At 43.9% G+C, this 122500-nt stretch overlaps 1 protein-coding gene across 1 annotated transcript; it reads right to left on the minus strand.

Annotated features, from left to right (window-relative positions):
* Positions 1-14359: 14359 nt before the first annotated feature.
* On the minus strand, positions 14360-96361 carry WAPL (WAPL cohesin release factor). Its single transcript, XM_049790642.1, has 18 exons — positions 95847-96361; positions 81277-82308; positions 75297-75415; positions 51166-51261; positions 46971-47123; positions 46383-46519; positions 42079-42190; positions 39127-39354; positions 31563-31674; positions 31064-31161; positions 29857-29933; positions 28398-28573; positions 28010-28125; positions 26494-26658; positions 25185-25392; positions 24221-24309; positions 17145-17240; positions 14360-16672 (listed from the first exon to the last, which is right to left on the minus strand). The coding sequence occupies exons 1-18, from the start codon at positions 96337-96339 to the stop codon at positions 16607-16609; spliced, it is 3573 nt and encodes a 1190-aa protein (XP_049646599.1). The 5' UTR covers positions 96340-96361; the 3' UTR covers positions 14360-16606.
* Positions 96362-122500: the final 26139 nt, after the last annotated feature.

Genomic DNA, 122500 nt, shown 5'->3' on the forward strand with positions numbered 1-122500 from the left:
CTATTGCTCTAGTCCATGTTTATATTTGTGTTGTTGTTGTTTGGTTTTTGGGTCACACCTGGCAGTGCTCAGGTATTACTCCTGGCTCTTCACTCAGAAATTGCTCCTGGCAGGCTCGGGAGACCATATGGGATGCTGAGGATTGAGCCCAGGTTTCTCCCAGGTCAGCTGCAAGCAAGGCAAAGGCCCTGCTGCTGTGTTATCTCCCCAACGCCTGTTATACCTGTTTTAATTTAAAAAACTGTTTTTAGTTTTTGAAATACACCCAAGTGTGCTCAGGGATCACTCCTGGAAAGGACGCAGCAGTGCCATATGTGGTGCCGGGAATTGAAGCCAAGTTGGCTGTGTGCAAGGCAAGCAACCTACCTGCCATATTATCACTCCAGACCAGTTATCGTTTTTTGTTTTTTGTTTTTGTTTTTGTTTTAGTCACATTGTTTTTTAATTAATTTCTTTATTTAAACACCTTGATTACAAACATGATTGTGGTTGGGTTTCAGTCATGTAAAGAACGCCTCCCTTCACTGGTGCAACATTCCCACCACTAATGTCCCAAATCTCCCTCCTCCCCACCCACTCCTACCTGTACTCCAGACAGGCTTCCTACTTCCCTCATTCATTCACATTGTTAGGATAGTTCTCAGTGTAGTTATTTCTCTAACTGCACTCACCACTCTTTGTGGTGAGCTTCATGTCGTGAGCTAAGTCTCCTACGATCCCATTTCAACCAGATATCTCCTCTTCAGCATATCTACAAATTCTGAACCCATAGGCTGAAGAAAACCACTTGAATAATAGTTTTTTAAAAAATATGGCACAGAAATCACATATTAATAGGAACACAGAATGGCTCATTGGGTAAACAAGAAATCAGCTGACACAGTTTAGAAGAATGTGTTTGCTGATGGAATGAAGATAGGTTTAAAAGGAGACCTGACTGCCTGTGAATTCATTTGTTTATTCAACAAATGTATTTTTGAACTTTTCTGCTGAAAGCAGCTATCATGTGCCTGCCCCCAAGTATCCTCTGCAGTTCTTTGAAATGAAGTTTAGAGATATACATGGAGACATTGCCCAATGTATAGTTAGGAGATTCAGGCAGTTTGCATTTTTTTTTCTTTAAAAAAAATGGAAGGAGAAAAAAAAAATGGAAGGAGGGCCCGAAGAGATAGCACAACAGCATTTGCCTTGCAAGCAGCCGATTCAGGACCAAAGGTGGTTGGTTCGAATCCCGGTGTCCCATATGGTCCCCCATGCCTGCCAGGAGCTATTTCTGAGCAGACAGCCAGGAGTAACCCCTGAGCACCGCCGGGTGTGGCCCAAAAACCAAAAACCAAAAAAAAAAAAAAAAAAAAAAAAGGAAGGAATGAGGGGTGGGGGCAGAATTATAGCACAGCCATAGGGAATGTTTGCCTTGCACACGGCCTACTCAGGATAGGTTCAATTCCTGGCATCCTGTATGATCCCCAGAGCCTGCCAGGAGTGATTTCTGAGTGGAGAGCTAGGAATAACCCCTGAGCACTGCCGGGTGTGGCCCAAAAGCCCAAAACCCTCCCCCCCCTCCAAAAAAAAGAGGGGGAGGAATGGGCTTGAACAATTGTACAGCAGGTAAAGCGCTTGCCTTACATGCAGCCAACTCGGGTTCATTCCCCAGCACCACATATAGTCCCCTGAGCCTAGCCAGGAGTAAGCCTTGAACACTGCTGGGTGTGGCCCCAAGACAAAAATCGAAGAAAGACTTTAACAAATATTTCAGTTTCTCCTCTTGGTACTTTGCTGACTGCCCTTCTTCCTGGATTTCTCAATCGGGCTAGATCCTCATTAAACCCAAATTTGGGTGCAAATAGAGGTGAGCAAAACGAAATGAATGTCCAAAACTACTCTGATAAAACACAGTCATCAAGCCTTTGATCCAGCAGATTATTTCAGCAAACAGCCCCCACAGTCCTCACACAGGAAGTTCCTGTGTGCTTCGGAGCTTGCAGGCACAGGCAGGGTTACTGTTTACTGGACAGACTTGAAGCACTGTCTAGCAGCCTGACGGGCCTCTCAGCTGCTGTGTTCCTCACATCCTCAGCTATAGTTCCCATGTCTGTAGGTGTGACAGTCAACGAGACCCTCCCCGGAAAGCTGCTAGCACAGACATATTACCTGATGGGTGTTGGTTTCGACTGGGACAGCTAGAGCAGCCCAGCCTGACAGACTGGCTCTGCCCACCCACTTTATCAACTGTCAGAGAGCCAGTTTCTGGGAGTCCTTCCACATTTGGACTCCCTCCCCTCCCCTCCTCTCCTCTCCTCTCCCCTCCCCTCCCCTCCCCTCTCTCTCCTCTCCTCTCCTCTCCTCTCCTCTCCTCTCCTCTCCTCTCCTCTCCTCTCCTCTCCTCTCCTCGCCTCTCCTCACCTCTCCTCTCCACTCCTCCCCTCCCCTCTCCTCTCCTCTCCTCTCCCCTCCCCTCCCCTCCCCTCTCCTCCTCTCCCCTCTTCTCCCCTCCCCTCCCCTCCTCCCCTCTCCTCCCCTCCCTTCCCTTCCCTCTCCTCTCCTCTCCCCTCCTCTCCTCCCCTCACCTCTCCTCCCCTCCCCTCCCCTCCTCTCCTCTCCCCTCCTCTCCCCTCCTCTCCTCCCCTCCCCTCTCCTCCCCTCCCCTCTCCTCCCTTCCCCTTCCCTCCTCTCCTCTCCTCTCCCCTCCTCTCCTCCCCTCCCCTCTCCTCCCCTCTCCTCCCCTCCTCTCCTCTCCCCTCCTCTCCCTTCCCCTCTCCTCTCCTCTCCTTTCCTCCCCTGTCCTCCCCTCCCCTCCCCTCCTCCCCTCTCCTCCCCTCCCTTCCCTTCCCTCTCCTCTCCTCTCCCCTCCTCTCCTCCCCTCACCTCTCCTCTCCTCCCCTCCCCTCCTCTCCTCTCCCCTCCTCTCCCCTCTTCTCCCCTCCCCTCCCCTCCTCCCCTCTCCTCCCCTCCCTTCCCTTCCCTCTCCTCTCCTCTCCCCTCCTCTCCTCCCCTCCCCTCTACTCCCCTCTCCTCCCCTCCTCTCCCCTCCCCTCTCCTCCCTTCCCCTCTCCTCTCCCCTCCTCTCCTCTCCTCTCCTCTCCCCTCCTCTCCTCTCCTCCCCTCTCCTCTCCTCTCCCCTCCTCTCCTCTCCTCCCCTCTCCTCTCCCCTCCTCTCCTCCCCTCTCCTCTCCTCCCCTCTCCTCTCCCCTCCTCTCCTCCCCTCACCTCTCCTCCCCTCCCCTCCTCTCCTCCCCTCTCCTCTCCCCTCCTCTCCTCCCCTCACCTCTCCTCCCCTCCCCTCCTCTCCTCTCCCCTCCTCTCCCCTCCTCTCCTCCCCTCCCCTCTCCTCTCCACCCCTCCCCTTCCCTCCTCTCCTGTGCTCTCCCCTCCTCTCCTCCCCTCCCCTCAGCTCCCCTGGCCTTCCTTCTCCTCTCCTCTCCCCTCCTCTCCCCTCCCCTCCCCTCGCCTCCCCTCCCCTCTCCTCCCCTCTCCTCCCTTCCCCTCTCCTCTCCTCTCCTTTCCTCCCCTGTCCTCCCCTCCCCTCCCCTCCTCTCCCCTCCTCTCCCCTCCTCTCCTCTCCTCTCCTCTCCCCTTCTCTCCTCTCCTCCCCTCTCCTCTCCCCTCCTCTCCTCCCCTCTTTCCTCCTCCCCTCCCCTCTCCTCTCCTCTTTCCTCCTCCCCTCCACTCCTCTCCCCTCCTCTCCTCCCCTCTCCTCTCCTCCCCTCCCCTCTCCTCCCCTCCCCTCTCCCCTCCCCTCTCCTCTCCTCCCCTCCCCTCCCCTCCCCTCCCCATCAGCTGTTAGAGAGCCAGTTTCTGGGAATCTTTCCACATTTGGGCTCTCCTCTCCCCTACCCTACCCTCCCCTCCCCTCCCCTATCAGCTGTCAGAGAGCCTGTTTCTGGGAGATTTTCCACATTTGGGCTCCTCTCCTCTCCTCTCTATTCCTCCCCTCCCCTCTCCCTCTCCCTCTCCCCCTCCTCTCCTCTCCTCCCCTCCCCTCCCTCTTTTTTTTTATTTTGTATTTTTGGGTCACACCCTGAAGCACTCAGAAGTTACTCCTGACTCTGTGCTCAAAAATCGCCTCTGGCAGGCACGGGGGTCATATGGGATGCCAGGATTCGAACCTCTATCCGTCTTGGATCGGCTGCATGCAAGGCAAACACCCTACCATGTGCTATCTCTCCGACACTTACTTCTCTTTTTCTTTCTTTCTTTCTTTCTTTCTTTCTTTCTTTCTTTCTTTCTTTCTTTCTTTCTCTTTCTTTCTTTCTTTCTTTTCTTTTCTTTCTTTCTTTTCTTTCCTTTCTTTCTTTCTTTCTTTCTTCTTCTTTCTTTTTCTCTTTCTTTTTCTCTCTTTCTTTATTTCTTTCTTTCTTTCTTTCTTTCTTTCTTTCTTTCACTCTCTCCCTCTTTCTTTCTTTCTTTCCTTTCTTTCATTCTTCTTTCTTTCTTTTTCTCTTTCTTCTTTCTTTCTTTCTTTCTTTCTTTCTTTCTTTCTTTCTTTCTTTCTCTTTCTTTCTTTCTTTCTTTCTTTTCTTTTCTTTCTTTCTTTTCTTTCCCTTCTTTCTTTTCTTTCTTTCTTTCTTCTTTCTTTCTTTTTCTCTTTCTTTCTTTCTTTCTTTCTTTCTTTCTTTCTTTCTTTCCTTTTTTCTTTCTTTCTTTCTTTCTTTCTTTCTTTCTTTCTTTTCTTTCCTTTCCTTTCTTTCTTTCTTTCTTTCTTTTCTTTCTTTCTTTCTTTCTTCTTTCTTTTTCTCTTTCTCTTTCTTTCTTTCTTTCTCTCTCTTTCTCTTTTTCTTTCTCTCTTTTTCTCTTTCTCTTCCTTTTTCTTTTCTTTTGTTTTTGGGTCACCCATTCAGCAATGCTCAGGGCTTACTCTTGGCTCTGCACTCAAGAATTACTCCTGCAAGACTCAGGGGACCATATATGATGTCAAGGATTGAGCCCAGATGGGCCACATACAAGGCAAACACAACTACCCACTCTATTATCGCTCTTGCCCATTTTTTCAATTATACTAGACTTTATATACCACTGAGTTGCTTTTGTTCTTTTGTTTGGTTTTGGTTTTGGGGTCACACCTGGTGGTGCTTCTTGCTCTGTGTTCAGAAATTACTTCTGGCAGGCTCAGGAGACCAAGGATTAAACCTGGTCAACTGTGTACAAGGCAAACACCCTACCTGCCGTGCTATCATTCCAGCCCTTTGACTTGCCTTTGTAGGTACCTCACTGTCAAGTCAGTTTACCAGGTAGAAAAAAAACCTGCTGGGCCCAGAGAGATAGCACAGCGGCGTTTGCCTTGCAAGCAGCCGATCCAGAACCAAAGGTCGTTGGTTCAAATCCCGGTGTCCCATATGCTCCCCCGTGCCTGCCAGGAGCTATTTCTGAGCAGACAGCCAGGAGTAACCCCTGAGCACCGCCGGGTGTGACCCAAAAAACAAAAACAAAAACAAAAAAAAAACCTGCCATGTGGAAGACATCTATACTTCTATGCTTCATCACAGATAACATTCACTTGCAGGTAAAACTCTAAGTAAATCTAAACTTTTAAACCTCACACTACCTTGAAAGTTAACAGCTAGCAGCTTCACACTCCATGAATTTTTCAAGCTTTGGCTGGAACTCCAGACTGAAACATCAGCTCTTCCGAAAGTATCTAAAAAGTGAAGGCTTGTGCTAGCTTTGTCTCAATGCTCAGTATACGTTAGCGGTTTACATTAAAATATACCTCAAAGTGTCAAGCGAGGTTTAAAGAGGAAGGATGAGATATTAGAGAGGGAGGGCTGAAAAGAGAGTTCAGGGTCCAGAGCAATAGCACAGCGGTAAGGCGTTTGCCTTGCACACAACCAACATAGGACCAATGGCAGTTCAAATCCCGGCATCCCATATGGTCCCCTGAGCCTGCCAGGGATGATTTCTGAGCACAGAGCCAGGAGTAACCCCTGAGCACCGGCCGGGTTTGACCCAAAAACAAACAAAATAAACAAATAAAAGAGAGTTCAGGTATTAAGGCACTTGCTTTGCATACACAGACCCCCATCTGAACCCTGACAGCAGACATGGCCTTCAAGTACTGCCAGAAATTATCCCTAAGGACAGAACAAAGCGTAAATCCTGAGCACTGTCATGTGTGTCCCAAACAACTCTCCAACCTTACCAAATAATAATAGTACAAATCATTCTGTAAAAAAAAAATCATTTTTTTTCTTTTTTTTTTTTTGTTTGAAGACCATAACACAGCAATGTTCAAGGGTTATGCCTGGCTCTGCATTCAGGAATTACTCTTTGCAGTGCTCATGGGACCATATGGGATGCTAGGGATCAAACATGGCTTAGTCCAATGCAAGGGAAGTGCCCTATCCATTGTACGGTATCACTTTGGCCTTTTAAAAAAAGAATTAAAGGGGCCTAAGTGATAGAATAGCTGTAGTGCATTTGCCTTACACGTAGCAGACCTGGGACAGACCTGGATTTGGTTCCCAGCATCCAATATGGTCCTCCAAGCCTGCTAGGAGCGATTTCTTTTTTTTTGTTTTTGTTTTTGTTTTTGGGCCACACCCGGCGGTGCTCAGGGGTTACTCCTGGCTGTCTGCTCAGAAATAGCTCCTGGCAGGCACGGGGGACCATATGGGACACCGGAATTCGAACCAACCTCCTTTGGTCCTGGATTGGCTGCTTGCAAGGCAAACACTGCTGTGCTATCTCTCCGGGCCCACTAGGAACGATTTCTGAGTGCAGAGTCAGGAGTAATCCCTGAGCACTTCTGGGTGTGGCCCCCAAACAAAAATAAATAAATAAATAAATAAATTGAGAGATTAGTAGAGAAAATAACAAGTGTTGAAAGAATACTTTTCTTTATTCAATTTTAGTTTCTCTTGTCTATGATTTTACTATGTCACTCCTAAAACCCTAAAAATAAATATTGTATTTAATATTAGTCCACTTAAACTATTTCTGTCTGGACACGGTAGACTGTGCAGTAATTCATGCTTTCCATTTCAGAATCTGTTCAGTGATCCGAAGGTTAAAGGCAGGATGTGGTTTGTAAAGGGTCTGGCATGTACGTTGCGTTGTGAAACTGCAGTCAAGTTTTCTTATGAAAACTGTGCTGATGTTTTCACCTTGGATGACAGCAACATAAAACAGGAAAAGTTGTGATGTCTGTTTGAGGAATATTTGGTTTTCACTCTTGTACTTCCCACAAGGTGCCATATAGCTAGAGAACTGACAACTCTAGTTCTACAAATCCAGAGACTTATTTCTATTTTGGTCTAGTCACCAAAAGTTACTTGATGCTCCACAGCCAATCATGCAAAAATTCACGCTCAAGTGAATCAGAACTGTTCCATGGTCTGAAGGTTCAACCAGGATGTGGTTTCACACTAAAACCAGTTCCTGCTGCCAGTCACTTTTATCATTTAATTTTTTTTCTCTGTCCAAGGAATATATATATAGGTAGCTTAAAATGTCTACATTTGGGGGCCAGAGCGATAGCACAGTGGTAGGACATTTGCCTTGCATACAGCCAATCTTATGGACCCTGGTTCAATTCCCATATGGTCCCCAAGCCTGCCAGGGTGCAATTTCTGAGCACAGAGCCAGGAGTAACCCCTGAGCACTGCCGTGAAATCCCCCACAAAAGTAAGTCTACATTTGAAGCAAGGAAGGAATATTGGGGCCACTCTGAACCATGCTCACAGCAGTTACTGGCTCTGACCTCATGAGTGACCCTGCTGGAGCTCAAAGGACACTACATGGCATCAGGATTCACACCAGGTTCATGGTCTCTGCCACCACATGCAAGGCCTTACCTCTAAAATTTTCTCCACTCTTGAAAAAGTCTAAATTTCACAACGAAATCTAATGGTTCCCACGTGCATGGCCTTCTGCAATGCACCCAATTGCTCATTCTCCCAGAAACATCCACTTCCAGCTCCTTGAGCTGTTTCTTCTCTAAACAGAAGCTTCCTGCTGCTCTTTCTTTGTAATTTTTTTTTTCTGTTGAGACAGTCCTAGAAGACTAGACGTTTCCTCTTCTATGTTTCCCCAGTGCACATTTTGTGTGTGTGTGTGTGTGTGTGTGTGTGTGTGTGTGGTTTTTGGGTCACACCCAGCAGTGCTCAGGGGTTATTCCTGGCTCCAGGCTCAGATATTGCTCCTGGCAGGCACGGGGGACCATATGGGACGCCGGGATTCGAACCGATGACCTTCTGCATGAAAGGCAAACGCCTTACCTCCATGCTATCTCTCCGGCCCCCAGCGCACATGTTTTTTCCCCCAATATAGCAGCATTACAAGTTTGGGCGAGCTCAATATTAAATATTCATTATTATAATTATGTAAATATTACTTTCAAATGGGCAACATATTCTATACAATAATTACATTTCCTATGCAATTTATTACATCTCAGTTAATAAGTTGCCTCGTTTTTCCAAGTACCTATCTCTCATTCTGAATTGCCCATTGACATAGAAATTGCTTCTCCAAACAGTTAAACCAATGAGGTCTCCTATTGGCTTTATTTCTTTAACGGTGTCCCTCCTGGAGTCTTCGTGCTTTTAATTGCTTTCGTCCTTAAAATTTTAAATGGTTCCTTGCTGTTAGAAGTCAGAACTTATTTTAGAAATTACTCGCAATAAAAAAAAAGAAGAATGTTATTTTTAAGCTAGTTTAATCAGGAGCATTCAAATATGAATAAGTCCTGCTTGCTTCCTGCTTTCCATGCACTCTCTGGACCAGACAGACCATGAAGCAGAAAGATGCATTGATCCTCCCAGGTAAATACGGGCTACCATATCCGCTCACCCCAGGGAACAGAGAGAGGACTGCTGGGACCCCCTCTTGCCTTGAGAATCAGAAAAACCAAACGTTTAATCCTGATACTGCCCTATGGGATCTCCAATCAACAATCAGGACCATTTCTAGAGGTTCCTCAAGTCTTGGGGAGGAGGGACAATGGTAACGCAGCCTGCCTCACACTGGGCCCCTAGAATCTCTCCCAGGAAAACTCCTGGGGCCACTCATTGTGTAATGAATGTGACCTATGCGACAATTCATACCTTAGGATCTGTGCCTGTTTCGTGTCATATTGTAATCTGTGTGTACCCATTGCTATAAAAATATTTGTGCTTAGTAAAACCTTGCAACCTGAACATTGTCATAATGACCTGGCTCAGGCCTCAGAGGAACAGGCGTTGTCTATTTACCCCTGAACCAGGGATGCCCTCTACAAAACAACCACAGTGTGTATAACATCACCTGAAAACAATCCTCTACCAGGGAAAACCCTATCACTGCTCTGGACAGACTTGCTCAAAAAAGACTTCCCTTAACACCCGGAAGACTTAACAACAACAACGATCTGCCTGCTTTCAGCACTGAGCTCTCTGCATCGTCCTCTAATTGTGGAGTGAAAGTGGAGGACGCTTGGTATTGTCCTGGCTTCGATGTGGGATGTGGATATATTCCAGGATTTTTGATTACAGAGGCCTGACACCAAAAGTGACTGTGTGAATAGGGTTGTGTTGGCACTACAGACAATGACTTGGGTTGGACAGACTATTGTGCCTGGAGCCTGGAGTTGGTCTTGTGCTGGAGAACTTCAGGGAGCCTGGAGTTGGTCTTGTGCTGGAGAACTTCAGGGATAAGGTCTCCTTGTATTTAGGCCAAGGCTTTTCCTTTCCATGTCCTCTATATTTTGCTGGGCCTATGCAAACAACTGCCACTCTACCACCGTCTTCGCTGTGCTCCTTTGACTCATCCTTAATGAAATAATGTATTATGATCAACTGTGTCAACAATACCATAGTCTTCAATGTGAAAGGAGTTACTTAAATTTTGTGGCTTTGGACTGCTTTGTGTAGAAATGTTGTAATGTACTACAGTCTGGGGACTTGAGGGACAAAGTAATTGTGCATGGGTTTTTGTTTTGTTTTTCTTAATGTTTTTTGGCTGAAAATTCAGAATTAAGGTGCCAGCAAGGGGACTTCTTTTAATTCTAGAAAAAAAAGTCTCCCCTGGACTTTAGGCTTTCCCTGGGTGCCGGCTCAGATGGCCAGAAGTGGGTTCAGGTGGACTCTTAGGGGTCCTCAGGCTTCCCCCCACCCTCCATACTCCAGGGAGGAGGTGCATTGGGAGGAGGGTGGGCAGATATCTGGCTTCCGGTTTTCCCTTTGATTCTGGAGGCCAGCTCTTGACAGGTATGGGGTTTGGGGAGGCCCCATGCCAGAGGCCTTCTCCCTAGCCTGCAGAGTGCTGGGAGGCTTGGCAGGCTCCCAGTCATCCCCCTCTTTCTCCCCTGGACTCCAGGCCTTCCCTGGGCGCCGGTCCAAGTGGACTTTATAGGGGTCATCAGGCTTTCCCTCTACCTCTCCCTACACTAATGGGAATGCGCTTTGGGAGGAAGGCGGGCCTTTGCAGCACTGGTTTATGTTGGGTCACTGGATATTTTTTCTCCTTGGTCTCCATTTCAAAAACCATGCGGGGGTACACTATATAGATAGTATTATATGCATATAGTTTATATATGCATAATATCCATCTTGTATTGTGACCTTGATACTGCCCTACAAAGCTCATTTCTAATCTTTTACTGCCTCAGTCCCGACCATTATTTCCCCCCATTTACCCATGTAGGTTAGGTGCAGCTCATGACATGAAGCTCACCACATAGTGATGAGTAGTTAAGAGAAATAACTACACTGAAAACTATCATAACAATGTGAATGAATGAGGGAAATAGAAAGCCTGTCTCGAGTATAGGTGTATGAGGTGGGGAGGAGGGAGATCTGGGAAATTGGTGGTGGGAATCTTGCACCTTTACATGACTGTAATCATACAACTACAATCATATTTGTAATCACGGTGTTTAAATAAAGATAATTTAAAAAATAATAAAAAACATTTGCACTTTGATGGTATTCTAACTACAGGGATCAAACACTTTTACTTTATAAGGTAATGACTATTTCAGTTCATTTCAGAGCTTGAATTTTTCAGGTCAGAAATCTCTCCCTGGGGCCCGGAGAGATAGCACAGCGGTGTTTGCCTTGCAAGCAGCCGATCCAGGACCAAAGGTGGTTGGTTCGAATCCCGGTGTCCCATATGGTCCCCCGTGCCTGCCAGGAGCTATTTCTGAGCAGACAGCCAGGAGTAACCCCTGAGCACTGCCGGGTGTGACCCAAAAACTAAAACTAAAAAAAAAAAAAAAAAAAAAAAAAAAAAAAGAAATCTCTCCCTGGGGCCGGGCGGTGGCGCTGGAGGTAAGGTGCCTGCCTTGCCTGCGCTAGCCTAGGACGGACCGCGGTTCGATCCCCCGGCATCCCATATGGTCCCCCCAAGAAGCCAGGAACAACTTCTGAGCGCATAGCCAGGAGTAACCCCTGAGCGTCACAGGGTGTGGCCCAAAAACCAAAAAAAAAAAAAAAAAAAAAAAGAAATCTCTCCCTCCCTTCCCCCCCCAAAAATCCTTATACAAATTCTCAGAAACACCTTTGATGTATCATATTCTAAGAAGAGTAAGTTTTCAGCCTCACACATTCAGAGCAAGTGTGACAGATGAAGTCATGGGCTCTTTCTCCCGGTGTCCCTTATGAATGCTGACCAGTAGACAACCACATTCTCATCTTTGATAGCATTCCTGGACACCGTGTGCCTGTTTCTAATGTTTTTAAACATTGAATTCCTCCCAGGGGTCCTCAAACTTTTTAAACAGAGGATCCCAGTTCACTGTCACACCATTGGAGGGCCAGACTATAGTTTAAAAAAATACCATGGGGTTAGAGATAGCATGGAGGTAAGGTGTTTGCCTTTCATGCAGGAGGTCATCGGTTCGAATCCCGGCGCCCCATATGGTCCCCCGTGCCTGCCAGGAGCAATTTCTGAGCCTGGAGCCAGGAATAACCTCTGAGCACTGCCGGGTGTGACCCAAAAACCACAAAAAAAAAAAAAAAAATACTATGAACAAATTCTTATGTACACTTCATATATCTTACTTGAAAGTTAAAAAAAAATAAAAAGGAACAAATGCAATATTTAAAACGAATAAGTTAAATCAACAAACTTACCAGAATTTTAGTGAAAACTATGGGCCTATTTTTGGTAGGGCATAGTTTGGGGACCCATGCCCAAGACTGAGAGAAGTCGAGGGACAGAGAATATGAGGGGATTTGGAGAGTGTGGCATACATCCCATATATGTGCACCAAAGGCTGGATGTAGTTGGCTGCTAAGCAGGACAGGCAGTGGCGGCAAAAACACCCAGCAGGTCTGATAAATGTCCTTGGTGGACTGTAGTTTGGGGACGCCTGCCTTGGAGAAACTCTTTGGAAATAAACTCTGGGCACTTTCCTTCCCTTTTCCTTTTTTTTTTTTTTTCTTTCTCCCCCTCACCTGGAGGTACTCAAGGTTTTTGTTTGTTTTTGGTCATACCCAGCAGACTCAGGGTTTACTCCTGGCTCTGTACTCAGAAATCGCTCCTGATAGGTTCAGGGGACCATCTGGGAATCCAGAATTCGAACCACCGTCCTTCTGCATGCAGGGCAAATGCCCTACCTCCATGCACTCTCTCCAGCCCCAGTACTCAAGGGTTACTAGTGGTCCTGTATTCAGAAATTAGTTCTGGTGGTGCTCAGGGGACCATCTGGGATGCCTGGGATTGTACCTAAGTTAGCTGCTTGCAAGGCTAATACCTTACCCACTATACTATTGATCTGGCCCCCCTTTCCTTTGTGGTCATCGCTGAGGGATTACAGGCTGGGGTGCATGCTCAGACTGAGGGTTCTAGCACTGCCAGAGGCTGCACTTTTCAGTTGTGGTGCTCATGCAAGTTCTGAGTGTTGTAGTTGCATGGGGACTATGGAGCCTCCATGGGCACCAAAAAGGGCTCACTCTCCTGTGATACTTGCATGTCTATTTTGTTGTAGTGTTTGTAATCACTTGTTTACTGTGCTACAGGATGGAGAAGGGAGCACCCCAGGCAGTAGAACCAAAGAGACCTTGCACATCTCATAGATAGCAGTAATGATCCAGCTGAGGGACTCACACTTGCAAAACAGGGACTGAGCCACTTCCCTCAGTCCGTTTTCAATAGTGCTCACTCATTCCTGGGGTGGTGGTACATCCTAGACAGAGTGGCAAAGACCCAAGAACCTTTCCCAGTTATGCATTTGCCTAGTCAGTTGTGTTCATAAGACGGTGCAGTGCTGGAGATCAAACCTAGGTCTCCTGCATGTATGTGCACTAGCCCTTTAAGCCATCCCCTTAACACTTGCAGATGTTTTCACTTTGTTTTCAGTATTTTTGGGTTGTGGACCACAACCAGTGATGTTTAGGGGTTACTCCTGGCTCTGCTCTCAGGAATCATTCCTGGAGAAGACTTAGAGACCATCTGGGATGATAGGAATTGTACTATCTCTCCAGCCCAACTCTGAAGACTCAAAATTGAGTTTTGCTCCCAGAAACTTTCAAATACATCTTAAATTTCTAACTCATTTCCAAGGTATATAGTACATCCTTGTAAAATGGGGGGGGGGGGCACCCGGAGGTGCTCGGTGGGTGAGCACTTCTGACTTTGCACTCAGGATTCACTTCCTGGTGGCCTTGAGAATCATACGAGATACGAGATACTGGGGATCAAACCCATGACAGCCTCATGCAAAGCAAAAGCCTACTTGCCCTACTTTCTGTTCCCTTCACCTGGGATTTCCAGTTAGGAGATGGTATTTTTTGTTTGTTTTGTTTTGTTGGGCCACACCCAGGGCACTCATAAGTTACTCTTGGATCTTCGCTCAGAAATTGCCCTGGGAATCATGAGATGCTGGGAATAGAACCTGGGTCTGTCCCAGGTCAGCTGCGTGCAAGGCAAACACCCTAGCACCATATTGCTATTCTATGGCTCCAGTCCCTGGATGTGGGGTTTTTTGGTTTTTGGGCCACACCAGGGGTCTCTCCTGGCTATGCACTCAGAAATCACTCCTGGTTTGGGGGACCATATGGGACACCAGGGGATCAAACCACAACCTGTCCTAGGTTAGTGTGTGCAGGGGTGTAAACTACTCTCAAGAGGTCCTTCAAACTAATTTTATTTGGAAGTTATACTTGGCAGCCCTTGAAAGCTATTCCCAGTGGGAATAAAAATATAAAACTATTCTTTGGGGGAAACATGCTGTGTTGTACAACACTCAGGACACTCCCACATATTCCCCAGGATTTAAGCTACCTTCTCCAGTCTTTCCCATCTAGTTCTGTGATTAGTTATGTTCAAGGCAAAAAGTTTGAATGTTGACAACACACCTTTTCCCATTAGTCAGCTGTATCAAGTTCACAAGACTTCTCCCTAAAACAGTTCGATAGATTTATGATGTTAAAGACAACATGTGTATTGAAAGTAGCAATTTTATTTGAGTTAAAATTATTTACAAAAACCCAAAGACATACTTCATGAAACTGGTACAAACTATTTTTTTCCTGCCGTTGGCTTTTGCTCCAAAGATCACAGCTGAGAAATACTGTATAAAATAAAAATAGGATTGGATTCAGAAAAGTACTCTACGGTTCTAATTTCCAATTGGTAGTATATACATAATTATTTACAATGAAAAAAAGATTACTTTAAAACTTTAGTTAATTTTGCAAGTCAGCCTCAAGTACCCTAAAACGCAGAGTTCTCTGAGGGTAAAAACACACAAATGTACTGCAGTTGGTGAGGTGATTCTCCCCACCCCCACCATAAGCTGCATCTCTTATCAGTGCTTGACAAGTAGTTATTATTTAAGAACAAAACAAAACAAAAACTGTTAAACACCGAGGTAAATCAATTCTCAGATGATTACCAGTGTAACAGAAAAATGTAGCTCGCCCTGATTGCTCTCATCCAAATCCTTGTGTTTCTTACCATCTGCCACAAGTCAGTTTTATGAAGAATCGGTTCCATTTCCTAAATCCAATGATTATTAATAAATATCAAAGTATTTAAAAACACAATATAGCTAACTAATTCGATTTTATGGATATTATTTACTGATATGATCTTAAAAGCTTGCTAAGCTAGTTTTTATACTCAGGGCAAACAATCTCCATTTTTTTCCCAAGTTACATCGGAATACTATGCTCTTAAAAGGTGATGGGAGAAAGGTAACGAGGAATTAACAATTTGCCTGGAATCAGTTACTTCCTTATAGAATTCCCAACAATCTGCATTATCAAAAATAGGAAGACAATAGAAGGCAGCCACTGCATTAAAAACATTACAGCTGGCACTAAACAAGAGCCCCGATTTGTCACTTTATACAAGGAAATAAAGTCTAAGTGAATAAAAATTAGACTTATAGCTATTTTCCCAATACACACCAAACTCATATTTTTATGGCTTCAAGTTTTACAAATCCAATGAAGAAACATTAGGTAAGATTACCTCGAAGGTAATTAAAAATATTAATGTAATAGGTCTCTGAAAAGCCTATATGGAGGCCGGGTCAATAAAAAAAATGTTTTTAATGTATAACCAATGGCCTAAAACAACACAACAAAAAATTTCAATGCTTTGAAACATATAAAATGTATGTGTTCCACAACTGTTTTCCAAACAACACTGTTTTACAAACTAAGAATCTGAATTAAAAAAGGATCTTCTCTAAACCAGCAATTTAAGGCTTTGCGCTTATGCATTTGATCCTGTCACTCTATAGAAGAATATACACGTTTTTATCTGGAAACATAAATTCCACATTGGTGTTTTAGCTTCCTTACATTTATTGTACTGAACGTCAGAAAATATATAGAGTCATCCCACAAAACTTAGTACTTGAAGAGCTTCTTCCCCTAGCATCAAGTGTAAACTACCCTGGGTTTCTCTATTTTGCGCTTTATGCTTTAACAGGGCACATCTTATACAGAATATCCCCTCCAACTGTTACTTGTTTTGTGTCTCTAGCTATGACTCATGGTATAATGAAGATGGTCATGATCTTAACAGTGGAAATATTTTGACAACCCAAACCAAATCAAGAATAGAAAAATATAACTATTAATCCCTTGTGTCTTTGGATTCCATCTAATTTTAAATAGACAGTAGTAGTTCAGGGAACAACAACAAAAAAAATTTCACAAAATTATTAAAAGCTTTATTTACGATTGGAATCATTCAACAAAAAAAGCAAAAGCAAATGAGCCTGAAAAAGGAACTAAGCTGTTGTCTAGAATGTCCTCAGAACATCCGATACCTCAGTAGCTAAGCTGCCTTTGCACCTGGCTGGCATGACAACAGTGGCTCAACATACACAGCAGTTGCACTAACAGCAGCACAAATTTCCCCTTTTAACTTGCCCAGAATACAGCAAGAAAACAAGGGGAGAGTATAAATTCTGCCAAAGTTAAGTGTACTTAAATACTGCATGGAATTGTTAACAGCCTGAACCTTTTCCCTCATTTTTGATAGTTGCAGATTGATGTAGTAACTGTCATTAGCAAATGCAGAATGCATATGAAGAAATCAGGTGGCCTTAAAAATCCAAACATGTATGATACTGATGAACGTCTTGGTATATCTTCAAGGACTTCTTTCATGACTTTTCTGTGTTTAAAAAGAGCTCCAGCAATACTGAGCACCTGAAGCAAAGGTAAAGCAGCTAGCAATGTTCCAAGTATTCAATCACTCTAGAAATAGATTTCTGGCCCGTGGTTCCAACAGCACACTGAAAGGTAGAGAGAGGGTGAAAAAGCAAGCAAGTTACTACAACACATTTTAAAAAGTACTAAATAATCTAAAGTACTAAAGCGTAACTATTTTAGCTTAAATTGAACACTGAATGAATCAAACATGAAATTAAACTGATAATAGAACAATTATTAAAAGATGCCCTTTGCTTCTAGTTATATGGCTATAGTCTTTTCTTTTGCTCTCACCAATATTACATTTAGAAATAACAGAAATGGGGCCCGGAGAGATAGCACAGCGGCGTTTGCCTTGCAAGCAGCCGATCCAGGACCAAAGGTGGTTGGTTCGAATCCCGGTGTCCCATATGGTCCCCCGTGCCTGCCAGGAGCTATTTCTGAGCAGACAGCCAGGAGTAACCCCTGAGCACCGCCGGGTGTGACCCAAAAAAAACCAAAAAAAAAAAAAAAAAAAAAAAAGAAATAACAGAAATGTCAACAGAAATTACTTACAGTAAGATTCATAAAGCTCAAGAACTTTTTGAGCATCTCTGTCATTATTGAAAAGTCCCCTTCCGGCAGATATTCCCGTACAGTGGTCACATTGATCTGAAAAAATAGATGAAAGAAATATTGATAAAGCAGCCATTTTAACATTACTTTTCCTTGAACTTCTGGCAGGGGCTAGGGAACCATGTAGGATGCCAGGGATCAAACCCAGGTCTATGGTGTGCAAGGCAAATGTTCTACCACTGTACTATCACTCTGGATTTCATCCTTGAATTTCTTGGTTAATATACTAGGTCCTTATTCAATTTTGTGCTTCTGTATCTAGTGGTACACTTTTACATCCTCAGAAAAGTAAGCTGCCAAAGGTTACAAAGAAACTTGTGCCTATTTATTCTATAAATGCACAAACACACATGCCTGAATAATAAAATGCAATATGCAAGTATGTTGGGGTGTTTGTGTGGAAGGAAGGGAGGGAAAGGGAGGGAGGAAGGGAGGGAGGGAGGGGGGAAGGAAGGAAGGAAGGAAGGAAGGAAGGAAGGAAGGAAGGAAGGAAGGAAGGAAGGAAGGAAGGAAGGAAGGAAGGAAGGAAGGAAGGAAGGAAGGAAGGAAGGAAGGAAGGACAACTGTCTTCCATGTGCCAAGTGCTGGGTTCAATCTGGCATTACTCCCCCTTGGCCCACTCTGCACTTTAATAGAACATCAGTAAAGTGAGGAGAGAAAATCAAGCTATTTTTCTCCATTGATAGCAATCAGTGGCCAGTCTGTTATTAGGGAAATGTATGACCTGTTTTAAGAACTGTTAATTAAATATACATTAAAAATGAGGGCTAGAGGAGCTGGAGTGATACCACAGTAGGTAGGGCGTTATGTCTTGCACACGCCAATCCAGATTCAATTTCTATTAACCCATATGGTCCCCCAACCTGCCAGGAGTAACTTCCTAGCACAGAGAGGAATAGCCTGAGTGCTGCTTGCTGTACATAGCTCAAAAATCAAAGGGGGGGGGGTCCTAGAGAGATCATACAGCAGATAAAGTACTTGCTTTGCAAACTGTTGACCTAATTTGATCTTCAATACCTTTTATGGTCCCCTAAGCTCTACTAGGAGAAATCCATGAGCACCATTGGGTGTTTACTTAAAACAAACAGCTATAAAGGTTTACAAAGAATTTAAGAAAGGCAGGGAATGAACCAGGGAAGCCATCCACGAAACATCCAGGTTTGTCTATAACATCACCTGGAAGCAATCCTCTGCCACGGAAGACCCTACCACTGCTCAGACATTGACCTGCTCAAAAGAGACTTCCCTTAACACTGAGAAGACTTAACAACAATGACCTGCTTACAGGACAGGGCTTCCTGCATTGCCCTTTAATGGTGTGGTGAAACAAGAAGACACTCCACATCCTGACTTCAATGTAGGATATGCAGATTCCAGGATCTTTAATACAGAAACATGATACCAACAACAGAGACTGTGTGAAAAGTGTGTTGGCACTACGGACAATGTCTTGGATTGGACGATCTAACTTGCCTGGAGCCTAGAGTTGGTCTTATGCCAGGAAACTTCAGGGGTAGGGTCTCTTTGTATTTAAACCAAGGTTATTAATTTCCATGCCTCTCATATTTTGGTGGGCCTATGCAAACAATTGCCACTCTAACACCATTTTTACTGTGCTCCTTTGACTCTAATCCTTAAAAAAAAACACTTAAAATTTGAGGTTAACTTAAGCTAATATGCATGTACATGGAAGTGTAAAAAATACTATGCCTCTAATGTTTAAGGAGTTATGTAAGTTTTATGGCTTTAGATGGCCTTGTGTGCTGTTAAGAAATATTATAATGTGTTACAATCTGGGGACTTGAGGGACAATGTAATTGTACATGGATTCTGTTTTATTTATCTTAATGTTCTTTGGCTGAAAGTCAACGTTAAGATATCAGCAAGGGAACTTCTTCTGAGAATTATGTTATGGGTGATCGTCCTTCCACTGTAACTTTACCTTGTCCTCTTTCTTTGCATCTTTGTTCTCATAATTAAAAATAAAAAAAAAATAAAAAAAAATAAAGAAAGGCAGGGAAGATGGCTCTCAAGTGCTAGTGTAAGTATGCATTTTATATACTACACGAGTACAGAATTCACCCTGTCCCCAAGCATCACAAGGAGCTTCTCCATACATGTGCTGGGAGTGGGCCCCCTGAGCATCAAAGCTATGGGCCCAAAATTAAAAAAAAAAAAAAAAAAAAAAAAAATATATATATATATATATATATATATATATATATATATATTTAAATTATAATAAAAAGCACTGAAAGGGGCTGGAGAGATATCACAAGGGTAGGGCATTTGCCTTGTATGGGGAACAGGACAAACCTGGATTTGATTCCTGGCATCCCATATGGTCCCCTGAGCCCGTCAGGGGCGATTTCTGAGCACAGAGCCAGGAGTAACCCCTGAGCGCAGCCAAGTTGGCCTCAAAACTAAAACAACAAAAAATTAAAAACTAAAAAAATTAGTTGTCCTGTATTTTAGCACTTGGGAAGTTTTCTGAATTCATTCCTGCTGGTGGAGGGAATCAGAGGTATTCCATATCCCCTCTCTTTCTTATTACATGGTCAGGGCACTTTTGAGACTATAAAAAAATATTTTTTCAGTCTTGAAAGAGGTTAATAAAAGCACTGTGCATACAAGATATCAATCTCACCTATATTCTATCAGGGGTCCTCAAACTTTTTTTTTTTTTTTTTTTTTTTTTTTTTTTTGGGCCACACCCGACGGTGCTCAGGGGTTACTCCTGGCTGTCTGCTCAGAAATAGCTCCTGGCAGGCACGGGGACCATATAGGACACCGGGATTCGAACCAACCACCTTTGGTCCTGGATCGGCTGCTTGCAAGGCAAATACCGCTGTGCTATCTCTCCGAGCCCGGTCCTCAAACTTTTTAAACAGGGGGCCAGTTCACTGTCCTTCAGACTGTTGGAGGGCCAGATTATAGTAAAAACAAAATTATGAACAAATTTCTATGCACACTGCATATATCTTATTTAGAAGTGAAGAAACAAAATGGCAATAAATATAATATGTGGCCCGCGGGCCGTAGTTTGAAGACCCCTGTTAAGTGAACGAACAACGGTGTTGTTTTAATATAAGATATAAAGTTTAATGTCCTAGTGTTGGGGTGAGGCTTTTTCTTGGCACAGAACCTTTACCTCTCCCGCCAGAGGGTCTAGAGTAGTAGTGAAATAATTTCACAGGCGGTCATTTAAAGGTTTCATTGGAGACAGCTCGTTTCATTCTATGACCCTATCCACCATATGCATTTCCTCACATGGCTTCTATACTAAGCTTATTCCATCATCCAAGCAGCTTCTCCTCTGGTTCTCTGCCTCTTTTTTCCCTTTCCCTTCTCTCCCCTCCCCCCCCTCTCCCTCTTCCCTCTCCCAGCTTTCTTCTTCCTTCCAGGCCACACCTTTTATATTTTTTATTCCAAACATCAGACCTCCCCCAGGTGTGGGTGTGTCTGATCATCCAGGTGAAATTAACATTTTAATAGAAAATCTAGGGCATTGGGGAAGGTGCCTCACATGATAGTACAGATGCAACTGGCTCAGGATCACCCCCAGCATCCCATATGATCCCAAGACCACCAGTATACCCCAAAACAACAACTAAACAAACAAAAATACCCTACTTTAAATAGCCATAAACTAGGGAGCAAATTCACTCCTGTAAAACAAATCTTTTTGTTGGGGGGTGGGGCGCTGCACACACCCAGCAGTGCTCTGCACTCAGAAGTCTCTCCTGGTAGACTCAGGGGACCATATGGGATGGCACGAGTCTGTCCAGGGTTGGCCGCATGCAAGGCGTTTGCCTTACCGCTTTGCTATCGCTCTAGCCCCCTGTATAACAAATCTTACACTCGAGGTTTTCACAAAACATAGTCAAAGTATACTGAAGTAGATAAAGAATACAAGATCAATAGTAAGGGCTCACTCTGACCTAAGTTAAGAATGTCTTGAACCTGGGGTGGAGTGAGAGCACAGCAGCAGGGTGCTTGCCTTGCATGCAACCAACCTAGGACCAACCCAGGTTTGATCCCTGGTATCCCATATGATCCCCAGAGCCTGCCAGAAGTGATTCTGAGCACAGAGCCAGGAGTAACCCCTGAGTACCGCTGGGTGTGGCAAAAAAAAAAAAGAGAGAGAAAAAAATGTCTTGAACCCTTTCTAGGAGACATCAAAATCGTGTGGTCAACAGCTGAAAACTACTCAGTAGAAGAAAATATACAAGAACACAAGGGATAGGGCAGGTTATAAGATGAAAAAAAAAAAAATCGAGTTTTTTTTTTTACAGGGCCAGAGCAATAGCACAGCAGCAGGGCATTTGCCTTGCAATCAGCCAACACAGGACCAATACCAGTTCGATTCCCAGTATACCATATGGTTCCCCCGAGTCTGGGAGGAGCGATTTCTGAGCACAGAGCCAGGCGTCTTCTCTGAGCACCACAAGGTGTGACCCAAATGAACTTAAAAAGAAAATCAAGTTTTTAATTGAGGTCTTATAGTAATCACCCCCTGAATAATGGGAAGCAATAAAAGATTGCTAATAAAGTTGTACTATCAGACACATTTAGAGAGGTTGATGATGTATAGTGGGAGTGTACAAAAATGGACAGGTAAAAGAGGGGGAAGACAAAATACATCATTAATGAAACAAATGCATAGTGGACAGTGAAAATTAATATCAGAATCTCCTAGGTCTTTAACCACAAAACAGCACAATCATTTCTCCTTTTTATGGGGGTGGGGGGGATGAGGAGGGTGCGTTGGGCCAGACCTGGCAGTGCTCCTGGATCTGTACTCCTGGAAGTGCTCAGAAGACTATATGTGGTACCAGGAATCAAGCCCTGATAAGCAGTATGCAAGACAGTCCTACCAACTTTACTATCTCCCAGTCCCACATTTCTCTTCTACTTACACATTGGGCAAATCAATTTCCATTGTGTTTTATGTTATCAGCAAGCTTTTTTGGGGGGAGTAATAAAAATCTGCAAAACAACAGCTATTTGGTACTCTGAATTCAGAACATAACCCACAAGCTTAGGACTTTATTATTTATTCAGAGAAATGTGGACAAATATAAGTTTATTAACACAGTAAAGATGGTGGCTAGAGCAGCAGCAGATAAGATAGGGTGTTTGCCTTGTATGCTGCTGACCCAGGGTCTATCCTCGGTACTACATATAAGCAAGCCTCCTGAGCACACTGCTGAGTGTATTCCCCCCAAACTCCCCCCAAACCAAGAAAATCATGGTGACCCAAGATTAATGAATCACACTGGTAATAACAGTGGTAAATCACTTAAAAGTAGTCAGAGAGGGGCTAGAGAGATAGCATGGAGGTAGGGTGTTTGCCTTGCATGCAGAAGGACGATGGTTTGAATCCCAGCATCCAATATGGTCCCCCAAGCCTGCCAGGAGCGTTTTCTGAGTGTAGAGCCAGGAGTAACCCCTGAGCAGTGCCGGGTATGACCCAAAAAAAAAAAAAATGTAGTAAAAGAGAGAACAAAAGAATGTACTAAATAGAGGTTACATACAAAATAGATAACCTAAATGTCTTTAAATATTATTATGCCCATTGCTTTCATTTGAGACTAACTTCTTCCTTCTCTTTGATGCTTCTTATTTGCCATTAAAAAAATCTCTGGAGGTCCCCTGAGCCTCCAGGAGCAATTTCTGAGCATAAGCTGGGAGTGGCCCCAGAGCACTGCTGGGTGTGACCCAAAAACAAAAAAAATCTCGAGTTTAGTTAAAGAGATAACTCAAAGTACTGAACACATACTTTGAATTTGGGATGCCCAGGTTCCATCACTGGCACTCATACCAAGAGTGATCCCCTCAACACCCCAGCACTAAGCCTGGAGTAGCAGCTGAGCACTGCGTTAGGTGTGCCTGCCCCATCCCCCATCTCTGGATCTCTAGAAATTAGGAAAATGGAATAAAGATTTCGCAAGATACCTCAAGAGACATGTTAACTATAAAGTTGATCCTGGAAGCTGTGGTGATAGTGCAATAGGGTGAGCCTTGCCTGCTGAACGTCCTTGTTCTTATGGGAAAAAAACTTCACTGAATTTAGGTTTTTTGGCTCATAATCGACAATTATTAACAATTCTTGGAGGTCATGTACTGCCAGGAGCTGGACTTGGCCTCCTGCATACAAAGGCATGCATGTCAGCCTTTTGCAATCTCCCTGTCCCCAAATCTTCAACTTTCAAATGAAGCTCTCTTACTGAATCTTTTCCTTTATGAATTGCCCAACATGTTTCCCCATCTTATGGAGCATCATCCCAACAGCACTCTCATTTCTGCATTGACTAAGCACAGTGGTGCGAATATTCGTATTTTCTTAAATAACCAAATTCTACATAGAAACTAATAAGTATTATTCTATAAACATACAATAAATTAAACAATTTTCCTTTTCCAGAATAGTTTAAAAAAAGTGAGTCTACTTGTAGAATATGTAGAAGGATCAAAGAGAGGAGATAACCCATCAAGGCTCATACAACAGTGGACATCTCTTTTTACTGGGGATTATTTGTGTGAGATACCTACCTATAGCCAACATAAGGCCATACATAATCTAGGACAAAATACAGACAGCAGAACATTATTATTACCTGTTCCTCCCCCCACCCCATTTTTGGGTCATTTTTGACAGTGCTCAGAGTTTATTCCTGGCTCTGGCTTGGAGCACCATTTGGGATGTTGGGGATTGAACCTGGTTGGCCACATGCACCATACCCACTGCATTATCTCAGCATTTTACAAGCCAAAACAATCAGTCCCTGATGGCAATCTCATCAAAGGTTTTACATTATGCTTTAAGCCATGTGAATTAACTCATCAGTCAATCCAAAACTTCCTCATTAACACAATATATTATGACAATAAAAAGTATATTATAAAGCTCTCATTTTTACGCTTTTACCTTTAGAAAGCAGAGTAATAAAAACAAAAATTAGATAATGAAGTTGTCAATATTTCAATGTCACAACAATGAACGATGAACTTACTGGACTTTCCTGGCAAAGGCACCCAAGAAGTAGCGCGGTGTATGAGGCCACAATACAGTCCTCCATGTGTTTGCCAGCATGCTGAAGGGCTGAGAATTTTAAATAATATATTAACAGCTTGATTAATGAAGTCATTGCCTTCAGTGTTTCCCTGCTCTGTTTACCACTAACCATTTGAGAATTATTAACAAACTATGACAATCAACTTCAGCCTATAGGCAGTGGTCCTCAAACTATAGCCCGCAGGCCACATATTGTATTTGTATCTGTTTTGTTTCTTCATTGCAAAATAAGATATATGCAATGTGCATAAGAATTCGTTCATAAGTTTTGTTTTTACTATAGTCAGACCCTCCAATGGTCTGAGGGACAGTGAACTGGCCTGGCCCACTGTTTAAAAAGTTTGAGGACCCCTACTAAGAGCATATAAAAGTCCGGCTATCTATAAAGTAGAATTCCAAGCTTATTTATTTTGCTTTTAGGGCCACACCCACAGTCTGCAGGACTTAACTCCTGGTTCTGTGCTCAGGAATTACCCCTGACGCTGCCTGGGGGACCACATGGGATGCTTGGGATTGAACCCAGGTCAGGCATGTGCAAGGCAACAGCCCTACCCATTGTATTATTCAGTCAAAAGAATCTCAGGTTTTTTAAAACTGTAAAAACCTTTAGGGTTTTATTATTTATACCAGTGCTTATCAAACTATTTCTGACCACTGTCCACTGTCCTACAGAACAGCCTAGCCCCCTTCACATATTACTCCGTTGGAACATCGTGGGGAATCCATATGGCTCCTTGTTCATACATTTCCCTTTAAAGTTAAGAGATTTCAACAGGCAGACCTTACTCCTACATACCCGAGATGTCCTCCCTATTGCATAACCGAAAAATGCTCTGAACGTTTATGTTTGAGAGGAAAAAAAATTTTTTCCTGCTTGAATAAAACACTTAAAATAAATATACCTTTATTGAGGTCAAGTTCTTCATCCTCCTCCTCCTTCTTCGGTTTCTCCTCTGAACCATCAGTCTTCTCCGTTGACACCCACTGTATTTCTCCACTTGTTTCTTGCCACTCACCACTCTTATCATGCTGAGTGGTGGGTGCATCTTTAATTAACTCATCTGTTTTACTCTCTGCCAACTGGGCTGCTCGTTCTCGCTCAAGGAATAGCTGGTAAAAATTATTTTATGATCATTAATAAAATCAGAAGCAGCATGCATATACTTAATTAAATATAAGGATCAGGCTTTATATAAAATATATGGATCTATTTGCTTTTGAGATCTTAAGAAGGGGGCCGGCGAGGTGGCACTAGATGTAAGGTGCCTGCCTTGCAAGCCCTAGCCAAAGAAGGACCACGGTTCGATCCCCCGGCGTCCCATATGGTCCCCCCAAGCCAGGAGCAATTTCTGAGCGCTTAGCCAGGAGTAACCCCTGAGCATCAAATGGGTGTGGCCCAAAAAACCAAACCAAACCAAAACAAAAAAAAAAAGATCTTAAGAAGCATGTTGTCCAGTTAAAACTGTAGCAATCTAGGGCTGGTGTGGTGGCGCTAGAGGTAAGGTGCCTGCCATGCCTGTGCTAGCCTAGGACAGACCGCGGTTCGATCCCCTGGTGTCCCATATGGTCCCCCAAGCCAGGAGTGATTTCTGAGCGCATAGCCAGGAGTAACCCCTGAGCATCAAACGGGTGTGGCCCCCCCAAAGAAAAAAACTGTAGCAATCTGAAGCCAGAAATTTTACTCCAGTAATATTTTGAAAGGTACAGCCCAGTATTTCAGGATATATAGAGCAAGTTATAAGTCAAAGCTGAACGATTTGAAATGGATCAATAGAACTGAAGACCTACTATTAATAAATCTACTTATGTTAATAAAAAAATGTCTTCTGCTTTCTACTAACAAGGCTTAAAGAAGACCACATAGTAGAAAGACCGTCAAGGAGGGCTGGAGAGATAGCACGGTGGGTAAGGTGTGTGCCTTTATATGGCCAACCTGGATGGATTCAATCCCTGGTATCCTATACAATCCCCTAAGTCTATAAAGAATAATTTCTCAGTGTAGAGCAAGGAATAACCTCTGAGTGTCACCAGTGTGGCCCAAACTCTAACACACACCCCTTCACCAACCAATAGATAATAAAGCAAGACAGTCAGGGAGAGCAAAGGATGCTATAACCCATTTACTTATTTTACAATGTGAGAGTACAATTAGGAGAGAGAAGGAACGATTGATAAAACAATGAAACTTTAAGGTTTTAAGCTGGGTCATACCTGAACTAAAGCCTGAACAGCATGAACTTGTCCAACTATCCTTAAACTGTCATCTCCTTCTTCACTACATATGGAAGAATCAAAAGAACACGATGTTTCCATGTTGACAAGACAGTGTCTATTACGAGCACTATACTCCACAAGATTTATCAGTAGACCTAAGCCCTGTGGAAATAAAAATAAAAGTAAATGAATAAAATAAATGTGACATTTATATTTTGGACTTTGTACTATCTCTTTAGCCTCCTTTTTAACTTTTTTGTTTAATCTGGGAAGCCACTTAAAGACTTTCAACTAAGACCTTGGAGTTATCTCCCAAGCCCTTACAGCAAGAAACCATTTTACAATCTAAAAAATGATTTAAGGGGCAAAAGTGATATAGCACAGCAGTAGGGTGTTTGCCTTGCAGGCAGCCAACCTGGGATGGACCAGTTTGATTCCTGGCATCCCATATGGTCCCCAAGCCTACCAGAGGCGATTTCTGAGCGTAGAGCCAGGAGCATTGCTAGATGTGGCCCAGAAACAAACAAACAAACAAAAAAATACCCCAATGATTTGAAACAAATAATTAGTTATTAAGAATATCATATATTATCCTCTAGTAATTATTTTTAATAATCACTTCTATTTTTTTCTTTTTCTTTTTTTTTTTTTTTGTTTTGTTTTTGGGTCACATCCAGTGGCATGCAGAGGTTACTCCTGACTGTGCTCAGAAATCACTCCTGGCAGCTCGGGGACCATATGGGATGCCAGGAATCGAACCATTGCCTGTTCTGGATCGGGTGCATGAAGGCAAATGCCCTAATGCTGTGCTATCTCTCCAGCACCTCATTATTATTTAAGGAGCCTGAACTCCCTAATCAAAAGCACAGTTACTAGATGGATCAAAAACTGAGCCCAAGGGGCCGGAGAGAAAGCATGGAGGTAGGGTGTTTGCCTTACATGCAGAAGGATGATGGTTTGAATCCCGGCATCCCATATGGTCCCCGAGCCTGCCAGGAGTGATTTCTGAGCCTGGAGCCAGGATTAACCCGAGTGCTGGCAGGTGTGACCCAAAAAACAACAAAAATACAACAAACAAAAAATACAAACCAATTTTCTGCTGCATCCAAGGCAAATGTCCTACCACTGTGCTATCTCTCTGGCCACTCAATCATTTATTTTTACATAGAGTCATTCATGGGTTTCTCCTATACGAGTATGCTCATAAAGGAACTTATGGAAACCAAGTATGGTTAAGTCTAAAATTAAGAAGATACTCAGGGGCCCGGAGAAATAGCACAGCGGCGTTTGCCTCGCAAGCAGCCGATCCAGGACCAAAGGTGGTTGGTTTGAATCCCGGTATCCCATATGGTCCCCCGTGCCTGCCAGGAGCTATTTCTGAGCAGACAGCCAGGAGTAACCCCTGAGCACCGCCGGGTGTGGCCCAAAAACAAAAACAAAAAAACAAACACAAAAAACAAAAACAAAAAAGAAGACACTCAAACAGTCATTTCTTAAAGTCACTTCAACTCACCAGCACTCGAATATCAAATCTCTGCTCCTGAGGTAGGTACTTGGGAACCTGAAGCACACAGTTCATTGCTGTGCCAATCAAGCCATCCTGTTCTCCTGTCTTGGTGCTGCCCCATTCTAAAACCATGAAAAAAAAATTGATCCTTCATTAGGACAATAAGCATTTAAATGACATGATTACTAAAAGTTAGAAGTGCATAGCAATTTCTTTATTGATTGCAGTATCTTAATTATTTCAAGCCAAGCTACTATACTGGCTCAAAAAGTACCAAATACTAAGAGTGGTTAAGTCTAGACATGAATAATTAACACTATGGGAACAAAAAACCACTACATGGATAAACAAGAAAGACTTGATTTACATGTGGTATGTATAAAATATCACTTACCATTATCATTGGTTAAATTGAGCAACACCCCAATAATGGCTCTCATGCAGTCTTCCACTGCCTTGCCCACATGGTTAGTTACATTCTGGTGAGGCAGAGACTTACTATCAAGTACACATATACTATTCTCAGCACGGTTATATTGCTGAATCAATTCTTCACAATGTTGTAATGCTCTTAAGGAAAACAAAATAAGCAATTATGCTACAGGAAAATAGCTGTTTAAATAATTTCTACTTCGACCACAATGTAAATTTAAACCTGTACTAAATGTTGCCAAAATGAGTATTTCAGAAGTATAATGTACTAACAATTCAATCATGTACTAAAACCACCGGCTAAATTTTGTTTTGTTTTGGAAAAAAACAACAACAAAAAATTTGATAATTTTCCGGGGGGCAGAGAGATAGTGTGGAGGCAAGGCATTTTTGCCTGGCATGCAGAAGGACAGTGGTTTGAATCCTGGCATCCCATATGGTCCCAGAGCCTGCCAGGAGTGATTTCTGAGCATAGAGCCAGGAGTAATCTCTGAGAGCTGCCGGGTGTGACCCAAAACCAAAAAAATTTGGTAATTTTCCTAAACAGTTGAAATTACTGTTATTTTGGTTTGGGGCCACAAGCATCAGCAATTGGCTTACTACTGGCTCTACACTCAGGCTCACTCCTAGTGATGTTCAGAGATCCAAAGGAGGTGACAGGGATCAAACCCAGGTCAGCCACATGCAAGACAAATGCCTACCAGATGTATTATGTATCACTATGGCCCCTAAGTAGTTAAAATTATTAACTCAATGCAGAGGTTTGTAACTACCACTTAAATCTATCCCAGACCAGCTCGTTACTTCCCATTAGATGTGTCCCATGTTTTACACATCACTCCACCACAACCAACCTCCTGGGAGGGAGGGAGGGAGGGAGGGAGGGAGTGAGTGTGTGAGAGCGAACGAACGATGTTCAGAGATGGCTCCCATCTCTTTACTCAAAAATTAGTCCTGGTGGACTTGAGAGACCATAAGGGATGCTGGGGATTGAAACAGGTCAATAGCATGCTAGACAAGCACCCTAAATGCTGTACTACTATCTATCCAGCCTCAGATAAAACTGCGATCCATCCTAAGTTAGCTCATACAAGGCAAATGCCCTACCGCTTGCGCCACTGCTCCTGCCCTATTTTTATTTATTTTTTGACTGCTCAGTAGTACTTGGGGGCCCAACACCATTTCAAATGACTCTCAATTCCTCAGATGCTGGGGATCAAACCTGGGCTTCAATGCACATGCTACATCACCACCACCACACCCCAAAGGAACTAATAATTCCTTAGCACTTAGAATCTGCTATCATATATTGCTTCTGATTAACAGGACTAAAGGTTAATGTTTTATGGCGGAAGAGATTACAAGGATTTCCTTTGTGGTCAACCCCAATGCTTTAAATGTGCTATTTCAGAAAAACTTACTTAGCTGATGAGACAATGAGTTGTGAATCTTTATATGCTATCAAGTAGCTCTGGTTTTCTGGATTATGCACTGTTACCTAGAAGAAATAATTGAAATTATTAGGGAATTCCATATTATTACATTTACTTACAACCCAAACGCTATGAACACAAAAAGGGTCTTATTAACTTTTTCCCATTGTCACCCTTTTTCTCCTGAGAAAATTTTACAACCCCAGATATGTATATAAAATAAACATGAACTGTTAATAAGCTATAAAAAAATATTTAAAAATAAAATTAGGGGAGAGGAACACCTTACTAAGCGATGCCCAGGGAGTACTCCTGGCACTGCTCAGGACACCATATAGTGTTGGTGAATAAACTTTCAGTTAGGTGCAAGGCATGCTTTCTCTCTGGCCCTATAACAATATATATTTTTGAAATTTTTACTCAGGGATGCTCTGAGGTCACTCGTGGCCCTGCTCTTTGGAATTACTATTAATGGTGCTCAAGGTACCATTTGGGGGCTGACCCAAATTGGGCATGTGCATGGCAAGCAAGCATCTTATCCACTGTACTCTCTGTCGAGCCTGACAATAAATGTTTAAGCTGTATTCAATTGTGGTTTAAGAAACTAGGATCTAGGGCCGGGCGGTGGCGCTGGAGGTAAGGTGCCTGCCTTGCCTGCGCTAGCCTAGGATGGACCGCGGTTCGATCCCCCGGCGTCCCATATGGTCCCCCAAGAAGCCAGGAGCAACTTCTGAGCACATAGCCAGGAGTAACCCCTGAGCGTCACAGGGTGTGGCCCAAAAACAAAAAAAAAAAAAAAAAAAAAAAAGAAAACTAGGATCTAAAAGATATAAGAAAGATCAGCTTTTTATCTAAGGCAGATGCCCCCAAACATTTTTGTCCTACCACCACTATTCTAGGAAGTAGGAGGGGGTAAGATACACTTAGACTGTGTTTAGTGGTGGTGGGGCATTGTAGCGTCATATATATATAAAACGTCATTACCATGCATGAGACCTGGGTTCAAATACAAGGCACTAATGGGGAGGGGAGATTGTTTTAAGTCACTTCCTTTACTTGTTTCCTAACAATGTGGTACAAAGAATGTGTTTTTTTGATTTGGATGAACAGATGAGAAACTCTTCAGGATACATTTGTCAGTCAAGTACAATAGTTGTAGAAAAAAATATTTCACCCCAAAATTGACCATACTTACACTTTCTAAAACTCGTAAACATCTTTCTGCTCCCCACAATGAAGCTACTAATTTCTCTTCATCTTCATCTCTACTTAAATGATCCACACATTCTTTCACTAAGAAAAAAATAGTTATTTATATAAAAGGCTGTTTATAAGCATACTATGGATATTATAGAAAATCTTTATTTCCCCAGCAGTCCATGGGGATCAAGCAGGGCTACAATACACTGTATGTGATCTACTCCTGAGCTGCATAATGGGCTCCAATAGTAGCCGCTCTACTTTAATTAATTTAATTCTGTGAGATGTTGCAATGTATGAAGCAAATATTTTATAATTGTTCATTTCTGTAATTTTCCAATCAATAAGTTGTTAATGGCCTTTCCTGTTAAAGGCCAGACATTCTACTACTGAAGTCCAGGTCTTGTCTTTTCAAATGGACACAATTCCCTTTAAAGCATTTTATACTGTTCTTAAACATTTTAATAATACATAATAAGTCAGATATACCATACCTTTATCAACAATATGATCCAGACCACCTAAAAGCCGTAGTTCTTCTTTAAACCAGTCTCCTGCTCGTTTAGAAGTCAGGGACAGCAGTGTCTCCATAGCTAAATGCCCAGTCTACAAATAAAAGCACCATTATGAACATACACTTTTAACAGTAATTTGGAGACAGCAGTACCAGTTTTTCATTAGAAAAGCTCACTGCATGCTACCAAATTTACATTTTACTAGTATAATAAGTGCTTTTACCAATAAGACTAAAATAAATTATTCTCAAACAGTATAAGCAATGTTTTCAACCACTAGCCCATTTGACTGTTCAATAAAAAGTTATATGTGTATTTATTTTGAGGGGAGGGATTGGTTTTTTGGGTCACACTCAGCAGTGCTCAGAGGTTACTCCTGGGCAGGCCCCGGAGACCATATTGGATGCCGGGATTCGAACCACCTACTTTCTGCATGCAAGGCAAATGCCTTACCTCCATGCTATCTCTCCAGTCCCTATATGTGTATTTTAATCACAAACCAATATAACTAGGCTGTAAAAAGTAAGCCAGGATAAACGTGTGGATGTACTTGTTGCATAGAACCCTCAAAGGCATGTTATCACTTTAATTTTTTGCATGAGGGTAGAAAATGGTTTTTTATTAAAATGGGTTGCATTCTTCTGACCACAATAAATTTAAGGATTATTCCATACTTTTGAGTAAACTGTATGTCTTCCACTGTGTATAATGCCAATTATACTTTCCCTATTTTCCAGAATTGCTTTCTTTCCCCATATTTGGTATACTTTCCTATTTATTATGAAAACACATACTTGATTACTTTTGGATCTTCAAACTTACCAATTTTAAATGTTACACTTAAGGACTATTAGCCTGTGTCTACACTGTGTGGTCACAACAACAAAACCATACACGATTCCAGATTATCAGAAAAAAGTACTGAAGATTAAGAATCATGTAAACCGTCATGATTTTTCCTAGGTATATTTCTTTGTAAAGGAAAAAAGCCAGTCCCTTGGCCAAAGAGATGAAAAAAAAAAAAAAAAAAAAAAAGCACTGAAGAGTAAGAATCATGTACAAACAATATGATTTTTCCTAGGTGTATTTCTTTGTAAAGGAAAAAAAAGCCAGTCCCTTGGCCAAAGAGATGATGCAGAGGTTAGGACTTTGCCTTGAACATGTGTCTATGGTCATGAACAGGTTAGGATCACCTGCAACAGAGCCAGGAGTAACTTCTGAGTACCAGAGGTTCTATGGTCACCTCTCGCTGCCCAAAAGAGCAATCTAGTTCCTACTGCAAGACAGAAAGTTCAGCCTAAAAAAATAATTAGTTAAGCTGAAAAATAGTAAAGCTGAGTTTCTTTCCCCTCCCCTAAGCTTCCTTCATTTGACAAAATTATGTTTACATAAAAGTCTTCCTGGCCTAGGGGCCAGGCGGTGGCGCTAAAGGTAAGGTGCCTGCCTTGCCTGCGCTAGCCTTGAGCAGACCGCGGTTCGATCCCCCGGTGTCCCATATGGTCCCCCAAGCCGGGAGCAACTTCTGAGCACATAGCCAGGAGTAACCCCTGAGCATTACCGGGTGTGGCCCAAAAACCAAAAAAAAAAAGTCTTCCTGGCCTTTAAGAACTGAATATAAAGATCTAGAAATCATCTAGATTAAGAACAAATCAAGAGGGGCCAGAGTGGTAGCACAGCGGTAAGGCCTTTGTATTACACACGAAGACCTGGGATGAACCTGGGTTCAATCCCCAGCATCTCATATTGTCCCCGAAGCCAGCCAGGAATGACTTTTGAATGCAGAGCCAGGAGTAACCCGAGCATCACTGGGTGTGGCCCAAAACCCAAAATATATCAATCAAGAAGACTATATATATCACTCTGGCCTGTGAAAAATATTTTTTTCACTCTTTTTGAGCCACGCCAGGCCTTAAAACACTGTCAAGAGTGTCCTAAAACCCCAATATAAACTAAAGGAAAAAGGGCCCCGAGAGATAGCACAGCAGTGTTTGCCTTGCAAGCAGCCGATCCAGGACCTAAGATGATTGGTTCATATGGTCCCCCGTGCCTGCCAGGAGCTATTTCTGAGCAGACAGCCAGGAGTAACCCCTGAGCACCGCCGGGTGTGGCCCAAAAACCAAAACCAAAAACCAAAAAAAAAAAAAAAAAAAAAAACCTGAAGGAAAAAGATTCAATTTTGGCCAATTCTCATGTTAAATCTCTGAAAGGGGCCGGGCGGTGGCGTTGGAGGTAAGGTGCCTGCCTTGCCTGCGCTAGCCTAGGATGGACCGCGGTTCGATCCCCCGGCATCCCATATGGTCCCCCAAGAAGCCAGGAGCAACTTCTGAGCGCATAGCCAGGAGTAACCCCTGAGCGTCACAGGGTGTGGCCCAAAAACCAAAAAAAAAAAAAAAAAGAGTAACTTAATGATTAAGTCTATGAGTTTACAGCAGTAACAAAGTCTTTCTGGGGCCGGAGTGCTTGCACAGCAGATAGGGCCCTTTCCTTGCATGTGACCAGCTCAGGTTCAATGGAGATAGCACCACCGGGTGTGGACCCCAAAAAGGGAGTCTTTCTTTGCTTAAAAAGAAGAAGAATGGGGCCAGAACAATAACACAGAGGCAGGGTGTTGGCTTTGCAGGCGGCTGACAGGGTCTGTGGGTTCAATACTCAGCACCCCATATGGTCCCCTGAACCTGTCAGGAGCACTTTCTGAGCGAGAGCCAGGAGTAAACACCCCTGAGCACCGCTAGATCTGCCCCCCTAAAGAATAATCAATCCACACTGATATAAAAATATTCAAAATTTTACTGCTAAAACGATGGCTTTATTATGGTTTATTTTTGGTTTTGTTTGTCTCACGTAAGAAGGGTTTAATATTCCAATAAGTTGGAGTAATCAGTTCTTACTTTATGCAGGATAATTCTTGTTTACATATGGTTGTCCCTCCTGGGTGAGAAATAATACCTCTGTATTGGCCCTCTAGCTCTATGTTCTCCTCCCATGGGGGTAGTCGTCATCTTCCCAATAAAGACCTCAGGTCAGAGATTTCTTCCAGTTTTGGTCCCACAACTAGCTCACAGCTAGCTTGTGGTGGAAGTTCCTGAATCTTTTTATCTCCCTAACATTATGTGGATCATTTTCTGCGTTGGCACTGCTTCCAGACCCGTGTTTCCCAGTTCCGGGGGATTGGGACATGAGGCTTCCAAGACACCAGCATAAACTGGAATTTTAAAATAGCCTATTCGGGGCCAGAGAGATAGCATAGCGGTGTTTGCCTTGCAAGCAGCTGACACAGAACCTAAGATGGTTGGTTCGAATCCCGGTATCCTGTATGGTCCCCTGTGCCTGCCAGGAGCTATTTCTGAGCAGTCAGGAGTAACCCCTGAGTGCCACCGGGTGTGGCCCCCCCTCAAAAAATTAGATTGCGGGGCCGGGTAGGTGGCGCTGGAGGTAAGGTGTCTGCCTTGCAAGCGCTAGCCAAGGAAGGACCGCGGTTCGATCCCCCGGTGTCCCATATGGTCCCCCCAAGCCAGGGGCGATTTCTGAGCACATAGCCAGGAGTAACCCCTGAGCGTCAAACGGGTGTGGCCCAAAAACCAAAAAAAAAAAAAAAAAAATTAGATTGCCTTGTGTGCTGTTAAGAAATATTATAATGTGTTACAATCTGGAGATTTGAAGGACAAAGTAATTGTACATGGATTCTGTTTTATTTATCTTAATGTTCTTTGGCTGAAAGTTCAAAGTTAAGATATCAGCAAAGGGACTTCTTCTGAGAATTATGTTATGGGTGATTGTCCTTCCACTGTAACTTTACCTTGTCCTCTTTCTTTGCATCTTTGTTCTCATAATTAAAAATAAAAAATTAGGGGCTGGAGAGATAGCATGGAGGTAAGGCGTTTGCCTTTCATGCAGGAGGTCATTGGTTCGAATCCCAGCGTCTCATATGGTCCCCGTGCCAGTCAGGAGCAATTTCTAAGCGTGGAGCCAGGAATAACCCCTGAGCACTGCCGGGTGTGACCCCAAAGCCACACACAATAAATAAATAAATAAATAAATAAATAAATAAATAAATAAATAAATAAATAAATATCTGGAGGCACGGGGGCAGGAGCCATAACAAAGTGAGTACGGTACATTTGCTTCACACGTGGCCAACATGGTTTCGATCCCCAACAACCATATGGTCCCGAGCCTGCCAGGAAGTAACCTCTGAGCATTACCAGGTGCCCCCACAAATCTGGAGGCAAAAAACACGCATGGAGGCCCAGATGGCATCCCAAGAAATGAACCCAGGACAATGTCAGAATTAAATAAATCCCAGTATGATTTAAAAAAAAACTTTTAAGTACAGGACCAGGAAGATAATCCACTAGCTATGGTTCCTGCCTTCAACACAGCCAATCCAGGTAAGATCCAAGTACCCTCAATAGTCCCCTGAGCTCAGCCAGTGACCCCCAAGCACTGACAGATGTGACACAAAATGAAAAACCTCAAAATAATCTAAGTCATGGATAATATGACAAATGTGACTTAAGGTCACTTTTCTTCAATTATACAAGTGAAAACTACAGGCTCCAGAAGCTCTAAGTCTTGCAAAGAAAGCAATTTCTGGCCACATGACAGCAAGTATGGGTAAGAGACATGCTGGGGTACATGCAAATACAACTACAAGCAAGCATCATAAATGAATCTTGTATGACTTCAGCAAGTATGTCAAGCTCTACAACTAAACAAGTGAAAACCACAGTGAGCTCTGCCACCAACTGTGTGACTGTCAGAGCTGAAAATGTACAAGAACCACAGCCCAGTGTGATGCAGGCATCAGTCATCACAAAATTATTGTCAAAGGGCCAGAGCAACAGCACCACAGTTGATAGGGCAATGCCTTGTCAACCCAGGTTCGATCCCCAGCGCCTTCCGAAAGTAATTCCTGAGGGCAGAGCCAGAAATAACAAATGAGTACTGCCCAATGTGGTCAAAACCCAAAACCCACCTACCCAACTAACCCAAAAACATCATCAATAATAAAAGGTAGGGCTGGAGAGATAGCACAGCAGTAGAGTTTGCCTTGCACACAACCGATCCAGGAAAGACAGTGGTTCGAATCTTGGCATCCCATGTGATCCCCGTGCCTGCAGGAGTAACCCCTGAGCGCCACTGGGTGTGACCCAAAAATTAAAAAATGGTAAGATTGGGACAAAATGTGCTTTTTAAAAATTATAGGCTTAGGGGCTGGAGAGATAGCATGGAGGTAAGGCGTTTGCCTTTCATGCAAGAGGTCATCGGTTCGAATCCCAGCGTCCCATATGGTCCCCCGTGCCTGCCAGGAGCAATTTCTGAGCATGGAGCCAGGAGTAACCCTGAGCACTGCCGGGTGTGACCCAAAAACCACAAAAAAAAAAAAAAAAAAAAAAAAAAAAAAAAATTATAGGCTTAAAATAATAAAAATTATAGGCTTAAATGTATTCTTGTATATCATTAAAAATAGCAATATGGGAGCAGAAAGATAGCATGAAGGTAAGGTGTTTGCCTTTCATGCAGAAGGACAGCGGTTCAAATCCCCGCATCCCATATGGAGCAATTTCTAAGTATAGAGCCAGGAGTAGCACGAATGCTGCCGGGTGTGACCCAAAAAACAAAACAAACAAACAAAAAAAAAGGGCAATATGGAGGGGTTGGATAGTACAGTGGTAGGGTTTTATTGCCTTGTACACGGTTAACCTGGATTCAATCTCCTGCATCCCATAAGCTCCCCCACCCGCCCACTAAAAGTGATACTAAGTACAGTCAGGAGTAAGGTGAGCACCACCAGATGTGGCCCAAAGGAAGGGAACAAAAACAAAACACCCAATTGAAAGTGTTAAGAATAAAACAAATAGCTTAAATAAAATATTAGAAATACATAAAAATTATAAAAAGGATATTTTTTTGGCTTGAACGTCAGGCCTAATAAAGGCAATAACCTACCACTTAAACTATAACCATGGTCAAAATTTATGTTTTAAGTATAGAAGTAATCAGGAAAAGGCGGAGAGACTGTTTATTCTCTAACATACAGCTGCTATTTTTTCAAGTATTTTGTACTTTGCTTATTTTCTAGCCTTCTGTCCCTTAATTGATGATTGGAGGTTTTTCTTCTTTGCTGTGATGCTTACAGTTAATTCAGTGGCCCAGAAATCAAACTAAGTGGCCTCAGGTAGACACTCTACCTATGGTCTATTATCATGTTTTTCCTAATTTTGATAAGAGGGAGTATCAAATATAAGTCAGTTATGCTTATTAAGTTAACTTGCTGTCCCATCTCAATCTCCATTTATTTATTTATTGGTTTTTGGGTCACACCCGGCGTTGCTCAGGGGTTACTCCTGGCTGTCTGCTCAGAAATGGCTCCTGGCAGGCACGGGGGACAATATGGGACACCGGGATTCGAACCAACCACCTTTGGTCGTGGATCGGCTGCTTGCAAGGCAAACGCCGCTGCGCTCTCTCTCCGGGCCCTCATCTCCTTTTAACCCCTACTCTATTCTCAACTAAACCATGTGCAATATCTCAAAAATCCTACCAGACCAGCACAAAGAAAATCCGTGTTATATTTTTACAGGGGCCACTCTCATCAACACCAAAGGTCACCAGGATCACTCTGCAGTGCTCAGGCAGCATGAGTCTCAAGTTTGATGCTCAGGGATGCCATCAAGCCCATATTGGGAAAAGTTTGGGGGTACTTTAATAGCCAGAATCAAACTCAACTATCATATCAGTTATTTCTCATTGTCCCACAATCTATAATTTTTGAGGCAAATGCTCTAAATCTCAGTTTAGTAGGCAACAGAAAACACTTTTTACAGTTTTATTGGCCTAGTGAAAAGGCCAAAAGAAAAAAATTTCAACCAAAACATTTATTTTAGGGGCCAGAGAGACAGCATAGAGGTAGGGCATTTCCCTTATATGCAGAAGGACTGTGGTTTGAATCCCAGAATCCATATGGTCCCCCATACCTGCCAGGGGTGATTTCTGATTTCAGAGACAGGACTAGTCCCTGAGCACTGCAAGGTGTGACCCAGAAAAAAAAAAAAAAAAGGAAATATAAATTCAAATAACTTAAAAGGACCAGACACAGAAAAATATTCTGGCTACAAATATCTTAAAACTTGCTGAACTGGGGCCGGAGAGATAGCCAAGCGGTAGGGTGTTTGCCTTGCAAGCAGCAGACCCAGGACGAATGATAGTTCGAATCCCAGCATCCCATATGGTCCCCTGAACCTGTCAGGAGTGATTTCTGAGCGCAGAGCCAAGAATAATCCCTGAGCACTGCTGAGTGTGACCCAAAAACCAAACCAAAACAACTTGCTGAACTGTGTATTAAATAATTTGTCCACAGTCATAGATGTTTTCAAGACCTTTTTCTAGGTCTTAAATTCAATATGGCTCTATGAATTGAAAGGTTTGGGGGGAATATGAGCTCTCATGATTAACTCCTGGATGCTAAGGCAAGTCTGACACTCACTGATCTTAGGTGAAGAAAATAAACACACCAATTTCTGATACAATAGAAGGAACTTACCGTTATATTTTCTAGATCAAGATGTTTGTTGTGCACTGTTTCACAGAGTCTTCTAATTTTTTCCTTTATTTTATTCATGTCTTTTTCATTCAGTAGCTTGGCTGAAGAAGCATCTTGTTCCAGTTCTAGAAGTCGAATCATGAGATCTAGGCTAGCTCTATCAAGATCCATGTTCAAACGATCTCTACTTAGTATGTACATAAGGGCAGCTGTACAAAGGGATAAGTTCTTCAACAAAAGAAAGATAACATACATAAAAAGTTAATTTAAGAAATTAGTCACAACTTCATAATAAGAACATATTTTTTGACATTACATCCATATATTAGAAATGCGAAGGGGCAAGAGCAATAATTTGATCCCCAGCATCCTATAGCATAACCCTGGGTACAGCTAGGAGTAATTTCTGAGTGCAGAGTCAGGAGTAACCACTGAACATAGTGGGTGCCACACTAAAATTATGTTTTATTAAAATTATGTTTTATTAAAATCCTTCCTCTTAAAATACTCTAAGGAAACAAATTAGTTCATCACTGATGCTTAAAATTTTCTAAGAACATGAGCCAACTATATTTCCTTGGTCATCTTGAGCTAAATATGGAACGTTTTCTGTGTGTATTTATATATATGTATTTAACAGAATACATTTTATTCTTCATGGCATAGCAAACAATTTGAGGTATGGTCATTAAGTAAAAATGTCATAAAAATCTATGCCAGAAACAGGTAATTTTTCCTGCTTAAAAAAAAAAAAACTTTTGTGTCATTACAGAAGCATCTGAGATAGATCAACCTATTTAGACTCACTTCCCTAATATCTAATTAGCTCTTTTGGAATCAAAGTATCCTTTAAGGGGCTGGAAAGATAGCATGGTAGGGAGTTTGCCTTGAACAAGGCCGACTTGGGAGGGACCCAGTTTGGTTCCTGGCATACCATATGGTCCCTCGAGCCTGGCAGGGGCAATTTCTGAGTGCAGAGGCAGGAGTAACCCCTAAGCACTGCTGGATGTGGCCCAATAACCAATCAATCAATAAAGTTTAAAAAACACACTCTCTCTCTGTATGTGGCAAACCTTAGAGGCCCTGGGGCACCAGTGAGGTATTCATATCATCCCTGATACAAACAGGACCCTCAAACTACCAGCTGCTCATCAGCTACTTACTGCCCTGCCCCCAAAATATTCTCAATCATTCAGATTAAGTATTAAAACATTCTGCTTATATACTATAACCTACAAGGTTACAAGTTGTGATGGTGGTCTTTTAAGTAAGCATCAATATATAAAGTCATATGCTGGAATATTAAATCATGCGATAAACAATCAAACATCTAAGATTTAAATTCCTCAAAGGTAAAACGGATCTAAGTAATTTGATTGTGGGAAGGGAGGTGTAGTGTTTAGACCACACCCAACAATGTTCAGGGGTAATCCTCCTGGCCCTGCACTCTGGAATCATTCCTGGAGGGCTATGGGGACCATATGGGATACTGGGGATCAAACCTAGTTGGCCATGTGTCCTAACCACTGTACTTGCACTATAGCCGCTAAGGATTTAAAATTTTTTACAACAAATTATTTCTGGAAACCGTATGTCACAGTATAATCTGTGGAAGAACAATTTCCATAAGAAAATACATTAATGACTCGATCCTGTAATAACTCCATTAAAAAAAATATCGTATAGTTTTTTTATCCTCTCACCAGCCCCATCCCTTCATTTTGGGGGCCATACACATCAGTATTTAGGGGACACTTATTCTGTGCTCGGGGGACTATACAGTAACAGGTATCAAACCCACGCCTGCCATAGACAGAGCATGTTTAGCTTGTTGATTCCTTTTGGCAACCCAAATCAAATTTATTCTTAGCTCTGATATTAATTCTTCCTAATGATTCTCTATGTTACAACTAATTCTCTGCACGCTGTAATTTCTAGAGTTATGCTCACTCGGAATAAAATCCATTACTTTTAGTTTCATAGCATTCTGTATTTGAAAGTATCATCTAACCTGTGTTTAAAACATAATTTCCCTTAGCAAAATACAATAACGTAATCTCAAAATATCACTAGACAAAATTAGACTTTTTTCAAAAATGTTAAACATTTTAATGCAAGATTTCTTTTCAGAAGAAAGCAATGAAGTCAGGACCAGAGCCATAGCATGGTGGGTAGGGCATTTGAGTTGCACCTGGCCCACCGAAGTTCATGCCAGATACCTGGCAACCCATAGGGTCCCCCTGAGCCTGCCAGAGCCAGGAGTAACCCCAGATCCACCAGGTGTGGCCAAACACAAAAGTTAGGAGAGAAGAGAAAGGGGAAGGAGAGAGGGAAAGAAAGGAGAAGGAAAGGGAGAAAGGGAGAGAGAGGGAAAGAGAAGGAGGGAGAGAGAGGGGGGGGAAAGGAAAAGGGAGGAAGAGGAAGGAAAGTGCGTTGGAGCGTCAAAGTCATAATGAAAATGAGAAATATATTTAAGTGGATGTCAGAGACACAATGTTAAAGTAGGAAAAGAAAAGTGTTGAATAGACAAACTAAAACACAAAGTACTGGCCTGCATTAATTATTTGCTGTTTCCATGCTGTCAGTATCAAATAGTAAAATCTTTTTCTTAATACTTTCTGCTTAGAGGAAATTAGTATTTATAGAATTAAATATCCAGCATGGTAAAACATGTTAATCACAGTTACTGAATTATGCTTATTATTATTATTAACAAGTTGGGGTTTTTTTTTTTTTGAACAAGCCATTTTATTTGAATGAGGTTTTAACAGTATAAATTGAAATGTTGAGAAAATAATCTTGAGTGTTTTGTAAAGCAAAAAAGTTCTGGTACTAAACTCTATGCAACAAAAGTAACTCAACTTCTATTAGCAAATGCATGAATATCCAAGGAGATACATTAGCTAAATCGACTAAAGCCTAAAAGTTTGAAACCAAGAAACTTAAAAATACCTGATGATGCTGGGAATCATCGAGGGTTTTAAAGACCATTGCTACCATTCCATGTGCTCTCAGGTGCATCCGAAAACTGGGCATGGCACATTTAGTAGCCAAGCTAATAACACTAGAAGAAAGCAGACCAAATTATGGGAACTGAAAATAACACTAAATGCAGAAATTTTTATGTGCCTAAAGTATAAGTAAATGAGGATGAGAAGCAAAATTTACATATCAAGTACAGAATTAAAATCGTGAACAGAATAAATCATTGAAATTAACATGGACCTGTTTAACAGGCTGGAGAGCAAGATTTTTTTGTTTGTTTGTTTGGGTTTGGGGCCACACCCGGTGATGATCAGGGGTTACTCTAGGGAGTCTAGGCTATGTGTTCAGAAATGGCTCCTGGCTTTGGGGAACCGTATGGGTCAGCCACTTGCAAGGCAAAAGTCCTACGGCTGTGCTATCGCTCTGCCCCTGAGAGCAAGTATTTTTTGTGCCTGGAAGTTGAGGCTAGATTCCTGGCAGAACAAGGTCATCTTCCCCAACCTCACACAAAGTACTGCAGAGAGTGATAACTGAACACCAAGTCAGAGTAACACATGAAAACTGACAGATGGGGCCTAGTAAACAAACCAAAAATAAGACAAGGGGAAAAATAATCATTGGTGCATAGTCTATTATTAGATATGCGAATGACACATTAAAAAAAATAATGTATCAAGGGCCGGAGATATAGCATGGAGGGTAAGGTGTTTGCCTTTCATGCAGAAGGTCATCAGTTCGAATCCCGGCGTCCCATATGGTCCCCCGAGCCTGCAAGGAGCGATTTCTGAGCATGAAGCCAGGAGTAACCCCTGGGCGATGCTGGGTGTGACCCAAAAACCAAAAAAAAAAAAAAAACCAAAAAAAAAAAAAACAATGTATCATGCATACCTAAACATAAGCCAGATAGCAAGTACAGCAGGTAGGCCCCTTTCCTAGCAAACAACCAATCTGGTTTGATACTTAGCATCCAATATACCCATCAGGAATGAGTCAGGTATAGCCTTGAAACAAACAAAACAATACACATGTCTGTGCACACATACATACACTCTATAGAGATAGAGTATGCACACAACTTGCATAGTTGAGGCCATTGGATTCAATCCCTGGCACCAAACACACAAGTTATATAAATACATGATCACTGTGTATTCCTTACAAAACTATTAAAAAAAAGTTTTGGGGGGGCCCGGAGAGATAGCACAGCAGCGTTTGCCTTGCAAGCAGCCGATCCAGGACCAAAGGTGGTTGGTTCGAATCCTGGTCGGTTCAAATTCCGGTGTCCCATATGGTCCCCCGTGCCTGCCAGGAGCTATTTCTGAGCAGACAGCCAGGAGTAACCCCTGAGCAATGCAGGGTGTGGCCCCAAAAAACCAAAAAAAAAAAAAAAGTTTTGGGGGCCAGAAAGATAGCATGGAGGTAAGGTGTTTGCCTTTCATGTAGAAGGTCGGTGGTTCAAATCCTGGCATCCCATATGGTCCCCGAGCCTGCCAGGAGCGATTTCTGAGCATAGAGCCAAGAGTTTCCCCTGAGCACTGCCGGGTGTGACTCAAAAACCAAAAACCAAAAAAAAAAAAAAAAAAGTTTTAGAGCTTGGGGAGATAGCTCATCAGCAATTGAGTAATTCCCTTGAATGTGTGAAGTCCTATGTCTAGTTCTGGCACCACCATAAATTCTTCATAATCTTTCATTACCACCTTCCATTAACGCTTCAAAAACATAAAAATTCTAAGTATTTGACGGATAATTTAACCAGATCAAGACAGCTCATGAGACCAAACTGATAGTACAGTGTGTACGGCATTTGCCTTGCATGTGGCCGACCGGGTTTGATCGCTGACATCCTATGGGGTACCCCAGGCAGTGCCACAAGTAATTCTTTTTTTGTTTGTTTTTGTTTTGTTTTTTCAGGCCACACACATTTGATGCTCAGGGGTTACTCCTGGCTAAGTGCTCAGAAATTGCCCCTGGCTTGGGGGGAACCATATGGGACACAGGGGGATCGAACCGGGGTTCTTCCTTGGCTAGCACTTGCATGGCAGACACCTTACCTCTAGCGCCACCTCGCCGGCCCCCACAAGTAATTCTTTTTTTTTTTTTTGGTTTTTGGGCCACACCCATTTGACGCTCAGGGGTTACTCCTGGCTATGCGCTCAGAAGTCGCTCCTGGCTTGGGGGACCATATGGGACGCCAGGGGATCGAACCTCGGTCTATCCTAAGCTAGCGCAGGCAAGGCAGGCACCTTACCTCTAGCGCCACCGCCCAGCCCCACAAGTAATTCTTTTTTTTTTTTTTTTTCTTTTTTTGTTTTTGGGTCACACCCAGCAGTGCTCAGGGACTACTCCTGGCTCTACGCTCAGAAATCGCTCCTGGCAGGCACGGGGGACCATATGGGCGCCGGGATTCGAACCACTGACCTTCTGCATGAAAGGCAAACGCCTTACCTCCACGCTATCTCTCCGGCCCCCACAAGTAATTCTTAATGAAGAATTCCTGAGCAGTGCTAGGTGTGGCGCACCAAGAAAAAAAAAAACCTGTGACCCATTATGGATTACAAAACATGATCCAAGGACTGGAATGATAATAAGTGCTTGCCTTATATGCAGCAGACCCAGGTTTGATCCTTGAATACCAAACCATGAGTAAGCTCTGAGCATCACAGATACAGCCTCATAACAAAACAAAAAAGATCCAAGTAAAAGGTGCCTAATGTATCACTCACAGATGTAAACATTTGGGGCTGAAAGAGAACACAGTATATTCTTCAAACAACTAGAACGAAAGAAAAGTACAGCGTATAGAGCTGTTTCTTACACACGGCTGGCCCTGGTTCAATCCCTAGCACCTCAAATAGTACTTGGAACAATTGTCAGGATTAATTTCTGGGTGCAATCAGAAGTAGTCCCTAAGCACTGTGGGTTTGCCCCCATGCAGCCCCCACAAAAAAAGAAAAAAAAAAAAAAGAAAAAAAGAAAGCGTCAAGAGAACACCCTTTCAGGGAACAAAGAGATAGTACAGCTAGCATGTGGCTGACCAAGGTTCAACTAATGGCATCCCATGTTGCTTCTTAGTAGAGTCAGGTGTAACCCTGGGCATTGCCAGGTGTGCTGTCCAAATCTATGCACCCATCCCACTAGCAAAAAATAAGGGAGGGGAAGCCTTTCTTTTTAAGCATAAAAAAAGCTGAAGCCTACATTATTCTAAAATAACTGCTGGGCTGGAGAGATAGCATGGAGGTAAGGCATTTGCCTTTCGTGCAGGTCATTGGTTCGTATCCCGGCATCCCAATATGGTCCCCCGAGCTTGCCAAGAATTTTTTCTGAGCCTGGAGCCAGGAGTAACCCCTGAGTGCTGCCAGGTCTGACACAAAAAACAAAAATAAAATAACTGCTAGTAATATTCTCTTTTTGTTTTTTGTTTTCAGGTCACACCCAGCAGCACTCGGGGGTTACTCCTCGCTCTAAGCTCAGAAATTGCTCCTAGCAGGCTCGGGGGACCATATGGGATGCCGGGATTTTGAACCACCATCCTTCTGCACCCAAGGCAAACAGCCTACCTTCATACTATCTCTTTGGCCCCACTAATAATGTTCTAAAATATTGCTCATCTACCTCCTCTTTAGCCTGCAGAATCATGTTCCTACAAAGAAATTACATTTGGGATGCTGTAGCAACACTACAGCAGATAAGGCACTAGCCTTCCATGCAGCTGACCAGGCTTCAATCCCAGGCATCTAGTATGGTTTTCAAAACACCACCAGAAGTGGTTCTTGAATTAAGTCAAAACCCTACCCCTGGGGCAGCATAGTGGAAGGATGTTTGCCTTGCATTTGGCAAACCTGGACGAACCCAGGTTCGATCCCCAACATATATAATCCCCCAGCCTGCCAGGAGTGATTTCTGAGTGCAGAGCCATGGGTAACCCCTAAGCATCGGCCAAGTGTGGCCCAACCTCCCCCCCCCCCCAAAAAAAAAAAACCACCTCTGATCATCACTGAATTTAGCCCAAATCCAAGAGAAAAAAATTTTCCCTTTTTTTTCCACCCCCAGGCTGGGGAGACCTGAGTTCCATCCATGGCATGGTCCTCAAGAACTCCAGAAATGACCCAAGACCACTGCTAGGCATCGCCCAAGAACAATTTAAAATAAAATAAATCATATTTGACTTATACTGATGAAAATAACCATAATAAATTTTTTAGCTCTCCCCGATGGAAAATTTTAATGTGATAGTATACACATAATCATCAAACATGAACTTAGACTCTTACCTAAGGCAACGTGTGTTTAGAGGCTGAGTGCTCTTTAAGCCACTTAACAAGTACTCAATGTCATCAGTGAACTCTTGATTTTCACCAAATTCCACCACGTCATTGAAGTGCTTCACATGCTGAACAACAGTATATAGCTGCCAAGAAAAAGTTAAGTTCACCTCTTTTAATTGAACTAGCACACAAAAATTATAGGCTGTGCATTAGAGGAAACACAAAGTAATTCATTTTAGGACAACCAAATGAAATATCAGGGCTATCTGTAGTGCTGGTAAGATAAATTAGTAATTTAAAATTGTGACTATCACTGTATAGATATGTATGAGACATTTAAAGATTAACTATTATAAAATCAGGCATTAAATGGTCCAAACCAGTGTGACCTTCTTCCAACAAGGTCCTCAAGTTTCTCACCCACCACCCTAGTCACAACCCCGGCAAGAAAAAACATATTCACTTCATGTTGTGTTATAACACAAAGGCAATGCAATTGTCAAAATTGAGGTTTATAAGGCAATTTGTGATAACTGTCATATCTCACAATGGTGAGATACACTACATGCACTAAAATTACACATGGCTGCTTACTTCTTTGTCTTCTCTTCTGCATTTCAGTGCAGTGACTATATCTTGATAGGGTTGGGTAGGTATTGTCACAGTTTTTATCACTTTGGGTGGTGGTGCAGGAGCCTTGAAAACTCCATCATCTTTTTGATTTGGTTCCTTTGAAGATAGTTTCACCTATTAAACAAACATATTTAGGTTATTCTAAATAAATTTTAAAAACAACATCTACCTAGCAATATTAGCATACAAAAAATAAAACAGTAAACAAATTTTGAGGCGGTAGGGTAAGCCCCTGAAAGTTCAGAAGAATTATTAATTTCTATAAATACTATGTAAGAGTATTTTCATACAAAGAATCACTTAAACATTCCCCCTTTTTTTGGGGGGGGGGTCACACCCGGCAGCACTCAGGAATTACTCCTGGCTCTCTACTCAGAAGTCACTCCTGGCAGGCTCGGGGGACCATATGGGATGCCGGGATTCAAACCAACATCAGTCGTGGGTTAACTGCTTACAAGGCAAACACCCTATCACTGTGCTATCTCTCCAGCCCCAGTTAAACATTCCTTATAATCATTTTTAAATACCTAAATTGATTTTTTCTGATTTTTTTTTATTTCTTCTATTTAAATATTTTCTATTTTAACACCATAATTTACCAAGTTGTTCATAAAATTGTTGTTTCGGCATTAAATGGTCTAAGACCAGTGTAGCCTTCTTCCAGCAAGATCCTCAGTTTCTCACCCACCACCCTAGTCACAACCCTTGCAGGAAAAAACAAATTCACTTCATGTTGTGTTATAACACAAAGGCAATGCAATTGTCAAAATTGAGGTTTATAAGGCAATTTGTGGTAACTGTCATATCACACAATGGTGTTATTAATAGTCACTGTCTGAAGATCTACTTTGCTAGCTCAGCCTTCTGATATTGTTTAGGATCATGAGCTTGATAATCTATCCAACTATCCAATCTATTCTTCAGATTTGCTGTGATCCTACGTGCTGACGGTACTATAAAATTTGGAGGTGTCATGTGGCAACATATGTGGTTGTGCATTCTAGGAACTATATAACCCTAGAACAATTTGGTGACTCAGTTGTGGAGCTGAAAAATGGGGCAGGGTTTGTGGGCATACTGATAAATTTCTAGGTGGGAGGGGCACACATGGAAGGATACTCACTGGCCATTTGGGGGAGTGGCCATTCTGTGGGGGTTACTCCAGGCTCTGCACTCAAGAAATCACTCCTTGGGGGCCGGGCGGTGGCGCTGGAGGTAAGGTGCCTGCCTTGCCTGCGCTAGCCTAGGACGGACCGCGGTTCGATCCCCCGGCGTCCCATATGGTCCCCCAAGCCAGGAGCGACTTCTGAGCGCATAGCCAGGAGTAACCCCTGAGCGTCACTGGGTGTGGCCCAAAAACCAAAAAAAAAAAAAAGAAATCACTCCTTGGGGCTGGAGTGACAGCACGGCGGTAGGACATTTGCCTGGCACACCAATCCTGGGTTCGATCCCCATTTGGTCCCCCAAGCATGCCAAGAGTGACTTCTGAGCACAGAGCCAGGAATAACTTCTAAGTGCCATAGGGTTATGACTCAAAAACCAAAAAAAAAAAAAAAAAAAAAAAAAAGAAAGAAAAAAAAAAGAAAAGAAAAACAGAAAAGAAAATCACTCATGGTAGGCTCAGGAGACCATCTGGGTTGTTAGGGATCAAACCTGTATCAGCTGCGTGCAAGGCAAGAACCTTACTCACTGTGCTATTGCTCTGGCTTCTTGCAGATCATTTTTTACCTTATATATAATTTTTCTCTTGAGGATCATTAGAAAAAAGTATTTTTTCCTCTCTTTACACAATACATAAATAGTACTGATGAGCAGATAGGGTTAGGAAAAGATAGTGGATATGACTTCTTTTGGGGGAGGCCACACCCAGGGGCACCAAGAACAACTTTTATATACTAAAATGCTTCAGCAAAACTGTGAAGAAAAAATGAACCAATGAAAACAATGCGTGTATTACACTGCTATCACTATTATGAACTCAGTAGTCAGTAGTGAAATTTTTTTTTTTTTGGTTTTTGGGCCACACCCGGCAGTGCTCAGGGGTTACTCTTGGCTGTCTGCTCAGAAATAGCTCCTGGCAGGCACGGGGGACCATATGGGACACCGGGATTCGAACCAACCACCTTTGGTCCTGGATCGGCTGCTTGCAAGGCAAACGCCGCTGTGCTACCTCTCCGGGCCCGAAATTTTAAATTTTAATACATTAAATATCATCGGTATCCCTGTGTTTTTAACTAAAAGTTATTAACACATATAAGTTCTCTTAAAGGAAATTTTTATTGGACAAGCTATGACCCAAGGACAGTGGTAGAGAGGCATGAGCACTTGGAGGTTGTATTTAACTTTGTACATCAATACAGGAAAAAAAACAAACAACTAATGGTTATAACATCATCACCTAAACTATAATAAAACTTTCCAAGACTGAAAATAAAATTTTAGGGCTGGAGACAGAGCAGCTAGGGTGCTTGTCCTGTATGTGACTGAATCAAGTCTGATCCCAGGCATCCCAAAGGGTCCCCCAGCACTGCCAGGACTGACCCCTAAGCATTGCTGGGTCTGGTCCAAAAATCAAGAATAGGGGGCCCAGAGAGATAGCACAGCGGCGTTTTGCCTTGCAAGCAGCTGATCCAGGACCAAAGGTGGTTGGTTCGAATCCCAGTGTCCCATATGGTCCCCTGTGCCTGCCAGGAGCTATTTCTGAGCAGACAGCCAAGAGTAACCCCTGAGCACCATCAGGTGTGCCCCCCCCCAACAAAACAAAACAAACAAACAAACAAACAAAAAATCAATAGGGGCTGGAGAGATAGCATAAGGTAGGGCATTTGCCTTGCATGCAGAAGGATGGTGGTTTAAATCCCAACATCCCATATGGTCCCCCGAGCCTGCCAGGAGCAATTTCTGAATGTAGAGCCAGGAGTAACCCGAGTGCTGCCAGGTGTGACCCAAAACTACAAAAAAAAAAAAAAAAAAAAAAAAAAAAAAAAAAAAAGAATAATAAAAGAAAAAATTAAAATTCCATAGAGCCAGGAGTAAACCCTGAGTGCTGCCAGGTGTGGCAAAAAAAAAAAAAAAAAGAAGTATATTTCCACTCAAAAACCACTTAAGGAGGCCAGTGAGGTGGCGTTATAGGTAAGGTGACTGCCTTGCAAGCGCTAACCATGGTTTGATCCCCGCGACCCATATGATCCCCCCAAGCCAGGGGCAATTTCTGAGCGTTTAGTCAGGAGTAACCCCTGAGCATCAAATGGTGTGGCTCAAAAACAAACAAACAAACAAACAAAAAATACTTAAGATCTATGTAGTATGTAAATATAGTATAGATAGTTTAATAATTAACACAGAAAAGGAGTGCTATTCAAAGGAATTATTCTCCAAAAAGATCAGGAGGTATGTATCTAAATATTAAATACTATGAAAGTCCATAAAATGTGGGTCATAGAGCCAGAGCACAGTGGTAGGGCATATGCCTTGCATGCAGTTGACCCATCGGATGATGGTTTGAATTCTGACATCCAATATGGTCCCTCGTGCCTGCAGGAGCAATTTCTGAGTGCAGAGTCAGGAGCAACCACTGAGCACTGCTGGGCGTGACATCTCCCCCCAAAAAATGTGAGTCAAGAATAAGAAGCTACCAATTTACAAATTTGTTATTCTGTGAACAAGCCTCAAAATTTCCAAAATAGGGGCCACAGTGACAGCACAGCAGTAGGGATGTTTGCTTTGCATGTGGCTAACCCTGGAAAGACACCAGTTGGGAGTCCCACCATCCCATAAGGTCCCCCGAGCCTGCCAGGAGCAGCTTGAGTGCAGAACCAGGAGTAACTCCTGAGTGCTACCAGTTGTGACCCAACAAATAACAAAAACAAAAGGCACACAATAAACTGTTCAATAGAAAAATCAGAGAGGACCTGAATGAAGTATAGCATATATGCTATTTGCCTTGCATGTGGCCAATCCGGGTTCAATCCCTAGGAGGTACCCCAGCCTGCCAGGAGTAAACTATGAGCCAAAAGCCAGGAACAATGCCTGAACACCACTGGTGTGGCTGCCGTCCTTCCCCCAAAGAAATAAATAAGAGAGGCTCAAATTATAAAGATAGCCATTAACTAACTTTAATTTATTAAACATAAAATAAAAGGTACAATTCACTTACTGTGACACTCTGAGGTTTGACTATTGTTGGTGCAGGTAGTTCTTCTGAGTCAGGATGATTCCAATGTCTGGCGTTATATACAGCTTTTGTGGGAGACTAAAAAAACAGAGAAAAGATAAGCTGCTTTAATCTTACTTTGTATTCTTTTGAAAATAATTGCTTAAGTACATTAACAAACATCCTAGACAGAGCAGGATGAATAACTGTCTCACATTCCTACCATATTTCCATATTCAGTACAGACATGGAATTATACAATGGATGGCATGCATAGCTGATAATCAGTGCTCCTGGTTGCCAGTTTTTCTCCTTTCTGTTTTTTTTTTTTTTTGGGGGGGGGGGGGTCACACCAGCAGTGCTCAGGGGTTACTTCTGGCTGTGAGCTCAGAAATCACTCCTGGCAGGCAAGGGGACCATATGAAATGCAGAGATTCAAACCACTGTCAGTCCTGGATCGGCTGCGTGCAAGGCAAACACGCTACCACTGTGCTATCCTCTCCGGCCCTGGTCGGCAGTTTTTAATTTTTTCATATTTACCCACAATCAACTGAAAACTACTGCTCAGAGCAACTTTTACCAACCAAGAGGAGAAATTAACCTCTTGCCAGGGTAGTGTTTTATTTTGGAGTGACACTTAGCTATTTCAGTGTGTTCCTTGCTGTGCAGGAATCATTCTTGGTAAGCTTAGGAATCAAACCCGGATCAGCCACATGCAAAGCAAGCTCCTTACTTGCTCTAGTATCTATCTCCAGTCCCTCTTTTCAGGGTTTGTACTAATTTAACTAATTCAGGTTATTTCAACATATCTTTCATTTTCATATTGATTCACCCCCCTCCCCAAGCTCCTAGCAATCAAAACAAGTAACTAATGACAACTGTTACATGTCTATCCCTATTAATGCAAATGAAATTATTTAAACCATAAGTACTGTCAAGTTTTCAAAGATCTGGAACCAGTGTGTACTTTCTTTGTATGGAGGAGGCCGGAGGTTTCCTGAGCATCATGACTTGAGTATCACAAAGTTATCAAATTTCATGAAAATACAGTTTGCATACGTTACATATTATTTAACACAATATTCAATGTAAAATCATAATGGCAGGAAGACAGCCGACTTTGAGAAGAATATAGAAAACTCAAGCTCTTATTCTTAAATACTTGGCTTTTTAAAGTCTTGATCAGTGCCACTGTAACACTGTTCTAGCTGTACTTCTTTAACTCTTAACCTTAAAAAAAGAAGAAAAGCAGGCCAGGAGAGATAGCATAGCAGCGTTTGCCTTGCAAGTAGCAGATTCAGGACCAAAGGTGGTTGGTGAATTCCAGTGTCCCATATGGTCCCCCGTGCCTGGCCAGGAGCTATTTCTGAGCAGACAGCCAGGAGTAACCCCTGAGCACCGCTGGGTGCGGCCCAAAAACCAAAAAAAAGAAAAAAAAAAAAAAGCTTATTAAACCATCTGCTAAGGTCTTTAATAAATTAATTGGTGATTCAATTCAATGATTTTAAAAAATATACTTGCTGGGGGGCCGGAGAGATAGCATGGAGGTAAGGCGTTTGCCTTTCATGCAGGAGGTCATCGGTTCGAATCCCGGCGCCCCATATGGTCCCCTGTGCCTGCCAGGAGCAATTTCTGAGCCTGGAGCCAGGAATAACCCCTGAGCACTGCCAGGTGTGACCCAAAAACCAAAAAAAAAAAAAAAAAAAAATATATATATATATATACTTGCTACTGAACGTTTTCTTTCTCTTCCATCTCAGTTTACTTTTTTTAAAAATAACTTTGCTTTTGTCCTTCCTGTAACAAATGTATTATGATCAATATATGTGATATATTTCCTTTAAATAAACTTAAAAAATATTAAAAAAAAAAGTCTTGGTAGGGCTGGAGAGATTGTATAGGACATAAGGAACTTGCTATACATTCAGCTGCAGTAGGCACAACTCTATCTCAATTCCCTCCCATTACACAGAGGGGATCCTCAACAAGGAACAGCCCACTGAACAACATAAGGTGTGGCACCACTAAACAAATATAATTTAAAATTTAGGGACAGAGAGACAGCACAGTGATAACGTACGGCTTTTGCCGTGCACACAGCCAGTTCAGGACGGATGGGATTCAGGACGAATCCCAGCATCCCATATGGTCCCCCAAGCCTGCCAGGAGCAATTTCTTTTTTTTTTTTTTCTTTTTCTTTTTTTTTTTTGCCTTTTTTTGGACCACACCTGGTGATGCTCAGGGGTTACTCCTGGCTGTCTGCTCAGAAATAGCTCCTGGCAGGCAACGGGGGACCATATGGGACACCGGGATTTGAACCAACCACATTAGGTCCTGGTTTGGCTGCTTGCAAGGCAAATACCGCTGTGCTATCTCTCCGGGCCCAGGAGCAATTTCTGAGCAGAGCCAGGAGTAACCCTTGAGTGTCACTGGATGTGACCCAAAAACCAAAAACAAAAACAAAAACAAAAACAAAAAAAAAAAAAATATATATATATATATATAATTCAAAATTTAGTCCTGGTTATAGATAACTGTATTGAAATAACCTGGCATTATTTATATAGGCAACAAAATAATGAAATTTAACATGTGGAATTACCTAACATTTCAGATTTAGTATACTCATATTTGCCTATTAAATTCTACAAACTTGGGGCTGGAGAGATATAGCATGGAGGTAGAGCATTTGTCTTGCATGCAGATGGATGGTGGTTCAAATCCCATAGGAGCGATTTCTGAGCATAGAGCCAGGAGTAATCCCTGAGTGCTGGCGGGTGTGGCCCAAAAACAAACAAACAAACAAAAAAAAAACCCAAAAAACTAAATTCTACAAACTTTATAAACAAGAACCTCAAGTTTAGGGACCAGAGAAATAGCAAGGAGGAATGGCATTTGCCTTGCATGCAGAAGGACGGTGGGTGGTTTGAATCCCGGCATCCCATATGGTCCCCCCCCAGCCTGCCAAGAGCGATTTCTGAGTGTAGAGCCAAGAGTAACCCCTGAGCACTGTCGGCTGTGATCCAAACACTCCCCCCCAACCACAAAAAAAAGAACCTCAAGTTTAATAATATAACATAGCTAAGAAAAAGAAACTGCCAGAGCCAGAATGATTCCTAAGAGTCAGGCCTGGGGGCCCGGAGAGATAGCACAGCGGTTGATCCAGGACCAAAGGTGGTTGGTTCGAATCCCGGTGGCCCATATGGTCCCCCGTGCCTGCCAGGAGCTATTTCTGAGCAGACAGTCAGGAGTAACCCAAAAACCAAAAACCAAAAAAAAAAAAAAAAAAGTCAGGCCTGGGGCCTGGAGAGATAGCACAGCCGTGTTGCCTTGCAAGCAGCCAATGCAGGAGCAAAGGTGATTGGTTCGAATCCTGGTGTCCCATATGGTCCCCTGTGCCTGCCAGGAGCTATTTCTGAGCAGACAGCCAGGAATAACCCCTGAGCACCGCCGGGTGTGGCCCAAAAAAAAAAAAAAAAAAAAAGAGTCAGGCCTGAATGCTGCTGGATGGATGTAGATGTTACTCAAACCACAGCCTTCCCCCATCCTCAGAAAAAAAGGTTAAAATATGCCAGCCACAGACATATGGAACATTTACTCATTAAACAATCTAGTTTCTGTGGAGAGAAAAAAATAAGGTTTTAAGGGCCAGAGGAGCAAGAGTACAGAGGGGCAGAGGGGAGAGCACTTGTCTTGCATGAGGATGATCCAGGTTCAATCCCTGACATCGTATCTGGTTCCCTGAGTACTCCAGGAGCAAATCCTGATCCCAGAGCTAGGGATCAGAGCTTGGTTTTGAGATCAGAGAGATGCATGGAGGCAGGGCGTTGCCTTGCATGCAGAAGGACAGTGGTTCGAATCCGGACATTCCATATGGTCCCCTGAGCCTGCCAGGAGCGATTTCTGAGTGTAGAGCCAGGAGTGACCCCTGAGCATTGGCAAGTGTGACCCAAAAACAAACAAAAAATAATGGTTCTAACAAAATTTATAGCTATCATTTTATCAGACTTATTTAAATAATAATCAGAGCAAAGAATTTCTTCATGAGGGGTCAGAGAAGAGAGTAGGCACTTATCCTGCATGGACTGATCCCAGTTTGAATCCCCAGTGCCACACATGGTTTCCAAGTACTATCAAGGTTCACTCTGGACCAGAGACCCAGTAATGACTCCACTGCACCACTGGGTAAGCCCTCTTCCCCCAGACCATCCCAAAAAAGAACTGCTTCATGAAAAGGTAAAATTAAATAACATCATGCTTTCCTTCACTGAGCTGACTCCTAAAAGAAAACAAGTGAAATGACTTTTAAGCCAAAAGAATATTTAAAAACAAAAAATGCCAAATTTTAGTTTTAAAGAAGACTATGTACTAAATGAGGACAAAAATAGTAAGTTAATTAGAATTCATCCAGTCATACCCACACAAGATCATGAGAACAAAATCACATTCTCACCAGTAATTTAATCAGCATGATCTATAAAAGGAATCTAAAAAAGCGAAGTACTGCCATGTATAACTGTGGGTGTACTGGATGATGGGGATCTGGAAACTACTTTTCTTTTGGATTTTTGAGCCACTCCCAGTGACGCTCAGGGGTTACTCCTGGCTATGCACTCAGAAATCGCTCCTGGCTTGGGGAAACCATTTGGGACGTCGGGGGATAGAACTGAGGTCTGTCTGAGGTTAGCGCTTGCAAGGCAGAGACACCTTACCACTAGCGCCACTGGTCCAACCCAATGAAACTAATCTTAAAAATATATATGTTTTGTGGTGATATGGATCAAACTCAAAGCATGACACGTGCAAGGCAAGTGTTCACTTATCACTGAGCTGCATTTCAGGATCCTTAACCTGGATTTTCTAAAAAGAAAAACCCAAATACTTTTTTTTTCAAAGTCAGTAAACCTTACATTTCGAGAGGGTATGTGAATAGACTGTTCACTATTCAGGCCTGGCAATCTAGTGTTGCTCAATTCCAACTGTGTTCAGGAAAACTGTGTTCAGGAACTGATTTCAGGCCTCCATATGGCAATCATGTGCCCTAATACTATGACCTAGATTTCAAGTCTAAAGAAAAAAAATTTTTTTAAGTATTTTATTGGGGCCAGAGCAATTATATATAAAAATCAAAAAAAGGGGGCCGGTGAGGTGACGCTTGAGGTAAGGTGTCTGCCTTGCAAGTGATAGCCAAGGAAGGACCATGGTTCGATCCCCCGGTGTCCCATATGGTCCCCCAAAGCCAGGGGCAATTTCTGAGTGCTTAGCCAAGAGTAACCCCCTGAGCAAACGGGTGTGGACCCCCCCCCAAAAAAAAAGTTACAAAGTGGCCAGAGCGGTGACACAAGCTGTAGGGCCTACTCCCACTCTGGCAATTTGCCTTGCACGTGCTAATCTAGGATGGACCAAGGTTTGACCACCCCAGCGTCCCATATGGTCCCCCAAGCCAGGAGCAATTTCTGAGCACACAGCCAGGAGTAACCACTGAGCATCACTGGGTGTGGCCAAAAACAAAAAAAATAAATGTTTTTTCATAATATTTGGGGGAACTCCAAGCAGTGCTCAGAGAGACGAGGGGCTATATGCTGTGATTACAAATCAACAAGGCAGGCAATTCAATTAGAGCTCCTAGGATGTCTGCTGCTGTGGTCCCAGGGATCACACCCAGCAGTGATCAGGCCTTCAAGGCCACACAAAACAATGCTGCAGCACAAGAGGGGACAACAGGAGGTTTTGTTTGTTTGGTTGGTTGGTTTTTGGGTCACACCCGGGGGCTCAGGGGTTACTCCTGGCTCTATGCTCAGAAATCACTCCTGGCAGGCTCAGGGGACCATATGGGAGGCAGGGATTCGAACCACTGACCTTCTGCACCCAAGGCAAATGCCTTACCTCCATGCTATCTCTCTGGCCCCTAACAGGAGTTGTTTACATACAAAGCACATACTACATTAACTTCAAAACTTTCTGGCACTAAAAAAAATTTGAAATTGGGGACCAGAGCAATAGCACAAAGGGTAGCACCAAAACAACTAACTACTACCTTGCGAGGGAAAGGGGGGGGAGAAGAAAAAACAAATAATAAACCAGTTAGTAGTAGAAAAGCAAACAATAAAAAACCAGAGCAGAGGGTCAGTGACAGCACAGCAGGCAGGTTTGTCTTGCATACGGCTGACCCAGAGTCAGCTGGGATTGGGTATGGGAAAGGTAATACAGGGGGTGAGGTGCTTTCCTTGCACGCACAATCCCAGCTCAAATCCCAGCATCACATACAGTTCCCAAACATCACCAGACCCTAATTACTGAGGGTTATGGCCCAACAGTCATCAAATGTATCTAAAGTTTAAGGAAAAGATATCAGTAAATGTAAGTAGAGAAGAAGTGTATGTGTGAGAAAAAAACAAAGCAAGTTAATGTATTATGTGTGTATGATAAGATGTAAGCTTACCTTGCAACAGAGTTAACCCCGTTTCCTTCACTAGCACCACAAACTGTTCCCAAAACATTCCCAGTTTCCTGCTCAAATAGTAAGAACTAAGCCCTGAGCACAGCTGGGTATAATCCAAAAAGTAAAACAAAAACAAAGAGCAGAGATAATGTAGTGGGGGTAGGGTGCTTGGCTTGCATGTGGCCAAACTAAATTTGAATCCTGACACCCCAAATGGCTCCCTGAATCCTGACAAGAGCCACTGAGAGCAAAGTTATTAAGAGCAGGAGTAAGCCCTAAGCACAAAAATGAACCACAAATTAAAAGAGAGAAAAAGAGAAATAGTAAAATGTAAGCAAAACAAATCTCAAATTTCAAATGACTTTGAGCCAGAGTGATGGCACAGTGGTGTGGTGTTTTGCCCTGCATGAGGCTGACCCAGGACGGACCTAGGCTCTGACTCCGGCATCCCATACGATCCCCCAAGCCAGGAGAAATTTCTGAGCACACAGCCAGAAGTAACCCGAGTGTCACCGATTGTGGCCCAAAAACTAAAAACCAAAAACCAAAAAAAAAAAAAAAAAAAAAAAGGAATCAAATTTCAAATGACTATCGAACTTAATGGAAGACACCAAGACCAAGAGACAGGCAGATAAAATCAATCCATGTAAATTATAGACACTGCTTGATAATATCTTAGTCATAGGTAGGTGAAGAATTGCAAACATACCTTTTTCTTTTCTTTTTGTTTTTGGATCACACCGGGTGGCGATCAGGGATTCCTCCTGTCTCTGAATGCAAGGCAAACGCCCTAACTCTGTGCTGTGTCTCTGGCCCACAATCATACACCCATTTATGTTTTATGCAAACACATTCTTTTTATAACAAGATAACAGCATTTCTTTTTTTTTTTTTTTTTTTTTTTTTTTTGGTTTTTGGTTTTTGGTTTTTGGTTTTTGGGTCACACCCAGCGGTGCTCATGGGTTACTCCTGGCTGTCTGCTCAGAAATAGCTCCTGGCAGGCAAGGGGGACCATATGGGACACCGGGATTCGAACCAATCACCTTAGGTCCTGGATCGGCTGCTTGCAAGGCAAATGCCGATGTGCTATCTCTCCGGACCCACAACAGCATTTCTGATCTATTAATTATTTTATTTAAATACCATGGTTTTACAGTGCTGTTCTTTTTTTGGGTCATATCCTGACTCTATGCTCAGAAATCAATCCTGGCAGGCTCGGGGGACCATATGGGATGGCAGGATTGGAACCACCATCCTTCTGCATACAAGGCAAATGCCCTACCTCCATGTTATCTCTCTGGCCCCTACATGTTGTCCTTAATATGTTTTTTTTTCAGTTACAAAGTTGTTCATGATTTTCAGTCATATAGTGTACAACATCCTTCACCAGTGCACATTTCTCACTACTAATGACCTTAGTTTCCCTCCTGCCCTCTTCCCTACTTGCCTGTGACAGACATCTCTCTCTCTCTCTCCCTTTTAGACACTGTGATTTGCCATCTTGCTGTGTAACTATTTTAGCTATATTACAGGTTTATGTAATTGTATTGATTTTAAGAGTTAAGGTTAGGGACTGGAGAGATAACATGGAGGTAGTGCATTTGCCTTGCAGAAGGACAGTGGTTCGAATCCCAGCATCCCATATGGTCCCCCAAACCTGCCAGGAGCAATTTCTTAGCATAGAGCCAGGAGTAACCCCTGAGAGCTGCTGGGTGTGGACACCACCACCCCGCCCAAAAAAAGAATTAAGGTTAATACCAAGAAAAAAACATATAGGAATGAACTGATAGTTATGAACCCATGTTCATATGCATGTACAAAAATGTGTACATATGAAAATACCTATCTATTAATAGGAATAAGTTAAATCTCAGTAAGTTAGAAAGGGATGGAACTAAGTTAAGAACAAGATCAATTTGTAACACTGTGTACATAAGAAAATAAGAGGTGCACATAATGTGATAGGGCGTGTTGATGAATCAAAAGAAGGTGCTTGTAGCTCCACTAGCCAAATCAGGATACATCTAATTCCAAACTGTGTAATGAAGGACCAGTGATTCGGATTCAGCCCAGTAGCAAAGCACAGCTTCACATATGATGTACTGTCTCATTCATGTCCCTCTTCATAAAGATAAGATGATGAGTCCTTGGTGGGTGAGCAGGAGGCAGGAGAAGAGATGGGACAGGACAGCTCAGGTATCCAAATATAAATTAAAAAGGAAAGGCTGATCCAGCAGTACTTCTGGACTATATACCCCAGGAGCCCCAAAATACAATGCAGAAAAGCCATCAGCACTCCTATGCTTGTTGCAGTACTACTTACAATAGCCAGAATCAGGAATCAATCCAAGTGCCCAAGAATGGATGAGTGAGTAAATGGAAAACTATTCAGCTGTTAGGAAAAATGAAATCGTGAAACTTGCCTATAAGTGAGAGAATGTGAAAAGTATAATGCTGAGCAAAATGAGTCAGATAGACTGAACATATTCATTTGTGGGATATTAAAAACAAAGTATGGTAGGGGCCAAAGAGATTGTGCAGAAGTAGGGTGTTTGCCTTGCAAGCGGCCGACACAGGACCAATGGTGGTTGGAATTTTGGCATCCCATATGGTCCCCGCCCCCATGCCTGCCAGGAATGATTTCTGAGCACAGAGCCAGAAGTAACCCGAGTGCTGTCAGGTGTGACCCCCCCAAAAAATATATATATATGATAATAATAACCAAGACAACAGAGATAAAGACCAGGAGGCCCAATACATGCTAGGAAACCTACCACAAATAGAAGAGCACAGCTGGGACAGAGAAGGGATCCAATGACAATGATCACTCTGGACAAGAACTGGGTGTTAAAAGGACATAAAATATGCATGATAACCCTTCAGTACCAAAATTGTAAGCTACAGTGTCTAAGAGAAGAGAGCAGAGAGGAGAGAGAGAAAGAGAAAGAGGTAGAAGGGAAACAGAGTGATAGAGCACAGTGGTAGGGCATTTGCCCTGCAGGTGGCCAACCTGGGCTTGATCCTTGGTGGTCCCCCAAGCCTGCCAGTCAGGAGTGCAGCTGGGTGTGGCCAAAAAAAGGAGGAATGAGGAGAGGGAGGGAGAGAGTGAGTCAGGGGGAGGGGGGAGGGAGAGGAGAGGAGAAGAGAGGAGAGGAGAGGAGAGGGGAGGGGTGGGGGAGGGGAGGGGAGGGGAGGGGAGGGGAGAGGAGAGGAGGGGACAGGAGAGGAGGGGAGGGGAGGGGGAGGGGAGGGGAGGGGGAGAGGAGAGGAGAGGAGAGGAGAGGAGAGGAGAGGAGAGGAGGAGGAGGAGGAGGAGAGGGGAGGGGAGGGGAGGGGAGGGGAGGGGAGGGGAGGGGAGGGGAGGGGAGGGGAGGGAGGGAGAGAGAGGAGAGAGAGAGAGAGAGAGAGAGAGAGAGAGAGAGAGAGAGAGAGAGAGAGAGAGAGAATGTCATAAAAGCAGGCAGGGGGAGAAAGGGAAGGAAGGAGGAAGGCAGGAGAGAAACTATAGACAAACTAATTTCTTGAGGTTGAACAATGTCATGCTCCCATTAGCCACAGTGGAAAATATTGTAACTAAAGAGATTTAGGTAATATACTGGGAAGGGAACAAGGATAGAATGGAACAGAGGGAAACATTCCCTAAAGGATTCTCTCTAGCTAAACTTTAAACACCTAAAATCAAATATGACCTTTAAATAAAAAACTAAAATTCCGTTTGACTGGTATCCAATTTGGGGATACAGATAATACAGTGGATAAGGCAGTCACCGACTCAATATCCATTATCCCATCTGGTTCCCCCCATACAAGGAGGCCCAAACCCACTATCCCCTAAGTCCTAAGATATAAAGAAACAAGAAAAACCTATGAGAAAGATCAATCCATAGAAATAGAATTACGGGGCTGGAGAGACAGCATGGAAGTAAGGTGTTTGCCTTTCATGCAGAAGGTCATTGGTTTGAATCCCAGCATCCCATATGGTCTCCCAAGCCAGGAGTGATTTCTGTGCGCATAGCCAGGAGTAACCCCTGAGCATCACTGGGTGTGCCTTCCCCAAAAATAAAATAGAATTACAAAACTACAGCCAACAAAATTCGTAAACAATGACATTAAAAACAATTCAGGAGAGATCATATAGCAGTTAAGGTGCTTGCTTTGCATGGCTGCTACCCAGCTTCTATCCAGAGAACCCCAATATGAGCCCAAGCAATGTCAGCAGAGATCTCTGAATGCTAAGCCAGAAATAAGCACCGCCAGGTGTGGCCCAAACAAACAAAAATTATGTCCTCAGGGGGCCGGAGAGATAGCATGGAGGCAGGGCATTTGCCTTGCATGCAGAAGACTGGTGGTTCAAATCCCAGCATCCCATATGGTCCCCAGAGCCTGCCAGGAGCTATTTCTGAGCGTAGAGCCTGGAGTAACCCCCTGAACACTGCTGGGTGTGACCCAAAAAAAAAAAATGTGTCCCCAGGGGTCAGAGCGGTGGCGCAAGTGGTAGGGCATTTGTCTTGAATGTGCTAACCGAGGACGGACCTTGGTTCAATCCCCAGCATTTCATATGGTCCCGCAAGCCAGGAGCGATTTCTGAACACATAGCCAGGAATAACCCAAGCATTACTGGGTGTGACCCAAAAAGCAAAAAAATAAAATATCCCCAGGAAAATACATACCTCAAAGGGCTGGAAAGCCCCAATGCAGAAAAGTTCAATTCCCTACTATTACAGGTCTTCAAAACACTGTAAAGAGCAAACCCCTCCCCTTATATTACTCTGAAAATAGCCTTATAATGCAGAGCAAAATCAGAACCCAAATAGAACTATTACATGAGGTAATTACAGGGATTAAGTGTCATGCCTTCAATGAAGCTAAACCCAGTTTAATCTCTGGTACCACATCGATTCCCAAGCAAGCCAGAGTGCAGCCCTGGAGACATAACTAAGGGAGGCCTAGGAAATTCCTAACATCAGTGTCCTGGGACCATATGGGACACCAGGGGATCGAACCGCGGTCCATCCAAGGCTAGCGCAGGCAAGGCAGGCACCTTACCTCTAGCGTCACCGCCTGGCCCCACAGTATAAAATTCTTAGGCCCTGGGCCCAGAGAGATAGCACAAGCGGCGTTTGCCTTGCAAGCAGCCAATCCTGGACCAAAGGTGGTTGGTTCGAATCCCAGTGTCCCATATGGTACCTGCCAGGAGCTATTTCTGAGCAGACAGCCAGGAGTAACCCCTGAGCACTGCCGGGTGTGGTCCAAAAACAAAAACAAAAAAAATTCTTAGGCCCTAGGCTTGGTTTGGTTGGTAACAGCCAATAGGAACTCTGGACCTGCTGAGCACAGCTTGTGAGCCGAAGGAAGAAAAAAAAAAAAATCAAGCAAAGCAGATCTCCTTTCAGGCTCAATCAAAATAAGTATGGCCAGGGCTCAAGCGATAGCAGAGCAGAGTAGGGCATTTACATTGCACATGGCCAACCTGAATTTGATTCCCAGCATCCTACATGATCTCCAGAGCCTGCCAGAAGTAATTTCTGAGCACAGAGCCAAGAGTAACCTGAGTACCACTAGGTATGGCCCAAAAAAACAAACAAACAAAAAAAAAATGTTCAGTGTCAACAACTTTTGGGATCACCATCCTAGGAACTAGTACCCTTTACTTCTACATTTTAACCAATACTCCCAACCAGCAACCAAGGGGCTAATCTGGCTCATTTCCATCTTACCTCCCAGGTTTCTAGTAAAAAAAATTTTGAATCATATATAATGTTCATTTGATGACTATATCCCAGCATAGGTAGTCAATCTCCAGATACAGAACCAAGGTAAAAACCATCTGGCATAAAAATAAGCCACTTCAGGGGCCGGGAAGGTGGCGCTAGAGGTAAGGTGTCTGCCTTGCAAGCGCTAGCGCAGGATGGACCGCAGTTCGATCCCCCAGCGTCCCATATGGGCCCCCCAAGCCAGGGGTGATTTCTGAGCACATAGCCAAGAGTTACCCCTGAGCGTCAAACGGGTGTGCCCAAAAACCAAAAAAAATAAAAAATAAAAAATAAGCCACTTCAGGAACTGGAGTGATAGCACAGGGGGGCACGGTGTTTGCCTTACACATAGCTGACTAACATTCAATCTCCAGCATCCCACATTATCCCCCAAGCACTACCAGGAATGAGCCCTGAGCACTGCCGGGAGTAACCCAAAAACAAAACAAACAAAAAAGCCACTTCAGTGCCAACCCAATTTTGTTTCCCAGCATTCCATGTGGTCCACAAGCACTGCCATCCAGGAGTGATCTCTGAACAGTCAGAAGAAAGCCCTGAGAACAACTGGGTTAGCCAAAAATAAAAATAAGCTGCACCAAGTTTGCTAAAGATTCCGTAGAAGGAACATCCATTCTTGGGTGGGAGGTAGGACTTATGTTCTATAAAGCCTTTTTAATTGCTAAGATTCTGTTTTTAAATTGCAAACTAGGGCCGGGTGATGGCGCTGGAGGTAAGGTGCCTGCCTTACCTGCGCTAGCCTTGGACCGACCGTGGTTCGATCCCCCGGTGTCCCATATGGTCCCCCAAGCCAGGAGTGACTTCTGAGTGCATAGCCAGGAGTAACCTCTGAGCGTCACCGGGTGTGGCCCAAAAACCAAAAAAAAAAAAAAATAAAAAAAAATAAAAAAAAAATAAAATAAATTGCAAACTAGGGGTCGGAGACATAGCATGGAGGTAAGGCATGTGCCTTGCATGCAGAAGGATGGTGGTTCAAATCCTGGCATCCCATATGGTCCCCTGAGCCTACCAGGAGTGATTTCTGAGCGTAGAGCCAGGAGTAACCCCTGAGCACCGCCCGGTGTGACTCAACCCCCCCCCCCCAAATAAATAAATAAATAAATAATTGACAAACTAGAAGTTCATTTTATGAAACTGAACTCTATACATTAATCAACCATAAAGCAATTTTATGTAATATTATCTTTCTAATATAGCTTAGTCATTACTTAAACCAGTAAATTAATTCAGCTGCCCAAAAGCCTTTTATCCAGAAAAATATTAAGACAAAAGGGAAACAAAATGTAAGTCCAGTGGGGGCCCGGAGAGATAGCATGGAGGTAAGGCATTTGCCTTTTATGCAGAAAGGACGGTGGTTCGAATCCTGGCATCCCATATGGTCCTCTGTGCCTGCCAGGGGTGATTTCTGAGCATAGAGCCAGGAGTGGTGCTGGGTGTGACCCAAAAAAAAAAAAAAAAAGTAAGTCCAGGATGTTCCTTTGGAAATCAGATAAAAGATATCAGCATACATTTCAGTTCCCTATTAAATCACATTAAGTTTACATATTTGAGAACTGAAACTAAGCTGACAAAAAAAAAATATGGTTCATGGCCCAGGCCATGATCCAATCCATGACCCAAAGATGGTTTAATTAGGAAAATTAAGAAAGCCAATGTTCCAGGTAAATTACTACCTTCCAATTACTGAAGGTTAGGGTGGTAATACAAACTAGTTAACAAATTAAAAGCAATACAGTTAGATAAAATCAATCTAAGTTTATTTATAGATCTAAGATTTGATCTTAGAATGTCTAAATGCATTAATACATAAATAACAACTGCAAAAAGTCACATGCAGAGAAAACAGTAGCTATTGATCAAAAGTGGGGATGATGCAGGTCTGGAACACTTCTACAGTAAGTAGGGCAAACTGCCTTGCATGCAGTCAACACCAGTATCAATCAGTTCTTCCACCTCTCCTCACAACCCATTGCAGCCCACCCCCAGCCAGCCAGAAATAATTCCAAGAGCCAAGAACCTAATTCCTAAGAAACCTTGAGCACCACTGGGTGTAGCCAAAGAAAAGGGAAAATGGCTTGATGGTCCATGAGATAGCTCAATGGGCTTTTACACATGATTTGCATAATGGAGGCTGAGGTTACATGACAAATACTGCATGCTCCATGGAGCATACCCAAAAGGAAGCCTAAGGACACTATCAGCTATGAAGAGGCCACACCTGGCAGTGCTTGGGGGTTACTCCTGGCAGGCTCAGGGGATCATATGGGATACCAGGAATCAAACCGGGTCCGTCCTGGGACAGCCACATACAAGGCAAAGCCTTACCACTGTGCTATCTCTCCAGAACCTATCAGCTATTTTACCTATCAGCTACTTGGGGTGGTGGGGGCGGGGGGGGGGGGGTGGGGATGACACCCAGCAATGCATAAGGATTACTACTGGTTCTGCATTCAGGAATTACTCCTGGTAACTTGGGAAACCATATGGGATGCCAGGGAGCAAAGCAGGGTTAGCTGCATGCAATGCAAGTGACCAATCCACTATACTCTTTTCCAATGCCCACGAAAAAGGTGTTTAAATCCCTATAACGAATCATTCCTGCTGTGTTCTTACCAAGTTTATTTAATTTTCTTCATGTTCTATTGCCTATTCTCCTAGAATGTCCTCAATGTGATCAACAACCTTCTCTATATCCCTGGTGAATTATTGGGTAAAATACTTACACAGTTGGCATGCTTTAAAACTAACAAATCAAAGGGGCCGGAGAGATAGCACAGCGGTAGGGCATTTGCCTTGCATGCAGAAGGATGGTGGTTTGAGTTCCAGCATCCCATGTGTCCCCCGAACCTACTAGGCGCGATTTCTGAGCATTGAGCCAGGAGTAGCCCCTGAGCACTACTGGGTGTGACCCCCCCCCAAAAAAAATAAACTAACATATTAAAAAGGGTGGACAAAAAATAAACCTTCTGGATAATTCAAAGAGTGCATTAGTCAGTGTAGACTAAAAGCTGATTTTGTCATGAAGATGAAACAAATAGTTAAGGAGCCAGATTGAAGATACAGTAAATAAAGTGATGCAAAATATGTAAAGTGGAAAAACTGGCTTGTATTAGGGTTTATATTTTGTTGTTTATTTGTTTTGGGGCCACACTTGGTGACGCTCAGGGTTACTCCTGGCTTTGCACTCAGAAATCGCTCCTGGCTTGGGGGACTATATGGGACACTGGGGGATTGAACCGAGGTCTGTCCTAGGCTAGTACGGGCAAGGCAGATGCCTTACTGCTTGTGCCACCGCTCCGGCCCCGACTAGGGTTTATCATAGCTCTAAATAGGTCAGGGCTGGAGATAGTACATGGCCAACCAGGATTCAATACCTGAGCACAAAACCAGGTGTAAACCCTGAGAATCACAGGGTGTGGCTCAAAAACCAGAAAGGAAAAAAATACTTAGATTATTAAGTATACTTTGTGAGTGTGCATATATTTATATTCCATCTACTCAAAGGACGTCTGGAAGAATGACGACCAAAAAATACTACCTATACTTTACTTGAACTATCTTTTATTATATATTATATATTACATATGAATATATATTCTATATTATATGCTATATATTATAATATATACTAATATATTATAAGCTATCTTTATTCTCTAAGAAAAAAAGGAAGACAGAGGGCTACTGGAGAAATAACCAGGTTCTGGTCTCAGAATATATGTATTTAAAAAATCTTCAAAGTCTTAGTGTGTAACTAGATAAGAAAAAGTTAAAAAAAAAAAAAAAAAGTGGAGTTGCTTCAGAAGTATTCCCAGACCAATATCTAACAAAATTCATTTACAATTTGTTCATTTCATGTGTGATCTTGTCAAAGTAGGATTTTATTTAGAACAAAATTTACAATTACTTGTGGCCTATGAAATTTAAAATCTAGTTTAAAGATATACCATTTCTCTTCCATACATTAACCAGTTGTAAAATACAGACCTTTACCAACAGCAGGAAAAGAATTCCAGGATTCTTATACAGATACTGCCTATAAAGTCATGTAATTTGAAAAGCAGTGTTTTCATTATGAAAGAGCTCTCAAGATGCCTGTAAAGCTAATCTAATTAAAAAGATATATAAATGTTCTTGAAAAAAAGAGTATTAAAATAATGACAGTACTATCATATATAACAAAGAATGAAGATGAGGAAATACAGATCATGGGTACTTGCCTTGCACCAAGAGTGATCCCTGACACCATAGAATCCCACTAAGTATAGCCCTGCTGGCCCAATGCTACTGGATCCAGCAGCATGACATCACCAGGCCCTAACATCAAATCATATGGCCCAGTTGGCCAAGTACTACAAGGAAAGGACCATGGGACACCTAAATAGCAAAGTCTGGGAAAGAGAGTAACACTTATAAAGCACTATAAACTGAAATGGAATACTCACCACTATGCGCACCACACCAAACTGATAAACATTACAATCATGCATGTGTATAATCCCCTCCCAACAATCTTACATCCAAACAAAAGGAAGAGAAATGGTAAAGAAAGTAACATATTCAAACCAACATGAAGGAATACACAGCAAAGAAGAGAAAAACATCAACTTTAGGTGAAAAGCCAGCTATTATGTAACTACAGAAGGCATAGCAAGGCATAACAAGGAAAAATATTTTGTTATGGTAAAAATAAATTTAGACAAACACTAATGTTAAGATTAATGGGTCTACCTATATAGCCTCCTGACAAGGACTTCAAAGCAAACTGTTGATGACATTCAACGAAATGAAAAACAACCATGGAACAGACAGCAAATAAGACTCAAGTGGGAGGCCAGAGAGATAGCATGGAGATAAGGCATTAGCCTTTCATGCAGAAGGACGGTGGTTGAAATATCGGCATCCCATATGGTCCCCTGTGCCTGCCAGGAGCGATTTCTGGGCATAGAGCCAGGAGTAACCCCTGAGTGCCGCCGGGTTACCGAAAACCAAAAACCAAAAAAAAAAAAAAAAAAAAGGCTTAAGTGGGATATGAGAATAGACATAGAAAAACTACAAATAGAAGTAACAAAACTGAGGGGTCAAAGATAGCATGAAGGTAGGGCATTTGCCTTGCATGCAGAAGGACGGTGGTTCAAATCCCAGCATCCCATGTGGTTCCCCCGAGCCTGCCAAGAGCGTAGAGTCAGGAGCAACCCTGAGCACAGCTGAGTGTGAATGAAAGAGGGGGAAAAGAGGAAGAGGGGAGGGGAGGAGAGGGGAAAGAGAGGAGAGAGAGAGAAATGATATACTGAAATGAAGTTGAATTACAAATATAAAGATGTAACTAACTTGGTGGGACAAACACACTCTTCTCCAGTGTACATGGAACACTCTCCAAGACAGACTATATGTTGGACCACAAAACATGCCTCCATAAAAAGAGGACAGAAATTGTATCAATTATCTCCTCAGACCATGATACACTGAAAACAGAACTGAATAGCAAATAGAAACATAGAAATAACACCAGACAGGGGTATGGATGCACTCTGGAAATATTTGTAGAGGGAAGTTGGTCAAACTGCCGTGATTTATTGTTTGTCTGAAACCCAACTATGAAGGACTTAGTAAATCACAATGGTTTCAATAAAATAAAAAGAAAAAATATATACTGTAATACCTGCCAAAACAGCTAACTACTGAAGTACCAAGTAGGGCAGTGAAGAAACCAAAGATTCCTGAAAATAAATGAGAATGAGGACTCAAACTACCAGAAGTTGTGGGACACAGCAAAAGCAGTATTAAGAAAAAAATTTATAGTTTTGCAGGCATTCATCAGGAAGGAAGAAAAGACCTAAAATAGCAACAATTAATGGCACAGCTTTAAAGTTCGAAAAGTGACCAACAAAATAAACTGAAGGCAGGCAGGCTGGAAAAAAAATAAAAGTTTAAGCAGAAGGACCGGAGCGATAGCACAGCAGTAAAATGTTTGCCTTACATAAGGCCAGCCCTGGACAGACCTGGTTTGATCTCCAGCATATGGTCCTTAAGCCTGCCAGGAGTGATTTCTGAGTGCAAAGCCAGAAGTAACCCCTGAGCGCCGCTAGGTGTGACCCAACCCCTTCCCCCAAAAGACCCTTTAAGCAGAAATTAATGAATTATCCAAAAAAATCCAAAAGATTTAATAAAATCAAAAGTTGGTTCTTTGAAAAAAATAAGATTGATAAACCACTAATAAGACAAGACTCACAAGTCTCTTTCACAAGAAAACCAAAGCAAACCAAATCAGAAATAAAAGGGGGGGTTGTCAAAATAGAAACTACAAATGAAAGGGTAATCATATTATTCTAAGAATCTATGCCACAAGAAAACCTATGTATAATAGTTAAATTCTTAGACTCCTATAACCTCACAAGGCTGAATATAAAATATCTGAATAGACCTATTACTATTGAGGAAATTGAAATGATTATCAAAAGGTTTCCCAGAAATGTAGTTGCCATGTTCAAACTAGGCCAGATCCATAAAAGCACTTTTTTCAAAAGAAATGTAAACCGAGCTGTGAATAATTAAGGCTACACTAGACCACACAGCATAAAGCTGGCCCTGTCAGAATGAGTTGGGCCAACCCCCCACCCTGCCTTCATCACCCAAAATCACTTTCCCTGATGGCCTACTTATCACCGAATCTCTCTGATTGGGGGTGGGGTGGGGAAGAGACACCAATCTGACCACACTTTGAGGTATGCAGGTTGCTGGGCTGATATCACCAGGGCTTTCTTTGGAGCAAGTGCTAGCACCTTCCCCTATATATCTTCCTTCATCCAGGAAAATTTGGCAGCTATAACCAAGCCCACAAACGCAGATGCCACAATCGAACCAGAGGCCCTGCAGCTGTGTATATGCCCCCAGCATCCCATAAGTCCTCCACCCTGCTGAGCACAGATCCAGGAGTAACTCAAAAATAGAACATACTGTTTTTGTTGTTTTGGAACCACACCTGGCAATGCTTAGGCCTTACTCCTGGCTTTTCTATTCATGGGTCACTCTTTGCAGTGCTTGGGAGAACATATGTGGTACCAGGGATAGAACCAAAGGTTAGCTACTTGCAAGATATATATACCTATTCCTCTACCCTCCGTATTCTCTTTATGAATGGGAGCATGCATACGAGAATCTAAGGGGCTAAAATAATAGTACTGTGTGTAGGTGTTTGTTTTGTACCTGACCAATACAAGTTTGATCCTGGGTACCCCATATGGTCCCTCCCCACAAGCCTCACCAGGAGTAATTACTTAAAGCAGAATGAGGCATAACCCCTGTGCATCATCAGGTAGGCGGCCCAAAAAACAAACAAAAAATGAACTTATTAGAAGGTTATTGTGGTTTTCCTTCAAGTTTTTTTTTGAGGGTGGAGTTTTTTTTTTTTTTTGGTTTTGGTTTGGGGGCCAGACTCAGGAGCGCTCAGGGGGGACCATATGAGATGCTGGGAATTGAACCCAGGTCTATCTCGTGTTGGCCATGTACAAAGCAAACACCCTAATGCTGTTCTTTTTTTGTTTGTTTGTTTTTTGTTTTTTGTTTTTGGGCCACACCCAGCAGTGCTCAGGGGTTACTCCTGGCTGTCTGCTCAGAAATAGCTCCTGGCAGGCACGGGGGACCATATGGGACACCGGGATTCGAACCAACCACCTTTTGGTCCTGGATCCGCTGCTTGCAAGGCAAACGCCGCTGTGCTATCTCTCCGGGCCCCCTAATGCTGTTCTTATCACTCCTGCCCCACCTTCAAGTGTTTCTTATCAATAAAACATTTCAACTTTGGGGCCAGGAACATAATACTATAATGGCTTCCAACACTGCCAAGGTTCCTTGGTGGGCTCAAGTATTATTGGGTCACATCATAATTCATCAGCACTGTACTATCCAGCCAGATATTCAGCCAGAGTATCACCAGAGTGGCCTAAGATGATCCCCTTAGGATCTCCCTTCTTGGGAGGCCTTCCAAATAACATAAAAATAATACTTCATTTTTGGGGCTACAACACACTGTTTTCAGGGACTTAGTCCTGGCTATGCTTGGGGACCATTGCCAAGGGACTCAGGGGAAACAATATTTCTTTTTTATCTTTAAAGTAATTTATTGAGGGGCTGAAGAGATAGCATAGAGGTAAGGCGGTTGTCTTGCATGTAGAATGACGGTGGTTAGAATCTCGGCATCCCATATGGTCCCCTGAGCCTGCCAGGAGTGATTTCTGAGCATAGAGCCAAGAGTAACCCCTGAGTACTGCCGGGTGTGACCCAAAAATCAAAAACAAAACAAAACAAAATAAAACAAACAAAAAATAAACAGTTTATTGATTGATTGGTGTTGGGACCACACCCAGTGATGCTCAGGAGTCACTCCTGGCTCTGTGCTCAGAAATTGCTCCAGGTGGGGCCAGAACAAAAGTGCAGTGATAGATAGGGTATAGCCTTGCATGTGGTTGACCCAGAATGGACCTTGGTTGAATCCCTTGGCATCCCATATGGTCCCACAAGCCAGGAGCGATTTCTGAGCGCATAGCCAGAAGTAAGCCCTGAGCATCACCAGGTGTGGCCAAAAAAGAGGGAAAAAAAAAAGGGGGGGGGGCCGGAGAGATAGCACAGCGGCGTTTGCCTTACAAGCAGCCGATCCAGGACCAAAGGTGGTTGGTTCGAATCCCGGTGTCCCATATGGTCCCCTGTGCCTGTCAGGAGCTATTTCTGAGTAGATAGCCAGGAGTAACCCCTGAGCACCGCTGGGTGTGGCCCAAAAACCAAAAAAAAAAAAAAAGGAGAGAGAGAGAAAAAGAAAAAAATTGCTCCTGGCAAATTAGGGGGACCATATGGGATGGCAGAAATCAAGCCAGGTCAGTCCTGGGTCAGCTGCATGCAAGGCAAATGCCTTACTGCTGTGTGTTCTAGCCCCTGGAAACAGTATTTCAGTGCTCTGGAATCTGGAACGCCACCCAGATCGGTTGCTTACAATGCAAGTGCTCTAGCTGCAGTACTATCATCTCATTGGCCCTGAAAATTTAAAGCTCTTAAAAGAAAACAGGGTCAAGGAAGGTGAGAGAGGGGTACAGAACACAGCAGGTAAGGTGCTTGCCTTTCACTTGACCGACTGAGTTTGATTCTCCCCACTCCCAACCCATGTGGTTCCACTGTGGAAGGGAGCTAAGTGGAGAGAAAAAGGGAGGGAAGAAAAGAGAAAGCCACATAACAATTTGTCGACTTTTTTAGATATGGCAGTAAAAGCAGATAACAAAATAGATAAAACAAATTTATATATCAAAGAACACAACACAGTGTAGTGCCAAACCATAGGATAGAGAAACAAATTATATACTTAATAAAGAACAGACATTTAGAAGATAAATGACAAGACATTTAGAAGATAGATTTTTATCAATCAAGCAAAATGATAAAAATCAAGGAAAATGTTCAATGTCACTAGAATAAAGGACTGAAATTAAATGAGTAAGATTCCATTTCACAGGGCCGGCGAGATAGGATGGAGATAAGTTGTTTGCCTTGCATGCAGAAGGTCAGTGGTTCAAATCCCAGCATCCCATATGGTCCCCCAAGCCTGCCAGGAGTGATTTCTGAGCATAGTCAGGAGTAACCTCTGAGCACTGCTGGGTGTGACCCCAAAACAAAACAAAGCAAAACAAAAAATTCCATTGCACATCTACTAGGACAGTTTATTTTTTGTTTTGTTTTGTTTGTTTTTGGGTCACACCCGGCGGTGCTCAGGGGTTACTCCTGGCTGTCTGCTCAGAAATAGCTCCTGGCAGGCACGAGGGACCATATGGGACACCGGGATTCGAACCAACCACCTTTGGACCTGGATCGGCTGCTTGCAAGGCAAACTCCGCTGTGCTATCTCTCCGGGCCCAGGACAGTTTATTTTTTTTTTTTTTTTAACACCCTGTGACGCTCAGGGGTTACTCCTGGCTATGCTCAGAAGTTGCTCCTGGCTTCTTGGGGGACCATATGGGACGCCGGGGGATCGAACCCGGTCCATCCTAGGCTAGCGCAGGCAAGGCAGGCTCCTTACCTCCAGCGCCACCGCCCGGCCCCCAGGACAGTTTATTTTTAAAAGTTCAGAAAATAGGAGCCAGAGAGATAGCACAGCGGTAAGGCGTTTGCCTTGCATGCAGAAGGACGTTGGTTAGAATCCCGGCATCCCATATGGTCCCCCGTGCCTGCCAGGAGCTATTTCTGAGCAGACAGCCAGGAGTAACCCCTGAGCACTGCTGGGAGTGACCCTCCCCCCCCCCCCCAAAAAAAAATGTTCAGAGAATAACAAGAGCTGGTGAGAATGTGAAAAAGGTACTCTCGGTGCATTGCTGATAGAACAGAAACTAGTGTAGCCATTTCATTACATTCAAATGACTTTTAGCAGTTTCTCAGGGCCAGTGCTGGGAATTGAACCTAGAATTTCACACATGTAAAGCATCTTAAGTATTCTACCATGGAATCATATTCCTGACCCCACAGTATAGGAAAACTTAACAAAGACCTACCGTAAGTTCCAAAAATCACACTCCTACTATATATGCAAAAATTTTAAAAGGACTCAAACAAATATACAGGAAAACAAATGTCCCTATCTTATTCTTAATGAAAGTCAATATGCCCCCAACAAATTAATGGATAAATAAAATAATTTATATTCCCACAAATTATTTGGACAGGAAAAAAAAGCCAACTTTGTAAGTAAAATATCCAAAAGACAAATGTTATATGGTAAAGTTAGAATAGACAAACTTGGGGCTGGAGCAATAGCACAACAGTAAGACATTTTTGCCTTGCAAGTGGCCAAGACAGGACAGACCCTGGTTCGAATCCCAGAATCCCATATGGTCCCCCGAGCCTACCAGGAGCAACTTCTAAGCACAAAGTCAGGAGGAAACCCTGAGCAATGCCGGATGTGGCCCAAAAATCAAAAAAAAAAGAAAAAAAGAAAGAATAAACAAACTTATAGAGACTGACTATAGAATAGAATTTAATAAGGATTGTGGGACAAAGAGGAAAAAAAATTAACAGAAGTCTTGTTCCAGATAAAGGTTTGAGTTCAGATAATGGAAGTAACTTAAGTCACTAAATTCTATATTGCAAATACCATGTATGTTTTTACCACACTCAAGCTACTGGTTACAATGTTTTTAAAATGAAGAACAAGGGCCTATGTCTATGTAGTGTTAAGGCATTTACCTTGCACGTACCCAACCCTGGTTCGAATTCCAGCATCCCATGTGGTCCCAGTCCACCAGGAGTAATTCCAGAATGCAGAACCAGGTGTAACCCCTGAGCACTGCCTGGTGTAACTCAAAAACAACACAACAAAAGACAAATATAAGGACTGGAGAGAGAGTAGCAGCAAGTAGAGAGACTTGCCTTTGGCCAACCAGAATCTCAGTCTCTAGAACCCTGTCAGGGGTGATTCCTGAACGAAGAGCCAGGAGTAAGCCCTGAGCACTACTACAGGGTGTGGCCCAAGAACAAAATCAATGCAGCCATCTCTGGCTAATTCCTCACATTACATATGCATCCCCAGCACCACAAGGAGTGATCCCTGAATACTGAGTCAGGAAGGAAGATGTCCAGAGCAATGCTGGGTATGCCCCCTCTTCTCACCTTCTCAACAGAAAAGACCGATATCCTTTGAAAACAATTATTAATTGTTACTTGTTAGTAAGTTTTAAAAAAAAAGAGTTGTGGGCTTGGGACACAGCTTAAGTGTGGAACAAATCTATTCTAAGTGAGAGGCCTTGAGTTCAATGTCCAGTACTGCCAGGCCTGGCCCTGGCCTGAACTGGATGTAGCCTAGGGAGCTGAAATAAGGAGGGGTGGGGAGGAAAGAGTTGAGCCCTCCAGTAATAAATAAAATAAATCACCAACAGTGATTTACTTACCCGTTTGGGGCCACTAAAAATTTTTCTGGTATTTTCCTTCAATTTATCTCCTTGTTTATTTGTGGGCTTCTTCACACTTTCAGGCACACCAGGCAAGTCCTCTGTAAAATCCAAGTTTTCTGAAATGGCAATCAAAACTAGCTAGCTTTTTAATATTTCAAGTTACCTACCAAGCAACCTAAGATATTATGGGGAGAAAAGAATAAAAGTGCAATACAACTGCCAACTCTATCTATACTCTCCTATTCTCACCTTCTTTTCCCCATATTCAGAGAATTAAGGGAACAGAGAAATAAACAGTACAGGGATTAACAGGTTGTTTTCCTTGCATGTGGCTAAACTCCATTCAATGTGTAGTACCACTAGGAATAACCCCAAAGACACAGGCCCTGGCCACTATTCGTTGTGGATACACTCCCACCCTCCACCCAAAAAGAGAAAATCAAAAGTTGAGTTGCATAGGTTCCCTAGTTTATTTTGTCATATAAATGGCAAAGTAAATCATATTCAAAACTGACTTGTTCTTTAAGTTTATTTAACTGCTGATGTGCGGGTTTTGGGGGCTTGGAGAGAGAAGTTTTGGGGCCACACCTAGCAGTGCTCTGAGTTTATTTATTCCTGGCTCTGCACTCAGGGATCACTCCTGGTAGAGATCAAGGGAGCAAAAACTTTGTTGGCTGCATGCAAGGCAACCATATTCACTGTACTAACTCTCCAGTCCCCAGATATTACATATATGGATACTTACACAGATATGGTCTAATTTTAACACAGAATATCGATGTACAACTTTTTTTTTTTGGGGGGGGGGGGTTTGGGCCACACCCGGTAACACTCAGGGGTTACTCCTGGCTATGTGCTCAGAAGTTGCTCCTGGCTTGGGGGACCATATGGGACACCGGGGGATCGAACCGCGGTCCGTCCAAGGTTAGTGCAGGCAAGGCAGGCACCTTACCTTCATCGCCACCGCCGGCCCCATGTACAACATTTTTTAAGAATTGAAGTACACTCAACAATGCTGGCCCATTAAATTAACACAGGCCACTATAAAGGCACAAGAACATCCCATACAGCACATTAAAAGATAAAAAGCAAAGAACATAGCTTACCCTTGGCAAAAAGAAAAAATCATAAAAATGACCAAGAGTACAAGATACTTCAATTACTTACAAATTTTAACACAAAATCAAGAAATGAAATTCCCAAATGGCAACATTCCCTACCAAAACAAAACCAAGACAACTCTATTTCAGCTCTGTAAATGTTTGCTGTTTCAGACACTATGTTGACTCACATCCCAACTTATGTATTGATAATATACTTTCTAATTTTTAGAAATTAGAAAAAAAAATTCTAATTAGAAAAAATCAGAAATTAGAAAATTAGGGCCGGAGAGATAGCATGGAGGTAAGGCGTTTCAATTTCATGCAGAAGGTCATCGGTTCAAATCCCATATGGTCCCCCGTGCCTGCCAGGAGCAATTTCTGAGCATGGAGCCAGGAGTAACCCCTGAGCACTGCCGGGTATGACCCAAAAACCACAAAAAAAAAAAAAAAAAAAAAAAAAAAGAAATTAGAAAATTAGGGGCCGGAGAGATAGCACAGCAGTGTTTGCCTCGCAAGCAGCCGACCCAGGACCCAAGGTGGTTGGTTCAAATCCCGGCATCCCATATATCCCTCATACCTGCCAGGAGCTATTTCTGAGCAGATAGCCAGGAGTAACCCCTGAGAGGCACCGGGTGTGGCCCCCCCCAAAAAAATAAAAAAATAAAAAGAAATTAGAAAATTTTTGCCCTTAAGGGCAAAAGATGTAATTCAAAGGGCTAAAGCATAAGGAAGGAAGCATACAAGAAAGCCTGGGTTCAATCCCTGGCAGTGCAAATTGTCCCTTGAGGACTTAAAGAGATATGCCTGGAGCAAAGTAGGGAGTGACCCTGAGCACAGCACAGTGTGGGCAAAAATTAAAAAAAGTAACAAGTAGAAATAAAAAGCATGTATCAGCTTGAAGCTTTAAAAATGAATATATAGGGGCCAGAGCAGTGGTGCAAGCGCATCTGCCTTACACGCACCCCCAAGCCAGGAGCAATTTCTGAGGGCATAGTCAGGAGTAACCCCTGGGCATCACTGGGTGTGGCCCAAAAAATAAAACAATACAAAACAACAACAACAACAAAATATATAGGGACCAGAGCAATAGTACAGTGTGGTAAGGCCTTTGACTTGCATGTGGGCAACAAGACAGACCCAGGTTTGAATTCTGGCATCCAATAGGGTCCCCAAGCAAAAAAAAAAAAAAATCCAAATAAAAAAATAAAAATGAATATATAATCAAAATTTCTATGTTTTTATTGAGGGAACCACAACCTGGCAATGATGGGTGACCACCAGGAAACCGAACCCAGGGAGGCCTCACATACACACATTATCTATCTACCATTTGAGCCCCTTCTTTCCCAGTAACGATTCCACATTGATAATTTAAGTCATATGTTCCCAAGATTTATGGCATAAATCTTAGCCATAGATTTTTCAACTGTAGAATAGGTCATTGCTATCAAGGTTAGTTAGCCTAAGAGCTAAATATTACACAATGACAGGAAGAGCAAGTTTTAAGTAGTTACATAAAAAAGCAATAAAACTTGTCTACCTAGTCAGATCTCAAGGGATTAGCAAAGAAATCTATGAAGTTCAGTCCTCCAAAAGGGACTCAAGACATTAATTTTGAAAATATCCTTATATAATTTACATTAAGATCCCCTGAGGCTACCACTGTATTATTTTATTTTTTGAATTAATCTTAAGCAAAACAAAATTGTGAGTCAAAAGTAAAATGACAGGTAATCTCAAGTAAATTACAATCAGAAAAAATTCACCTGTAAGAATAAGTTCACTGTCGGGCCAGTGGCACAGTGGATAACGCGTCTGACTATGGATCAGAAGAATAAGTTTACCATATGGTACTTTGAAGTGGGGGGGACAACTTAACAAGGAAATTCAAATTCATACCAAAAAATCTGTAAACAGTTAAATAAAAATAGAGGCCCCTGGGGCTGGAGCAATGGCACAGCGGTAGGGCGTTTGCCTTACATGAGGCTGACCCAGAACAAACCCAGAATGAACCACGGTTCAATCCCCTAGCATCCCATATTGGATGTGCTGGACCAATTTCTGAACTCATAGCCAGGAGTAACCCCCTGAGCGTCACCAAGTATAGCCCAAAAATTTAAAAATAAGATAAAATAAAGCCCCTGTATCCCAGACAGGAGCTTTGATAAATTCTTCCTAGTTCAAAAAGCCAATACCTGGGGCCGGGCGGTGGCGCTAAAGGTAAGGTGCCTGCCTTGCCTGCGCTAGCCTTGAACGGACCGCGATTCGATCCCCCGGTGTCCCATATGGTCCCCCAAACCAGGAGCGACTTCTGAGCTCATAGCCAGGAGTAACCCCTGAGTGTTACCGGGTGTGGCCCAAAAACCAAAAAAAAAAAAAAAAAAAAAAAGCCAATATCTTCAAAGTCCAGGTCAATAATGGCTCCATATAGCAAAGCTATTTCATTAGTATGTCTCTCGTAGTGAGAATAACAACTCCTTGAGGAGCAGTTACTGGTCCTACTGCAGTGAGAAAAATTAAAATTTCACTATTAACAATGAATAAAGGGGTCAGAGAGATAATACAGGGGATAGGGAGTTTGGTTTGCCTTGCACACAGCCAACCCGGGTTCAATCCTCAGCATCCCCTATGGCAGCAAAGCATTGCCAGAAGTAACCTGAATCCCTGGATATGGCCCCCAAAAAAGACAAAAAAGAATGAATAAAGGCTTAACTAGGGTCCGGAGGGATAGCACAGCGGCGTTTGCCCTGCAAGCAGCCAATCCAGGACCAAAGGTGTTTGGTTCGAATCCCGGTGTCCCATATGGTCCCCCATGGTCCCCCGTGCCTGCCAGGAGCTATTTCTGAGCAGACAGCCAGGAGTAACCCCTGAGCACCATTGGGTGTGGCCCAAAAACCAAAAAAAAAAAAAAAAAGGCTTAACTAGCACTCTCAATTTTAGTATAATTAGTTTAAGAAAATAACTCATAGGACTAAATTTTAACCTTAACTTTAAATTTAAGAATTATGGGCCTGGGGCCTGGAGAGATAGCACAGCAGCGTTTGCCTTGCAAGCAGCGGATCTAGGACCAAAGGCGGTTGATTCGAATCCCGGTGCCGGTGTCCCATATGATCCCCCGTGCCTGCCAGGAGCTATTTCTGAGCAAACAGCCAGGAGTAAACCCTGAGCATCACTGGATGTGACCCAAAAACCAAAAAAAAAAAAAAAAGAATTATGGGCCTATGGGCTGGAGAGACAACACAGCGGTAGGGCATCTGCCTTGCACAGAGCCGGTCCAGGATGCATGGTGGTTCAAATCCCAGCATCCCACATGGTCCCTCGTGCCTGCCAGGAGTGATTTCTGAGCACAGAGCCAGGAGTAACTCCAGAGAAATGCCAGGTGTGACCCAAAAACAGGGGAAGGGAAAAAAAAAAGAATTATGAGCCCAGAGTGAGAGTATAGCAGGTAGGACACTTGCCTTGCACTGCCAACCTGGGTTCTACCCCAGCATGGTCCCTGGGCACTCTGCCAGGAGTGAATCCTAAATGCAGAGCCAGGAGAAACCACTGATAATTGCTGGGTACGAATCAAAATAATTTTTTTTTATTTTTAAAATTTAAAATTAACTTCAAAAAACAAAATGGGGGCAGAGAGATAGAACTACAGTGGGGCATTTGCCTTGCAAGCAGCCGATCCAGGACAGACAGTAGTTAAAATCCCGGCACCCCATATGGTCCCGAGTCTGCCAGGAATGATTTCTGAGGGCAGAGCCAGGAGTAACCCCCTGAGTGCCACTGGATGTGACCAAAAAAACAAATAATAAAATAAACAACATTCATTTCTTTTGTTTTATTTTATAAAGGAATAGGGGAAGTACACTTATGGTACCAGTATTCAGAGGATTCATACAGTGCTAGGGACTTAACTTGGGCTCCAGCATACAAAGCATGCACTCGTTTTGAGCTACATCCCTGGCCCTGAACCTAAGATTTCTTAAGATCTTTTTAACACTAGGGTCTGAGACAGAGTATAACTGGTAGGATGTGTGCCTTTGCATGGAGCAGACCTGGTTTGATCCATAGCACCATATATGGTCCCAGAGCCTTGCCAGGAGTAATCCCTGACCACAGACCAAGTCCAAGGGTGGGAGTGGGATACCACAACAAAACAACTCTATTAATTTTAATTTTTCAATTTTCTCTTATTATCAACATAGTTCTAAATGTCCAAAAACTTAGGGCCAGAGAGTACAGAGGGTAGGGAGCATACTCAGCACATGGCCAACCCAGTCGATTCCTGACATCTTACTCGTTATGGTACCAAGCACCACCAAGAGTCATCTTGAGCATAGAGCCAGGAGGTCAATGTGACCCAAAGCAAAAGAACAATGATGATGATAATGAGGATGATGATAATGATAACAAATGCCCCAAAATCTATCCTGTCACCCTAGCATTTGGGTTTTCAACTGGTATCTCTGTACACACACAGGTAACAGAATTAAAACAAATCCAGATGGTTCAACCTACACACTGGTTTTCCCTATAAAGTGGAACTAGATTACTACCATTTAAAATTACTGTACCTTTGAGGGCAGGGGAGATGTCTCAAAAAGTAAAGCACAAACTTTTCTCGTGCAAACCCCAAGTTTGATCCCTCACACCACATGGTTCTTCCCCATGTGATGTATGCATCACTGTGTGATTCCCCAAAGTGGGGAAGGAGGCTGGGGGAGGAAAAAGAGGGAATATACACACAGTGTCTTTAGAAAAGGTTCTGTATGGTTCTAAATAACTACTTCTAATAAAATTAAACAAGCTGAAAGAGGAAACTAAGAAACTGTCAGTTTATGCCTAAAAAAAAAAAAAAACACACACACATAAAAAAGTCTTACCTGCATTATTAGCACTAGATTGACTATCCTGGGAATTATCGTTGCTTTCTGGAGGCGGCTGCAAGGAGGGTGATGGAGTCGTTTTAGTTCTTTTTTTGCTTGACTTTCTTTCTACTTGACAATCATCTTCATCTTCATCTTCACTTTCACTGAGATCATCAAAGCCAAAATACTTAATTTTATAATTAGAACTCCCAGAGCCTCCTTCATCACCTCCTGTTTCATCATGATCTTCAAAACCAAAAAATTCAAGTTTAACATCCTTTTTGGACTTAGTATTACTGGGTCGAAATCTAGTAGTGGTCTTTGAAGTTGCAATATCTGCCTTCTTTCGTAGACGGCCAGCTTCTCCCAAATCTGCAGGAGTTGATGCAGTAAACTCATCCATGCTGCGTTCCATAGTATCCTGGATGGTAACATTGCAAACTGACAAGCAAGATGGATGTAAAACAGTGTAATCTCTAGTCCGTCCAACCGTCCCTCTAAAACTGGTCCCACAACTTGCACTGCCTTTTTTTGCCTGATTCAGGCCATCTTTACTTGATTCAATGTTTGTTTTGGCTAAGGCCTGACTGGTGCCATCCATTAGCTTATCAAAATTTGATGCTCCTTGTGAGGGTTTTGCTTTATTGGCCCTACAATACGTCCTACAGTTGCTTGGCCTAAGAACACTTTGCACAAGGTCTTCCTCGATGGCTTCCAACCGATTTTTTAAATCCTCCTCTTTCATCTCCAAAAGAGGATCACTATCCAATCTTAAAATAAAATCTTCTGATCTTACATCTTCAAAATCATTCTCCCATTCATACAAACCAGTTTTTATAGATTCCTTAACCGAAGATGTTTCTGATGGAGAATCTGACCTTTTTCCAAGTTGGGAATTCCAAGTATCATTTGTTTCCTTGATTTCATCAGCTTTGTACCCAGAAACCACTGTACTTGCCACACTGGATTTCTTAGTACTATCTTCAGCATTTTTATAAATATGGTGACTATTCTTTTCAGGTTCTTCACTAAAACTCTCCACTTTATCTGCACAAAAAAATAAGTTAAAGGATAAAAACATGAGTGAGAACAATGTGAAAATTAACATAAATCAGAGATAATACACAGTTAAGAAAGTTGGGTTTTTTTGTTTTGTTGTTTTGTTTTTTGGGCCACACCGGTGATGCTCAGGGGTTACTCCTGACTATGCACTCAGAAATCGCTCCTGGCTGGGGGACCATATGGGACACCAGGGATTGAACCCAGGTTCGTACTGGGCTTGCATGGGCAAGGCAAACAGACGCTTTACTGCTTGCGCCATGGCTCCGGTGCAAGGAAGTTGTTTTTGTACAAGGTCAATCCTGGTTCAAATCCCCGTAACTGTGTATAGCCAGCTACCCCCAGCAACACCAATCGTAACTCCTGATCAGAGCCAGGAATAGCCCATGGGTACCATCAAGTTGGCCCCAAAACAAACCAAAAAAAGCCCAGAAGCATATGTGGAAATAGTGCAGAATAATCTCTTTTCACTCTGAATAGTGATTTTATTTCATTTAGATATATACCCAGAAGTAGGCTAACTGGAAAATGTAATTTTGGGGCCGGAGAGATAGCATGAAGGTAAGGCGTTTGCCTTTCATGCAGGTCATTGGTTCAAATCCCGGCATCCCATATGGTCCCCCAAGCCTGCCAGGAGCGATTTCTGAGCCTGGAAGCCAGGAATAACCCGAGCACTGCCAGGTGTGAGCCAAAAACAAAAAAAAAGGTAATTTTAATTTTTAAGTAATCAAAATAATTTAAAATAACCACAATAATTTTAACCTTTTCAGTACTTGGCTCTCATCTTTAACTCTGACCTCTCCCAAAACATTAAATTCCTTAAAATTATCATCCTGGGGGCCGGAGAGATGCACAGCGACAAGGTATTTACCTTGCACGTGGCCAACCCAGGATGGACTCCGATTTGATTTCCCACAGCATCCCATAAGATCTCCCAAGCCTGCCAGGGGCTATTTCTGAGGGCAGAGTCAGGAGTAACCCCTGAGTGCCACCAGGTATGATCTAAAAACCAAAAAATAAAATATCACCCTGAATTCAGTAATTCCAGCAATGTTATAACCAACTGGATCAATTCAGAATGGCACTGATCAGCCAAATTTTCTCAGAAGTATTGAGTTTTTTCAAATGAAAATGCTTAAAATTTACTTAGTAAAGGGGCCACAGAGATGTTCAGTGGTTAGTACATGTAAATCATATGTCAAAAGTTTGAACCCTGGTACCACATTGAGCTCAAGCAACATAGGCATGGTCCAGGAGAAATCTAATGAATCAGTTTGGCTCTAATGAAATCTGGAGATGATCACCCACTGATCACCTACACATTGAACTGTCTGATCTGGATGGGTGAATGAACATCACTAGAAGTGATCTCTAAAACTACTGAGCATTGGTTGGGAGACACCTTCAAAATATACCTGGTAGTATGCAGGTATCACTCCTGGCAGGCTCAAGAAACTAGTAAGGGACAAACCCAGGTTAGCTACATGCAAGGGAGGTCATTTAAAATATAAAACTAGGGGCTGAAGAGATAGCACAGTGGTAGGGCGTTTGCCTTGCATGCGGCTGATCCTAGGACGGACCTATGCATCTCATATGGTCCCCTGAGCCAGGAGCGATTTCTGAGGGCATAGCCAGGAATAACCCTTGAGCATCGCCGGGTGTGGCCCAAAAACAAAATATATATATAAAACTACATTCAATAATACATTCAATCATCAATACAGCAGTGAACAGTGCTGTATGTATGAAAAGAACACTTTGGATATCTTTCTTCAAATCTCCCTTGAATAATTCAAATTACCATATATTCTGGTATGTAAGACAACTCCCTATTTTTCCTGTTAAAACATAGGAATGGGCTATATTTGCCATATAAGACTACCTCTCAACGCACACTAAATGTAAATTTAAAAATGTAAGAGAAAGGGGCCGGGAAGGTGGCGCTAGAGGTAAGGTGTCTGCCTTACAAGCGCTAGCCTTGGACGGACCACGGTTCGATCCCCCGGTGTCCCATATGGTCTCCCCAAGCCAGGAGCAATTTCTGAGCTCATAGCCAGGAGTAACCCCTGAGCGTCAAACGGGTGTGGCCCAAAAACCAAAAAAAAAAAAAAAAAAAAAAAATGTAAGAGAAAAAGAAAAGAACCCTCAAAGGTTAACAGTTTATGTTTAATAAAGCTAGGTTCTGGAGTGCAAATAATCACTTTACACGTCATTGTAGTGAAAGACTGTGATATGATCTACATTGAGAGCAGGGAGAGGGGGCTCCTCCAAGAACAGCTGGCTGGGGTGCAGTGATTAATAGGACAGCTAGAGGGAGACAGAGTGCCTCCTGTGTCCCATAAAAGCTAAACAGAGGACTGAGCACCCAGATCACTTGTCCTTGAAGCTGGCTGGAGTAAGTTTCAGCACAAACACCCCCCCCCCCCGACTTTTAAGAATTTTATCATGGGTTAAAAAGTCATCTAATACACCGAAAAATATGGTATACAACCTCTCCAAATTGTTTTCATCTTTACAATGAGAATAAAACCTCTACACAACTGTTACTAAAAACAAACTGAAAGGGCCTGAAAGATAGTACTTAGGATAGGGTGTTTGCTTTGTAAGCAAATGATCTAGGTTCAATGCCTAGCATTCCATATGGACAACCACGCCCACCAGGAGTGATCCCTGACTAAAATAAAGAACCAGGTGAGCCCCAAAACCTAAATAAATATCTTTATTCATCATGAGTACTTGGCCCTGCGAGATGACGATCTCATCTTCTGACAAATATTATCCCTTTAAGTTACACAAATATTTAATATAACTTAAAAAAAAAAAACAGAAAAAAATACACTGCTATAAAACCAGTCAAGCAAATTAAGAGCCTATGCTGTAGTTATCTTAGTATCTGGCAAGCTATGTAGACTGAATCCCCGCTGGCTAGCAAAGAAGTGTGCCAAATGGAAATAAAAGTCTTTGCACATGGGCCGGAGAGATACATTGGTAAGGCATTTGCCTTGCATGCAGGAGGTCATCAGTTCGAATTCCAGCGTCCCATATGGTCCCCATGCCTGCCAGGAGCAATTTCTGAGCCTGGGGCCAGAAATAACCGGAGCACTGCCGGGTATGACCCAAAAAGCACACAAAAAAAAGTCTTTGCACATTTTTGAGTCCAGATTATAACCTGTAGCAGAAGCATGAAGATAAAAATGAAGTATCTTCATATAAGAGGCTGGAGAAGTCTTTTTTTTTTTTTAATCCATAATGCACACAGTCCTAGAACTCCACATTCTAAAGAGTACTCTCGAAACAAGACATCTTTATGCCCTGTTAACAATGACACAAAAGAGGGGGGAGGGGTGTTCTGTGACAAAAGTCCTAGGTTAATTGGAAGAAGGGTGGGGATGATGGACACAACTGAAATAAAAAAAAACATCGGTTTTATAGCAATAGTAACTACATTTGCAGATAAGAATTTCTGAGGGGCTGGAGAGAAAGCATGCCTTGCATGCAGAAGGATGGAGGTTTGAATCCCAGCATCCCATATGGTCCCCCAAGCCTGCCAAGAGTAATATCGGAACATAGAGCCAGAAGTAACCCCTGAGCGCTGCTGGGCATGACCCAAAAACCAAAAAAATAAATAAAACTTAAATATTAGATGGTAAGAGTGAGTATAGAGAAGGCCCCTTGCCTTACACATAGCCAATCAAGAATTGATTCCCTAGTACCTGATACAGTTCCTCAAACTCCACCAGGAGTGATCCCTGAGCAGTCAAAAATAAGCTCGAGCTGGGCCAGCCAGAGAGAGTACAGCAGTAAGACGTTTGCCTTGCACACAGCACCATCCTGGATGGTCCAGGACAAACAGAGGTTCGAATTCTGGCACCCCATATGGTCCCCTATGCCTGCCAGGAGCAATTTCTGAGCGCAGAGCCAGGAGTAACCCCTGAGCACCACTGGGTGTGACCCAAAAACAAACAAAAAAAGTCTGAGCATTTCTAGATGTGTCCTCCCTCTCTAACACACACACTAGACATTAAGAGTCTTAAAAGATGGCTCAAAGAGCTAGAGTATAATTTGCATACAGGAGTCCCAGCTATATACACCCTTACACACCCTCCAGACCAGGAGAGAGGGTAGATTAAAGTTTAAAATAAACTTAAACAAATGAGATATAATGCTATAGTAAAAAATATGATCTGAGGGACCGGAGAGAGCACAGCAGTAGGACATTTGCCTTGCACATGGCTGACCCAGGACAGACCTGGGGTTCAATCCCTGTATCCTAAATGGTTCCTGAGTCTGCCAGGAGTGATATTTTTGTTTTGTTTTGTTTTGTTTTTTCGGGCCACACACGTTTGATGCTCAGGGGTTACTCCTGGCTAAATGCTCAGAAATCACCCCTGGCTTGGGGGGACCATATGGGACGCTGGGGGATCGAACCGCAGTCTGTCCTATGCTAGCGCTTGCAAGGCAGACACCTTACCTCTAGCGCCACCTTGCTGGCCCCGCCAGGAGTGATTTGTAAGGCAGGAATAACTCCTAAGTGCCATAGTTGTGTCCCCTCCCCGCAAAAAAAAAAATATGAGGACTGGAGAGATATTACCGGGCATTTGTACTTTATCCTTGGCATCCCATATGGTTCCCTTCACTCCACTAGGAGTTATTCCCTGAACACAAAACCAGGAATAAACCTTGTGCATAGACAGCTTAGGTGTGACCCAAAAACCTCCCGGCCCCCTAAAAGATTAAAAAAATAAAAGAAAGGTTTTCTAAATGAGTAAAGGCAAACATCTTGATAAGTATAATTTAAGAATCTAGTCACAAGAAAATGTTCACATTTTTAGAATGGAGAGATGATGTATAGAAGTAGTCCCAGAACTGTATTCAACTTTTTATAAACCTAAGAATTTGGGCCAGAGCAACAGTACAATGAGAAAGGCACTTGCCTTGCACATGGCCAACCTGGGTTCAATCCCTGTCACTCTAGGAATGTGCCAAGCACCACCAAGAGTAATCCCTGAGGAACTAACTCATTAAAAAATCCTGAACATCAATGGGTAAAGACCCCAAAATAAAGGAGGGTAGAATAATACAGTAGGTAGGATTGCTTGCCATGCCAACCCAGGTTCAACCCACTGAGTTCCACCAGGAGTAGTCCCTCAGCACAGAGGCAGGAGTAAATCCAGAGCACTGCCAGGTGTGCCTTCTCCCCACCAAAAATAAAAATAAAATAAAAAAGCCCTTAAAAAAAAAAAAAGATAAAAGAACAGCAAAATTGGACATCTTACATTTTAGGGTTGAGTAGACAATTAAAAGCACTCTTAAGTTCCCTCTTTATCATAAGAGAGCTACCAGGAATACGACAGCTCCTCAACTCCCAAGGCAAAGGGGGGGGGGGGGAGTTATTCCATGCCCTTACCACTAAGTATCTTGGACAGGAACCAAGAGGGACAAGACGGTGTTGAACATGTATTTCTTAAGTTTAATATTTATCTTTACAGAACCTTTATAATGGAAGTTAGAGTACCTATTAAGGCATCCACACGAATGAACCCTACAACTTTGCTACTTTTGAGTAAAAAGCTAGTATCACTTTTTTTGTTTTGTTTTGTTTTTGGGTCACACCCGGCAGCGCTCAGGGGTTACTCCTGGCTCTGTGTTCAGAAATCACTCCTGGCAGGCTGAGAGGACCACATGGGATGCTGGGATTTGGACCATCGACCTTCTGCATGAAAGGCAATGCCTTACCTCCATGCTATCTCTCTGGCCCCTAGTATCACTTTCTACAGAAAATTGTTTCTAGGAAGCCAGAGTGGTGGCGCAAAGCATAAGGCAGGCCTGGCCTTTTGAGGCCCTCCGTACAACATTTTGTGGCCCTGCCCTAGAGAAATCTTTTTGTTTTGTTTTGTTTTAGTTGTTTGGGTCATGCCCTCAATGTTCAAGGCTTACTACTGACTTTGCACTGCGGCCCCCAGGTAAATTGAGTTTGAGACCCCTGGCGTAAGGTGTCTGCCTTGAGAACAGACCGCAATTTCGTCTCCCAAAGCCTGAGAATATAAAACACAAAAGCTGCTCAACATGATAAAAATAAATGTGATGAAGAGATAGTGTAGCTATAAAGCATTTGCCTTGTATGCTGCCTACCTGAGAAGGACCAAGTTTGAGATTCAATTCCCAGCATCTCGTATGCTTCCCCAGCCTGCCAAGGGCAATCTCTCAGTGTAGAAGCCAGGAGTGACCGAGTGCTGCTGGATGTGACCCAAAAAAAATCAACCAACCAACCAAATCAATCAATCTAGTTTAAAAAAAAAAAAGTGGGGCCAGAGAGATAGCATGGAGGCAGGGCGTTTGCCTTTCATGCAAAAGGATGGTGGTTTGAATCCCAGCATCCCATATGGTCCCTGAGCCTGCCAGGAGCAATTTCTGAGCAGAGAGCCAGGAGTAACCCCATAGCACAGCTGGGTGTGACCCAACCCCCCCCCCAAAAAAAAGTGGCAGTCTTCATGTTTGCACAGGGCCAGCTCCACTGACTCACTCACTTTCTCTCAAATGAGATATAAACCAAGCCATGAAATATCATAGGTACCCTGACTACATAGCAGAAAGCTGGCAATCTCAGGAGGCAAGGCAAAGCCACACATGCTGTATCTATCACCCAGAATCACCAGAATCACTCACTACCCTCTGATTCGATTCTCTTCAGGGACATCAATATAACTAAACTTCAGGTATGCTGTATTTGGGCTGTTATCATTAGACTTTTTGGAGGGAATATGGGCACCCTCCCCCCCCCACATCCTCCTTCCTCCAGGAGGCTCAGCAGCTGAGAACTGTGGTATCAAAAACCACGGTATGGGGCTGGAGAGATAGGGTGGAGGTAGGGCATTTGCATTGCATGCAGGACGACGGTGGTTCAAATCCCGGCATCCCATATGGTCCCCCAAGCCTGCCAGAAATGATTTCTGAGCATAGAGCCAAGAGTAACCCATGAGCGCTGCCAGGTGTGACCACCCCCCCCCCCAAAATCATGGTATCAGTAATAGTGCTTTGAATAGCTGGACAACTTCATCTGTTTGATGCTGTCATCCTTTTAGGAACACAATAATTTAAAAAGAAACACACCCAGCAGCGCTCAGGGGTTACTCCTGGCTATCTGTTCAGAAATAGCTCCTGGCAGGCACGGGGGACCATATGGGACACGGGAATTCAAACCAACCACGTTAGGTCCTGGATCGGCTGCTTGCAAGGCAAACACCGCTGTGCTATCTCTCCGGCCCCAACAGTAAGATCTTACTAAATTTTCCACCATTGCATTAATGACTTCATTGGAGATACAGTAATTTTCACAAATGTGCTTGCTGTTGAATCAAATAATTAATGATGGTGCTGGATGGCATGGATGGAGGCCTTTGTGCTTAGGCCCCAGCCACGTGGCTTCATTCCCCATTCAGCCGGCGGGTCCCAGGCCCAGGTGGGACCCAGGTGAATGGCGTAATGAAGACTCACTCACAGGCAAGCATCAGGAAGCATTAACTTTATTCATGCCCTATTCACCACATGTGTGTGGCCTATCTCATAACCTTTTAAGCATTCAGCCATTCTAGGCTACCCTGCGTCTTAACCCTTTCAGCCATCTTCCCTCTGGCCTCCATCCTGGTCCAAGACCAGAAACAGAGACCCCAAAGCCAGCAAGCTCAGCAGGGCCGAAAGGACCCGAATTCCCTCGGTCCAAGGCTTATCTAACTTTTCCAAGATCCCTCCCAGGAATGGGTGGGGCCTTACAGGTAAGGTAACACCTAATATCCGGTTCCCAAGACCACTCCCAGAAATGGGTGGGTCTTAGGTATCTACACCCAAATCCAGGGTTTCAGCTAGGTACACCAACACTTGCCACTGTACTTTTTTCTTTTAAAAAAATCTTTTGGGGTGGCACAATTGTAAGGTGTTTGCCTTGAACAGGCTGACCCAGAACGGACCCCTGCATCCCATATGGTCCCTCCCAGCCAGGAGCTATGTGTTTTTGGGCCACAATAGGTGGTGCTCAGAAATAGTTCCTGGCAGGCACGGGGGACCATATGGGATGTCGGGATTTGAACCAACCACCTTAGGCCCTGTGGATAGGCTGCTTGTAAGGCAAACGCCCTATCTCTCCGGCCCCTACCAGGAGCGATTTCTGAACACATAGCCAGGAGTAATCCTGAGCCAGGTGTGGCCCAAAAACAAATAAAAAAAGTAGAATATATGTATGTAAATAATCATTAAACATTTAGGGGCCAGAGCAGTGGCCAAGCAGTAGGGCATCAGCTTTACACAAACTAACTAGGACAGACCTCGGTTCAATCCCCCAGTGTCCCATAGGGTCCCCCAAGCCAGGAGCAATTTCTGAGCACATAGCCAGGAGTAACCCCTTAGCGTCAACAAGTATGGCCCAAAAACAAAACAAACAAACAAATCTTTTGGGGCCAAAGAGACAGAAGAGTGGGTAGGGCTTTTGCCTTGCACATGGCTAACCCAAGTTTGAACCCTAGCATCCCATATGATCCCCTGAGCCTGCCAGGAGCTATTTCTGAGAGCAGATCCATCAGAATGCCAACAGATGTGGTCCAAAAACCAAAACTAAAACCAAACAAAATAACTTGCTTCTCTTCCTTTTTCTTTTTCACTGTTTTTTCTATTCCTTTAGTAACTTTGTTCTCATTTACCTGGAAACAGTGTATTATAGTCAACTATATCAACTATGAGATGATTTTTTTAAATTAAAGTAAAAAAAAAAAATTGGGGGGGGGGGGTCACACATGGCAGCACTCAGGTTACTCCTAGCTTTGTGCTCAGGAATCGCTCCTGGCAGGCACGAGCACCACCGTTTGTCCTGGGCCTGCTGCATGCAAAGCAAATGCCCTACCGCTGTGCTGGCCCCAAGTGAAAAAAAATCTTAATTAAAAAAAGCATCATGGAGCCAGAGAGATAGCATGGAAGTAGGGTGTTTGCCTTGCATGCAGAAGGACAGTGGTTTGAATCCCACCTTCCCATATGGCAGGGATCTCAAACTCAATTTACCTGGGGGCCGCAGGAAGCAAAGTCGGGGTGATCCTTGAGTGCAAAGTCAGTAGTAATCCTTGAACATTGGGGGGGTGTGACCCAAACAACTAAAACAAAACAAAACGAAAAGAGATTTCTCTAGAGCAGGGTCACAAAATGTTATACGGAGGGCCGTTTGCTGCCCAGAGGCTGGGAGTTTGAGACCCTGCCATATGGTCTCTTGAGCTTGCCAGACACGATTTCAGAGTGCAGAGCCAGGAGTAACCCCTGACCACTGCCAGGTGTGCCCTCCCCCACAAAAACAAAACAAAACAATAAAAACATGGGGCCGGTCTAAATAATAACAAGCAGTAAGGCATTTACCTTGCACGCAGCTGAACTGAGATGGACCCAGATTCCATCAACCACATCCCTTATGGTCCCCCAAGCCTGCCAGGAGCAACTTCGAGCACAGAGCCAGGAGTAACCCCTGAGCACTACCAGGTGTGGCCCAAAACCCAAAAATAAATATTTAAATAAAAGGCATCACATTTAAATTCACAATCTAGATAAATTTTAGAAGATCAATATTGGCAGTGCTCAGGGCCACAACAAGTGATGATTGGGCTCATCATATGTGCTGTCAGGATTTGAACTAATGCTGTACTGACATTCCTAGTAAGGCAAGCCTTAAACTCTCTGTATTATACTCTTTAACCTTACACAAATTATTCTGTCATAATTTTAATTGCTCAATCTTCATCTATAAAATGAAAACTGAGTTAAAATCATGTAGGCTCAACAGTTCTGTAATAATGATGTATCTGCTAGAATTTCTAAGTCTTTTTTTTTTTTTTTTGAGGGCCACACCTGGCGGTGCTCAGGCTACTTCCAGAATCGCCAGGGATTAAATTTAAGTCATCTGCAAATGCTACAGAGCCTTTCACCTATCTCTCCAACCCTTGATGCTGTTTTTTAAATGAAAATTTAACCTAACCTTAAAATATGAACATGCCTTAGGAGAAATGTGGGCAAAGCATTAAGGACAGCCAAATCAGAATTTACCAGAAGGATTAAGGGAATGACAATAACAGCTGGCTCATCCTCTCAGCCAAAAAGTGAAAAAAGTAAAATTATTCAGTCAGTTTAATAAAGCTATACAAGACAAAATTGTATCAAATTGTTATCAGGCACCTCACATTATGTCTCCAAAGGACGAATTTCTCTTAAGAATGTAGTAGTGGGGCCTGAGAAATAGTGCACAGTGATATAGCACAGCAGTAAGGCATTTATTTGCCTTGCACACAGCCGATCCAGGACTGACAGGACTGATGATCTGGGACTGACTGTGGTTCGAATCCTGACATCCCATATGGTACCCAGAGCTTGCCATGAAATGATTTCTGAGAGCAGAGCCAGGAAAACCCCTGAATGCTGCTGAGTGTGACCCAAAAACCAAAATAAATAAATAAATAAATAAATAAATAATGTGGTATTAAGAAAATTTTGCTGCCTCTTAAAATGAGATCAAGGGCAAGGGAGAGCTCAAGATAGCCCAGATATGCTGAGCCAGAAAACTAGTAGAAGACTTAAGAAGCCCAACACCTCACCTTCCTGCCAAATATAATATGCCTAGCATGAATAAACACCAAGTTCATTCCCCACTATCACACACAAGCCCTTCCTCCAGCAAAACCAAACTACCAAGCTAGCACCATGAACCGAACCAAACAAGCATCACCAGAGAGGCCTCCATGTCCTCACTACTCTTTCCCCACTGCTGGGAAAAGTCCATATGAAAAAATAAAAACATTTTGTGACCCTGTCCTAGAGCAATGGCACAGGCCATAAGGCGTGTGCCTTGCACGCGCTAGCCTATAATGGACTGCGGTTTGATCCACCAGTGTCCCATATGATCCCGAGCCAGAAGCAATTTCTGAGGGCATGGCCAGGAGTAACCCCTGAGAGTCTGTCAGGGGTCACGGATGTGGGGGGGAGGGGCACGAGAAAACAGGAAGCAGTAGAGATAATAAAGCAAACAGAAGTATTTGCCTTGCATGTGGCAGACCTGGGTTTGATCTCTGGCACCACATTATATGGTCCCCACCAGGATATTTCTGAGCCAGAAGTAAATTTGAACACCATGGAAAATGCCCCTGATCCCCCAAAAAAAGAAATGGGAGAAACCCCAAAGAGCTGAAATAGACATACTACATGTGAGTCCAAATTTCAACCCCTGACACTACATGGTCTCCCAAATACCACAAAAAGCAATCCCCAAGAACTGAGCCAGTAGTACACACTTCTGAATACACCAAGTGTTTGCCCAACCCAAGAAAATGAAATCTATGTCATTTTTCATACCCCTAAACTATGCAAAAAATCAAGAACTACAGCATTACCCTGATTCTACTACTACTAAGGCACTTGTGTCACCCAGCAACCTCCAATTATAGCGCTACAGATTAACTGCACTTTTATCATTTACAAGTCTCAAATGCTTTGTAAAAATTAAGTATGATTGGGCCCGGAGAGATAGCACAGCGGCCGATCCAGGACCAAAGGTGGTTGGTTCGAATCCCGGTGTCCCATATGGTCCCCCGTGCCTGCCAGGAGCTATTTCTGAGCAGACAGCCAGGAGTAACCCCTGAGCATCGCCGGGTGTGGCCCAAAAACAACAACAACAAAAAAAATTAAGTATGATAAATATGGTTAAATATATTGATTTAGGAACAATACTAAATAACAGATTTACAAACTCAAGGTATTTTAATTACAGCTGGGTTTGAAGCTAGGCAGAAGGTTCAAAGGGTTTAATCCCTGGCACTGCATAGTTCCCTGACATGACAGATGTGCTTCCACCAAATCATGTAAAATTTTTAGAACAGGGCCCGGAGAGATAGCACAGTGGCGTTTGCCTTGCAAGCAGCTGATCCAGAACCAAAGGTGGTTGGTTCGAATCCCGGTGTCCCATATGGTCCCCCGTGCCTGCCAGGAGCTGTTTCTGAGCAGACAGCCAGGAGTAACCCCTGAGCACCGCCGGGTGTGGCCCCCCCCAAAAAAAATTTTTTTAGAACAGCAGTTGGTTTTATAAGCTAAAATATTTTTTGAGGGGTGGGATCAGACCCTACTCAGTGGCACTCAGGCATTATTACTCCTGGCTCTGTGCTCAAAAATCAATCCTGGCAGATTCAGGGGAACTACATGAGATGTCAGGGACGGAACCCTAGTTGGTTGTGTGCAAGGCAAAGTCCCTAACTACTTTGCTATTGCTCATTCCCCAATATAGGCTAAAATCTTTTAACACCAGTTGTTACTTGCACCAGACTCCAAGCTAATCCCAAGTTGATATCAAGTTTAACTCTTCACTATTTCCCCCTCAGTATTCTCTAACTTCTAGTTTGGGGGAAAATTCTAACATTTTTTTTCATCTTCACAGTAAGTTTTCATTATCAGTAATGCCACTGTAACAGAAGATATTGTGTAATCCTAACACAAAAAAAGCTATTTCCTGAGGCTGGCTGGAGTACAGAGGATAGGTGCTTGACTCCTTTCTACCCCATATGAACCCCCCCCCTCACTCTCTCTCTCTCTCTCTCTCTCTCTCACACACACACACACACACACACACACACATAAACCCTCAACAATGCTGAGTGAAGCCTAAAAACAAAAATTTTTTTCATTTTAAAAGATGTTTTCTTTTTTCTTTTCTTTTTTTTTTTTTGGTTTTGGGTCACACACGGCAGTGCTCAGGGGTTCCTCTGGCTCTATGCTCAGAAAATCGCCCCTGGCAGGCACGGGGGGGGGGGGGGGGGGGCGGGGGCGGGGGGGACCTTATGAGATGCTGGTTTTGGGGGGGGGGGCTACACCCAGCCGTGCTCAAGGGTTACTCCTGGCTGTCTGCTCAGAAATAGCTCCTGGCAGGCACGGGGGACCATATGGGACACGGGGATTTGAACCAACCACCTTTGGTCCTGGATCGGCTGCTTGCAAGGCGAACACAGCTGTACTATCTCTCCGGGCCCTGAAAGGCAAATGCCTTACCTCCATGCTATCTCACCGGCAAAAGATGTTTTTCTATTGGAGAACTTAAGCTTTATCAAAGACTAAGTCCCAAAAACTACTGTGATAGTCTGGAAGGATTAATTTCTGAGTTATGAAAGTAAAATTTCAGTCCCCAAATGTCTTCAATTTCTTGCATCTTTTATAAAATTATCTCCAGTCCTCTTTCATCAGAAATTTAGCATACCCAAGAAGGGGATGACGGAGAGGGCGTTTTGCCTTGCATGTGGCCAGCCCAGGACTGGCAGTGGTTGATTCCTGGTTTCCCATATGGTCGGTCCCCCAAGCCTGCTAGGAGTGATTTCTGAGCACAGAGCCAGAAGAGTAACTGAGTACCCTCAGATGTGCCCCTCCCCCACCAAAGCAGAGAATACTCAAGAATACATTTTAGAGTATGTCTCGATTGCTGAAATAAAAACTCGATTGACTCAGAATAAAATAAATTAAAAACTTACCAAAAATCACCAAATTAGCACAGCTATCTTTGCTTGCATCATCTTCTAAGATAAGGTTTGTGCTCTTTTCTTTCCGAAGCAAAGTATCATCCACAATTATGCATTTATCAACTATGAGGTCTTCACCCACATGACTAATTTTGCTATTAGTTTCAAGTACAGAAGTGACATCTTCCAGCTGAGCAGCTTCATTAGATTCTGAATAGGAGGAACCCTTACCCTGGGCTAAATTCTTTGAAGAAACTGGGAGAGATTCATCATCACTATCAAATCCAAAAGGATCTCCAGTATTCTCTTCTTCCACCTTGGGTTTTTTCGGGATTTCCTGGATGTCAGGTTTGAAATTGGGCCTCTTCTGCCCTAATTTCGCCATAAACGTGGTCTCTCCCCATTTTGTACTAAGGGTGGTCCGTTTGTTGGAAAATACTTCATCAAATTTTGAACTGCCATTTCCTCCTTTCCTACTGTATGTTTTCCCAAATCTGGATGTCATTTTGACACCTGTTTCATATTCTCTGTGGGAAACAAAAAAGAAAATACATAATGACCAAGTATTTAACAGGTATTTATGCTGAATATAAAAATAAAAGACCAAGGAATTCTCCCCATATGGTGTTTCAACTTCCAAAATACAAATCTCTAAAAATAGTTAAATAAATACTGGGGTGGGTAGACACAGAAAAAGGCTCATTTATTTTACTATGTCAACTTTTCTAAACAATAGTACATTTTTCAGATACTAGCCACATAGTAACAAACATAATCACTAGCCAACTTATAATTCAGCATCCACAAAACCAATTTATAATGGAACATAATTCCTTTTTTTGTTTGTTTTTTTGCTTTTAGGGCCACACCCAGTGACTATGGGGGAGGTGTTAACTCCTGGCTATGGGCTCAGAAATTGATCCTGGCTTGGGGGACCATATGGGATGGAGGGAGACCGAGGTCTGCCCTAGGTTAGCCTCTAGGTTGTTAGAGCGTGCAAGGCAAACGCCCACCGCTCGCACCACCATTCCGGCCCAGGAACATAATTCCTTAATTAAAAATAAATCTACTTACTATTCTCATAAGCATTACCTTAACCTTTTGTTCTTTAAAAAAAAATTGCATCACCTAAATATAAAATATAAAAGAAGTTCATTTATTCAGGTTCACAAAAATGTCCAAATAATTTGAGCACTTATTAACTTTGTGGGGAGGTGGAATCACAAAGTGTAGTTCTCTTGTCCCATGTATTAGGACCTGTTATTAATACAAACTTAAAAATGAGTCTTGGCCTTACATAATTTAAACTGTGACTTCAAGAATATTCTTTTTTTTTTTTTGGTTTTTGGGCCACACCCGGCAGTGCTCAGGGGTTACTCCTGGCTGTCTGCTCAGAAATAGCTCCTGGCAGGCACGGGGGACCATTAGGGGACACGGGGATTCGAATCAACCACCCTTGGTCCTGGATCGGCTACTTGCAAGGCAAACGCCGCTGTGCTATCTCTCGGGGGCCAACTTCAAGAATATTCTTTAGGTTCTGGATTAATAGAATAACATGCAGGCAGGGCCGACCAGGGTTCAATCCCTGACACTGGCATCCCCCATGATCTCCGGAGGCTGCCAGAAGTGATTGCAGATTGCAGAGCGCAGAGCCAGAAATAATTTCTTGAGCGCCGCTGGGTGTGGTCAAAAAAACAAAAAACAAAGATAGCCCAGAGTTGGATCCCCAGCATCCCTTAGAGTCCCAAGTCAGTCTGAGAGCAGAGCCAGGAGTAACCCCTGAGCATTGCTGGGTGTGGGCCAAAAACAAAACAAACAAAAATATTCTTTATTTGGTCATCTCCGCAAGCACCGGAAGCCACATTCATTCTATCTTCCCTGTCCCTACAGAGCTGTGCTCATTTACTGAGTTGCTTTTTCTAAAGTCAAGGATTATTAAATGAAGTAATGACATATTAACTATTTTCCTCTTCCTCTCATAAGAAATATTTTCAATTCATCTAGCTTATCTACATATTATCAGAATGAAAAATTTCAGGACAGAGTAACTCAAGAGTCAGGTTTTTTTGGTAGTTGTTTCTGGGCCATAATTGGCTGTTCTCAGAAACCAACAGTGTGTCAGGGAGTGAATTTTCCTGCCGAGCAAATCAAGTGTCTTACCTACTGTACTCTCTCCAGCCCTCAAGTCAAAAGTTGGGGTGGGGGAGTCTTTTAAAGAGAAAAAAATCCTTTTCGGTGGCGGGAATGGGGATGAGTGGGGATGATGCTCAGTCTCTGCACTCCAGATGGAGCCTCGGTAAAAGTATTTTTTTTTTTTTTTTTTTTTGGTTTTTGGGCCACACCCGTTTGACGCTCAGGGGTTACTCCTGGCTATGTGCTCAGAAATCGCCCCTGGCTTGGGGGGACCATATGGGACGCCGGGGGATCGAACCGCGGTCCGTTCCTTGGCTAGCGCTTGTAAGGCAGACACCTTACCTCTAGCGCCACCTACCCGGCCCCGGTAAAAGTATTTTTTAAGCACTAACAACTCTTACCCATTTCTTACATCAAGGCCTTCTAAAGCTTAAATGTCAACATATCGATAGGATAAAACAACTGCTTAAGCACTTGTCAGGGATGGGGAGGAAATCTCCAATACTTTGACATTTACAAAACAATTGGAATATTAGACCTACAATTCAATTTTGACAAAACAGCAAACTGGCCTTAACTTACACATCTACATGAAAAGAGCTTGTAATCTGTTTCTAGATGTAAGGAAGGGAATTAAATTTAAAAAAAATGTTCTTAAACTTTCTAAGGGAGAGAGCTATATCCATTTCTACTGTACCTCTTTACTAAAGAAACTAAGTAAAGACTAAGTGTATTTAATAGCACTCCCAAAGAGAGTCGTTTATTTTTATTCCTGCAAGAATGCAAAACCCTGCACTTACATCTCCAGCAACAGAGGTAGTCTGTTTCAGGTACGCTCACACAGTAATCACCTAAAAAAAAAAAATGCTGACGAAAGGCCAAACCAAAAAATCTAGACATGGACTCTCCTCTGAGGCTTACACCAGAAATATTCATTGGAAAATGATCCAACAACTTACTCCCCGTTGCAAGTTTCAAGCCCGTAGATAAATATTTAATATTGGGCTCATCATTTCTAATTAGGAAGAAAATCGTTCTTGAACACTCCTGTCTTTCACCAAACCAACACTGAAAAATACTGAGAAGTCAGCGAACCCCAACTTGAAGAGCTACAGAAAGTGTGTCGATGAAAAGGGAGAGTCAAGTACTTAGGGATTCATTATATAATACGCCCCTACTTCTCATTTTCTCCGTAGTTTTCCATATTATCTCCTCACTTATTTGTTTTTTTTATAAGTCAATAGCCCAGATGTGAAACGGCAATCACCCTAAAAAAAAAAAAAAGCCTAATATCGACAAGTATATAAATTCAAAAAGAAAAAGTGAGCAGACAATCGCTGACAAATATATCGGGTCTATATTTGAACCAAGTAAGAACTAATGAAAATAATGCTCAAATCTTCCAAACTCTGAAGACGATCCCAAATGAAAAGGGGGTGCAGGGGAGTGGAGGTGGGGAGAGGAAGAAGTAGAGGATTCGCTAAGTCCTTTTGGGGGGGGCTTGAGGTGACAAAAAAAGCTAAGTTCTAAAAAAGATACAGGAATAAAAAAAACTAGGGGAGGAAAAGAAAAAAGAAAATAAACCTGTCCTCGCAGTTCAACTCCTCTCTGAAAGTTCGTGGGGGGGGGGTGAATTTCGGGGTTCCCATTACAAGGGAGGGGCGCCCCAATGAGGGAGGGTGCAGAAAGGGGAATGGGTTTCGGGGTTCCCATTAGGAAATGCAAGCCCGCACCAAGAAGCGAGGCGCCCCATTGTGGGTGGTGGTGATTGGGGAACAAAACCAGAGAGTGCAACACCCCCACAGCCAGGCCAATTTTTCTCCCCACCTCCAAGCCCCAACCAGGATCAGGGAGGGATGTCGCTCCAGACCTCCCGGGGTGACCTCAAGACCTCTGTAGCCGCTGGGGCCGAGAACCCCAACAGGCTCAGAACCCCAAAAGGCTCAGAAGAAGGAAGGAACCCGAGTCTGGGACACCCCCCCTCCAAAAAAAAAAAAAAAAACTGGGGAAAAGAAATAAACCACACAAACAAGTCTGCCGGGAAGGAGTCCCCCAAAAGAGGAGAGGGGTGAAAAAGGGTGTTTGGGAGGGATCACTCCGGAGTCTAACTTCACCGGGACAAAACCAGCTTGGCCACCCCAAAAAACGACCTTTTTTGGGGGGGAGGAGAGAAATCACTCCTGGGTTCAACTTCACCATGGCAAGCAAAGCCGACCTGGGCACCCCAAAAGATGATCCATTTGGGGGGGGAGAGGAGAAATCAATCACTCCGGGGTCCAACTTCTCCCGGGCACCCCTAAAGATGATCCATTTGGTGGGGAGAGGGAGAAATCAATCACTCCGGGGTCCAACTTCTCACGGGCACCCCAAAAGATGATCCATTGGGGGGGAGAGGGAGAAATCAATCACTCCGGGGTCCAACTTCTCCCGGGCACCCCAAAAGATGACCCATTTGGGGGGGAGAGGGAGAAATCAATCACTCCGGGGTCCAACTTCTCCCGGGCACCCCAAAAGATGATCCATTTTGGGGGGGAGAGGGAGAAATCAACACTCCGGGGTCCAACTTCTCCCGGGCACCCCAAAAGATGATCCATTGGGGGGAATCACTCCGGGGTCCAACTTCTCCCGGGCACCCCAAAAGATGATCCATGGGGGGGAGGGGGGAAACCAATCACTCCGGGGTCCAACTTGGCCAGGGAGAAGCGACGGAGCTCGAGTCAGTGGCCGACACGGCAGCCCCGGAGCCTGGGGTGTCGCCGCGGGCGCCTCCGCTCGCCCCAGGACCGACTTACCCCGGCGCCGGGCGGGTGCTCGGGCCTCGGGCCGCCTCCGCCTCCGCCTCCGCCTCCGCCTCGCCTCCGCCTGCTCCAACGGCCCGGCCGCGCGCGGGACGAGGGAGGCCCGCCGGAGCGCGCCGGGGGAGAGCGAGGAGCGAGCGAGCGAGCGAGCGAGAGCGCGAGGCGGCGGCAGCCCCGCAGGCCCCGGGCGCAACTTCCTCGCCGGCGGCCGGCGCTCAGCGAGGGGGTGGGGAGAGGCCTCGCCTCGTCGGCAGCGGCTGCTGCTCCCCGCCGGCTGCTGCTGCTGCTGCTGCCGCTGCTGCTGCTGCTCGTCGCCGCCGCCGCCGCCGCCCGCGCCGCCGCTTCCGCCGGGGACTGCTCAGCGCTGGAGTTTGCACAGGGCCCTGGACCATCTCAACGCCATTGGCGCTCAGCTCCCGGCCCGGCCGCCCCCCCACCTGCCTCCTGCCTTCCTTCCTGCCTTCCTTCCTTCCTCCAACAGCCGCTCGCTCAGAGGCTCCGCGGCGCTTCCGTCACGCCGCGCTTCCCACCAGCCCCCGCGCGACGCCCGCGCGCCCGCTCGCTCGACCCCGGCTCGGCCAATCGCGTGGCTTGTTACTCAAACGCCGCGCAGGCGCGCTAGCGCGGAATCCGCATCTTCGGCGCGCGCCCGCCCGCCGGGCAGGGAGTACGGCCGCGAGGCACGCCGGGAGTTGTGGTTTTTAAGCCATCGACAAGAGGAGGTCGTGGTGGGGGCTGCGAGGCGATTGACGGTGCCGCCCGCCCGCCATGCGTGGAGGGAGCGCGGCCGCAAAGCACGCCGGGAGTTGTAGTTTTCAGCCCACCGAGGGAGGTCGTCTTTCTAGGCTAGGGGCTGCAGGTGGGGGTAAGCTGAGCTTGCTGCTTGGCATTTTCCCGGGCCGGCTCTGATTCCGGGACCGAGCGCAGGTGCTTCTCTTTCCCCCAGAGGGAGGGTTGAGAGGCGCGGTGCATGCAGCTGTATCAATCGTTTCCCCTCCAGGGAATTGTGGGCAGGCTGGGGGATCGTGGTGGGGTCGTGCTGTGCAGCTGCGCTGGGCCTTGCTTGCAGATGCCGCTGCCCGGGAGCTGGAAGGCGATGGAAGGAGCACTGGGCGCTGAGCTAGCTGCCCTGGGCCCTGTGCAGGTAAATGGTGGAGGGAGATGGGAGGCCCGAGGCTCTTGCAGACTTTAGTAGTCTGCCTCCTGCTTGTAATTACTTCTGGGGCTTCCTCCCTCCTGCCCTACCTGGGAGTAGTGAACTTCAAGAGGAGGTGGAGAGGTAGTTCAGAGGGTAGGCCACTTACTTGCCTTGCATGACCTGGGTTCGGTGCATGCCACCCTATATAGTCCCCTGTTGCACCTCAAGGAGTTATTTCGGAGCATCGCACCCAAATATATAAATATGTGTATTTATTTGTTTATTTACAGTATAATATAAATATGTATCATATTTATAAATATATTGGAAATATTATATAAGTGTATGCTTATATATAATATTTAACATTATATTATACCAATACATTATTAATATATTGATATATAATATATTCTTGTATTATAATTATTGTATAATATATTATGAATATTATAAATATTTTTTTATAAAATTGACTCTCTGAATTGGGCCCTCATGAAGGAATTTTGGGCAGAGGTTGTGGCACAAAGGTCGAGTGCCATGCCACCTGTGGGTAAAGAAAGCCTTACATTCCATCCCCAGCAGTACACAAATAAATATGGAATTCTTGTTTGTTAACCTTGAATTGACAGTTAATTATGGTTCTGGGGTGGGGCAGGGGCCAAGATTTGGGGCGGGAGAGACAATTAAGTCGGGACGGGTAAGGTGCAAGTTTGGAAGAGTGAAATCTAGTGTTTAGGATTTGCTTTTTAAATGTTTCTGCAAGTTTGGGAGATAAAAACTTCCTACCGCTGTGCTAACGCTCTAGCCATTCAGGAGCGAAAACAAATTGAAAAGAAAACAAAACAAATTGCTTTCAGTGAAAATCCCGGCCTTTAATCCACAAAAGGGGGCCCGGAGAGATAGCACAGCGGCATTTGCCTTGCAAACGGCTGATCCAGGACCAAAGGTGGTTGGTTCGAATCCCGGTGTCCCATATGGTCCCCCGTGCCTGCCAGGAGCTATTTCTGAGCAGACAGCCAGGAGTAACCCCTGAGCAATGCCGGGTGTGACCCAAAAACCAAAAAATAAATAAAATAAAATAATCCACAAAAGGATCCTTTTCTTTTAATGCACCCAGAAGTTACCTACATAGATCTGGAAACTTACAAAGAAAAAATTGGGTTTTTTTAAGCAGTTATTTTTCTTTGGTAATTGGTTTTTATTGTATTCTAATCTAGATTATTACATTATATTCTATAATATATTCTAATATATTCTATTTATGAGACTTTCCCAATATCTTTTCAATATTTCAATTGGTTCTCAACTCTGGTAGTTTCTGTGAATGGAACTCAAAATCAGGTCTTTCCATCATGGGCAGGATGCACAGGACTTTATTTTGTTTCCTATTTGGTTTTGTCATTTTTGGGGGGATCAAACTCAGGGCCTCACATATAAGAGACATGTACTCTACCACTACACTGACACTTATAAGCATAGGGTCTTGTTTTGTCAATTCCTTTGAAGAATAAGCGCAGAGGTACAAGCTGCACAGACTATAATTATTTAGATGACACTGTGGTGGGTGCTAATTAAGGGGTAATTATCATCAGAGGCAAAGATCAAATAGGCCAAAGCAGTGGAGAGACTATTGCAGTGTCTTCCTGTAGAAAATCCTGAACCCTCCAGAAGCAAAATATGATGTTTCATTATGCCCCTATTTCCTGCTTCTGGGCAGACTTGCAGGGTCATTTGTTCTGCCAACGTCATTTGTTCTGCTACGGTGGAAGAGTTCAGCATTTATTTGTTTGTTTTTAGGGTTTTTGTTTGTTAAAAGAAATGGGCACGTCTGTGGGTCCTTTTGAAGGCATTTTTACATGGTAGCCTTCATAGGACTTTACTGTGGTCACCATCATCAAGATAACCTGATTGCATATTGGGAATATAAACTATCTACCTCAAGTCCACAGAGTCAGAATCTGCACTTGAGCAGAATTTCTTTCCAGGTGGGTAGATTAAAGGACAAGTGCAGAGTTGAAGAGATTGCCTTGCCTTTGGCAGACTCCAGTTAATTCCTCATGTGAACCCCAGCACCACATTTCGGTTCCTGAGCACCAACAGGAAATTTGTCCTGAGCAGAGTCAGAAGTAACTTCTCAGTATATCTGGATGTAGCCCAGTCACCTGCTGCCACCACTACCAAAGAAAGGACAGACACTGATTTGAAATACACTCATAATTGGAGCTGGGAAAAGAACTCAAAGAGCTGAGCACATGCTTTGCATGCAGGAAACCTGGATTTGATCCCCAGCACCATGTAGTCCCCTGAATACTGCCAGGTATTAATGCAGAGAAAGGGCCCAAAAACAAGGGCCAGAGAGAGAGCATGGAGGTAGGGCATTTGCCTTGCATGCAGAAGGATGGTGATTCAAATCCCGGCATCCTGTATGGTCCACTGAGCCTGCCAGGAGTAACCCCTGAGCACTGCGGGTGTGACCCAAAAACAAAACAAAAAAGGGGGGGGGGGCAAAACAAACAAAAAGTAAGTTAACCTTTGAGGGGCCAGAGAGATAGCATGGAGGTAAGGCTTTTGCCTTTCATGCAGGATGGTGGTTCGAATCCCTGCAGCCCATTTGGTCCCCTGTGACTGCCAGGGGTGATTTCTGAGCATAGAGCCAGGAGTAACCCCTGAGAGCTGCTGGGTGTGACCCAAAAAAAAAAAAAAAAGAGTAAATTAACCTTTGAACTCAGCTGGGTGTGGCCCAATCCCACCCATCCCCCAACAAAAAGAACAAATAAAATTTACTCAAAGCATATGACAGCAGACATATTTTTCATTAGACTGGAAGGAGAGAACACTAAAAATCTAGCTACAAACATAATGCCAGACTGCTCTGGAAGCTTCATCTCATCTGTACTTGTTCCTCTATTTTATAAGTGAGGAAATGAAGAGGTTGGCATTTCCTCAAGGTATTAGAAGTAATAAGGAAAGAAAACCTTTCTCCCCACTACCCTCACCGCACTTCCCAGCGGCTAAGATCAAACTCGGGGTCTCACAATTGTACTACACACTATCAATACCCAAGAGCTAGATCCACCTTGTACCCAGGAGCTACAGCCTGCCCATAAACATTCTGAGAAGCTGGAGTAGTACAGCCAGTAAGGCACTGTCTTAGCTGCAGCTGACCCATTTGGATCCCCAGTATCTCATATTGCCTCTGAGTACCACCAGGAGTAATTCCTGAGTTCAGAGCCTGGAGTTACCCCTGGGTATTGCAGGATATAGCCAAAAAAATTTTTTCCTTGAATAATGAATACCCATTATTTGTAGATGGCTCAAATCTAATAGAAAAATGGCCCTAAACCAGAGCAATAGCATAACTGTAGGGCCTGTGCCTTGCATGTGGCCAATCTAGGACGGACTCCAGTTTGATTCCCAGCATCCCATATGGTCCCCTGAGCCTGTCAGGAGTGACTTCTGAGCCCAGAGCCAGGAGTAACTCCTGAACACCACCAGGTGTGACCCAAGAAAAAGAAAATGGCCCTAAAAAGTGAAGATTGGTGTGTATGTATTTAGTATTTGAAATTTTAATATGCCAAGTAGAGCTGTACTGAAGCTATTGAGCTTTATGAATTCCACACTATAAGGGAGATCTTCAGAGGCCCTCTGGGAAGAATATATATATATATATTTGGTTTTTGGGTCATACCCGGCAGTGCTAAGGGGTTACTCCTGGCCCATGCTCAGAAATCGCCCCTGACAGGCACAGGGGACCATACAGGATGCCGGGATTCAAACCACTATCCTGCATGAAAGGTAAACGCCTGACCTCCATGCTATCTCTCCGGCTCCATTTACCATGTCATTTTTATCCTTTATTTTCCTGGCTCCACTGAGGCCAACAAATATCCAGAAAGCCCACCTTATTTCCATGCTATTACTGTAAATACGTTCCACAGCAGAGTAAGTAAAATGGACTCCAATGTAGATAACACATAGATAAGAAGCTTTTCTGCTTTATTTTTATTTCATCGCTTCTGATTACTAAATTTTCTCCATTTGCTTGCCTCCACTTGCCCAGGCCTCTACATTGATTACCTTCATTGTGCCCAAATCTGCTTCATAAATACATGTCATTGGCCAAGGATGTTGTGCAGCAGAGATGTTGTATTAGCCTTCCATGTAAAAGGTCCTGGGTCTCATTCCCAGGACACATGAGCACATACATGCAGCAGCGCAAAAGATTGGCACTAAGTACTAAGTGCTAATATATATATATATAGGTTTTCGGGCCACATCGTTTGTTGCTCAGGGGTCACTCCTGGCTATGCGCTCAGAAATTGCCCCTGGCTTGGGGGGACCATATGGGATGCGGGGGATCGAACCGGGTTCTTCCTTGGCTAGCACTTGCAAGGCAGACACCTTACCTCTAGCACCACCTTGCTGGCCCCAAGTGCTAATATTTTTTTACTACAAACTCAGATCTGATATTCACCCCATTAAATGTCATATTTCTGGAGCCAGAGCAGTAGCACAGCATTGCATGAGGTCCAGCGTTGTATGAAGTGAATGGGTTTGATCCTCAGCATCCCATATGGTTCCCCGAACCAACCAGGAGTGATTTCTGAGCTCAGAGCCAGGAGTAACCCCTGAAAACTGCTGAGTGTGGTCCCAAAACAAAGACATTTCTTCCTGAAGGAGACCAAAAATATAAACCAAGTGTATACCCTTTCATGTGCAGGCAACCCCTGCTCTGCTACCTAAAAGATGTAATCCCACCACCTGAGTTTCACCCTGGTAAACTCTTATGGGGGAAACCCTGCCCAGAAAACTAAAAGAAGCCGATTTGGTATTTCCTTGTGGTTTTGTTCTAGCCCTGGCTCGCAATGGACAAAACCTAGTTACTAAATAAAGCTGTTTTGACTTTTTCTGAGAATGTGTAGCAGAACATGTTACAACTTTTAAAAGATCAAAGAATTAGAAGTCAGAGATTACTGTCTACAAGGATTTTTTTTTTCCTTGTCATCTGCAGCGGGATAAAATTATAAATCCTATGCTTGCAATTTATAATAGTTGCATTGCAACACCCTGCAAGGTGTGGACCAGGTCCTGCCCTCACCTCTGATATTCCCCCACCCTTTCTCTATGCCCTGCCCATACTAAGCACATAGATCTTTCTCAATCTCCCCCTGACCAGCCTTCTTGTTGTTATTGTGGTGGTTGTTTCTGTTTGGGGCCACGCACAGCTACCCTCAGGCGTTACTCCTGGCTCTCCACTCAGGAATTATTCCTGGTAGGGTTCAACGGGCTACTTATGAGTGTAGGGTGCTTAGGACTGAATCTGGCTCTGCTTGGCATGCAAGGCAAATTCCCTACCTGACATTCTATTGCTCTGACCCCTGGTCAACCTATTCATATTGTAACACCCCTCCTAAATGTTTATTTTTCCTGCCTTATTTTCTCCAAGTTATTTGTCCAATAAATCGGTTTTGAGGCCATACCCAGCAGCACTCAGGGGTTACTCCTGCCTCTGTGCTCAGAAATTGCTTCTGGCAGGCACGGGGGACCATATGGGATGCCGGAATTCAAACCAATGTCAGTCCTGGGTTGGCCGCTTGCAAGGCAAAAAAAAGATATGCCCTACCATATCTCTCAGGCACCTAGAAGTGATTTCTGAGCACAAAGCCAGAAGTAACCCCTGAGTGCCACCAGGTGTGACCCAGAAAAAAATAATAAAATTTTAAAAGATCACATACTTGGTATCTTATGTGTTTTCTCTTTCCTCTTGGACAAGGACATTTGGTTTTCTATTTCACCCATAGCAACTAGTAAGTGGCACATCATAGGAGCACAATAAATATCTGTTGATGAAACGCACTCATTTATTTCCTTCTTTCATGTAAGATTATATCTTGAAAGTTACTGGGGACTAAAAATAGTTTTACATATCCTGTGCTTCTGTGTTCACCAGGCTTTTCCAGTGAGGGGTAATCTCTGGAGTTAGCTTTTGTTCTTGTTTCAGATGTTTTCATTCTGAGACTTGACTGCTACTATAATCCCAATTACCTTGTTTACCAGGATAATTGGAATCTCTTTTTTTTTTTTCCTGAGATAGTGATATCCCTGGGGAATAAACTGCTATGTAGGTAGTTGAAAGACAAAGCAGGGGAAAGACTCTGGAGACAGAGTTTGACAAGGATTGGTACCCAACCCTTCTCTTGACAGCATTCCTTTCCCCAGGGGCCTCACATCTTATGTTTCCCTTTCCCCCACCCTCCCCTAACTAAAGCTCTCTCCTGCAGTCTACTACCATCAGGACTAAAATCCAAACTTATCATGATCTACAGTGCTGGGCCACTCCTAGCCCTTCCCACCTTGCCAAACCTGACTTCTATCTACTACTAGAACCTGCCCAACCAGCTCCTGCATCCAGGCCCCTGTCCTTGCTTTTCCCTCCACTTAGGAGGACTACACCGCCTGCTCCCTTTCAGATCTTCACTTCAGGCATCTTCTGAAACATGCCTACCCTAACCACACTATTGAAGTTCAACTCACCCAACCCTCCCAGTGCTCTGGGATCGCAGCCTTTTATTATGATGATGATGATGATGATAGTGGACATGATGGTTTTCCACATATCAATGTTTTATTATTATTTTGGGGCCACACCAAGCAAGGCAGAGGGTTCCAGTATTGTTCCCAGGGTTCCTACAGGGACCATGGGACATAAGGGACCTAATTCAGGCCTCCTGCATGCCAAATGGGCACTTTAACCCTTGAACCATCTATCACCTTAACCCTTTTCTTTTTTTTTTTTTTTTTTTTTTGGTTTTTGGATCACACCCGGCAGTGCTCAGGGGTTACTCCTGGCTGTCTGCTCAGAAATAGCTCCTGGCAGGCACGGGGGACCATATGGGACACCGGGATTCGAACCAACCACCTTTGGTCCTGGATCGGCTGCTTGCAAGGCAAACGCCACTGTGCTATCTCTCCGGGCCCAACCCTTTTCTAACTAACTTTTGTCTGCTTATTTATTTATTTGGGTTATGTTAGTGCTCAGGGCTTACTCCTGGTTCTGTACTCGGGGCTGGCAGGCTTGGGAAACCATGTTGAGTACTGGGGATCAAACCCAGGCTAGTCATGTGTAAGGCAAGCATCCTACCCAAAGTACTCTCTCCTGTCCCTTAACCCCTTTTTAACTTTTTTATATTTCTTTTCATTAGATTCCAACGTCTGAGAACAGGAGTTGTTAACTTCTGTTCACTGCTATTTACCTCTTAGAAGAGTATGTCATACTCAGAAAGTGGACCATAAATTGTATGCTTGACTCATATGTCTTTTCTTTTTTACATCATCTATCAATAACAATAAAACATATGTTGTTGTTAGGGCCAGAGCAGTGGCACAAGAGGTAGGGCATTTGCCTTGCATGTGCTAACCTAGGATGGACCACGGTTTGATCCCCAGACATCCCATATGGTCCCCCAAGCCAGGAGCGATTTCTGGTCACATAGCCAGGAGTATATAGCGACACTGGGTATAGCCCCAAAAACAAACAAACAAACAAAAGTATGTTGTTGCTATTAGAACAACTTTGTTGATATCCCTGTTATCTTTCATGTTCCTGTTCTTTTGTTTCTTTGTTTGGGGGCCACAGCCAGCTATGCTCAGGGGTTAATTAACCCTGGCTCTGTGCTCAGAAATTACTCCTGGCAGGTTCAGGGAACCATATGGGATGCCAGACATTAAATCCAGGTTGGTTGGCCATCTCTTGGGGAAAGGGCAGACCAACCCCCCCCCCCCCATCATCCTGAAGTCATGCCTGCTGTATTTATCCCCCAAAATCACTGTTGTACCAATGGTCCCCCTCACCACACCTTTAAGATTGTCTCTTCAGGGACAATCTGACCAAACGTCAGATACACCAGTTTGGGGGGCTGATATCATTAGGGCTTTTTAGGCACCCTCCCCCTGCATCCTCCTTCTTCCAGGAGGCCTAGTAGCTGAGAACATGTACCACAAAAGTCATAGTATCAATAACAGTGCTTTGAATTTTCGGGCAACTTCATTTGTTGGATACTGTCATCCCAATAGGATCACACCAACTGAACAGAATGGAGAGCTAACAAACTAAACCTGCTAATGTATTAATGAGTTCATTGGAAATAAAATAATTTTCACAGGGGCCCGAGAGATAGCATGGAGGTAAGGCATTTGCCTTGCATGCCTCGAATCCCGGCATCCCATATGGTCCCCCATGCCTGCCAGGGGCGATTTCTGAGCGTAGAGCCAGAAGTAACTCCTGAGCACTGCCAGGTGTGACCCAAAAACCAAAAAAAAAAAAAAAAAAAGATTTTTTTTTTCACATATGTGCTTTCTATGGGTTGAAGGAATAGTACAGCAGGTAGGGTGTTTACCTTTCATGTGGCCAATCCAGGTTTGATTCCCAGCATCCCGTATGGGTCCCTGAGCCTGCCAGGAGTGATTTCTGTGCACAGAACCAGAAGTAACCCCTGAACACTGCGAGGTGTGACCAAAAAAAAAAAAAAAATGTGATTCCTGAGTCCTCAGAGTAGTCCCTGACAGCTGCTGGGTGTAGCCCTAAAAAAAGGCCAAATAAAAAAGGAGTGAAAAATGACAGTTTTAAGCCTAAACCATGAAAAACCTTGAGCTTCCACAATTCTCTCTTGGGTTCTTACCTCCACTGTGAGAACATGTCTGGACTAGCCCAATGGAGGATGAGAAACTACATGGAAAAGAGTTGAGGTCATCCAGTCAACAGAAAGCAGACCCTAAAGATAAAAACCTAGCTAGGATAAGCATAGCCACCTTCCTGACTTGTAGCTACTCACAAGTACATATGTGAGCCCATCTGTAACCAGAACTGTCCAGCTGACTACAAACTACCTCAGACTAACGAACACAATCTGGTTATGTGGGGGCTGGAGAGATAGCACAGCAGTAAGGCGTTTGCCTTGAATGCAGCCAATTCAGGACAGATGATGGTTTCGAATCCCGGCATCCCATACGGTCCCCTCATGCCTGCCGGGAGCAATTTCTGAGTGCAGAGCCAGGAGTAACCTCTGAGCACTGCCGTGTGTGACCCCCACCCCCCAAAAAAATCAAGTTATGTGAAGCCTCTAAATTTTGGAGTGGATTGTTGTGCCAATCCAATTGGCCAGCGAGGATCAGCTCCCGTCCTCCAAATGCATCCAGGACCAAGTGTGTTCCTTTATCTGATGACTAAAGAAACTTTATTCCATTCCAACAATACTTATATAGGACAAAAAGAACTGGGATACTTGTTGGGTGACCAAGCCAGAAACACAGCAGAAGGATAGCCAGGAGGAGTGAAGCACCAGGGCAAAGATAAGCATAATCATTGGGGCTTAGGGATGTTTGGGGAGAAACAGCAGTGGGCAATGAAAGTAACCTGTAATCTCCATTAAGTGGAGTTTTCTGAGAGGAAGCATGATCTGTGGTCACGTCTCAGAGTAACCACTTTTCATATGGAGAGATGGCATCCCTCTTGTGCTGTCCTTCCCCACATCTGGATCAGTATCTCCAAAGCTTTTATCTCAAGGAGAATCCCTGGAGCAGTTATTCCTTGCCCCCCTCCCAAATAGTTGCTTTAAGGAGTTTCATCTGCCGGTTTGGGAAAGCATCACAGGGGCATCCAACAATTTGTTATACAGCATTATTGTGGCAATAATTGATGGCCGATGCCTCCTCATTTGGGTTTTAACCTCTCTCTTGCTTAGGAAGCACTCCTGGCAGGGTTGGACCTTATGGGATGCCAGAGATTGAACCTGGGTTGGCCACATGCAAGGTTAACACCCTCCCTGCTATATGTCACTCTGGCCCCCTCAATCATATTTATACTCATTCAATGTTGAAATAAAGCTGGTGAGCATCCTTTGGATATGGGAACCTCCAGTTCAGTCCCCAGCATTGCATGGTCCCCCAAGTATCAATGTGACAGGTTCCTAAGTAACACACCAGGAATGGCCCCAAAACCCTGCAAGGTGCGACCCCAAATAAATATTATAATAATATACCTGGCAGTGTTCAAGGATTCCTCCCTACTCAGTGCTAGGTACTATGCAGGGCTGAAAGTTGCTCCTGGATCAGACCCTGAACTTTCTCGTTTGGGGGTCATATCTTGGCACTACTCAGTGCTTAACTCTTGGCTCTGCACTCAGGGATCACTCCTGGCAGTTGAGAAACCATATGCAGTGTTGAGAATTAAACCATCTCATCATCTCTCCTCTCTCTCTCTCTCCCTCTTTTTCCCTCCTTCCTTTCTCTCCCCTTCCTCCCTCTCTTTCTCCTTTCTTTCTCCCTGAGTACCTCCATAGGGCCACCTTGGAAACTATCTACTATCTAAATTCATACTCTGGGAGCCTCAGCAATAGCACAGCAATAGGGTGTTTGCCTTATATGCGACTGACCCAGGACCCAGTTTTGATCCCCAGTATCCCATATGGTCCCCCAAGCCTGCCAAGAGCAATTTCTGAGAGTAATGCCAGGAGTAACCCCTAAGTGCAGCTGGGTATAGCCCAAAACAAACAAATAATCATACTCTATTATTCGTTGGCATTTATGATTGCTTGCCACCTTACCATTACCACACTCCATTTCCTGTTACTTCTCTCCTAGACCCCCTTTGCCTAGAGCCTCTCTAATTTTTCATGACTCATACCCTTCCTTATAAGCCAGCCACTCTCTTTGTACCCATTTTCTAAATTAAAAGTAAATATAGGAGCCAGAGAGATAGCATGGAGTTAGGTGTTTCCCTTGCATGCACAAGGTTCGTGGTTCAAGTCCCAGCATCCCATATGGTCCCCTGAGCCTGCCAGGAGCGATTTCTGAGCATAGAGCCAGGAGTAACCCCTGAGAGCTGCTGAGTGTGACTCAAAAAAAAAAAAAAAAGTAAATACAGAGGAGCTAGAGAGAGATTAATGCAACAGGTAAGGCACTCAGCCAACTAGGGTTCAGTCTCTGTCTCTGACATCACAAATACACCCTTGAGTATTGCCTGGAGTGATCCCTGAACACGGAGAGCCAGGAGTAAACCTTGAGCAATACTAGGTATCCTCCCCCACAAAGGGGGAAAAAAAAGTAGATAAAACCAGATGGATGGTTTTGTGCCTCTTTTTAGTGTAAATTTGGGAAATGAAATGATAAATTCATCCTAGAAAGGTTGGAAAGGAATTCTGATCGCCAGCAAGCTAGGGATTAATGTCCTGGAGATGGAAGGAATAGGGACCACAAGGCTATTGAATGTCAGTCCAGATCTGCTCTGCTCAGGTTCACCTTCTAGGCAAGAGGCGGGGGAATACCTCCTTGGGAGCAGGATGCATCTCTGCAGGGAAGAGGTGTAAGATGCCTGCCCTGAGGGAGGCTCAGGGCTATCTATCCCCTGCTCTGAAAGCGAATCTGCCTCTGCTGCTCACTCAAACAAGGCTGCCAAGGTGATTTGGTTTCAGATATTTCACTTCCAGGTCAGATGACAGTAGAGCTGTGACTTTGCCCTCTCTCCCTCTGAGTGGAGGCTTAGTAATGCATGCGAATACACAAATGAGCAAGCTTCCAGCTAATGAGTTTACAGTGCCGATTTGTCTGCATTTCCATTTATTTTTAGTTTTGTTGTCATAGTTGTTTGGCCTCCACAGAGCTATGCTCTGAGGCTATTTAACAGGTTCTACCATCAGTGATCCCTCCCTGTGGTGCTGGGGGACTCTGCTAAACCAGAAAATAAGATCTGGAGTTCCATCATGCAAAGCCTGTACTCCAGCCCTTTAAACTAACTCTCCAGTCCTGTACCTCCTCTTTAGAAACAATGACTTGTTCAAGATCACAGACGACTTATCTGGCACCTCTAAAGGTCACAGACATCAATTATGTGTTAAACTGAACCCAGAATATCTAGTCAAATAGAGGAAGCCCAGTCTTCTCTCCTTCCTGGGAAAATGCCCAGCCCTGACTGAAGGAATAAGGATCCAAGCTGAGACTTCAGGGATCCCCAGGGAGAAAGCATCAGGTTCACAGATCAAGAATGGTTTAATAGCAGCAACATTAGGTATATCTAACTTAGATGTTCCTGTGAACACGTAGAACAGAGGGGTGAACAAATGAATCAATTCTTTACCAAATTGGGACCAGAGAACCTCACTCAAGAGAATTGATAGGCAATTTTCATCCCACCTATGAAATCCTCTGGAAAAGAGGGTTTTCTCTGCAGCAAACATTTCTTCCTCCTTATCTGTGTCCCTCAATTGATGTAGGGAAGCATCAGCGGGAGTCTTTGGGGCACAGAAAGGGGAGGAATTGGGATTTCTTCTACTGATGTCTTCAGGTAGTTAGGAAGAGTCCTCAGCTAGCCTATACCTCTGTATACAACAAGATCTGCCTCAGAGTTTGGACAACTTTGAAGATTCCCTGGACAGAGGGATCTCTCCCGGGGAAGTAGAAAAGAATTGTCCTTTGTGTGTAACTAGTTTTAATTTCAGAATGGTGGTGATTTCCCAGGGTTGGAAAATGATCATTCCTCTATTTAGTTTTCCCAGCTTGAGTCAGAAGTTTTGGAAGACCGGGGCTGGAGAGATAGCATGGAGGTAAGGCGTTTGTTTGCCTTTCATGCAGGAGGTCATCGGTTCAAATCCCAGCATCCCATATGGTCCCCCGTGCCTGCGAGGAGCAACTTCTGAGCATGGAGCCAGAAATAACTGCCGGGTGTGACACAAAAAAAAAAAAAAAAAAAAGTTTTGGAAAACCAAGAAGTGACAACTTGGAAGAGATAGTGGATTAAAGAATACTAAGATTTGGGGCCCAGAGAGATAGCACAGCAGTAAGGCGTTTGCCTTAGATGGGGAAGGACGGTCAAGTCCCGGCATCCCATATGGTCCCCAGAGCCTGCCGGGGGCAATTTCTGTGCGTGGAGCCAGGAGTAACCCCTGAGCACTGCCGGGTATGATTCCCCCCCCCCCCCAAAAAAAAAATAGAATACTAAGATTTGGGAACTTGGAGAAGGGGCAAACTGGTAATGCTGGAGAAGGAAAACCCCATATTACATATTAGCCTTGGGACTTGGGGGTCCTAGCTGCACAACTCAGAATATTATCTAAGAGGGGGTGTTGGCAGACCCTCTCCACAGAACCAGTGGAGAGCAAGTGATGTACTAGAAAGAATTATGGCATACATCACTTCATCACAGTGCCTGGAAATGCACTCCCTGGTGTTTGCCGTACTATTATCACTAGCAGCAGGGCAGGACAAAAAACTGAACTGGTACTATTTTGGCAAGGACTTGACAAATTACAGGAAAACACAGGAAGAATGGTCCCCCCAAATACATCTGGGGCAACCCCCGATTAAGAGGCAGGCAGAAGGTAGGGGAAGCCACTGGCGATGAATTTCTTGACAATAAAACTCATAGGTGAGGAGCCAGAGCAACAGCACAGAGGTAGGGCCTTTGCCTTGCACGCCAACCCTGGACAGACCCCGGTTCAATCCCTGGCATCCCATATGGTCCCCAGAGCCTGCCAGGAGCGATTTCTGAATGCAGAGCCAGGAGTAACTCCTGAGCACTGCCAGGTATGACCCAAAAACGAAGCCAAAAAAAAAGGTGAGATTTGAGGAAGTTACTCTCATCATTAGACCTAGTCAGATCTGGAAAAAAACTTTCAAGGCAAGCTGAAGGATGGTTCTAGAGAATGTTTGAATTGCCCCCTTGGTTAACAACCCCCTCTTACCTTCCTAATACTCAGAATATTGTTTGAGTCACGTATTTTCCATTGTTAAAAAAAACTGGAGACAGGGCCGGAGATAGCATAGAGGCAAGGTGTTTGCCTTAAATGCAGGTCGGTGGCTCTCATCCCAGCATCCCATATGGTCCCCTGAGCCTGCCGGGAGCAATTGCTGAGCATAGAGCCAGGAGTAACCCCTGAGCGCTGCCGAGTGTGACCCAAAAACCAAAACAAAAAATAAAAACAAAAATCCAGGAGACAGCTGGATACTTCATGCTGGTCAGCACAGTATCAAGTAAATTGTTAGGGGCCCCGAGAGATAGCACAGCGGTGTTTGCCTTGCAAGCAGCCAATCCTGGACCAAAGGTGGTTGGTTCGAATCCCGGTGTCCCATATGGGCCCCGTGCCTGCCAGGAGCTATTTCTGAGCAGACAGCCAGGAGTAACTCCTGAGCACTGCCGGGTGTGGCCCAAAAACCAAAAAAAAAAAAAAAAAGTAAGTTGGTAGGTGAGGAACTTTCACTATCAAGTCAATTAATGGTTTGATTCACATTCCTAAAACCATTGAGGAATGTGATCACATATGCGCAGCTGCCATAAGCTAGCCCCTTTGTTTTTCCTTCATCCCGGGGAAAACTCTGCTGAACTCCCTATGATAAGGTAAAGCCTAAAGCCACAATTAACAAAGGACATAGACAAGAACCGTTGTAGAGATAACCATTGCGGCCCAACCTACAGTATCAGCTGGCTTTTTGCTACTTCTCAGCTTAGGTCACAAACAGCTTATAACTACCTCCAGACAAAAAGCCCTATATAAGTAAGGGGCTGGAGAGATAGCATAGCGGTGGGGCCTTTGCCTTGCACGCGCCAGACCCAGGACCAATGGTGGTTCAAATCCCAGCATCCCATCTGGTCCCCCATGACTGTCAGGAGCGACTTGTGAGCGCAGAGCCAGAAGTAACCCCAAGGCATCACCGGGTGTGACACTCCCCCCAAAAAAAAGCCCTATATAAAGCTGGTGAGATAAGCTAAAGGAGTTGCATGATTCGGGCTTGGGTCTCAGGAAACCTGAAGTTGCCGGCTAATAAAACTTATAATTTGCGAACTTGTATAGTACTGAGTCTCTTCTCTGTGCGACCCCATTACACTCTAAGCAGAGTGCGAAGCGGCCCTGGAACACTGCACGACATGGCCAGAGCAATAGCACAGCAGTAGGGCGTTTGCCTTGCAAGTGGCCGACCTAGGACGGACCTGGGTTCGATTCCTGTCATCCCACGTGGTCCAACGAGCCTGCCAGGAGCGATTTCTGAGCGCTGCCGGGTGTGGTCCAAAAACCTAAATAAATGTTACATACATATATAAAGTTAATAAAGTTAAATTAAAAATATATATAGTTGGGGCCAGAGTGATAGCATGGATGTAGGGCATTTGCTTTGCATGCAGAAGGACGATGGTTCAAATCCCGGCATCCCATATGATCCTCTGAGCTTGCCAGGAGTAACCCCTGAGCGCTGCCGGGTGTGACCCAAAAAACAAAATACATGTTTTATATATATATATATATATATATATATATATATATTTAAATTAAAAAACGTATCCAGTGCGACATCAGCATTCCACTCGCACAGCTCTGTGGCCTGGAGTGACAGCCAGAGGCCTTGAGGACAGCGACACGCAGCCTGGGTGGTCAGGGCTATTCGAGGACAGTCAAAGTCCCAGCGGCCACTAAGCGCGGCAGGGACCTGGGCGGGACCTGGACTTGGCGCCGCCCCGCACCTGTGACCTGGATTCTGCACCGCCAGCCTAGTGCGGGGGCGGTAGGCCTCGGCGCTCCCTGCAGCCAGCCATCCTGGGAGGAGAGTTGCAAATGAGGGCGGTTGGATTGGGAAAGAAGCCTTTCCAGCTCCTGGGATCGGAGCACTAGTCTTTTTCCTGGGGCCGGAGCGGTGGCGCAAGCGCTAGGAAGTTTGCCTTGCACTTGCTAACCTAGGGCAGACGGCGGTTCGATCCCCGGCGTCCCATAGGGTACCCCCAAGCCAGGAGCGATTTCTGAGTGCATAGCAGGAGTAACTCCTGAGTGGGGCCTCAAAAACATAAATAAATAAATAACTTTTCCAAGTGAGCGTCCACGGCTTCGTGAATTGCTCGCCCCTTTGCACCTGACTCTTTGCTCTCAGATAGATCCCCGCTTCCCAATTCCAAACAGACTGGCCAGCGTTTGCTAGGTCGTTTTTATTTTTCTGCAGGAAACCCCGGAACTTCAGCCAGCTTTCAAGAAAACACCTCCCGGCTAAGAGGGAAGCTTCTCCACATTAACATTTCAAATGCACAACCTGCCGCATCTCCCCCCACTTCCCAGCTGGGTCAGGCCCTCATTTGCAAGACAGAGGGAGCCCTGGAAGCCATGGTCTTTGTAGTGCCGGATGCTGGGCTGTCTAGTCGTAGCCTAGAGAATAAACACGAGTAGAGTTCAGGGGGGTCCCGGTGTACACCCCCCACACCCAAGTCCCCGCAGTAGGATTCACAATGGCAGTCTGAGCCTTCTCTTGCAGGGGGGTGGAGAGGTTTACCCTTCCCCCCCCACCTGGGCTTTCAGCTCCTTATCTATCTGTGGCCTTTGAGCCCCAAAAGGTGGCAGGGTGCCAACCCCAGCGAGATGGACCAAACCGTTTCCCCAACCCCCAGCTACAACAACTTTCTGGCTGCACCCTGTGGGGAAGCGCCCTTGCGACCTCAAGAAGGAAATGTAGGGGGTGGAGAGATAGTAAGGGGTGGGGCGCTTGCCTAGCACTCATCTCCTTCCCCATCTCCCGGGCTTCGACCCCTGGTGCTCTGTTAAGATCCCCCACCCCCAGCTACACCTAGAGCGATTCCTGAATCAGTCAAGTTGTAGAGCCGCCTGCTGTGCCCCCCAAAAGAAAATAAAACAAAACATAAAGAAGAGGGAGATGGAAAGAGGGCGTGCATTGTCAAGAATGCACCTAGAGATCACCGGCTGCAGCACTCCCAAAGCTGGAGGCCTGGGTGTCTCCTCCTGAGGACAATGAAAACCAGTCCTGTACCTCCACCCCCAAGGGTTTCAGGGCCACTAGACCCAAAGATAAACTGAGGTCTGTCTGATCACAGGCAGTTTTCCAGTATTATCTCTCTGTCCAGAAGCTACAGTCCATCTGACTTTGCAAATCTTCTTCACCCAATAGGCTCTTTCAACTGCTGTGCTCTGGAAAGGGAAAGCCATCTCCCAATTTTACACCTGATCCCAGTCTCCCAGCCTCGGAATTTATCCAGGCCTGGGTTTAAGAATTCCTTATAGAGGGGGTCGGAGCGGTGGCGCAAGCAGTAGGGCGTCTGCCTTGCACGTGCTAACGTAGGAAGGACTGCGGTTTGATCCCCCGGCTTCCCATATGGTCCCCCAAGCCAGAAGCAATTTCTGAAGGCATAGCCACAAAAGAAAGAAGAGAGGGAGGGTGGGACAGTGGGAGGGAAGGAAGGAAGGAAGGAAGGAAGGAAGGAAGGAAGGAAGGAAGGAAGGAAGGAAGGAAGGAAGGAAGGAAGGAAGGAAGGAAGGAAGGAAGGAAGGAAGGATTCCTTAATGAACTGGAACCATCAAGGTTTCTATCCCTGACACACCCACCCTACTCCAATTTTTTGGAGGGGACAGCACATACTATGCATGCAGGAGGCCAGGGTTCAAACTCTAGCACCACATTGCACAACAATGATGCCAGGGGTACACCCCCAGAGTGACTAACGTCAAGTGGGGCTAGAAAGATGAAAGGCCAGAGAAAGGAATCTGCCGCTTTCTTGCTACCCTTGCTACCTACCTCAGCCAACAGGAAATGGCAAGGACGATCTGGGGCTGTTGGTCTTGCTCTTTTCAAGGAAAGGGAAGCCAGTCTCCGACCTTACCCAGGTTTTCCAGGTCTGTTACTTTTTCTCTCAGAAGAATTTCATCCAGAGAAAGAGCAATGAAGTGAAAACAGATTTTGGGTTTTTTGTTTGCTTTTGGTTTTAAGGCTATATCCGGCAGTGCTCAGGGATTACTCCTGGCTCTATACACTCAGGAACACTACTGGTAGGCTTGGAGAGATAATACTGGAAACTATCTGTGTTCAGACCTCAGTTTATTAAAGTGGTCCAGTGGCCCTGAAACCCTTGGGAGTGGAGGTACAGGACTAATTCTCATTGTCCTCAGGAGGAGACACCCAGGCCTCCTGGTAGGCTTGGAGGATGTCAGAGATCTAACCCAGGTTCTCCACAGTAAGGCAAAGAATGTACTATTACTTTGGCTCTGTGAAAACAGGTTTTTTGTTTATTTGTTTGTTCGTTTTGAGGCCTTACCCGGTGATGCTCAGTGGTTACTCCTAGCTCTGCACTCAGAAATCACTCCTAGATTGGGGGACCATATGGGATGCAGGAATCTAAGGTTTGTCCTGGGTCAACCTCGTGCAAGGCAAGAGCCCTACCACTGTGCTACTGCTCCAGACCGAAAATAGGTTTTATTTGGCGCTTCTGAGGATGGGGAGGGAGAGAATTAGAGAGTAAAAAAGTCAAGAAAGAACTCCTTGGGCCCGGAGAGATAGCACAGCAGTGTTTGCCTTGCAAGCAGCCGATCCAGGACCAAAGGTGGTTGGTTCGAATCCCGGTGTCCCATATGGTCCCCCGTGCCTGCCAGGAGCTATTTCTGAGCAGACAGCCAGGAGTAACCCCTGAGCACCGCCGGGTGTGGCCCAAAAACCATAAAAAAAAAAAAAGGAGAAGGAAGGAAGGAAGGAAGGAAGGAAGAAAGAAAGAAAGAAAGAAAGAAAGAAAGAAAGAAAGAAAGAAAGAAAGAAAGAAAGAAAGAAAGGAAGGAAGGAAGGAAGGAAGGAAGGAAGGAAGGAAGGAAGGAAGGAAGGAAGGAAAGAAGAAAGAAAGAAAGAAAGAAAGAAAAGAAAAGAAAGAAAGAAAGAAAGAAAGAAAGAAAGAAAGAAAGAGAAAGAAAAGAAAAGAAAGAAAGAAAGGAAAGAAAGAAAGAACTCCTGGTTTCTCCGAAAGGCAGAGAAAACCCCAGTAAACATTCCAGCATTAAAGTGCAGATCTCAAGAGGGGAGATGCAATCAATATGTATTCAACATGTGCTCGGGCACCATGTACCCAGGCAACGCATGTTTATAGCCTTCTCCAATGACGTAGAGAGCCCCAATACACATGCCATAGTGAAAGTATGAAAGTACACATCTCAAGAGGGGAGATGGGTTGGCATGTGTGTGGGGTCCCGGGCTCTGAACAAGAAGGGATGCCACGTTGTAAGGACCACATGTTATAAGCCACATGTTGGGTTTCCTCAAGCCTATATCCATTAACACCACCCCCAGCTACCTGACCATACCAGGTAACCTATCTGAAAGGGACACAAGGAAGAGAATCCTAGACAATAGCCAATCTTTTAAAAGTCATCAAAAAACTAGAACCTCCCTATATAATCCCATTCATGACCTTGGTTTGTTCGGAACTATTGGTAGATGGTTTAAAGTTTTGTTCAGCTTTACTCCAATTGTGTGGTCTCCTTAGACTCCGGACCCTAACATGTGCTTGCAGACGGCATGTGCATGGGCTGGCAACACACATTATGCTCCTCCTTTGTTCTAAATTGACTATTTTTGGTAAATTGAGCTTTGGGGCACACCCGCTGGCCACTTAGGAGTTACTCCTGGCCCTGTGCTCAGATGTGGCTCCTGGCTGGCTTGGGGGACCATATGGAACTTCCTGGGTCAGCCACATACAAGGCAAACACCTTACCGCTATGCTATCACTTGAGCCCCCAAGCTGACATCTATAGGGTTTTCCCAATCTGCCCCACGTGGGGCTGTCTACCAATGCAAAAGTCCTGTTGTTAGGGTGATTACCAGGAAGCCAACTGGGTGTGATGGTGTCTTCTTTGATATGCCTTTCCTGGCCTGTGCTTCTACAAGATTGTTTCTCTGTAGAGGGTCCGTCTTCTCAAGAATTCATTGCCTTCTGGGCCCGGAGAGATAGCACAGCGGCATTTGCCTTGCAAGCAGCCGATCCAGGACCAAAGGTGGTTGGTTCGAATCCAGGTGTCCCATATGGTCCCCCGTGCCTGCCAGGAGCTATTTCTTTTTTTTTTTTTTTTTTTTTTTTTTTGGTTTTTGGGCCACACCCTGTGACGCTCAGGGGTTACTCCTGGCTATGCGCTCAGAAGTTGCTCCTGGCTTCTTGGGGGACCATATGGGACGCCGGGGGATCGAACCGCGGTCCGTCCTAGGCTAGCGCAGGCAAAGCAGGCACCTTACCTCCAGCCCCACCGCCCGGCCCCCAGGAGCTATTTCTAAGCAGACAGCCAGGAGTAACCCCTGAGCACCACCGGGTGTGGCCCAAAAACCAAAAAAAAAAAACAAAAAACAAAAAACAAAAACAAGAATTCATTGCCTTCAATAACACAGCGATAGGTCTTTTTGCCTTGCATGTGACCCACCCAGGACAGACACGGGTTCGATTTTCGGCATCCCATATGGTCCCCCGAGCCTGCCAGGAGTTATTTCTGAACGCACAGCCAGGAGTAACTCCCGAGCACCACTGGGTGTGGCCCAAAAACAAACAAACAAAAAACAACACAACCAAAAAAAGAATTTATTGCCTTGGGGGGAGGAACCCTTTCTTATCTGCCAGTCTGCCTTCCTGCCTCAGCACCACCGGGTGTTCACCACTGGGGGGAAAAATCTTTGTGTTGATTTTGGGGCTACACGGGTGATGTACAGATTACTCCTGGTGGTGCTCAGGTATCATATAGAATGATATATGGGATGGAGAGGATCAAACTCTGGTTGGCTAATTGCAAAGCAAAAACCTTACACACTGTACT

This window comes from Suncus etruscus, chromosome 17 (assembly GCF_024139225.1).
Source record: "Suncus etruscus isolate mSunEtr1 chromosome 17, mSunEtr1.pri.cur, whole genome shotgun sequence".
Lineage (NCBI taxonomy): Eukaryota > Metazoa > Chordata > Mammalia > Eulipotyphla > Soricidae > Suncus > Suncus etruscus.

What these genes read in the sequence shown, in the direction of transcription:
- WAPL (XM_049790642.1), bottom strand. Translation starts at nt 96,339, where the DNA reads ATGACATCCAGATTTGGGAAAACATACAGTAGGAAAGGAGGAAATGGC. An exon ending in TTTTTAGTGGCCCCAAACGG is followed by an intron (nt 51,262 to 75,296) that starts GTAAGTAAATCA and finishes CTGTTTTTTTAG; the next exon opens with TCTCCCACAAAAGCTGTATA. An exon ending in CTCATTGTCTCATCAGCTAA is followed by an intron (nt 28,574 to 29,856) that starts GTAAGTTTTTCT and finishes GTTTTCCTTAAG; the next exon opens with AGCATTACAACATTGTGAAG.